The sequence below is a fragment of the Peromyscus eremicus genome, chromosome 2 (genome assembly GCF_949786415.1).
Source record: "Peromyscus eremicus chromosome 2, PerEre_H2_v1, whole genome shotgun sequence".
Classification (NCBI taxonomy): domain Eukaryota; kingdom Metazoa; phylum Chordata; class Mammalia; order Rodentia; family Cricetidae; genus Peromyscus; species Peromyscus eremicus.
In genome coordinates this window covers 153028512-153169017 of record NC_081417.1, presented here as the reverse complement: position 1 = coordinate 153169017, position 140506 = coordinate 153028512, and the positions used below count along the sequence as shown (strand labels likewise).

The 140506-nt window shown below is 50.0% G+C and overlaps 6 protein-coding genes across 7 annotated transcripts; 4 read left to right on the top strand and 2 right to left on the bottom strand.

Moving 5' to 3' along the window:
* Positions 1 to 11164: 11164 nt before the first annotated feature.
* On the top strand, positions 11165 to 27721 carry Efhd2 (EF-hand domain family member D2). Its single transcript, XM_059255337.1, has 4 exons — positions 11165 to 11918; positions 25258 to 25405; positions 26355 to 26489; positions 27457 to 27721. Exons 1-4 carry the CDS (start codon positions 11614 to 11616, stop codon positions 27586 to 27588), a joined length of 720 nt encoding a protein of 239 aa, XP_059111320.1. The 5' UTR covers positions 11165 to 11613; the 3' UTR covers positions 27589 to 27721.
* A 5830-nt stretch (positions 27722 to 33551) lies between these two features.
* On the top strand, positions 33552 to 40277 carry Ctrc (chymotrypsin C). Its single transcript, XM_059255907.1, has 7 exons — positions 33552 to 33591; positions 34623 to 34714; positions 34798 to 34895; positions 36133 to 36258; positions 37319 to 37455; positions 38504 to 38649; positions 39984 to 40277. The coding sequence occupies exons 1-7, from the start codon at positions 33552 to 33554 to the stop codon at positions 40275 to 40277; spliced, it is 933 nt and encodes a 310-aa protein (XP_059111890.1).
* Positions 40278 to 54159: 13882 nt separating this feature from the next.
* Positions 54160 to 67083, top strand: LOC131904268 (chymotrypsin-like elastase family member 2A). Its single transcript, XM_059255336.1, has 8 exons — positions 54160 to 54199; positions 54686 to 54780; positions 58699 to 58796; positions 59174 to 59302; positions 59619 to 59755; positions 62041 to 62186; positions 63178 to 63330; positions 66989 to 67083. The coding sequence occupies exons 1-8, from the start codon at positions 54160 to 54162 to the stop codon at positions 67004 to 67006; spliced, it is 816 nt and encodes a 271-aa protein (XP_059111319.1). The 3' UTR covers positions 67007 to 67083.
* Positions 67084 to 67879: 796 nt separating this feature from the next.
* Positions 67880 to 80295, bottom strand: Casp9 (caspase 9). Its single transcript, XM_059255335.1, has 9 exons — positions 79789 to 80295; positions 77701 to 78100; positions 75169 to 75203; positions 74133 to 74309; positions 73654 to 73743; positions 72509 to 72656; positions 70547 to 70726; positions 69992 to 70101; positions 67880 to 68412 (listed from the first exon to the last, which is right to left on the bottom strand). The coding sequence occupies exons 1-9, from the start codon at positions 79918 to 79920 to the stop codon at positions 68323 to 68325; spliced, it is 1362 nt and encodes a 453-aa protein (XP_059111318.1). The 5' UTR covers positions 79921 to 80295; the 3' UTR covers positions 67880 to 68322.
* A 2045-nt stretch (positions 80296 to 82340) lies between these two features.
* Dnajc16 (DnaJ heat shock protein family (Hsp40) member C16) lies at positions 82341 to 111361 on the top strand. The gene is made up of 15 exons (XM_059255334.1): positions 82341 to 82472; positions 84031 to 84215; positions 88784 to 88850; positions 90493 to 90826; positions 97560 to 97744; positions 99773 to 99877; positions 100561 to 100719; positions 104280 to 104410; positions 105338 to 105521; positions 106343 to 106525; positions 106668 to 106744; positions 107740 to 107820; positions 107909 to 108007; positions 109304 to 109474; positions 110359 to 111361. Exons 2-15 carry the CDS (start codon positions 84049 to 84051, stop codon positions 110732 to 110734), a joined length of 2319 nt encoding a protein of 772 aa, XP_059111317.1. The 5' UTR covers positions 82341 to 82472; positions 84031 to 84048; the 3' UTR covers positions 110735 to 111361.
* Positions 111362 to 114691: 3330 nt separating this feature from the next.
* On the bottom strand, positions 114692 to 127850 carry Agmat (agmatinase). 2 transcript variants are annotated; one of them, XM_059256254.1, is made up of 7 exons: positions 127567 to 127850; positions 125150 to 125352; positions 121599 to 121671; positions 120209 to 120404; positions 118217 to 118396; positions 115502 to 115586; positions 114692 to 114899 (listed from the first exon to the last, which is right to left on the bottom strand). In XM_059256254.1, exons 1-7 carry the CDS (start codon positions 127848 to 127850, stop codon positions 114826 to 114828), a joined length of 1095 nt encoding a protein of 364 aa, XP_059112237.1. In that variant the 3' UTR covers positions 114692 to 114825. The 2 variants fall into 2 exon arrangements, with proteins under 2 accessions (XP_059112237.1, XP_059112238.1); XM_059256255.1 differs by having other exon boundaries at positions 121599 to 121647.
* Between the last annotated feature and the right edge of the window lie 12656 nt (positions 127851 to 140506).

The window sequence follows — 140506 nt, the reverse complement described above, 5'->3', positions numbered from 1 at the left end:
TGCCTTTCAGTGACAATAGAATAGAAAGGAAGAGGATCCTGAGGGGCCTGAGGCATCCATGAGCTCTAAGCCGTGACAGGGCCTGGTGGCATCCATGAGCTCTAAGCCATGACAGGGCCTGGTGGCATCCATGAGCTCTAAGTCGTGATGGGGCTGCCTATCTATGAACTTTGCTTGTCCCCACACATTGAAGCCAATGTAGTCAGGTGTGTGTCTGCTCTGGAAAAAAAACACCCAAAACTTGGCAACATAAAATGACAAATATCATGTCTCATGATTATACAGGTCAGGGTAGGCCAGAGCTCTTCCGTCTACCCCAGATGATTACAGGTGGCCTTGTTTACATGTCTGGTTCCTGACAGATCAGTGGGTTGGGGTAGCGGTTCTCAACCATGAGCAATGCCACTAATCAGACAGTGGGTGGAGGCTGAGGTTGCCAAATACCCCATACCTCACAGAACCATCCCAGTGCAGAAAAGCACGTCATCCTCAATGAATAGTGAGATTGTGAAACTCAGTCTAGGGAGGCCTTGGCTGGGCTTGTTGTATGTGGTGTGTGCTCTCCCATATTCCCAGGGGTCCAACAAGGCTCACGCGTGTGGTGGCAGCCAAGGTTTCCCAAGAGCAGCTGTTGAGGGCAAGTCCCAGTACACATATCTTCCCTACCTGCCTCACGTTTGTTAGTCTTCCAGAAGACAAAGAGTCGGTACAGGAGGGGCTCGAAATCTTCACAATCCTCCCACGCCATGTTTCTGTTATCTGAAGCTGAGTACATGCCCAGCTGACCGCAGGAGAATGCTACCTTGCTTTCTAGTCAGTCTCAGTCCTAAATCTCAGTCCCTTCTAAAGGGCAGCTGGCCCTAGGGCCTGCCTTTGCCTTCCGCTGGGGCCAAATACCTGGGTTCTGTTGGGTCAACGGTTCAGTCAGTAGAGTGTTCTCTGTGTGAGGTCCATGCCCAGAACCCGCGTAAAAAAGCGGACTGTGTACTTCCAATCCCAGTACTGTGGGGGTGGGTGGAGACAGGCAGATCCCTCTTGCTCCCTAGCCAGCCAGGACAGCCTAATCATTGGCTTCCAGGACCCAGTGCCCAGTCTCAAGGCACAAGAGAGATGGAGACCCCTGAGGTCTCACACCTGAGGTTGAATACTGACCTCCACACACATGTGCACACACCAGTATGTATAGACACACACACACACACACACACACACACACACACACACACACACACACACACCGGATTCCTCGGCTGCACACAAGAGAAACCCAGGAAGGTAGTTATTAAAGGAGTTGAGATGAGCTAGAGAATATAATAGAAAGTTAGCCACACAGAAGCGGAGGCTGGGACAGCCCAGAAGTGGCTTTTCTCCCCCCGTACACACACTGGTGGCTCTGAGGCACACCAGCAATGTGACCTTGGATACATGAGTGGGTGGGCTATGCCTGACTAGGACAAGTCACCCTCAGTTCCTCCTGCCTCTCTTCCCCGGCTCCCCCAAGAAGCTATGGCACATATCCCCTTCTGCCATGCTGATGGCAGCCTGTGTGGAAGCCCGGAATCGTGACTCTGCAGCTAAGGTGCCTTCTCTCACAGCTTGGCAGCATCACCAGTGCCTGCTGCTGCAGAAGCCAGAGTCAGGAGATGTCTGGGTGGGAAAAAAAAAAGCTTCCGGATCTTCATTCCAAAGCTTGCTCCTAGTAAAGACTGTGGTATCTGATTAGGGGAGGGGGATTTAGAGGGGAAAGCAATACGGTCAGGACCCAAGGAAACCAAAAACCTGCAAATGCTGATTGTGGCCCTCTTTCTCCTGCAAGGGGCCTCCTGAGCAGGAGGGGAAGGTGGACTGTTTCAGCTTATCAGCTGGCCTGGTTTCCATCAAGATCTGCTGCTTACATCCGTCCTCTCAGTGTCTGGTTATTTTGGGACAACTCATGACCTTATGTGGCTGGCTTTTTTTTTTTTAAACGTTTTTCTTTGCCCATCTGTTCCCAGGAATCCATAGCCATGCCTCCATTCTGTGATGGACACATTAGCAGGTTGCTTGTTTTGAGTTTCATCTCGCTTTTGGCATAAACAGCTTCCCTCCCTGAAACCCCAAGATTTGGAAGCGGAAACTGTATATTCTGTCTAACTGGGGTCTTATCGTCAGACAAGCACATTTCCTTTGACTAGTAAGTCACCTTTTCAGGGAAACAATTAGCCTTCAGTCAGGCAACAGATCCTGCTATGGGCCGGGGATGCTAGCCCTCCTGGCTTTGACCTTTACTCACTTCACATTACAAATCTACTGCTTTTAAATTTTATGTGTGTGAGTGTTTGCCTGCTTGAATGTATGTGCACCATGTGCATGCAATGCCTGTGGAGGCCAGAAGAGGGAGTCAGATTCCCTAGCACTGGAGTTACAGATGGTTGTGAGCAACCATGTGGGTGCTGAGAATTGAACTTGGGTCCTCTGGAAGAGCAGCCAATGTTCTCAACTGCCGAGCCATCCATCCTTCTCTCCAGCTCCTGATCTATGATTTCTTAAATATAATTTTTCATTTATCACTTAGGCGTAAATGTGTGCTTGTCTGTGCAGGAGCCCATGCAGACCAGAAGCCAGCATCAGATTCCCTGGAACTGGAGTTGTGAGTCACTGGCTGTGGGTGCTGGGAGCTGAACTCTGGTCCCCTGTGTGAGTAGCAAGTGTTCTTAACCCCTGAGCCATTTCTCCAGCCCTCTGACCACCACTTTAACTGAAGGAAGTTGGGGTCATTGGTTTGGGGAGTGTGTTCCAATAAAGAATTCACTGCAGTGGTCACTTATTCTTTTGGCTTTGTCGTGGTCTGCTACTGGGCGTTCTTTCCCGGCAGTCGGAATCTGACAACTAATAACAGTAACTCATTTTTTCGTGTCCTTGTGATAGGACACACCATACTAGGTACACTCTAGGCACGACCCACTTATCCCTCTGTGCACAGCTCCTGCTTTGCCTGTGAAATGAGGAGTCCATGGTAGATAAGTAACTTGCCCAAGGTGGAGCAGTAAGTGTCGGAGGCTGGACTTCTTCAGCATGCCATTTTACTCAAGGGAGTCCAGGCCCCCACTGTTTGCTCACTGATTGGTGAGGATAAATTAGCCAGTGAACAAAAGCCCTTTTCTGTAAAAAGTCACTATTATGCATCATCAGCCATAGTATCTCTGTGGACATTATTTAACTCTCTCTCTCTCTCTCTCTCTCTCTCTGGAGCAAGTAAGTAAATGGATGATCATGGCTTTACATAAAACTTTATCTATAAAAATGGTCAGAATTACCCATCCTTGTGTTAAACTGTCTTCAAGACCAGATGAACAACATGTGCATGGCTGCTCCCTGCCATGTGGCTACCAGGTAGCTACATGATTACTGTCTTCACCATGAGATGGGTAAAGACCAGAGGTCAGTTATGTGTTATGTAATTCCTCAGTCATTCTCTCCACCTTACTTTTTGACAGGATCTCACTTAACCTTGAGCCACCAGTTTAGCTGGACTGGCTGGCCAGTGAATTCAGGCATCCTCCTGTCTCCACCTCCACAGCACTAGGATTACAGGCATGAGCTTCCCTACTTGGCCTTTTATATGTGAGTTCTAAGAGTATTGAATTCGGGTCCTCCTACTCCCGTGGCAAGCCCTTTACCACCTGAACCATCTCTCCAGCCCCCATGGAGAACGGTTTGAGAGTCACATGTAGCACTAAACACGTCACAGTCTTCTTGCCTAGTCCTCGCTAGAACTCCAGGACAGCCAGGTGATAGACACATGGTTGTAATCCCAGGATTGGGGAGGCTGAGACAAGAAGCTCATCCGAAGTTCAAGGCCAACCTAAGCTCTATAATGAGTTCAAGACCCGCCTGGGCTGCATAGAGAAACCCTGGAACTCCCGGAGGACCACCACAGACAATATTCCTCCAAGCTCATCCCAGTGTGACCTGCAAGCGCAGGCCCTAACCTTCCTGCCACACTGCTCTTGCCCTTAGTGAGTCTGCACAGAAGGACTGCCTGATGTCCTGGAAGAGCTGCTTCCCCACTGAGCCTGCAGGGATGCTGCCCTCAGACTCAAGCCCCCCCCCCCCCCGCCCCCGCACCCCACCCACCCACCCCCACCCACCCACCCACCTCCACCACCCCCACCCCCACCCCACCCACCCACCCCCACCCCCACCCCCACCCCCACGCTTCCTGGTATCTGTGGAGCCACCCGCTTCCTCCATTAATCTCTTTGGGGTATGGCTTGTCCCAGGCACCAACCAGATCAGGCCTTTCATCTAGCTTCACCTATTTCTGCTTTGGTCCACTATGTGTTAATTCTACAGTGTCCTCAATTCCCAGGTGCCCCTGCAGTGACCACATGCGGTGTTTACCAGAACCTTCTATCTATTATTATTTCTCCTGTCTGCTGAACAGAGAGCGACTTAAATAACCTGTGGGTGACAGTGATGCCCAAAGGCCAGCAGGTCACCCTGCTCCAACCCCTATCTGATGACACTGTCACTTCCTCAGAGACAACAAGGGACAGACACCTGAGAGGCTTGTGTTCTGCATTCCTCTTAGCTTTTGTGTCAAGTCATGTGGGTTCAGAGGTGTCACTTTAGCGGCTTCTCTTTCTTGGCAGTGACCTTCAGACCTAAAAGTGGGCCACCGGATGCTCTGAAGGGGACACTGAGAAAACACCCAATGTGTCCCCAGCCTTCTTAGAACATCCCAGACCGTCATGTTTTCACTCCACAACTATTTCCCCTGCATTCACTTCAGGGTAGGCTAGGTACTACGCTGGAGCTGAGGGGAGAGACACAAAGGTAACCCCGAAAGCTGGTTGGGGGCAGGGCATCAACCATCCCGATGGGTAAGTGCTGGGCCCAGAGGAAAGTGTAGAGGGGAGAGCTGTAACTTTTCTCCTTTGCTCGGTGGGGTCCAGTGGATCTCACACTTCAACGCTTCAGCTCCTACCCTACATCTGTCTCCTGTTAGCCTAGAACCGGAGAGGATCCCGGCCACGCCCAGTGGCCAGCACGCCTCACAAATGTGTCTTGATTAGTTGCAAGTGGCAGCGCACCGCTTTCCCGGAGTATCTGGTGCCAGAATAAAAATCACAATCTTAGGCCTGTCTTAGTACCATCTCTGGAAGGAGTCCAGAAGGGCGCTGGAGTGCCGGAAGAGCTGGACTTTAAGGGACCTCTTCCCTAGAAACATGCGCATTGTCTTAAGGAATTTAAAATAGCTGAGTGTTGTGTGCACAAACATCTGTTCACCCAGACAGGAGCAATGACAGCCTGAGGTAGCCATTCCACTAAAAGTCCGTGCTACTTGAGGATACAGTGATTTTATTGAAGTTTAGGGAAGTATGGGTGGGGCGGTATTGACTAAAGGCCTGCTTGGCTGGAAAGGCCACCCTACACAGGTGAGAATTCGGGAAAGCTGCAACCCTGGAGGGCACCTGGAGGCAGCTGTGCGGGCCAGAGTCCCCTCCCCCAACAACTGTTTGCTTTCTGTTGCTGGGGCTTATTTGGCTTGCTCATCCTGGCCACACCATCATGAAGGGAAGTCAAGGCAGGGACTCGAGGCAGGAACTAAGGCCGTGGGCTGGACCCTCCCACATCAATAATTGGTGTGTGTGTGTGTGTGTGTGTGTGTGTGTGTGTGTGTGTGTGTGTGTGGTTTTTGTTTGTTTGCTCGGTTTGGTTTTGGTTTTTTGAGACAGGATTTCTCTGTGTAGCCCTGGCTGTCCTGGAACTCACTCTGTAGATCAGGCTGGCCTCAAACTCAGAGATCTGCCTGCCTCTGTCTCCTGAGTTCCCAGGCCAGATCCAGGTTATCCCAAATTCTATATTCCACTGTAGAAGCAATATCATGAAGTCTTTAGAGATTTATAGAACAGAGAAATTCATAAATCAAGGCAAGCTTAGAACACATTGGTGGGTGTGTCATCAGAGAGGCCGGTTCGGAGAGATGGGGAAGCTTTTCTGTAGGCTCAAGATGCTATCTTATGACAGCTTAGCTTTCGGATTGGCGGAAGCTGGTGGTCTGCGAAGTTACTAGATTCCAAAAGGTTTTTATCTATTAGTCACAGGATGTTAGTGTGGGGGTCAGGGAAGGCATAAGGAATGGCATTCCGGAGGGCTGGAATTAGCCCAAGATAAAGTAACTAGCCTTTGGACCTGCAACATTCCAACCTCTCTGCAGAACTGTAGTTTTAATCAGTCAGTCTCTGCAGACACAGCTTCTTTCCAGAGTGGTTCATAGAGCAATTCCTCAGTTGATGCTTCCTCCTCCCAGATATGTCCAGATTTGTATAAGCTGACAAAACACCAACCCAGCACAACCACCAACACCCATGTATACATACAGACATGCATATACACATGCATACATACACACATGTAAATATACATGCATACATACATACACACGGGCTTGCTTGCAGGTAGGCAAACATGCATGTACAAATGCGTGTGTGTACATTGCATGTGTGCACGTATACACACATGTATGCATATATATATACACATACATGCATACATACATGCATGCAATTTAAAACAACCACAACCTATTTGGGCCTATGCAACTAATTCTTCTTAGCAACGTTGAGGATCTAACACAGGGATCCATGCATGCTAAGCAAGCATTCTATCACTGAGCTACATCCCCCAGCCCATTTGCAAGTAATCTGAAATGCCATCAAGGTTCTCAAGTCAATTCATAATCTCCAAGATAACTCCAAAAGAAAGCCCTATACATGAGTTATAAACAGTTCAAATGGTCCCACCGTCTCCCTTTTCTCCACACAAGGGGGCCTTAGGTCCCCAGCTGACACCAGCTACTACCCCCACTGTACCCACTGAGTGGCCTCCAGATGCTGTAAGAGACTGAAGAGAGCCTGTGACCCCTTGCACGGCCATCACCACGTTGCCTCGAGTAGTATTGATGGATCCCTTGACTTCCACGCATCTTTCTCGGTCTATCTGGGGCTTCCCGGTGACTGTGGATGTTTATAGTGATTAATTAGTATGCTAGCATTCCCGAGTGCTAGGCAAATGCTGCATACGGCATGCTCTGACCCACTGTTATCTCTGAAGGCATCACTAATCCCTTTCTTGAGTCCCCAGAATCCCAGGGCTGAAGGGACCACCCAGTTCTGTCAGACTCTGGAATGTGCCCCAATGGTCTTGCCCTCTCTGGTCAACCCAGAGCTCCTCCCAACCCTTTCTTGTTTCTCCCTTCTGTCTTCTCTGGGTATGCAGGCATGCCTGAGTACAAGTGTTTGGGGTGTGTGTGTGTGTGTGTGTGTGTGTGTGTGCGCGCGCGCGCGCGCGCGCGGACTCACGTGGGTAACATTGAGTGTCCCACTCTGTCATGATGCTTTATTCCCTGCAGAAATGGTCTCTCACTGATCTTTGAGCTCGGCTGGAAGCAAACCCCAGTGATTCTCCTGCCACAACAGGGCTAGTGCTGGGACTACAGTGTACACAGCCACACTCACTTCTTTTATTTATTTATTTATTTTTTAGACAGGCTTTCTCTGTGTAACAGTCCTGGCTGTCCTGGAACTTGCTTTGTAGACCAGGCTGGTTTCAAACTCACAGAGATCTACCTGCTTCTGCCTCCCAAGTGCTGGGGTTAAAGATGTGCGCCACTGCCTGGCTAGCTTTTTTTTTTAATTGTGGATGCTTGGGATTCGAACTCAGGTCCTCATGCCTGCATAGCAACTGTTTTTACCCACGGAACCATCTCCCAGCCCATCCCTTCTCTTTTTCAAACTGCTGTTGTTTTTCTTAATATGACTTCATCCCTCCCCAGAAGACAGTTATACAAGTAAATGTGGGAGGCAGAAAAGACATGTCAACGATGACTAAGTCTCCCTGGCTCCCACTTGCAAGAGCGTCAGAATTGGCTCTCACTTGCCCCAACCTCTGTAGAAATCCTTTGCTGAGGGAGTGATTTTTCCTGAAGATCATTCTTTCTTCGTGACCAAATGCTGGAATGTGCCACCAGAATAGATCTTTCCTGCTGCCAGAATCCATGCTCACCTCACAGAACTCATGGTCATTGTTAAAGGGACTTCCCCTAATAAAGAGCCAACTGGCATTTCCTAGAAGTTCTGTCTCCAGTCAGAGCCCATCAACTGCCTTTGCTTTTCTCTCCCTCGATATTGCTTTAGTTTCTAAAAGGAAAAAAAAAGTCTCCCTGAAATCCAATGACCCCAAGAAGAAAGAAAAAATTAAATGAAATGCAGCCTCCTACTTGCACCTCTGGTCTTGGCAGCCAGCCCTCTAGAGAAGACCGCAGCCTGCCTCTGGGACAGCAGGGCAATGTGCACCTGCCTCCCATGTCCCAGAGCCTCAGAGTTCTGTAAACCCTGAGAAATATGAGGAAGTTCACCTAGGATTGGGAGACAGGTCAGGTGGTGAAGTACTCTCTCGCCATGTAAGTGTAAGGACCTCAGTTCAATCCCCAACACTCTTGTAAAGAATATGCTCTGCAATTTCCAGGCCAGCGAGAAACTATCTCAAAACACAAGGTGAAGAAGGGTGCCTGAGAGAGGACAGCCAAAGTTGGCCTCTGTCCTTCAAATGCATACAGACACACGCGCACGCGCACAGAGATAGGAAACCCAAGAGTTGTTTATAGAGCTTTTTCCAAGCTGGGTAATCTTAGTACTCAGAGGGCTGAAACTGGAGGATTTCTGGGAGCTACAGGCCAGCCTGAACTATCTAGTGAGTTTCTGAACCAGCCTGGATTACAGAGTGAGACCCAGGTCTCAAAAGCAAACATCTGTTGAGATGGTTCAGCAGGCAAAGTTGCTTAACTGAGTGTCATCCCAAAGGTGCTTAACTGAGTACCACCACCATGAAAGGGGAGAAAAAACCCTTAAGAATTGTCCTCTGGTCCTACACACACACACACACACACACACACACACACACACACACACACGCACGCACGCACACACGCGCGCACCCCAAAGAATAATAATTAATAAGGGTGTCCAGCCTCCTTCCCAAGGATTTTACCTATGCAAGCTAAGAGGGATGTTAACTAGAGTTTAACGTACACAGATATCCTTCAAAAAATTCAAACTCAAACCCCAGATTTCTCTCACAGGCATTGTTTTTCGAGACAGCAGACCCTTCACGTAACTGTCCACACTGAAGACACTTCCGTGTCCCACAGAACTCTTAGATGTCACAGTGTCCTGCGAGGATAGCAGACACCTGTGATCGCAGCACCGCAGACGCTGAGGCAGGAGAATCTCCAGTCTGAAGTCTGCCTAGACCACATAGCAAGTTCAAGTCCTCTGACTGCAAAGTGAGACCCTTTCTCAAAAACAACACAAAACAAAAAAAAATGGGGCTGGGGACGTGGATCAAAGGGTAAAGCCGTGGCCCAGCATGCTCGACGTCCTGAGTTCAGTCTCTAGCATCATATAAACAGGGTCCAAGGGCACACATCTTAAACTCGCAGCATTTAGAAAGCTGAAAGATCGGAAGCACATCATCCTCAGTTACAGTGAGGTCGAGGCTAGCCTGGGCTGCATGAACTCCACCTAAAATAAAGTCATAAGTTTAGGTAAACTGAGGCTCTCTAGAGCTCTGAAGGGCACCTACCCACTTTGCAAGGGCAATCTGGACAAACCTAGGTATGTGCAGACGTAATTTAAATATTCAAATCTTTCCTCCCTCCTTCCCCACCCTTTGTTTCTATTAAGTAAGTAAAATACATTCCTTCCCTTTGTTTCTTTCTCAAGTAACTGGACTAGAACACCCAACATTAACAACACAGAACTCTTGGTCTTTAAGAAAACAAAATCACTTAAGCTTAGCACCATTATTAGTCTTAACAACCTCACAAACAGTGAATCAAAGCTTCGAATTTTCTAAATTACAGATCTTTTGGTGTCCATTTTATTCTTTCAAATACCTTTTAATCCAACAATGTTTTTGAACATGTCAATGAATATTGATCGAATGTCTTCCTCTGCAAGTCATCCTGTGGCAACCTGCATCCCCCACCTTCGTGGGTGCCCCCTGTCTCCACGCCACTGCTTTTTAGCCTGCCCTCCCCAGGTTTTCTCCGAGCCTCGCCTACGGGAGGGGGCAGTATCTATCTGGGTCTCCAGCATTGTCCTCACATCGGAGAGAATATACACCCCATCTGTGCCATAGAATAACGCCTCCCCCAGGTGCTCACGGAGAGCAACCTTTTGGACCCCTGATGCCAAAGGGCCCACATGTCAGTCTAGGTGGGGCCTGGGAATCAGCATTATGGCTAGTGCCCTGCAGTTGGCAGTGGGGCTCCATAGCTTTGCAGTTTTAAGGTTTACTTATTCATTCGTTCGTTCGTTCGTTCGTTCGTTGGTTGTTTATTGAGACAGGGTCTCGCTATGCAGCCCTGGCTGTCCTGAAACTCCTGATGGAGACCAGGCTGACTCTGAACTCACAGCCTCTGCCTCCTGAGTGTTAGAACTGAAGGCTGCACCACCACGCCCTGCTCAAATTCTTTATTTTTAATTATGTGTATGTGGGGGAGGGGGTACGTGAACATGAGTGAAGGTGCATAAGGAGGCCAGATGAGGGTCTTGGATCCCCTGAACCTTGAGGTATAGGCCTTCCTGACTTGCCATCCCCAGCCTCCACACCCCTGTATGGGTGCTAGGATCCGATCTTCATTCAGTCTCTGCAAGAGCGGCCACCACTCTCGATAGCTGAGCCTTCTCTCCAGCCCAGATTTGGGGTTTTGAAGTGACAGACTGAGCCAAATCCTCTGAACTCTCCCTTTCCAGGGGAGGAGGTCACTCCTCTGAGATCCCCATCAAGGAGGCAACATCAAAATCTCTCTGAAATCCCACTAAGGTGGAGTCCCAGACATCAACCAGATCAAGCAGCTATTGTGCTGAATCATCGTGTAACAGGACGAGCCCCTTCCCCTTTCCCGGTTCTTTGGGGACCTTTGAGGACTCCGGTAGGGTGCCATCTCCCTCACAACCGCTGCCCCACCCTTGAAAGATGCCAGCCACCCCGGCTCTGGGGACAATCTTAACTGGACTCCAGCGCCAGGGTCCACCTTCTTCAGACTCCGGCAACCTTACCAAGAACACCCAGTATTTCACGACCAGTGGTCTCCATGGCAACCGACAGGGTGTCAGAGACACAAACGGTGGGGATTCCAGAGAAGGGGTTACGGGGAGCGCCCCTCTCCAGTCCCTGAACACACACCCACCTCCTGCGCGAGCGGACCCTCTTCCCTCTCGCAGGGTTGGGACACCCACCCAAACCAGATTCCTTTTAGAGATTCTCCCGGGGCTCGGCGGTCCCCCAGAGGTCACCGGAGGGATGTTGACGGTTTTTCACGCCGGGGGGGAGGGGGCGATGATGAAGAGCTGAAGAGCAGGCTGCACTTGACCCCCTCCCCGGGGACCAAGAGGGACTCGGCGCGTAGCGCGGGCGGCGGGAGCCGGCCCGGGGGTGGGCGGTCCCCTAAGTCCCACCTTCGGGGCGGCGCCTGTCGGCGGGGAGTGTCAGGAAGAGGAAGAGCGCGGCCGAGTGTGCGGTGCGGAGCAGGGGCCGGGCCGAGGCAGCTGCGCGCGGGCCACCATGGCCACGGACGAGCTGGCTAGCAAGCTGAGCCGGAGGCTGCAGATGGAGGGCGAAGGCGGCGAGGCGACCGAGCAGCCGGGGCTCAACGGGGCGGCGGCGGCGGCGGCCGGGGCTCCCGACGAAGCTGCCCAGGCGTTGGGCAGCGCGGACGACGAGCTGAGCGCCAAGCTGCTGCGGCGCGCGGACCTCAACCAGGGCATCGGCGAGCCGCAGTCTCCCAGCCGCCGCGTCTTCAACCCCTACACCGAGTTCAAGGAGTTCTCCAGGAAGCAGATCAAAGACATGGAGAAGATGTTCAAGCAGTGAGTGCCCTCGCGCCCCGTTCCCCGCCACCCTAGACCCGGCCTCGGGCCCGAACCCCCAGTATCCCCCAGTCAGGCTCCCCCAGGACCCTGACTCACCAGGGTGGAGAACTCTGCTGCCCCTCCCAGAGGGCCACGAGGCTTCCAGACCCACCAGTCCAGAGCGCAAGTGGGTTTGGAGACCCTCCCTCCTGGCCCTGGCACGTGACCCCCTCCCCTTCTGGTGCTGCCCTCAGGACACCCCACACGGGTTGGGGGCACCCGAGGTTCCTTCCGGATAATCACAGGTCCCCAGCGAGTCCCCACCGCCGCACAGGGTGCTGACTGCCCTCTCAATGTTAGTTACTGCGCCTACCACCACCCTACACCCACACACACCGAGAAAGGGCCCGTGGCTTCCCCTCCTCTCCCAACTACTAGACTCCCTATCCCCACCGCGGTACAGGCACCCCTAGTGCCTCTCAAGGGGGTCATTCCCGGCACCCGTGACAGGCATCTGCCTTTTACTAGGGCCCTTTAATTTCTTCTGCTGAGCTCTGGTCCCTCGTTCTAGGTTGGGACACCCCCCCACCCACCCCCACACACACCAGTTATTCTGTGTTTACTTACTGTGGTGAAAACCCTTCAGCCCTTCCCACCCCCTCCCACCCACTCTGTTGGCCAGGTCCCATTTCCTTAACGCTCAAGTGGTCTTGCTAGGAAAGGGCTCCTCTCTCCCTGTCCCCCAGTCTACAAACATTTGTAACTCCCCTATCATCCCTTCAGGACAGAGTCTCCTCGGGCCCTAGATCTCCTCCATACACTGTGGGTCCACATCCCTGCTCCCCCAACCCCTTCACTCAGTGTCTGTGCAGTGGTGACTCCCCTGCTTTCTATCAGAAGGATGGCCTCTCCCCAGCAGCAGCCCCCCCCTTCCCATACAATCCCTGGTTCCTATACTGCCTCCGGGCAGAAAGGAGGCCCCTTGTTATGTGCCCTGCCTAGGGACTCCCACCCCTACCCTCCAGTTCCTATGATTCCAAGCTGTACCCTTACCAGGTTGGAAGGATATCCGCTAGACCTGTGTGCTCAGTCATTCCACACCCCACAAAAATCAAAGAATATGGAGGGGGAGAAAGCGAGTGCCCGTGGGGCTAGGGATGGTGCCAGCACCCCTCCATAGGACAGTCATCCCTACTTCCTGTCATGCCACCTAGGGTTCCTGGAAAGGGAACAGTCGGTCCTATAGGTACTAGGCTGGAGTGCAGCCCAGACAGGGTAAAAACCACTGAAGCTGAGTTCTGGAGGGGTCTGCAGGGAGTCCCACAGCGGAAAACAGTGGGCAGGTAAAGGATTGGCAGCCCCAGCCACACCCAGCTGGCAGTGCCCAGGCACCAACCAGGAAGCCAGGAAGGGGGCGTTCCGGACATCCAGGGCTCCGAAGGCTCTTCCCACTTCTCACTTCTCCACACCCACAGCTCGCCCTCACACAGGGGAAGAGGGTTTGGTTCCCAGCTTTGGGTGATAGAAGCTTGTGCTGTTGCTAGAATACCACCCCCGACCGCTATGTGGAGGTTCAAGGACTAGAGGACCCTGGTCAGTCTCCACTGACTAGGCCTGGAGAGCAGGAATCCACATTCCTTCCTTTTGAACCCTAGGGCAGCTGTGACTTCCAGGTAGAGCTGCCCTGTGGGGTAGTCCTGAGGGTATTCACATGTGTCATAGATCCGTGCAGCGATAGGGCTGAGAAGGAGCTCGCGCATGCCTCCCACCAACCCCGTGATCCAAGATAGTTTCTTCAGCCTTGCACAGATGGAGTCCGGCCACAGACTACTAAAGTTACTTACCAAGACTTCACGGTTACAAAATGGTAGGATCAGGATTGGAACTCGGGCCAGTAGCTCCGAAAGCCATGATCTTCCCTACAGAGTTTTCTGTCACAATGTCTTGAAACACATCCCAACATCCCTTTCTGTGTGTGTGGCTGACTTTTCCTCCCGGCAGCCACCGCCAGCCCATTTACCTTTCTCCTCCAGTCACCCTTCTCTTGTGTTTTTGTAGTATTCTTATCCCCCAGACCATGGCAGTGTTTGGGGGAACACAGATACCCCTAAAGAGCAAGCTTGAGAGAGATGACTTTGGAGGGGAACCAGTGGAGAGAACAACCTGGAAGCTATGCTTGCAGAGAGCACTCAGTTTACACAGGCTGTTTTGGGGAACCACGTTTAGTGGGGAAGCACTTTCGTGGACTCCTCAGAGCTGCCTCTTGGCAGTGGCACTGCTGGCCGGGGTGTTGGGAGGGGTGACAGGAAGGGGCCAGAAAGCTGGACCTCAGGGGAAGGAAGTGCCACTCGCCAGAGTCCCTGGCCGGGGCACAAAGCTGCTGATGCTGTATTCAGGGAAACAAGGCCTCACTGTGCCCGCGGAGCCCAGCCCAGCCGAGTCCCGGCTGGGAACCACCGCAGACGGCCTCTCAGAGCACAAAATGCTTGTTCTGCTTCCACTGTGCAAGTGACTGCTGCCTCCTGGGGCCCAGCAGGTCCCAGGATCGCAGCCAGAACTCTGCTGAGAGCAGAGGGGCAGGGAGGAGAGGAGCCAGTGCCCCTGGGAAGTGGGGCTGGCTTTCCTCTGGCATCCACAGCTAGGAGGTGTCATCCCTGGACCTCAGTCTACCCGAGTGCAAGAAGGATGGGCTGTGTGTGATGATTCTCACAGGCACCTATGTTCTGGCCTTATTCCTACAAGGTCTTGAGCCTTGATGCTCAGCAGAACTACTGTGCGGTCTTCTGGTCCAGCCATTCAGTGTGGGTGAGCAGATGCGGCCCTAGGTCAGTGGTGGAAGGGAACTGGGGAGAAACAGCAGGCGCTGCCATCCCCCACGCTGCCAGCTGACTCCAGCCCCTCTCCCCATTTTACAGCCAGGAAAACTGAGGCACAGAAGGGAGAAGTGACCTGCTCAGGATCATAGGTTTTTCTGAAGGTAGGGCTTAGAGATGACATGTGCTGAGTTCTGCCTGATGCCAAGCACAGAGGCCTTGCATCTTAGAGCCTGTGTTCCCCCACCCCATAGCCTCGGGCTATATTCATCCTCTCTCTCTTCCTCCCTCCCTCTATCTATCTCTCGCTCGCTTGCTCGCTCTCATTCTCTCCCCGCCCCCGCCCATTCATTCAGAGTTGTTTCTAGAAGCTTCCATGGCCAAAAGGTATGGGACAGACCCACAGAATTCCAGGGATGCCCACCCCCCAGCTGACAATAGCCCAGGAGGAGCTCTGGAGGGTTCTCTGTAAGCCGACACCTGCCTGAAAGGCAGGCAGCCACGGAATTGTGAATCTGCTGTGGAATCTGAGGAAGGTGCCCTAGTTCCTTGTCCTGCTGGCTGGCACTGGCCCTGTCCCTCCGCCCAGCCTCTCCCTCCCCTCCTCCCCCTCCCCTGCCCTGCCCACTTCATCTCACGACCTCTTGCATCAGGCAGGATAGCTTCCTTTTCCTTCTGGCCGAGAGCTTTTCATCACAAGCACCTGGGTCCACCTGCCCTTCTCTCTCTTCCCTTCCTGGTTGACGCAGCCTGCAGCCCTGGGCCCTGCAGCCCTGGGCGGCTGTGGATCTAGCCACATGTGGACCTAGAGCACCTTACTTAACCCTTTCTGCGCCTCTTTCCTCACCCTGATGGCGCTTTCAAGTGCTCAACCAAGTACTTGGCACAGAATCGGTACTTACTAAGTTACTGCCGTCACAATCCCACGGTCAGCATATGCCCTGGCCCTGGTGGCGGTCATCAGCGCTGACATTGAGGTAGCTCGAAATGAGCCTCTGGCTGCCTCCACTTCCCCCCAACAGAGCTACCAGGCTGTTAGGCTGGCAGCAGTCCTTTGCTCTGGGGCCAGAATGACAGGGATTCAGCCTGTACGCCTCTTTCCTCTTGCCCAACAGACGCTCTGATTGACAGCTACATATTGCTTTGATAAATAACAAAAATAGAGAGATGAATTCATTATCACTTAATTACGTGAAGGCAGGTGGCAGAGGAAGAGGGAAGAGCATACAGCAGCCCTCGGGGTGACACAGAGCTGGGACACAGCCCCTTGCCACCCAGCTAGGTCGCTCTGGGCAGGGTACTGGGCTTCTGAGCCTCAGTTTCTTCTGGGGCTGCTAAGAATTGAGTGACTTAAACCAGAACTGGCAGATACGGTCTGGGGACTGTGAAGGTCATGGGTGGTCTTAGAAGACCAGGGTGCTGCCTGTCACCCAAGAACTAGCTTCCTAAGATTTTGCATATGCAAATTCCAGCCGAAGGCCTCAGAATCTAGGGAGTCGGCGGCGGGAGGTCTGCGGTGGGCCCAGAGGGTCTGTAATGGAAAGCTTCTGTATTTCTACCATCTGGAAAGACTGCAGCTTCCTGTGGGTGGTGTGAGCTTAAGATGTCCCAGGGCCCTGTCCTTACTGGAGAGAGTCCCAAGGGAACTCACCTGTATTGCTTAGGGGTCAGTTTAGCCTCAAAGGTTGAGTCACTTGACCAAGGTCCTGAGCGCTAGTTGTGTGACTAGATCCAGGAGGCTAGAGGGGTGTTTGCACCTTGTCACATCCTCGTTTGCAGAAGCCAGAGCCGAGCTTGGTGGGGACTGGGGTGCCTCACACCCCAGGGAGGGAGGATTCCCAACAATGGGCCCCTTCTCCTTTCCTCCCACTTCCCCTCTGCAGCTGAGTCACCTTTCCCCCACCCCTTTCTGGGGACTTTCTGGTTTACACCTCCCATCTGCCCCCCTCCCTTCTTCACACTTGTCTGTCTCTCTGTCACCTGAGGTCCAGGCCGGCTTCAGCTGGAAGAGTCCAGGCCCCAGGGTCATCAGTGCTGCCAGAGAGAGTTTCTACAAGGCCAGCCCGGCAGAGGAGTTAGCTACTTTGCAGTCTCTTGAAAGGACAGTCCCCACACCCCGCAGCCACTAAGTTCCTTCTGGCTGCCCACAGCCTTTTTGGTGGACTTCTGCTTTGCAAGAACAGAGGCTGCAGGGCCAGGCAGGTGTGGCTAGCTGGGACCAGGCCCAGCAGTGCTGAGCGGGAAGTCCTTCCTAGACTCAGCCATTTGGCTGATGAATGGGACCGCTATTGACCCACTGGGTGCCAGGACCCTGACTCTCTTCTTCTGTTACTTATTTTAGTATTAGTATTTTATGTATATGGGTGTTTTGCCGACATGTAGGTCTGTGCAGGGCACTGGATCCCCTGGAACTGGAGTTATAGACAGTTGTAGCTGCCATGTGGGTGATGGGAATAGAACCCATGTCCTCTGCAAGAGTAGCAAGTTCTCTTAACCGCCGAGCCATCTCTAGCCCTGCTGGCTCCCTTCTTAATACTTTCTTAACATCCTGCAAGATTCCCACCACCCTCTTCACAGGTAGGGAGACTGAGTCTCAGCAGATTCAGGTCCCATAGCTAGTGAGAAGTAGGGGCATCACTTCATCCTGGGTCTGACAGTGGACCCTGATTTCTCCTTCACGTGGTCCATAGACCTTCAGCATCATTTGTGCCCTAGAGTTAGATCAGAATATGCATCTCCACAAGTCTCCCTGTGTTGTGTGCTAGTGCCTCCCAAGCCTGGTGGTGCAGGCCTGTCATCCCAGCTGCTCAGGAGGCTGAGGCAGGAGGACAGAAAATTCAAGGCTGGCTTGTACTGCAGAGTGGGTTCAAGTCCAACTTGGTACCACGCATGAGGCCCTGGGGTTAATCCCAAGTACCGCTGAAAGAGAGGGACAAAGAAAGACAAAGTACCAGGCTCCTGCCGTGTCCCTTACAGGTGACTGTAGGCAGGTGACTTTGTCTGTTGAGCTATTCAGCAATAAGATGAATGGAGTCAAGAGTGTGTAACTAACACTCACCAGGTTATATTAGACATTAAGTAAGTCTCCGTAATCCCTATCATAAGTGACGAATAAGGGTGGGCGGGAAATAGAGCAGTGACGGGATGCTCCCACATTGCCACCTTGGCTCAGCCTGTAGGTGGTGTCAGCCTTGAGGTTAAGACAACACTGAGCCATGACAGCCCCCAAGCTAGTAATTGTCTGCTTGAGGGCTCTCTGGAAACCTGGGGCAAGGGAGACTGTGAGCATCTGCACAGTGGCCCCTGCCTAAACCCCTGACTTAGGACAGGCGATCAAAGTCAGATTCTGCCCTAAGGAGAAGTGATACTCGTCGGTATATTCCCATGAGTCAGTCAGTGGGGGCACGCCAAGCTGAGTTGTCATTCCTGGGACCCACCTGCACGTCCCATAGAGAGAGACAAGCAGGCCCAGGCTGGCCAGAACAGCTAGCAAAGTGTCACCTATCCTCAGGGATGCCTTCCCATCTCTGAGGATACAGAGGCTCAGGATCCACTGAGACCCCTCCTACACAGGATGGAGGAGGCCCCAAAATACAGCCACTTAATGATTATAGTAGAATTAATAGGTTTGAAGCACCTGCTCTGTGGTTGCCATTTTGTATTCTTGATTACACTTACTCCTTAATAATCCTGAAAATAGATATTTGTGATAATAGTGTAGCGCACAGACTGGGGGTCCCGAACCTGTAAAAAGCACTCCTTCAGCAGTCTGTCTTGTGGCCCCTTGGGGAGCCAGCAGCACAGGCCGGGACTGGGTGCCAGAAGGGACAGCTGTGGTTCCCTGTGCCCCTTCCCTTTGCTGGGGCAACAGCTGTGATAATGGCTTTGCATCTCAGCAGGGGTGGGGCTGGGGGAGCGATCAGTGCAAAGGGACCCACCTTAGGAAACGGGGAGCCTCCTGCATCAGGCATTTGGCCCTTACGGAAGGCTGGGTGAAGTGACCTCACTGAACTACCCTTTCCCGTTCTGGAGCTCTCCCACCGGGTCTAGAGGCATCAGGAGCTAGTGTGGTCTTTATCACGTTTGGAGCCCAGCTGTACCCATGTTCCCGCTGACCTTGGCCCACGCACTCTCTTTCTGTGTCTCGGGCTCCTTATCTGTTGAAAAGGGACGTCTGTACAGAGAATTAGACACAGCACAGTTTGCCCAGTATCCACTAAGGATAACCTTGTGAAAGGAGCCTGCCCGGGCACACCGGGGCCGGGCATCCATACTGCGTGTCCTTGGAGCCAGGCACTGCCCACCCTTGTGACTCTGGATTATCAGAACTTGGGGAGGGGAGAGACGAAACTAGGAGGAAGCCAGCTTCTTTACAGGACTGTGTTCAGACCTAAAGACAGGGTCTGTCTGCCTGGGCGGCAGCTGAAGGGAGGGATTTTTGTCGCTGGCATCCGGGGCAGCAGCTGCTGAGCCCTCCCCTGGTGAGAACTATGCAGGGGGAGGCAGGCAGGAATGTGGGCCGGGTGCCAGGCCCGCAGCCTCCCTCCACTGCTAGGGAAAGGTGCTGAGCTCCAAAGCCTGGGAGTTTTGTTGACAAAGCTGGGTGACATTGGCCTTTCTGGGCCAACCCCAAGTGGAGGATTGGGCCCACCCTCCCCCACCTCGCCTAGATGCTTGAAAACCCCAACCCCAATGGTCCAGGAGGAAGAGGGAGGCAGAAGATGGGAAGAGCCCATAGCTAGTAGAATCCCTCTTGCTGTGTGACCCTGGGTTTATCACTGCCCTCTCTGGTGGGCCAGGTTATGTGGATGAACCCTGAGGGCTAACCTTCCTTTTCCTGGATCCTCTGAGCCTCCTGGAGCCTCCATTCCTGCTCAGAAGGGCAGTAGGGTAAGAGGGCCTCCCCAGCCAAGGCACCATGTCCAGCCTCCTGAGAACAGCTGTTCACCAGCTTGGAGGCATGGGGACAGTCCCCACTGTCACCCCCCATACTTAGAGAAAGGAAGGCAGGGAGACCCAGAGCCGTGCAGCTTGGGGCTCCTTCTCCCTCAGCTTAGCCAGACCCCTAAGTCAGGCCTAGTAGAGGAAGTTATGCCTGAAGGGCCTCCACGGTCGGGCGCGTTTGCATATGCCCGGTGGACACTTCCGCCTAGCCAGTTCCAGGTCAGGATAGCCATTTCCGGGTCAGGGCATCTCGCGTGACCAGGATCCGTGACGTTCCATTGGCTATGTAGGCGCTCAACGTGGCCATGTGATCTACGCGCTTGCGTGTAGTAGTGACATTGATCTGTCCACGCCCAGCCTTTAAAATCTGGCGCCATGTTCCCGGTTCCTTCTTCTCCACACACGTGCTTCCCGCAGGCCTGTTCACCCCAAACTCACTGCAATCCTCCTGCCTCTATCTTCCAAGTGCTGAGATTATAGGCAAGGGCCATCCCACTCAGCTCCAGCATAGTGGGGTTTGGTTTTGTCGTTTTTAAGGTTTTTCTCTTTTCTTTTTTTAATTTAGTGTTCTGGCGTATGTGTGTGTGTGTGTGTGTGTGTGTGTGTGTGTGTGTGTGTGTGTGTATGTGTGTATGTGTGTATTTTATGATGCAGTACCCCAGAAGGCCAAGAGAGGGAGTTGGATCATGGTGAGCTGCCTGACCGGGATGCTGAGAACCAGATCTTGGCCCGCATTGAGCAGCGGTGCTTTGGGGCTCCAGGGTGGCTTTATTGTCCCACTGTTACTGCCATATTTTCATAGTAAGGGTGTGAAACGCTCAGTGCACTATCCGGTGCATGATCTCGATGACATCAACAGGCTTTAGGCACCTACTGTGTGCTGGCCATTTTATATCTGCATTTGCCCCTTAAGATCCCTAAAGGAGCCGGGCAGTGGTGGCGCACGCCTTTAATCCCAGCACTCGGGAGGCAGAGGCAGGTGGATCTCTGTGAGTTCGAGGACAGGCTCCAAAGCTATACAGAGAAGCCCTGTCTTGAAAAACCAAAAACAAACAAACAAACAAAAAAAAAAGATCCCTAAAGGCAGACAATAACATTTGGTTATTATTGTCAATTAGCACATATTAAGTACCTGCTGTGGGCCTGGCCGTGGGCTAAGAGTCAGCTTGAACCATCTCCCAATCCTTGCCTCAGTCCCAAAGTGAGTTCTGTAATCTGCTTGGTAGAAATGTTGAAGGTGAGGTTCATGGGGACAGGTGGCCAGCTAGGCCACCCAGCCAGCAGAGGCAGAGTTGGAGTTTGGATTCGATGTGAGCATGTAATCAAGTCTTTGGTCAGGTTAGCCCTGCCACCCCAGCCTGAGGCCACATCAGAGCCTCAGACACATCGGAGATGTACATTTTAGGACCTTTGGGGAATGGTCACCTCCTCCAGGGCCACCTCTCACCCTGGCACCAGGCTTCTGACTCTGTTACCTGGCTTGAGGATTGATTTTTTTTTTTTTTTTTGAACTGTAGCCAACCCCTCCATTGTCCCCCAGAGGCTGGAGTCGGCCTGGGTTGGAGTCCAGCCCTAGTAATTGATTGACCTTTGATTGATGTAGGCTGTGGTTTGGGGCCTGGCCTGGCCCAGCCTGAAGCTGCCAGAAACCAGGGAATCCACAGCCCGACTTGACATCCAAGTGTAGATACGGTGTGAGCTTCCTTTAGACTGAGTTGTTCTGGCTTTGAAAGAAGCCTAGACCCTTGAATGTAGGTCCTTGGGTCTGAATCCCAAGCTGTCCCCACCTCAATGATCTCCCTCCCTAGTCCTGACCTGCTATGATAGCTGAGCATATAAAAACCAAGTGCCTGGCACGTAGTGGTTACTTGGCAAGATAACGAAGTCTCACGGTGATAGCCACCATGCAGAGCTAGCTGTTCCTGGTAAGCACTCTTTGCCATGGGCTTGGCATCCAGGAGCCCAGGCAGGTCTCCCAGTAGCCAAGAGGCACCATGACATCTGGGTTTCTCAACTTTGATCCAGTGACGTTTAGGACCCCTGATGGTTAATTTTGATTGTCAACTTGACACAGTTTAGAGTCCCCTGAAAGGGAACCTCAGTGAGGGATTGTCTCGATCAGGTTGGCCTGTGGGCGTGTCTGTAGGGGTTGTATTATGCTAATTGATCTGGGAAGACCAAGTATTCGAGCTGCCAGCACCCATTTTGAGTTTTAATTATATAACATTATTATTCTAGTTTCCTTCCTGTATTATGATAAAACACTTGAACCAAAAACAATTTGGGGAGAAAAGGATTTATTTGTCTTACACTTCGATATCGTAGACCATCATTGGGAGGAGTCAGGACAGAAACTCAAGCAGGAACTTGAAGCAGAAACCCTAGAAGAATCCTGCTTCCTTTGGCTCATGTTCAGATAGCTTCCCAGGACCACCAGCCCAGGGAATGGTGCCGCCCACAGTGGGCTGGGCCCTCCTGGTCAGTTAACCGTCAAGGTAACCCTCTGCAGATAGACTTGCAGCCCCATCTGATCTGGGCAAACCCTTCATGGCGATTCCCTTCTCAGATGACTCCAGGCTGTGTCAAGTTGACAATTGGAGCTAACTAGGACACGTAGGGAAAGCGAGAACAGCGAGCATGCGTTCATTACCCCCGCCGTGCTGGGTATGGTGTGATCAGTTGCTTCAAGCCCCTGCCTTGACTTCCCCAGCCATCATGGCCGTCACCTGGAATTGGGAGCTAATAGAACCCTTTGTTCCAAGCTGCTTTTTGTCAGGGTATTTTAGCACAGCCTCAGGAGAGAGACTAAAAGAGAATTGGCCCATTCTCTTTGCAGGGGACTGTCCTGGATGTTGCAGGCGTCTTCCTTGGTGTTTGTTCAACAGAACCCATGACTCCCAGTTAAGACAACCAAAAATGGGTCCAGATGTTACCAGGTGTCCTTTAAAGGACACACATTCTGCGTTGTGCTGAGGGGGAGCCCAGGCAGTCTGATATCAGAACTATGACGCGCCATGTCTGACCTTCACTAGAATCCGAGTTCAGAAAGTTGGGGGACTTTGTGGTGCTCAGAGACACAAAGGAGAGGCATCCTTGTGTCTCACCTTGGGAAAGGCAAGCCCCTCATCAGGCACTCCTGTTGTCAAAGGCATGCAGCAGGTACCCAGCCCTCCACCACCTGCAGATATACCGCAGTGACGGAGGGGTGGCCAGTCACCTCGAGGGCCCTTCCTGCTGCAGATGGAGGCTGAGCCATGACAGACAGCCCTTGCCTGCCTCACTGACATCCCACCACGTCCTCTCATACTTACCCCCACCCCAGCAGGCCCTCTGTCCTCAGGGCCCACTAGCCTGCCTGTCCCCACCCAGCCCTCTCACTCTGTAGGGAACCCATGGTCCCAAAGCCAATGTTTGCTGTGCTTCCAAGCCTGACTCATCCAGGCATGAACTATTTATACCCCTCACACGGATGCTTGTCTTGGTGTTCCCGGCAGACACTGTTCTGCAGGTGGCCACAGGACGCAGGAGGAGGCTGGGCACAGACAGACAGATTGATAAGTGCATCAGCCTACCAGCCCTGGGGTATTAGCCCAGCTCCTTCCTTACTGCTGTGTGACCTTGGGCAGGTCAATTAGCCTCTCTGAGCCTCTGCTTATGAAGAGCGTTAAATCAAAGTAAGCAGTAAAGCTCCCATCCAAAAACAGTTTTTAGTTCCTGGGGGCTGTTAGATGTCTAAAGTCAGGTGTGGCTGTATGTAACTGGAGAGGGGCAAAGGGGGACCCACAGATAAACAGGGAAGGCACCCAGTGTCTGTAATTGAGCACCTTTGTGTCAAACTGTCGTCACCTGTCCATCCGGAGGCCCCGGGTACCAGAAAAGCCCCGCATGTCACCCTGAGGCCACTCTACCCAGGCTTCTGTCCCAAGAGACAGTCACCCTGACAAGAAGGCCTGATGGACCTCCAAGCAAAGCCATTGCTTCAGGTGTGGGCTGCACCTTACCAGCTGGGAAACGGGCTGGAGGCCACCTCTGGCCACTCACAACACAAGGAGTGTGACCACAGCAAAGGGACATTTAGACCCGTTCAAACCCATGCCTGTCTCCACCAGGCGGCTGGTGGCAGAGGAAAGAAGGAAGGACAGAGACAGGCCTCCTTATCAACTGGCTCTGTGCCAGGCTGCCCAGCACTCCCCGCCACTCCCTGAAGCCTCCCAGAAGAGCCTGTTCCTGAACACACCCCGGTCCACCGCCCCGATGTGACCATGACCCTCCCTCCCTCCCAGACACAGTCGTCCACAAGGCTGCTGAGATTCTTGGCTCCGAATTCCTTCCTGAGTCACGTATTCAACAGTCTAAGCACCTATTAGGTGCTTTTTACTCTTGTGGGAGCCCACAAAGGTTTCCTACTGAGACCTGAGCTTGCTTTACGCAGCAGGGCTGCATTAGGGGATGGCTGGACCACTTTCGAGGTCACCAGGTGTCTGGAAGGGTCTGCACTTGGCTGTGCTGCAGGGAGGTCTTTTGCTCCACCCCTTGGCATTCCTTTAAAAGCCCTTTAGTAGAGACGGAAGGGGCTGGTGGATAAGGATCCAGGCCCTCCCAAGGCTATCCTGTGTTTTCTAACCGTCTCTCTCTCTATATATATATACTTCTATCTACATATTCCTCATTTCTCCCTGCTCGAGTACCCTGGGGGAATAAGAGGGGGCTGGTCTCCCTTATACTCTCTCCTGGAACCTAGCATGAGTTGGAGCAGGAAGTCAGATCCCCGTGTGAAGGGTGCCGTGTTAGAAAGGAACCACTGATCCCATGTGAAGGGGTGTCGCTTAGTGGTGGAGTGGAATGCACCACAAAAAAATAAATAATGGAGCATGACCATGCACGTCTGTAGTCCCAACATGTGGGAGGTGGAGGGAGAAAGACCACTACAAGTGCAAGGATTAGCCTGGGCTACGTGGTGACTTCCAGGACAACCGGGGCTGCATATTGAGAACTGTCTAGAACAAATAAGAGACTACCTTCCACACCGATGCTATCCTCCGGCTGCTGGGAATGATTTTGCCTCCCCACCCCCGCCACACACACACACACACACACACACACACACACACACACACACACTTGCACAGGAGACACTTGGCAGTGTTTGGGAGACATTTGACTGTCACAGCCCAGGAGGGCTACTTCTGTGAACATCCCACAGTGCACAGGGCAGCCCCCACTGTGAAGAGTGTCTCAGCCCTGGCTCACAAGGGCCTACCACCTAACTGGAGCCACAGATCCGGCCAGGGTGAGACCGAGACACCCCCTCAAGTGCCAGAAGAGGTGCCTAGACCAAATAGCTGAATCCACAGGCATGGTATGAGTTCTTGTTCACACCACACTCAGTAAAGGAGGCTGTGGCTTCCTCCCTCAAGCCGTGGGTTTGTGTGAGAATTAGCATTGCTAAGAATACAGGATGCTGCCCGACCGTGTGGTGGGGTCCCTTCCAGCTATGATAGGAAGACATTGACCACTTCCTGTGTCCCAGGCTTGAGGCTTCGCTGCACAGTCAGACATGGAGCACATCAGGGTGTCCTTAAGCCTCCCTGCATCCACAGGTATGATGCCGGCAGAGATGGCTTCATCGACCTGATGGAACTGAAACTCATGATGGAGAAACTGGGGGCCCCCCAGACTCACCTGGGCCTGAAGAGCATGATCAATGAGGTTGATGAGGATTTTGACAGCAAACTCAGCTTCCGGGAGGTGAGTCTATCCCCAGGCTGCTTCCCAGCCCACCACACCTGAGCACTGGGTGGCTTTTGTTATTTGTGAGGCTGGCAAGGCACTCTTGGCAGGTGTCCTCCTGGCTCAGCCTCCCAAGTTCTGGGATTCTAGGTGTAAGCCACCACAGCCAGCTATTTTTAATGATTTCTGTATGCCCGGCTGAGTTGTGGGAAAGGCTGTGCGCTCTGAGGGTCCGGGAGGCACCTAAAAGAGGATTTATACAGTGCTTGGTTGAGAAGAAGGAGTGATGTGTGCTGCCGAGGGGACCAGGCGTGGTGCGAGGTAGCTTCGCGTGCTCTGAGGCAGAAGCTGTGGACCAGCCTGTTTAGGGACTGGGAGGAGGAATGGAGCCTCAGAGCATGATGGCCGTGGCTCTAGGCCCTCAACAGCATGGGGTTGCCTGTGTGGGGAGGTGGGTGTTGGGGGAGCCCTTGGCCCTAACAGAGACGGGGGTGGGGGGTGGATGGGACAGGGGGTGGGAGGGGGAGGTGCTGTCAAGAGCTTCTTGGAATATGGGAGGTGACAAGAGGCCAGGGAAGAATTCAAAGTGGTCCACGGGAATGGCTTGGGGTCAGAGAGCATCCATTCCCATCCTTCCAGAACCTGTGTCTCCGAACCATCTTCATACTGGAGAACGGGAGCGAGGTCCCTCCGGGGCTTTGTGAATGCGATGCAGTGCAGATTTGTGGCGGGGAACAGTGGGTGGCAAAGAGGAGAGGCAGGCCGAAGCCCTGGGTGGGAGCTGGGTGTGGTCCTTAGCCCAAGGTCCTGGCAGGGCACACCAGGAAGATAGGGCCTGCCCAGCTCCAGCTCCAGGTCCTGCAGGTGAGCACACAGGCTTTCTACAGAGATCTGAGCCGAGGCGTGGGTGTGTCCGGGGACTTTGTCCCAGGTGTGCCTCGCTGACCCCTGCGTCTTCCCTCCGCAGTTCCTTCTGATCTTCCGCAAGGCGGCGGCAGGGGAGTTGCAGGAAGACAGCGGCTTGCACGTCCTGGCCCGCCTCTCTGAGATCGACGTCTCCACAGAGGGCGTTAAGGGTGCCAAGAACTTCTTCGAGGCCAAGGTGAGGAGCCAAGGACTGTGGTCCAGCTGTATGGTAACACCGTTTAGACTGAGAACTGCACGGTCCCTCCCTGGCCCTGTTGAGGCTGCAGAGGAGACGTGGAGCTGACCCTGTGGGGTGTGCAGGGCTGCGGGGGTCTTAAAGAGGGAGACAGCCAGCACTGCTCCCTAGAGACCCTGCCCTGTCAGCCTGACCCTGGGGAAGCTGAGGGGTCCTCAGACATCTGTGTGTGCAGCCTCCTCCCTTTCAGCACATGCGTAGATGGAAGGGGACACATTTGGTCCAACGGCTCCTGAGTCCTGCCCACCCAGGCCCTCACCTTTCCTTATTCCTCTTTTCCAAACTAAGACCTTTCCTTCCCAAGGCTGCCCCGCCTCCTCTCTCTCTCTCTCTTCCAACCTTTGATAGCGATATCAGGGTTCATTAGCAGACCTGTGCGCCTTGCCTCAGGACAGGACATCAAGGGCATCATTCCTGCCTGCAGTGCCCTGTGCTGCTTCTACCAGTGAATACTCTCTGTGTGTCTCTGTCTCTCTGTCTCTCATACTCCCCTCTCTTTCTCTGTTTCGGAGAGATATGGTCTCATATAGCCCAGGCTGGCCTTAAACTTCGGGTCTTCCTGCCTTTGTCTCCCCCTGTGCTAGGATCACAGGTGCTCAGTGCCATACCCCATTTTTTGAAGTACAGCTTAAACCCAGGATGTCATACATGCTAGGCGAGCACGTTATCAGCTGGGCTCTATCCAGCGTGTTATTTTAATCTTTCCCGACGAGCCCCTGTGGTCGGCTACTGTGTGCCGGGTTCTATATGGAGAGAGACAGAGACACAGAGGGGTAACTGTGGCTCACAGGGGCCACTGTTGGTGAGCCTGGGCCAGAAGGTGAGCAGCTCCCAGGAGTAATAACTATGGAGGCCGCATCTCTGACCTGTGTCCCGTCCCCCCACCCCACCCCACCCCCGCTCCCAGGTCCAGGCCATCAACGTGTCCAGCCGCTTTGAGGAGGAGATCAAAGCCGAGCAAGAGGAAAGGAAGAAGCAGGCTGAGGAGGTGAAGCAGCGGAAGGCGGCCTTTAAGGAGCTACAGTCTACCTTCAAGTAGCCAGGGCTAAGGCCCAGACCCGGCCCTGCCCGGCGAGCAGTCTGGGGGCACGGGTGGGTACAGGAGACCCGTGGGAGACAAGCCTGAGTCCTGGTCTGTGAGGCCCAGGACCGCTACTAAACTCTAAACTGTTCGTGAGCGGATCTCATTCAGGAGTCTCCCCGGTGGTCGGGCCCGTCCCTGCCCCCTCCCGCTCTTCCTGAGGCTGCGACACCAGCCACCAGCATCCTCTCTGACCACCCTGCTGCCTGCTCCAGCCCATTCACGCCCCTGCCTTGTGTACCAGCTGCTTTGCCTACCCACCTACCCTTAACCTTAGGCCGCCCTGCCCTGGGCCTCATGGCCCCCTCCTAGATAGGGACCAGCAGAGAGAGAAGAGTCCCCTCCTTACAGATCAGCCCCTTCTCTGCTGGGTGTGGAGGGACTCCTGTTTTGGAGAAGAGATCCGGGCCCTCGCACTCTAGGCTGATAGACAAGGGGCTAAAAGTGGAGGGACTTCTATTTTGGTGAAGAGACCCAGGCCCTAGCACTCTAGCTTGCTATAAATGGGGCCCAGCCAGGCAGGGTGAAGGCCACTGAATCTACCTCACAGGCTACACTCTGCTAGGCATGCCATGGGGACGTGAGTGATAGGGCTCCGTGGGGAGGGGCAGGTATGTCACTTTCTGACACCCGACTGCTAGAACAAGCTGAGGGTCCCAAGGGGCTGTGGAGAGGAGGGTGGGGTGCCAAGGGATTGGCCTTCCTAGGGAGGACCTCAGCGCTCGGCCTTGGTTCCTCAGGGAGTGCCTGATGTGTTTGTGTGTACTGGCAGGAGGGCATGGGGCTGGCACCCCTTCACACTGTCCTTCCCTGGGTTTGTCACCCGTGAGGGCGCCTGCCTGTCCTGCCCACACCTAGAATGCATGGGGATTCCCCAAGCCCATCCACCACCAGGCAGGCCATAGTGAAACCTGTGCTGTTCCTCCGTCGCTCCCATGTGCTTGCTCACGTGTGTATGTGTGTATCTGTTGCTGTGTTGTGAAACTGTGACGTCACCCAGTCCAAGTGAACGGCCATGGAGGCCACTGTTATGCAACGTTCAGTGTGTCACTGCTTTCGAAACTCGATATCTCTTTATTTTACTACAACGCCCCAAGAGTCCCCAGTTCCCCCCTGGGGGACTTGCAAAGGTTTTATTTTTTCGGTCTTAGAACCCGTGAGAACCGGAGGGACCGAGCCCAGCCCAGCCCAGCAGCTATGGCCCTGGCTTGGGTTTGCTTGCCTTAGTGGATATGTTTATACAGATGAATATAAATTCCCTTTACTTTGGGCTTTCTGCATTTTATTTTTGGTCCCCCCTCTCACCACCTCCTCCCCCCTCGAAAAAAAAAAAAACAGCTACTTCTTCATTCAGTGGTACGATTATTTTTTTTAACTAAAATGAGATAAAATTCTATATTCTTATGTGTGTGTGGTTTTTGATGGCTAACTGAAGAGGGTGGGGAATGGGACCAGGAGCCTGGGGAGGAGAACCCTCCTGACGGAGAGGTTGGTCCCTTAGCACCTTTACAACACTAATGGTCTAAGCACTTCGTATATTAAACTCGTTTCCTCCTTTAAGGACCTCACTGAATGGGCGCTGTCTTTTAATCCCCTTGCCGGTAAAGTCACTGGCTGCTCTTCCAGAGGTCCTGAGTTCAATTCCCAGCAACCACTTGGTGGCTCACAACCACTGGTAATGAGATCTGATGCCCTCTTCTGGCATAAAGGTGTACATGCAGATAGAGCATTCACATACAAAAAATAAATATTTTTTTATTTTTTATTTATTTATTTTTGGTTTTTTGAGACAGGGTTTCTCTGTGTAGCTTTGCGCCTTTCCTGGAACTCACTTGGTAGCCCAGGCTGGCCTCGAACTCACAGAGATCCGCCTGGCTCTGCCTCCCGAGTGCTGGGATTAAAGGCGTGCGCCACCACCGCCCGGCAAATAAATAAATCTTTTAAAAAAAAAAAAAAAAAAAAAAAAAAAAAAAAAAAACAAGAAGAAAAGAAAGAACAGGGAAGCCTGAAGGTCGCCAGGCACACAGACCAATGGGGGCGGTAGGATTCTGAGCAGGGTGGGTAGCCCACGGCCTGCACTTTTGTCATAGGGCCACCAGCCTTGAGACTTAACAGAGGTAGGGCTGTGCCACCTAACCCCAAAATGGTGGCCAGAATAGATGTGATGCATACCTGTCAGTCACCCCAGCCTTCCAGAGAGGAGGGAGTGTTCAAGCTGGTTGGCCCGGGCTACACTGCAAGACCCTGTCTAAAGAAACTATAACAAAATGCTACGGAGTTCAGAATCAGTGAGCCCCCATGGTCCAGATACCCACCATCCTCAGTGTCCCTGGAGCGGGGGAGTGGCTGCAGTGTTGGCACAAACAGCTGTCTGTGCGGTGCCCGTGATATCCCGGTCTCCATCTGTCCGACATGTGGGTGGACTGGGGTCTCCAGATCTTTCCAGATTTGTGGTTACACACAGCCTAAGCAGCGTGGGGGAAGTTTCTGATTTGTCTGGGTGCTTCTGCCCCCATGTGGCCAGGAGTGGAACTGCAGCATCAGGTGGCCCCTTGCTCCTTTCCCACAGTCCTGTCTGGGCAGGGCAAGGATCTGGGGGTATATATCCTGGGGTACAGCACTCCTCACATGCTATCCACTGCCTGGCATACCACCACCAGTAATAACATTTTAGGCTAGGCATCTCCTTTCAGTAACCCTTTGCGGGGATCCCTGCAAGTGTCACAGCCCATCGGGAAACAATCCCAGGGAGGTTAAGAATGAAACTGGGGTCAGCGCAACTGAGGCAGTTCTGGGTCAAAACTTCTGGAGTCTGACGCCAAGGGATCTGTTTTTCACATATTTAAACACTGTAAAACTTTGAGGGAAAGTTTCCATGTGACAGCTACCACAACAAAGCTTTAGGCTATATTGAAACAAACTCCTTTGCAAAGTAAATCTCTAGCAAAGTTCCTGTGACCTTTTCTACCACTGAGAAACAGTGTTCAGGATAAGGGCCTGGGGAGGAGGGGTTTGTAATAAGCATGAGGATGGGTTCTACTGACTGAGAAGCAGTGTTCGGGAGTCAGTCTGGGGGATTCGATTTGATGAGGGATGGCTTTACAGAACAGCAAAGACTGTGTTCAGGTATGAACACAACCGCTCACAGCCTCCTGATGGAAAACTGGTGTCAGTTCTTCCCTTGAAGAAGAAAGCCTTGTTTCCATAATTGTTCAACAATTCTGGGTTTTCTAGTGCTTATCTGTGAGCTTTTGTCCTCTACACTCCTCGTACTAGGGATTCCCTAACTTGCTAGAGTGGTGGTTCTCAACCTTCCTAACACTGCAACCCTTTAATACAGTTCCTCATGGTGTGCTGACCCCCAACCATAAAATTATTTTTGTTGTTACTTCATAACTAATTTTGCTACTGTTATGAATCATAATGTAAATATCTGATATGCAGGGTATCTGATAGGTGATCCCTTGTGAAAGGGTCATATGACCCCCAAAGGTCACGACCCCACAGGTTGAGAACCAGTGTGCTAGTGGGACAGACCCAGGGGAGGGGCAAGGAGGTCCAAAGGGAGCAGCTTCCATTCAGGCTGCAACTGGCCTGGCGATGCGTGTGGGCTGACTCTCGGGTGCCAGAGCCTCAGCTCTGGGGACCTGAGCCTTAGCCTGCCAAGACCCCACCCGCCCACTGCAGAGCCCTGTAGAGAAAGCCAGCTGAGAAACGAGGAGGCCTCAAGTGACCCAGTGCCCACAAGAAACTGCACCAGAAACCATCCCTAGAGCATGGTGCATTGGCACCTGCCTGTGATGCCAGCCCTGGGGAGGTATAGACGGGGGCAGGGGGGATCAGGAGTGTAAAGCCAGCCTGGGTGCCATGGCCCCACATGGCGGAAGGAGAGAACCAACTCCACCCAGTGGTCTTCTGACCTCCACATGTACACCATGGCATGTGTGTGTGCGCACACGTAAATAATTACATGTAATTTAAAGTTTGTTTTTAATCCAAACAAATGAAAAACTTCCCCAAACCCCATCTTCTCGCTAAACTTCTTCACCAGATCCAGCCACTCAGATCTCCATTGCTTTCCCAGATCCTCCACTGCACTCGGAAATTTATTATTATTATTATTATTATTATTATTATTATTATTATTATTAATTATTCACAGGGTCTCATATGTAGCCCCGGATGGCCTGGAAAATCTCTGTGTAGACCAGGCTGGCCTCAGACTCTGCGATCTACCTGCTTCGGTCTCCTGAGTGCTGGGATTAAAAGTGTGCACCACTACACTCAGGCCCCCATTGAATTTACCACTCTACCTCTCTGACCTGAAGCCTTTCAGTGAACCCCCAAACTCCCTCCCTTCCCTGTGGTACTTGAGGTAAAACCTCACCAGTCCTTCAGCTTCCCCCACTTAGTGAACTTCGTTCAAGAGGCAACAGCTGCCACCAGATCTTGAAGGAGGCAGACAATCCAGGCCCCTGTCACCAGCACCTGCCCCTTTCTCAGGCTCTCACTCCACCTCCTCCCCCACAACCTTCTCTAGAGGCCCCTGGGCATCACCTGGCCACATCCCAGCACGCCCACACGTCTTGAGTGGTTACTTTTCCATTCCAGCCTCTGGCCCTGAGCTCCTAGGTTCTGAGAGCCACACTGCGGGCCATGGAAATTGGGGAAATGGTGGGAAACAGTGGAGGGTTGTAACACTCTCTGTACCTCCGGGTCTCCAGTTCATTCTGGACGTGGGATGAGCAGAGAAGAAACCTTACCTGCATCCCATCAAGCTCCCACCTAGGATGGATCTCATCTCCTACAGAGCTCCAGCCAGGGTTCTCTTCTCCAGGGAGCATACCACCCTGGCTGACAGGAAGCTCCCTCCTGTATGCGGGGCATACACATAGCGGGTGCTTAATGAATCTTGGGGGAGTAATGAATGAATTCATTATATATAAAATCATGCCAAATAAAGCACACATCGATAAACAGGCAAGTCAGTACAGTGTCGAGCCCTACCCCACAGTCACAGGAAATCCATCAGCCCCCTATGACAGCTTTTGCTTTTTTTTTTGCTTTATATTTTTTGCTTTATATTTTTGTCTTTATTATCATGACTAGAAAATAAGCCGGCCCACCCAGTGTCAGAGTGTAGGCCAGGGCTAATAGCATCCTCTGCCCAGCCACTCCCTGCACCGGAGCCAGGGACCAGAGTGCCGAAGTGATTCCTGCCCACCCCGCCAGCTGCTCTTGAGAAATCGTTGCTCATAGGCACACTAAAGACATCCAAGGGCAGTGCTAAAGCTCTTGAGAGGCCCAAGAGAATGCTTTCTATTTCTTTAAAATCAACAGGAAATGGAGCTGGAGAGATGCCTCAGTGGCTAAAAGCATTTGTTGCTTTGCAGAGGACCCATGTTTGGTTCCCAGCACCTACAGAGCAGCTCACAGCCATCTGTAACTCCAGTTCCAGGAGATTTGATGTCCTCTTCTGGCCTCCTCTGGCACCAGGCACACATGTTGATGTACAGATATACATGTAGACAACATTCATACACATAAAATCATCTTTACATTTAAAATAACAATAACAATAATAATAATAATAATAATAATAATAATATAAAATCTGCAGAAAAACATACAAACTGAGTTCCAGTCATCTACAAAGGCAAACAGCCCTGGAGTTTAGATCAGTATTCTGATGGAAGATAGAGGCCCTGTGAATTCACTCCGTCTTGGAAACCCCATACTTCTAGCCAACCACATCTTCTGCCCAAATTAAACAGTAATTACCAAGGTCAGGAAAAGGCCTTGTCAGAACAGGTTTGTCCCCAGACTGAGCTCAGCTTTGACCCCTGTGACCTCACACCGCCCCCCTCGTCCCCATAAATGCCCAGCCTGCCTCCACACCAGCCAGTCCTGAGCACCTGACCATGTTGGGAATTACCGTCCTCGCTGCCATCGTGGCCTGCGGTAAGCTTGAGAGCGGGGACAAGCTGCATCCAGAGGGCTATAAGATCAAGCTGGCCTTGGGGGTGTCCTCTGCTCCCCAAGAAAGGCACTTTGGGGTCCTGTGTGGGTTCTGTTGTGTCAGTTAAGCCACTTCCAAACTAGTAGGTCCTGGAGAAGGGGTGAAGAGCACCCTCTAAGGTGTGAGACTTAGACAGGAGGCCCTGAGCAAGGCTCACGGTAGGTGTCTCACCCGGCGTTCATTCCGGGGAGCCACTGGGCCATCCTTTCCCATCTGTGTCTCCCTCTCGAGGGCTCTTTTGCTCTCCCGTTTTAGTGGCATTCTCCCAGATTTCAGACTGAAGGGTTCAATAGGATTTGGTTTGGTTTGGGTAAGGGAGAGCACTTGATCAGGAGTGGAGCTGGGTTCTCTAGATGCAGGAGCAAACTGGACCATATGCAAGTATTAGGTTTGCCTACATCTCCAATCAACAGTGGGAACATGGAGTGGGTCCAGGGATGCTCAGTACCCTGCCTCAGGATCTCATATTGGCTCACAGCCAGAATGCCAGCCCCATCTGCCTCACCTCAGCACACACACTCTTAACCATGCCACACGACTTCCTAGACACGGCAGTGTGGGACTCTGTGTAGTCCACACTGAATACTCCCCCATACACACACTGACTGTACTGTGACCCACAAAAGGCATCCTTCGTCCTTCGTGAGTGCCAGTCACCTGCCTGTTCTTTTCACTATATGAAGTGTCCTTCCTCCTCCTGTGTGGCTTTTTAATGCGCCATGTGGCTTAGTTCTCAGGAGACTCTTAGATTAGTGCTATTCCTCCCATATCTCTCTCTCTCTCTCTCTCTCTCTCTCTCTCTCTCTCTCTCTCTCTCTCTCTCTCTCACACACACACACACACACACACACACACACACACACACACACGGTGGGGGGCGGGGGGTGGAGCTGAGGCCCAGAGAGCTCGCCTGAGCTTCTCACCTGCCCTTGCGGGGGACAACCTACTCACCTGCACTCCCCTCTCTCCCCAGCCTCCAGCTGTGGGGATCCCACCTTCCCACCCAACCTGTCAACCAGAGTGGTAGGGGGAGAGGATGCCGTCCCCCACAGCTGGCCCTGGCAGGTAAGCACTTTATGGGGCAGATGCAGGGGTTGGAGGGACAAGGCTGGGGATCCCTGGGGGACTGACATGTGGCCCTTTTGCAGATCTCTCTTCAGTACCTCAAGGATGACACGTGGAGGCACACCTGTGGCGGTACTCTGATCACCAAGAGCCACGTCCTGACCGCTGCCCACTGCATCAAGTGAGCGGGGCTGACACGGGAGACCTGAGTATCTAATGCTCCAGGCCCTGGGCTCTCTCTGTTAGCTATTCTTCCAACCCAGTTGTTGTCCTTCCAACCCAGTTGTTCATTTAATCAGTTGAAAACGTTTCTTTGTGCGCCTACTATGTGCCAAGAAACAGCAGAGAGGACCAAGGCCAGCCTCTGGGGCTATTTTGGTGGAACGTTCTATTCCACTATTCTAGTGGAAGGTAGAGCAATAGATAAACAAGTAAATATGTGACTTATCAAACAAAAGTGAGGCTGGAAAAAGGGAGAGGCAAAGGTGGGTCTGGCTGAATTTAAAAGAAGATAGCCCAGAAAGGGGAGGGAGGGAGGGAGGGAGGGGGGGAGGGAGGGAGGGAGGGAGTTAAAATGGTAAAATAAGGGAGCTGGGGCTACAGCTTAGTTGGCAGAGTTCCTTCTTGGCATGCACAAAGCTGTAGGTTGAGGCAGGAAGAGCTGAGGTTGAAGGCTGGGATAGCCTTGCATTTGAGGCCAGCCTGGGCTAAAAAGAAGAAAGAAGGGAAGGGGATGGGGAGTGAGGGAAAGAGGGAAGGAGGGGGAAAAAGAGGGAAAAGGAAAGAAAGAAAGACGGGCCTGGGAGATCGCTCTGAAAAGGGCAAAACCCCAAAAGAAGGGAGGGAGGGAGAGAGGACATGGCTGATGTGTGGAATTCCAGGAACAGCCAGCGAGAGGGAAGCAGCTCTTGGATGCTTGGGAAACACTGGGGCAGCCTCCTCCTGGGAGCAGAGTGTAAGGGTTGGGGTGTATACTCAAGGACTACAGTTTGACTGGAGAGAAGGGGAGTTGTGGGAAGGACTTCGGGGTACAGTTAGCACCTGTGTTAGGAGATGCTGAGCAGTCAGGGGAAGCCAGGTGTGGTGGCGCTTGCCTGCCATCCTAGGGCAGGAGGATCTTGTCTAGGGGGGACAGAGCCAAGCAGGAGTCACTCAGGTGGCTACTGCCATGTGGAAGCCAGAGACAATAGCAGCTTGACTTCTCCTAGCCTGCCAGTCTAGGGCAGCAAGGTCATACCTGACCCGAGTCCCTGGCTCTGAGCCATAGGCCCTTTCTCCCATCATGCACAGGGTCGATAGGAACTGACACTCCCTTTCCCACAAAGCCCTACTGTAGCGAGAGGACCGGGTCACCAATGCTCTCAGTTTCTGGTTGATCCTGCCAGAGGCCACCTGACATCTCTCTTTCCCCCTTACAGCAAAGACTTAACCTACCGCGTGGCCCTGGGGAAGTACAATTTGACGGTGGAGGATGAGGAAGGCTCCCTGTACTCGGAGGTGGACACCATCTACGTCCACGAGAAGTGGAACTCGCTCTTCGTGTGGTGAGTGCCAGCCCCGTGGCAGCTACAGCTCACTTTCTGGGGGTCATGACCTACAGTGGTTCTGAACATTTCCACTCTGTTAAGCCGTCATGAACTGGCATACGAGGAAGAAGCCACATCAAAAAGGACAGGTGCACCCATTAGAAGGGTCACTTAGGGCCGGGGAGGTGGCTGCATGGCTAAGAGCCCTTGCTGTGTGTCTTAGTCCGGTTCCTGTTGCTCTGATAAACACCGTGACAGAAAAGCAAACTGGGAAGGAAAGGGCTTGTTTTATACTTCCAGGTAACAGTCCATCTCTGAAGGGAGTTGGAGCAAGAACTCAAGCAGGCCAGGAATCAAGACAGGGTTTCTCTGTGCAGCCCCGGCTGTCCTGGAACTCGCTCTGTAGACCAGGCTGGCCTCAAACTCACAGAGATCCGCCTGGCTCTGCCTCCTGAGAGCTAGGATTAAAGGTGTGCGCCACCACATCCCCGGCTTTTAGCCTGCTCTCATCATCCAGGGCCACCAGCCCAGGGATGACACCACCCACGGTGAGCTGGGCCCTCCCACATCAATCATCAATCTAGAAATGCCCTACGGACTTGCCTACAGGCTAATCCTATGAAAAGCGTTTTGTCTGGATCAAGATCCCTTCCCAGATGACCCTAACTTGTGTCAAATTGACGTAAAGTTAGACAGCACCATGTGCGAGCCTGAGGCCCTGAGTTCAGATTCCCCAGCACCCACATGAGAAACTGCGAGGGGCTGGGAGAACCTCTAACCTCCGGGCTGTGGGAGGTGGAGACACAGGGCTCTCCAGGGCTTGCTGGCTCCGCCCTCATTGGGGAGAGACAGTCTCCAGGGAATAAGGTGGTGAGCAAGAGAGCAAGCCACCTGACATCACACACACACACACACACACACACACACACACACACACACACACACAGTCATTTGTCCTCCAGAGTGTCCACTACCTAATAAACTGCTGGTAGGTGTTTACAGGGAAGTCCCTTGCCACCAAGGCTTGACACCCAGTACCACCTTTACACATTTGCCAAACCTCCACTTTGCATTTCAGGAACGACATCGCCATCATCAAGCTGGCTGAGCCCGTGGAACTGAGTGACACCATCAAGGTGGGCTGCATCCCAGAGGAGGGTGCTCTGCTGCCTCAGGACTACCCCTGCTACGTCACCGGTTGGGGTCGCCTCTGGAGTGAGTACAGCCTACAGCAGGACACCCCCGAGGCCTCCTGGAGGAGGTGCCACTCAAGATTAGAACATCTCCCACGTTCTCCCTCCTGCCTGATAGCGTCATAGATTTTAAACCTTTGTTATAATAACAGCTACTATTGATTTACTCAGCCCAGACCACGTGACAAGCATGTCACAAGTAAATGTGGTGGGTGACATAAGGGTTCAATAGGCTAGAACTCATCAGGTATTTAGAACAGGAATTGGCTCCTTGCCCCAGTCACATAAATAAACCAAAAACAAAAGGCAGGCCTGGTCATGTACTCCTGTGATCCAGAACTTGGAAGGTGGAGGTTGGAGGGTCAGGAGTTCAAGGGCACTACATAGGGAGTTTGAGACCAGCCTAGGCTACATGAGAACCTGTATCAAAATAAGAAATACACTAACCAACTAACCAAAACCATCCTCTTAGGGGTAGGAGTCTATATCTCACGGCAAACTGGTGCCCAAGCCAATGCCAGCTGAACTAGACAGTTAAATGAACACTAAAACTATGCAAGACTTAGAGAAAGCACAGGCTGGCTCTTAAGGACATCCCGGGAGAAGAAAGCCTTCAGATGTGTGCAGCTAAGACGAAGTTCTGGAAGGAAGCGGCAGACAGTTGAACCCTCAAGATCCCAGCCGAGGAAGAGGGATCACGGGACAACCTGGCTCAGTTCAGAGTGAGTTCGAGACCAGCCTAGGCGATTCAGGGAGACCCTGTCGCAAAACAGAAGGGATCTAGCTCAGCGGCAGACGGCGTGCCTAGCATCCTCAGAGCCCTGGGTTTGACCCCTAGCACAGTGAAACGGAAAGAGGAGGAAGGCTCCAGACTAAAGATACGCAGTCTCCAAGGGACCGTGACCCAAAGATTTGGGCCATCCTGATGAAGGGCGCACACGGTTCCCAGAGCCTTCTGTGCACCAGAACTTGCCTTTGCCAGTTCCCAGTCTCCTGCGGGCGGGAGACCAGCGCTATGGCTGGCCTGAGGGCACCGGGCTGACTCCCTGACATGGCTGCTCTCTCCCCAGCTGGTGGTCCCATTGCCGACGTGCTCCAGCAGGGCCTGCAGCCCATAGTGAGCCACGCCACGTGCTCCCGGTTGGACTGGTGGTTCATCAAGGTCAGGAAGACAATGGTGTGCGCCGGCGGTGATGGAGTCATCTCTGCCTGCAATGTGAGTGTCCTGGCCCCACACCAGGGGGCAGCAGGGAGGTGGGCAGAGCAGGGTAGAATGGAGCAAATCCAGCCCCCCACCCCCCACCCCACTAAGAAGCCAAGCCCTGATGGACCCTGCAGGAGAAAGCGGTTACTCAGCCTATCCCTCGCTGCTCAGCCCCAGTGCATGGGGAGGGGCAGGGGGCTGGACGTGAGCAGTTCAACTTCAAGTCCCAGTGGAGCCAACAATTGCATGGGGTGCAGAAGTGCTCTATAAAGGGGGGCGGGGAGGGGAGGGGGAAGGGGTGGCTCAAAGGGTAAAGGTGACCTAAGGTGACCTGAGTTTGAACCTCAGAAACCATGGGAGAAGGAGAGGGCCAACTCCTACAGTATCCTCTGATCTCCACCGTGACATGTATGCACACACACACACACACACACACACACACACACACACACACACACGAGGAAAAAATGGGGCTAGGGCTGGGGAGATAATTCAGTTGGTAGTGTTTGCCTGCAAGCACAAAGACCTGAATTCGATCCCCAGAACTCACATTATAAAAATGCCAAGCATGGTGGTGCCTCTGAATCCCAGTGCTAGGGAGGTGGAGACAAGAGAACTCCTGGGTCTCACTGGCCAATGAGTCCAGCCCAGTTGGCCAGCTCCAGGCCAGAGAGAAGTACACTTGAAGATGACATGCAAGGGTGTCTTCTGGCTCCACAAACATCTGCATGCACACTGGCACACATACTGCATCCTCACACACACACACACACACACATAAATACACGCATGCATGCACATACGCACATCAAAAAAACGAGGCCGTAGGAACCACTTCACACCGTGAGACTAAATGGGTCTCAGCATGAAGTGACTTCCTTCATGTTCCATTCCTGAAGGCTCTGGTGCACCAGTCCAGGGAGACAGGGACTCAGAGTATGACCACAAAACATCCGGGACAACGGGGGACTGTCCATTCTGAAACACACGACCCTCTCCCCACACCAGCCTCCCTACTTTCCCAGGCCTCTTCAGGGTCCCCAGCCTCCTTGACTCGCTGGGAAGCTCTCAGAAGCTTACACATAGTGACCTGAACAGTCAGGAAAACCGAGGCGGAGTCCTTTGGCATCATCCCAGATCACAGCAAACTAAGAGCTAGCTGACACCCCAGGGCCTCACAGAATGAGACCAGCCTAGTCCCCACACTTTCTCTGTCACTATCCCCACAGCTAGTCTGAGGCCTAAATCATAGGTATGGAGGCCAAGGGCCCAGCTCACATCCCCCGCAGCAGCCAGAGCCAGCCTCTGGGGGAGGGCTGGGGCTGAGGCTGGCTGCTTTGATGCAGGGAGACTCGGGTGGCCCACTGAACTGCCAGGCAGAGGACGGCTCCTGGCAGGTACATGGCATCGTGAGCTTCGGCTCCGGCCAAGGCTGCAACACGTACAAGAAGCCTGTGGTCTTCACCCGCGTGTCTGCCTATAATGACTGGATCAATGAGGTGGGTGTCCCCTGCACCGCTCCCTGTGCCCGAGCCCACTTCCTCACGTGGCCTCGTCTTCACTGGCTCCTCCTGGATGTATTCCCTGGTCACTTAAGCTCATGTTCAAGTTCCATTCTCCCACTGAGATACCCTGGCTGAATCCTTCTAGGAGTTAGCCTTGAGTCAGGAATGGGAGGGGGAATCGCAGAGGGGGCACATGGGTGGTCATATAAAGGCTTAAGGGTGTGGGGACAGAGGCACCCTGGGCAGGAAGCCCCCAATAGGTATAAGGTTTGTTCTAAGCCCACATGCATTATGCTCTGAAAAGCTGGGAGACCCAGAGTCTTTTGAGCAGAGACCAGACCTGGCCATGTCCCTGCTGGGAACCTACTACCCTGCAGGGCTTTGTTCTGCCCCAGAAGGTAGCACGTCCCAGAGTCACTCATACTGGCTTCTGTTCCACCAGAAAATACAGCTGTGAAGAGTCGGTGCCAGAAGCCTTGCAGCCCATCTCCCAACAGCAATAAAGCACCTCCCAAGAACACCTGGGTACATTCGTTTATGCCTTCCAGGAGTTCCTGGGTCTCCAAGCACTGGAAACGTACATCCTAGGCCAGGCCATAGAGATGTTAAAGACAGGTGTCACCATGTTAACAGGAGGCAAGCAGGTAGCTGAAGGGATCAGAATTAAAGTAGGGCCTCCAGCTGCAGGTGGAGGCAGGGGGCTCCTCAAAGACCAGGTCACAAGGAGATACACTGATCTCAGATGCACCGATCTCAGAGACAACCATTAATTCCTAGGGATGAGTGCCCAGCAGGTTCCCTCCTGCCCAGAAGTCTCAACAACAGCTGTAATCTTATGGAGGCATTTCCTTTCTTTTTCTTTCTTTCTTTCTTTCTTTCTTTCTTTCTTTCTTTCTTTCTTTCTTTCTTTCTTTCTTTCTTTCTTTCTTTTTTAAAGATGTATTTATTTATTATGTATAGAGTGTTCTACCTGCATGTATACCTGCAGGTCAGAAGAGGGCACCAGATCTCATGGTGGTTGTGAGCCACCATGTGGTTGCTGGGAATTGAACTCAGGACCTCTGGAAGAGCAGCTGATGCTCTTAACCTCTGAGCCATCTCTCCAGCCCCTGCAGGCATTTTTCTAAATTGAGTCCCCCTTCTCTCTGATGACTATAACTTGTGTCAAGTTGACATAAAACTAGCCAGTACAACTTGTCAACTTGACACACAAACACATCACTGTTAAGCCACAACCTTTCCTTTCTTGTTCATCCCCAAAGGCACACATTAATAAGAACATCACAATGTAAAATATTCCAAGCCTTATAAGTCCCACAGTCTATACAAATTCAAACACTTTAAAACTCAGTCTATTTAAATAATCCAAAGTCTCTTTTAAAACCTAGAATCTCTTTAAAATTCAGTCTCTCAACTGTGGGCTCCTATAAAATCAAAAATCAATTAAATACCTTCTTTCTTCAAGAGGGAAGAACCAGAGCACAGTCACAATTAAATCAAAGCAAAGCCAAGCTTCAACTGTAAATAACTCAGTACACAATGTTTGGGACCCACTCACCATCTTCTGGACTCTTCCAAAGGGTTTGGGGTCACTCTCTGGCTCCACCCTCTGTACACACACACAGCTCGTCCTCTAGGCTCCGGCTGGCTCCACTCCACTGCTGCTGCTGTTCTTGGTGGTCATCCTATTTTTCTGGCATCACCAAAATGCTGGGGTCTTCTGCTGTGACTGGGCTGCAGTCTCACCAATGGCCTCTCCTGGCTCTCTTCTGGGACTCTAACCCTGCCACATAGTACCAAGCCTCAGCTGCTCTCCATGACCCCTTCACACCTTCAAAACCAGCACCACAGGGTTGATTCTTACCCTACCAAGTTTGGCTGCCAATGTGACATGGTACCACCTCGGCGATGTCTGGAACACAGCTTCTGTGTGCTGGATCTCAGGAAACACTTTCCCGAGATTTCGCCTCAGCAATGCTGGCCTCTTCCTGATCATCACTAATTTCTCAGCTTCAGCCAACCAACATCGAGTAGCCCAGCAAAGATTTCACTTCAGTAGTTCTGTATCTTGTCAATCACAGCTGATTCTTCAGTCCCAGCTAACCAGAACCACAGAATCTCCCCCCCACACACACACTTTCGGGGTTGGTTGGTTGGTTGGTTGGTTGGTTGGTTGGTTGGTTTGTTTGTTTTTACAGAGTTTCTCTGTGTAGCCCTGGATGTCCTGGAACTCACTCTGTAAACCAGGCTGGCCTTGAACTCAGAGATCCGCCTACCTCTGGACCTACAGAATCTTAATTCAAAATAACAAATGGCCTTGATAGAGTCTTTAATCTTCCCTCTGAAACTTCACAAGCCAGGCCTCCATCATTTACACTGCTCTCATCCACGCTGCCACGGAACAGCCCACTGAGATCTCGACACTCAACAGCTTTTCTAGCCCAACTGTGCTCCTTCCACAATCCTCCCGAAAGCCGTGACCCCTTTGGGGGTGGCATATCAGCTATCCTGCATATCAGATATTACATTATGACTCATAACAGTAGCAAAATTACAGTTATGAAGTAGAAACAAAATGATTTTATGGTTGGGGGATCACCACAACCTCTACCTCCTCCCAGGAGCCCCTAACTACAGCTACTGATTGGTCCATCACCTGCCCTGCTTCTTCTGTCAATCATCAGCTGCTGGAGGCAAGGACCGTGACGGGCCTCCCCTGCCCCAGGGTGCCTTTCTCAGGAGTGTCCTTGTTACTCAGAAAGAGAGGGGGTGTAAGGGTCCCCAGTTTCAGACAAGATCCTTGCTCGGTAGTAGACCAGTGCGTGTGCATCATGAGCGCATGTGTGTGCATGCGTGTGCGTGCATGCGTGCGTGCGTGCGTGCGTGTGTGTGTGTGTGTGTGTGTGTGTGTGTGTTCAGAAACACAGACCAGGGGAACAGAAATGAGCTACCTTAACCAGTGTCTGTTGGTAGCAGAAATCCAGGAGGGCTTCCTGGAGGTGGCGATGTCAAGCTGGTTCCTAAAATTGGAATAGAAGTTTCCTAAGAGTATTGCTGGTTGTTTGGTCCATCCCCAGACACCTTCTTTCCTGCCTGTCTCTATGTGGCGGTGACATGTGCTCAACTCTTGTTGACCCCAGGTCCCTTGCAGGTGGGGAACCAGGGGAATCTGCTCTGGCCAAGAGAACATAATAACGAAATAAGCTAATGTTCTGTGAGCTCTGTCCCTGTGGGTTTTACATTCATTTCAACTCCCCAGCACAGGCCTGTGCGGCTGGGGGTCAGCACACACGCCCCATTTGACAGATGAGAAAACTAAGGTCAGAAATATCTGGTGACCTCCCAGGATAGCTTAACTAGAAAGTGGGAGAGCTCAGATTCAGACATTGCTAATCTGGCTCCAGAGCTCATGGATTGAAGCATAAATGTAAGGAGAAGGAAAATCTTTCCTGTAAGGGGAACCGGCACATATTGATGTTACACCTTGAATACAGGCATGATGGCTGGAGCTGAGGCAGCCATCATGTGGCCCTGTGGACTGCAGCGACACTAGCTCAGACCTTGTTGAGCTGAGGCTGCAGGTCTGAGGCCAGCAACCGTCCCCCTCTGAATTTCTCTTAAAAATAAAAATAAACCTGCATCTGTTTGAGCCACAGTCATTAACTCTTCATTTCTTTACTTCTTCTTTTTAGACGGGGTCTTCTTGTACAGCCCTGGCTGACCTGGAACTTCCTGTGTAAACCAGGATGGGGCATGGTACTCACAGAGATCCACCTGGCTCTGCCTCCCGAGTGCTGGATTTAAGGCTAGCCTGAAAAGCCTGGCTAACTCTCAGCTCTTGCAGCTCAGCACACTCCTAATGGGCAGCAGAGCAGGGAAAGCGGAGGGGGTCCCACTTCCTGAGTGAAGCCACAGTGAGAGCCTGGAAGGGAACTCCAGCAGCTGCTGTTGCTAGAGCATGGTCGGGTGGAAGGGTGGGCAGGCAGGTGACTAGCCACCCTGGGTTGCCCTGGACTGAGCAGTTTTCCAAGATGCCAGAGTTCTAGTGCTAAACCTAGAACGTGGTCACCCCAGCAAGAAAAGCCAGAGTAAGGGCTACCTGGGGAATCAACCAAAGGCCCTTCCTAAAGCCCTCATGCTGTGCTGAGGGAGCTGGGTCTCAGAGGGCAACTGGGGAGCCCACAAGGTTTTAGACAGAGAAGTGGTAACGAGTACACACTAAAGCACTGGGGTGGGGGTGGGGCAGGGTGGACGCAGAGAGGCTGCAGTTCAGCACTGTCTGTGGAACCAAACAGACGCCATTTTCAAGAGTTCAGCTGTGCCTGCATGCAAAAGCTCATCACAGCTAGGCCTGCTGACTGTAGAGAGTCCCTCTTAGAAGGAGGAGGTGTGGGGGTGGGGCGAGGGGGTGATCAGACCTCACTGAGTAGCCAGCCTCTCCTCCAAGCCATTTGACTGTGATTCTGCCCTAATTGTTTGTGGGTAGCTTTGGCATCTCAGAGAGGGGGACAGAGGCAGGCTGGATAGGAGCGAAGGAAAGGGACTCCATCCGCAGAGCTTTGGGGAAGCCATCATGCAGGCTGGGTGCAGAGTCTTCAGTGTGGCTGCTTTGCAGTCACCCATGCTCCTGTTAGAGACCCTTCCTGACAGCCCCCAAACCTCATCGGTTCTGCAGTGTGAACTGTGGTTTGTCTTGGGGGAAAGGTTACATTGCCTAGCCCCTCTCCTGGGGTGAAAGTCCTCCCAACAGAGGCCAAGCTAGGAGGCGGCTGCAATGGTCTCGGCAGAAGGTAATGTGGTCGGCATGGCGGCGGCTGTGGAAAGGAAAAAGGAAAATACTAGCTGGTCATCAGCCGAAAATGTAGCTCAGAGGTAGAGTGCTGGCCTAGCATGCCTGGGGCCCTGAGTTCATAGACCTAAAGCCACCTGAAAAGCTGTCACAGGTTGAGTAGAGGAGCACTCTCTCAGTCCCCCAGTCACTATAACCCTCTAGAATGCAATTTAAAAGTACTCTGTTTGGCAGGGTGTAGTGGCGCACTTTTAAATTGCATTCTGGGTCCCCATGCTCAGGAGGCAGAAGCCGGCAAATCTCTGTGAGTTCCAGGACAGCCAGGGTCACTATCATGAAAAAATACACTCTATTTGTTAGCACCATGTTGAACAGGAGCCACAGGCCTGGGGAGCACTGAGTTCTAAGCCAGCCTCAGCTACAAAGTGAAAGCTATCTCCAAATACAGGGAGAGTCTGGAGAGATGGTTCAGAGGTTAAGAGCACTGGCTGCTCTTCCAGAGATCCTAAGGTTCGATTCCCAACAACCGGATGGTGACTCATAATGAGTTCTGGTGCCCTCTTCTGGCCTGCAGTGCGGGCATACATGCAGGCAGAATGCTGTATACATAATAAATAAATCTTCTTAAAAAATAGAAAAAAAAAAGTGTAACATTCTCCGGTTTGGTGACACAATCCACTTATAGTGCCCAAGAATCAAGGCCTGGCTTAAACAAATCATGTTCCCTGAAAAGTCCACATCGTGAACCCCAGAATCCATGAACATGGAAGCTCCGGAGGCAAAGGGGAATTTTCACATTTGACTTAGAATCTTGAGATGGGGTGATCCGTCTGTGTGTAAGTTTTTCCATCACCATGACCTGGTAGAAACAGCTTATGGGGGGAGATTTACTTTGCTTACAGTTTCAGAGCATTGTGGCAGAAGGGCATGGCTGGGTAGCCAATATCATGGGGAACATGAAGCAGAAAGGAACAATACGGAATCAAGTAGGAAAAGACACAACCCCCTGTGGACATGTCCTCCAAGTACCTACTTCCTCCAGCCAGGCCCGACCTTCCCCAGTCCCGCCTCCTTCTAATTGCTTATTGAAATTTTGAATCCACAGATGAATGAAATTGTAGATGAGGCCAGAGCCCACCTGTCCAAACCCTTTCCAAAAACCCAGAGATGTCCTTCCATAATCTCCTAGTTGACTCTCAAGCCAGTCAAGATGACAGTCAGGACTGACCATCACAGCCTGAGGGCCGGGCCCAGTGTGATCAGTGGGGTCCCACAAGGAGACAAGGGTCACATCGGAGACTTAAGGATGAAGGATGACCCTCCCCCAGGGGGTCAGGGTCAGGGAGACATGAACACAGAGGAGGGTCCACAAGACAAGAGATGCAGGCAGTTATCAGGAGCCGGAAAGGGTCCATATCAATTGTTCTCAACCTGTGGGTCATGACCCCCTTGGGGATGGAATATCAGATATCCTGCCTATCAGATATTTACATTTCTATTCATAACAGTAGCAAAATCACTGTTACAAAGTAGTAACAATAATAATTTTATGGTTGAGGGGCGGTCACCACAACATGAAGAACTATATTAAAGGGTCTCGGCATTAGGAAGTTTGAGGACCACTGGTCCAGATGGACTCTTCCTGCAGCTTACAAAGAAAGCCAGCCATGTTGACACCATGACTCGGCCCTGTGTAATAAACTGGACTCCCTTGTCTCCAGAACTTTAAGATGAGAAATTGACACGGTATGTGGTGACTGTTACCATAGCCAAAGCAACACCAGACACCATCACTCGTGACAGAAGGAAAATGTCGGAGTCAGGGATAAAGGCGGGTCATGAAAGATGCCCTGGGACCGTTTGGGTGATGGCTTTATTGGAGGACGTGGTTGAGAGGCCACAAACTGGTGGTTGGAAGTGAGGGGAATTCAAACTCGAGTTTTAACTGCCCCCTCCTCTTTGAGACAGGGTCTCTATTATGTAACCCTAGCTGTGCTGGAACTCACTATGAACCAGGCTGGCCTTGAACTCACAGAGCTCTGCCTGCCTCTGCCTCTCAGTGTTGGGATTAAAAGTGTGTGCTACCACGCCCAGCTTTATCCCCCATTTTCCTCCCGGTGTTGATGAAAGAAACAGTTCTCACCACAAAGGAATAAAATGCATGGTTTACTCTGCAGCCAAATATGAGTGACCATGACCCAGGAATGTAGATTCAGATCTCCTCAAATACCGTGTTCCAATGAGGGTGCGATTTCACGACCTTTTTATAGCAACAGAACAAAGAAAGCCACAAATTGAGAGAGTGTTCAAATATGTTGACGGTGACATCAGGTAGGCGGGTTACAGGAAGATGGGAGGACTCTGCCGTAGGGCTCACTGCTGTTCAACAACACTTTGTTTTCGGTGGGAAAGTAGGGTTTTGTTAACTTAATACATTCCAAACAGTTAGTTTTTATCTATTTGTCAGGGTGTCAGGTCTGGGTGTCAGCGGGGTATTTGTTAAGACACAGAGCTGGGGCCAGGAATGGATATTTAGTAGACTAAAGACCACACAAGATAAACTTAATTATGTCTGCAACATTCCAAAGTCTCCACATCACTGCAGTTCTGGTCGGTCAGCCAGACACAGCGTCTTTCTAGGAACTCACACTGGGTTGAGGGGTGGCTGGCTCTGACTGGAGAGCCCTGTGCTCACCCATGATGCTGCCGTGGGTGAGAGTAGCCATTGCTCTGACTCACACATGCTGAGAACCATTAACACCAGCTTATTTCAGCCACAGAGAACCCTGGCCACTATCCCTTCTAGATGAGAACCTCGGGCTCAGAGAGGCTTAAATCCTCACCCTCAGACCACATATCCAGGAACGGGGCACCAAGATTTAAAGTCCAAATACACAGCTGTGCCCTGGATAGCCACGCTACTCCAACAGGAGCCTAGAGTCACACGGACCCCTTCAGGTACAGACGTGCTCTAGTAACTGAGGAGGGGGTGTGGGTGGCAGGGAGCAGCAAGGAATCTAGAGAGACAGAGGAGAAGAATTGCTGCTCCCAGTGGAGCAGTGGAGGAGTTCAAGGTCACCCTCAACTGTATAGCAAGTTATAGGCCAGCTTGGACTACCTGAGGTCCCATCTCCAAAGACAGATAGGTAGGTAGACAGACAGACAGACAGACAGACAGATAGACACACAGGTGGACAGACAGACAGACATAGATAAAGTCACACAGGAAAAGAATGATCACTGGGTAGCATGGTAGTGAAGGCCTATAATGCCAGCATTGGGGAGGCGTAGGCGGGTTCTAGGCTACAGGATGAGATACTTGTCTAAAAAAGAAAAAGAACACCTCCCAGGATCTGAGATTACAGGCGTGTGTTCTATGTATCCACTGGATCCTTGGTCACATGGTGATTTTTAAAAATCGTTGTTGTGTGTGTACAACACGGGGTGCAGTGCACACATGCCACACAGGAAGAGGACATTTTCAGGAGCTGATTCTCTTCTTACCCTTCACACAGCAAGTGTTCACTCACGAAGCCATCTTAGCCAGCCTACATAGTGAGTCTGAGGCCAGCCTGGGCTACATGAGACCCTGCCTCACACACACATGCACATATATATCCACATACCCACATAAACACAGGCATACACCCAACTAAACACAGACGTGCATACACAGAGACACATACAAATACACACACACACACACACACACACACACACACACACACGCTTAACACCCAGATACACAGACACATAAACACGCACATGTACACACACTCACAGATATGCACAAATGTACATACAGATACATATACAAACACATTTATACTTAGATATACTCACACTTGCATATATACACTAATACATACATAAACATACACATGTATACATACCTAACATATGCATGCACACACATGTATACATACATAAGCAAATACACATATACCCACTCACACAGAGAGACAAACATATATATCAATGTGCCTATGAACACACATATCAATGCACACATACATACACACTCATACACATACATATGTATAGAACATCCATACACATATATACATTCATTCATATACATATATACTAATACATATACACATGTATATACACTAAGACCACTTAAAACACATATACACAGAGACATATGTATATAGACATTCATACATATATACACACATGCACACACACTTAAAGACATACATACATCCGGACATGTATACACACACACACACACACAGACACACACTGCTTGCACAGTTCCCTCTGAGAATCTAAGTAAACAGACTGCCAGAGTCAGGGATCGACAACATTGACTCTGAGACTGTTTGCTAAGGAGCAGTGAGTTGGCATGCGCTCTAGGACTAAGCCAGGACTCACCCCAGATGACGTTTGGCTGCAATTGCCGAATCCAGAGGCCAGAGGTCTGGGTGGGAGTTCTGAGTTTCCCATCTGCTCCAGTGTCGCTGGCCCCAGCCACAAGGCCAGGCCAGAACCCCCACCCAGGATACCCACACAGAAATGCCCACACTGATCCCAGGCCCAGAGCCAGGGAGCCAGCCACCTGGCTTCTCAGAGGAGTTGTTATGAGTCAAGAGCCGGTGAGGTCACATCTGCAGTACTGCTCCACCTGTCACACAGTCAAGGTCACACAGTCCAGTTTAGAGCTGGCTAAGAACAGGCTGGCTCTCCAGCAGTGTGGGAGTTTACGGGGAAGGGGGCTACAGTGGCTCCTTGCTGCTCCCTCTTAGCACAGAAGCCAGGATTGGATTCATGTGCAGCCTAGCCTTAGTCCTGGGAAAATGGTCTGGGTGAAGCCTCCCTGCCAAGACCAAGGAAGGAGCATGTGCCGCAGGCCTCACCAGTTCCTGCACTACATCCCCTTCCCCAGCAGGCCCTGGGTCCCAGGGAGGTCATGTGACCAGGGGCAAGCCCAGTCAGCTTGTTGGGAAGAACTATCTTAAGTTCTCATGAAATGATCTGAGGCTACAAGCACAAAATGGAAAGGGAATGGCCGAGGGGTGACTTGTTCCCCAGGGTACAACTGGCAATGGGTAGAGACATTTTTGGTTGTTGAAACTGGGGATGGTGTCTAAGGGGTGGGACCGACGACGACACTTGGAAGGCTCCTACAGTAAGAGGCCGAGCATCACAAGAGCAAAATGCAGCTGGTGGGGAGGACTTGCCTGTCATGCATGAATGGATGATTTGGGGCTGGAGAGATGGCTCAGCCAGCGGTTATGGATGGGGCTGGAGACAGTTCAGGAATGGGGTGCCTGCCTAGCATGTTCAAGTTCCCAGGTTCAATTTGAGAGACAGAGAGAGACTCTGAGCATGTTTTCTTCCATTTTGTGGATAGACAGCCCTCAGGCAGAGAGAGCTTGCCTTCTTTGCCCAAGGTCACACCAGCAAGCCCATGGCTCATGCCAAGCTGCTGTTTGTTCAATGACTTCAACTAGAGAAAACGATTTTGATATCAAAGCCAACCCCCGGAGGAGAGTGCCACCTGCGCTTTGAACGTTAAGGGAAAATCAACACTTCCAAAATGGCAGCTGTCGTGACCCTTATGACCATAAACAAAGGTCCTAACCATTACAGGGCTTTAGGGGTAGAACTCACCAGAACACATGTTGTCTGAGTTCCAGTCTGATAGGATTCTGCACCCCAATACCCCTCATCTTTGCAAGGCTCTTGCCCTGAGCTTGCCATCCACATGGCAGTCCCAGAACTGTGCCTGCCTGGCTGGCTTGCTTCTTTCCTTCCTTCCGTTCTTCCTTCCGTTCTTCCTTCCTTCCTTCTTTCCTTCCTTCCTTCCTTTCTTCCTTCCTTCCTTCTTTCCTTCCTTCCTTTCTTTCTTCCTTCCTTCTTTCCTTCCTTCATTCCTTTCTTCCTTCCTTCCTATCTTCCTTCCTTCCTTCATTCCTTCCTTCCTATCTTCCTTTCTTCTTTCCTTCCTTCCTTCTTTCATTTTTCTTTTCTTCTTCCCTCCCTCCCTCCTTTCTTTTTTGAGTTAGAGTCTGAAGTTGCTGCATAAATGAAGAGGAACACCTGATGCCCCTGCTGCCATCCCCGAGAGCCCTAGGATCACAGGCCTGAGCCACCAGGACCTAATTTCCTGAGTGTTGTGATTCCAACCCAGAGTTTCACTAGGGAAGCACTCCTGAACTACATCTGCCGTTCTGATTGTTGTTTGCATGGATTACATGTATTAGTGATCAGCTCTGAGTCCCAATAACAATGCATTAAGGAAGGAAATGACAGGGTTCCCCTTGGAGTCATTTAACCAAAAGTGGGTCCAGATTTAAATTCTCGACTTCATGCTCCCGGACACTTCCATCCTTTGTCTGTCTCCTGTATCCGTCTGAATATGTCCCTGTGTGTGAGACTGTCTCTTCCATCAGTGTGTCTGTCTGTCCCTCACAAAGGGCTTCACTCCCTTTATTGAACAGCATAGAAGGCATCACATGGGGAAAGGAATGGGATACCTCACTGAAATCTTTAGCAGTTTTACAAGGGATTGCGTATCTGGCTCCATCGGATACCAACTGACCCAGACAATAAACATCATTGTTTATCAACCAGTATCCATAAATGAATCCTCTCAACCTTTGTGTTAGATTTAGGAAGTTGCTATCGGTCTGTCTGTCTATCTTTCTTTCGTTTATTTTTGTTTTTTCTTGTTTGTTTGTTTGTTTTTGTTTTGTTTTGTTATGTCGAGACAAGGTTTCTCTGTGTAGCCCTGGCTGTCCTGGACCTCACTCTGTAGACCAAGCTGGCCTGGAACTCAGACATCTACCTGCTTTGCCTCCTGAGTACTGGGATTAAATGCCCGTGCCACCACACCCAGCTGGGGCCTGACTCCTTAACGAGGAAACTGAGGCTCAGAAGACTGGCAACCTGTCTGAACTATGGCTCTCTGAAGTCACTGACAAGGACTCAAGTTCAGGTCTTAGGAGTTGAAGCCCAGAGGCTGGAGAAGTGGTTCAGTGGTTAAAAGCACATACTACTTTTGCAGAGGACCCGAGTTTGATTCCCAGCAGCCACACCACAGTTCCAGGTCCAGGGAATCTGCCGCCTTCTTCTGCCTCTGTGGGTACCTACCCTCACATGAACGTATTCACACAGAGATACACATAATTTAAAGATAATCTTGTTTTTTAAAGGATGTCCCACTAGCACCTGATCAGCAACAGCAATGCCATAGCTGCTATTCCATCCCTCACCAGCAGGGGGTAGAGTGACGTTCTAGAGATAGCCTTGGAATTAGATCATGGGGGCTTCATTCTGACACTCTGTTGCTGTGTGTCTTGAGGTAAGCCACTTTCCCTCTCGGAACCTCATCTCCTCATCTGAAATAATGAGGCAGGTTTTCTAGGCTTTGGATTAAATAAGAAGCACAAAGGCTCCTAAAGGTACCTTGCCTGTCTCTGTTTGCACCCTTCCTAAGACAGTCTTGTCTTAAACCCATTCAGAAGATGGAGAAAATTCAAACCACCGTTGTCTTGGGAGCAGATAATAAAAAATACACCTGAGTGTCAGCCGTGGTGGCACACATATGCCTGTTATCCCAGCCCACAGAAGGCTGAGGCAGAAGGATTGCAATGAGTTAGCGCTATGAAAACTTCAGCCTCAGAGAGGTTCTGTCTCAAACCTCGACCCTAACAGAACAATGAAGATAAAGTGGGAGGGGGGAGATGGACGGTTCAGTGGGTAAGAACACTTGCTGTACAAGCAAGAGGACCTGAGTTCAGATCCCCAGCATAGCATCCATGTGAAAAGCCAGTCACAGGAACATACCTATAACCCCAGCACTGGAGGGTGGAGGCCGGCGGGTGCTAAGAGTTTGCTGGCCAGCCAGCCTAGCCTAAACGGAGAACTTCATGTTCAGTGAGAGAATCTGCTTCAAAAAAAAAAAAAATAATAAGGTTCTTGGCATGATGGCACATACCTTTAATCCTGGCACTCAGGAAGCAGAGGCAGATGGGTCTTTGTGAGTTCAAGACCAGTCTAGTCTATGACAGTGAGTTTCAGGCCGTCCAGGACTATATAGTAAGACCCTGTCTCAAACAAAACAAAACAAGCATTAAAGAGAGAGAGAACACCAGAAGAGGACACACAAAGTCCTGCTCAGGCCTCTGCAACACACATGCGTGGGCAGGGCACACACACACACACACACACACACACACACACACACACACACATGCGCGCGCACATATACAGCACATGTTAATAATCATAATTAATTATAATTAATGATCGAACATACCTCCAACACATCCCAACAAAGCCTTCCTCTGGCACATTCTCCCTTGCTCAGTACTGCATCCATTCAGTTCACATCTGGCCCTTCTCCTAAGCAAGCATGTTCTCTGTGTTTTGAAAATCTCCCCCAGGACACTGTGGAGCACACTGGGTGTACATGTCTCATCTTGTCCCTCCAAGAGTCAGCTTTGGGCCTAGAGACCCACACGGCTCACCCAAGGCCATATAGTCAGCCAGAGCCTGGTCTAAGGCATTCTCAGTCTTGGCACACTTGGTGATTGGATTATGAGAAGTCTTTCATTATCCTGTGCCTACAGGATGCCCAGCAGCCTCTCTGTTCTCTATCCTCAGATGTCAGTAGTATATGAACCCAAGCCGTGACTACCAAAAACATCTGCAGACATCATCAAGTATCCCTGGTGGCTAAACCAACCCAGTGGAGAGCTGTCGACTTGGAATGCTGTGTGCTCCATAGGCTGGTTTAATATTTTCTTTTGAAAATGCAACTCCAAGAACAAGCAGCATTAGTCTCCCTCCCACAACATACGGCCGTCTCTTGAAAGCAAATAGAATCTACATTTCTGTTGTTGTTGTTGTTGTTGTTTGGGGAGGGGGGTTGGTGAAACAGTCTTGTGTAGCCCAGGCTGGCCTCAAATACTCTATGTAGTCATGGATGATCTCAACTCATCAACCTGCCCCCACCTCCCTACTGCTGGGATTCCAGGTGCGTGCTGGCACACTCAGCAGAAGCCAGGCTTCTATCTTTGGTATGTTTCTCAGTGTACTTCCATCATAACAGGTGGAAGGAAATGGAAAAAAAATATTTGGACTCCAACCCTTTATTCCACTGGGCTTTGGGAAAATCTCCACCTTGCACACTCCTCCTGTTTCTCTGGCTGATAAGCCCACTCATAAAAAGGAAGCTTAGCTAGGGCCAGACCTGTAGACATCTATGGACACACCATGATCAGGATCCTGCTGTTATCCGCATTGGTGGCTGGAGGTAACTTTTATCTGGTGAAGCTGGGAAACAGATGCTCTTGAGCATCTGCACCCTCTCCAGTCCCTCAGTTACAGGAAGCTTGGAGCAGGGCATGATGATACACCCCTGTAATCCCGGCCCTTGGGAGGCTGAGACAAGAGGGTCATAATTTTTGTTTTGTTTCGTTTTTTGTTTTTTCGAGACAGGGTTTCTCTGTGTAGTTTTGGTGCCTGTCCTGGATCTCACTCTGTAGACCAGGCTGGCCTTGAACTCACAGAAATCCGCCTGGCTCTGCCTCCCGAATGCTGGAATTAAAGGTGTGTGTCACCACCACCCGGCGAGGGTCATAAATTGAACGCCAGCTTCAGTTCCTTGACAAATTCAAGGACAAGCTAGGAAGCAGAGTGAAGGACAGGACTCACAGACCTATTAGATCACTCCAAAGCAAGGCTTTCCTGCTAGGAGTTACGTATGTCCACACATCCAATTCCCACTCTCTTTTCACAGCTCTCAGCTGCGGGTTCCCCACTTACGAGGCCCAGCACGATGTGAGCAGGGTAGTTGGGGGCGAAGAGGCCACACCCAACTCCTGGCCCTGGCAGGTGAGTCAACCACACTGCTGGGTCTGTTATTCAGGCAAAGACGAGGACTGGTGGGCACACAGCGGGCAGCCTGGGCAACTTCACCCATACAGTACATTCTTGCATCTGTGGCCAATTTGGGGACTGAGAGAAAGGTAACTTCTCCAGGAGACTTCAAAAAGGAGCTGCCAGAGGCCCACTACTCTGAGACACACATTTGCAACGCCTGCTGATCTAAAGTTAGATGCTCGCTGGTACATATGGTTACCCTGTGAGTCAGTCACCTCTCCTATGCAAATATCCTTGGCTTGAAGGGACCAGTCAGGGCTGTTTATGCAAATTAATTCTTAATTACACTGTTACCAATGAAAATAACTGTTTCCTTACACTGATATAATCATAGCCCTGTCAAAACTGAAATTTGGCGCAGGCACAAATTACTAGATCTTTCATGGGACGTGTGTGACCTTTATAATGGATATGTTTTTAAAAATCTCTCTTACCTGGCATAATTTGCACTTAGCAGTTGAAAGTTGGCTGTAGAAAAGAATTTTTGTTGCTGTTGATTGTTTCGAGACAGGATCACAGTCCTGTAAGATCCAGACTCAGAAAAACCATACCCAACACCAAATACATTCTATCTATTTTGTTTTGTTTTGTTTTTTTGTTTTTATTTTTTGAGACAGGGTTTCTCTGTGTAGCTCTGCCTGTCCTGAAACTCGCTCTGTAGACCAGGCTAGCCTTCATCAGATATCCACCTGCCTCTGCCTCCCAAGTGCTGGGACTAAAGGTGTGCGCCACCATCGCCCAGTTTACTCTACATTTTTTTTTAAATGTCAGAAGCATGTCTGTTTTAAAATAGCTTTCCTGGGGAGCTGGAGAGAAGGGTCAGCAGTGAAAAGCACTTGTTGTTCTTTCAGAGAACCCAAATTCAGTTCCCAGCACCCACATGGCAGCTCACAACAATCTAGAACTCCAGTTCCAGGGCATCCAGTGCCCTCTTCCAGCCTCCACAGGCACTAGACAAAGCACATGGTACATATACATACATGCAGGCAAACGCTCATCCACATAGAATAAAAGCCAGTAAGTATTCTTTTAGTTAGTTAGTTAGTTAGTTAGTTAGTTAGTTAGTTTAGTTGGGTTCTCACTATGTAGCTCTGGCTATCTTGGAACTCACAATGTAGATAGAGCAAACTGGCTTCAAACTCAGAGACCCACTGAGGATTAAAGGCATGTGCCACCTAAGTACTGTGTGGGCTAGTTAAGCTCTTTCCACGGGTCACATTAGAAATAGTTACAGTCCTGCTGGTATTGCTGCACACAGCTGCCTTTCTTTGCTCATATGTAAAATGGACATGACAAATAGTAAATGGTGCCCTGTGGGGTCCCAAGTGATGAGAAATGACTCACGTGTTCAGCTCAGAAAGATGTGTGTCCATGGCAATGGCCATAGCATTTAATACTGTTCTATTGGAGTTATTAGTGATGCTGAGAGCTCTGCCCAAGTGGTCCCTATTTTCTTGATAAAGGAAGTGGGACTCTGAATGGTCTCATAGGTCTGTCTTAAACATTTTCAGGTTTGGGACAGTACGGTGGACCAGCTGCCCAGGGGTGGCACCCGCCATGCTGAGCTGAGCCCTAAGCATCAATCATGAATCAGGAAAATGCCCCCATCAACTTCTCTACAGGAAATCTAATGGAGGCATTTTCTCTCTCTCTTTTTTCTTTCTTTTTCTTTTCTGGAGGCATTTTCTCAATTGAGGTTTCCTCTTCCCAGATGACTCTAGTTTATATCAAGTTGACATAAAAAAAAAAAAAAACCCTAACCAGCATGTCCCTGCATTACCATCCTCATCACTGTTATTATCATCCCTCTTCCTCCTCCATCTTTTCTGCAGGTCTAGGGCTCAAGCCTATGGCACACATGCTAGACAAGCTACATCACCCACAGCCCCTCCTATCTATTTCAAGTAATCTCTAGATTACTTACGATCCCTAATCACAATGTCGTTGCTATCTAGATCATCATCCTGTGATACTGTTTAGTGAATGATGACAAGGGAAAAGTGTGTGTGTGTGTTTGTACAGATGCAAGTTTTTTTTTTCTTGAGTAGTTCTCATCTGTGGCTGTTGAGTCTGAGAGGTGGAAGGCTGATGGTGTTTATCAAGGACCTACTATATACTGCCCATAGACCCTAGACCACAGCACGCAGGGATGGGATTCACAGAACTTACGTTAAAGTCAAGGAGCTGGGCAACAAAGAAGCCAGTGTGTAAAGAGCAATGCAGTAGGGGAGGTGTGTGCGTGTGTGCAGGTGTGTGCGTACCTGAGTGAGCAAGTGTCTTAGTTAGGGTTTTTGTTGGGAGGTGTGTGCATGTGTGCAGGTGTGTGCATGTGTGCAGGTGTGTGTGTATACCTGAGTGAGCAAGTGTCTTAGTTAGGGTTTTTGTTGCTGTGGTGATCAAAGCAACCTAGAGAGGAAAGGGTTTATTTCAGCTTATACTTCCATGTAACAGTCCATCATTGAAGGAAGTCAGGACAGGAACTGAAGAAGGGCAGGAACCTGAAGGCAGGAGCTGATGCAGAAGCCATGGAGAGCTGCTGCTTACTGTCTTGCTCCTCATGGCTTGCTTATATAGCTTGCTTTCTTATAGCACCCAGGACCACCAACCCAGGGGTTGCACTGCTTACAAGTGACCTGGGCCCTCTCACATCAGTCATCAACTATTAAGAAAATGCACCCCAAGCTTGCTTACAAGCCAATCTGGGGTGGGGGAGCATTTTCTCGTGGATGTTCCCTCTTCCCAAATGACTCTAGCTTGTGTCCAGTTGACATAATACTTGCCAGAACAGCATGCATGTGCATGTGTGCACTGTTCTGGATGATGTTGTCATAGAAACTTCATGGAGAGGGTGGCATCAAGTGGAGACCAACAGGAAGGGGAGGAAGTTATGCTAGCAGACCTCCAGAGACAAAGTGGGTCGGCCTACCTGGATAACAACTTGACAGAGGTCCGTGTGGCTGGCGCAGGGGGATGTGAGCATCTGCAGGGGCAAAGCGGTGATGTAGGGCCTCATCACGTTACGTTACGTGACAGCAGTGTCTGGATGGTCTGGGCAGAGCAGTCCTCATCAGACTTACATTAATAAAGGACTGCTCTGGCCGCCGCACACTGAGAAAATATGGGTGACTGGGCATGGCGGCTCACACTGCAGTCTCAGCACTTGGGAAGTAGATGCAGGCAGTTTGGGGGGTTAAAGGTCAGCCTGGGCTGTATAGCAAGACTCAGTCAGAAATGAAAGGAAAGAAAACGTAGGATGAGAGGTGGGATAAGTGCTACAGTGCAGGCCCACTAGGTAGCCCAGGCTGGCCCAGAATTATCCTCCTGTCTCAGCATCCTTTGTGCTGAGATTACACATACACCACCACGCCCTATTTAATGTTTTACACACACACACACACACACACACACACACACACACACATATATATATATATAAAATCATGGATTTGTGTTCATTTTTGTTGTTTTAAGACAAGGTTTCATATAACCCAGGCTGTCCTGGAACTTGGTACATAGCCAAGTTAGTCCTTGATTCCCTGTCTACACATCCCAAGTGCTGGGATTATAGGCATGTACAACCACAGCCAGTTTTGTGTTAATTTTTTTCTATACAGTGTTAAAATGCTTTTATAATAACTAGGTTTGGTGACACACATCTGTAGCCCCAGCGCTCAGGAGGTGACGGCAGGGGGATCAGGGGCTCTAGGTCATCCTTGGCTATGTACCAATAGACCCTGTCTGGTGGGGAGGAAAATGTTTTTATCTCGGTGGTTGAGGATATCCCCTTAAGTACAGGACCTAAGGCAAGTGCCCTGCCCACCTGGCCGTCCTCCACTGCCCTCCTACCCATGCACCTGTGCTTCCCCTCAGGTCTCCCTGCAGTACCAGTCCTTGGGGAGGTGGTACCACACCTGCGGAGGCTCCCTGGTGGCCAACAACTGGGTTCTGACAGCTGCCCATTGCATCAGGTACCAATCACCTTTCCCTGCTTACCCAACTGTTCACCCTATCATTGAGTGGCACTCAGCCCTAGAGCAAGGATCCCCAGGGCCTGATCCGCGTACTGTAAAGGAGCCTGGAGAGCCCCACTTGCCTGGCTGAGGCACAGGCACAGATCTATCTATGGTTTAGTGTTGTTGAGTTCCCCGGTCCATACATGGCACACACCGAGTGCCTTGTGCCAGGAGGATGCAGAGGAGGGAGTAAGTAGCACCTCCCTCCTTGGGAATACCAGTGATGGTTCTGGACAGGGAACTGTTTCCTTCATGACACTCTGCATTGGAGCGTCCTTGTTCACAGAGGCTGGAAAAAAAGAGGTCACTGACCTGTCACTCTGCCCTCACAGTAGTTCCAAGACCTACCGTGTGGTGCTGGGCCGGCACAGCCTCTCCACCTCGGAATCTGGCTCACTGGCTGTTCAGGTCTCCAAGCTTGTGGTCCATGAGAAATGGAATGCCAACAAGATCGCCAACGGGTACATTCTGTCTTGTCCGGTGATTTCAGGGGTGGGGTTGGCAGCCACACAGGGAAGGGTCAACCCACCCCTCCTCTGCCCCTTCTGTATGGAAGGGAAGGAGCTCTCTCGGAGAGATGGAGCCACTCCCATCGCTGCTGGGGCCGATGTGGGAATGGTGGAGTTACCAGAGGAGGGAGACGCCAAGGCTGTGGGAGGTTCTGGTACCCTGCCTGCAGGGTCAGCCTGGGATTGTACATGGGAAAATGACAAAGGTTGGAAACCGGTAGGCAGGAATAGTCAACACCCTTGGTGTTCTACCTTTCTCCTGATCCAGGAATGACATTGCCCTGATCAAACTGGCCAGCCCAGTGACCCTGACCCGCAAGATCCAGACAGCTTGCCTCCCATCTGCGGGCACCATTCTTCCCAACAACTACCCCTGTTACGTCACAGGCTGGGGCCGGCTGCAGAGTAAGTGAGAGCAAGCAGGGAACCCCAACGCCTGGCAGGGAAGGGAGTTGGTGTCACCTCCGTCCCTGGGGTGTTTGGCTGCCTTGGAGGGGCAGGCTAGCAGAGATTGCTAAGTACACCTGGTTCAAATCTCAACTCTCCCCCTATTAGCGATGTGATTCAGGCACATTGCCGAGCCTCTCTGGTGGCTTCCTCATCTGTGAAATGGAGTGAAGAACAGCGGAGGGAGGGAAGGTGGGGGAGCAACTATACATAGTTAACAAGGTGCAGAGAAGGTGAAAGAAGTCAGTCCAGAGAAGCACTTATGACTAGTACCTATAGTGCACAGTACCCCCCCCCCCCCCGTGTGTGAGTTGTAGGGTGAGGGACAAGTATACAGGCCACACTGTGTATTTTATGTGGCCCAGGGCCAGAGCTCAGAAGAACATGTACTCTGTGACCTCAGGCTTCTGGAGCTCTGTGAAGTCCCGGAGCTCTCACCAGAACCCCGTCTCACTGTCTAAAGCTGGGCTAGCTTTGATTGGTTAGTGTTCTGGTCACTGGTGATCGGTTCAGGAATGAGCACCTGACTCAAGCTAAGCCAATAGGAATTGGGAATAGAGAAGACTCCATCTCAGACATTGGCGGTGGCCGTTTTCTTCTCTGCTGAGAGGAAGGAGGCCCGTCTACCAAGCAAGGAAGCCGAGAGGAAGGGGAAGGGAGGTAGCTCAGGCTTCTTGGACAGACACGCATTGCTCAGGACGGGCCCTTTGGAAAACCACTTAAAGCCTAGTTCCTCATTTGTAAAGTGGAAAGTGGGATGAAGATAAAGATGCGTGTGGAGTGCCCTGGACCCTGGACAGTGTCAGCCAAGTGTCGAGTGTGTGCTAATTAGAGCAGTCTTGGGCAAGATCCTTAAATTCCCTGGCTTCTGCACCCCATCTGCCGCACAGGAGTAAATATCGCTGTGAGGACCGGCCTGTTTGGAGAGCCTGGTTAACTGCAGTTGAGGGGTGACGAAGAGGGCTGGGGTGACAGCTCAGCTGGGAAACTGTTTGCCTTGTAATCACGGGGACCCGAGGTCCAGCCTCAGAACCATGTAAAGAAGCCAGGTTTGGCTGTGTGTGCTTCTGATCCCAGCTCTGGGAATGTGGAAGGAGGCAGAGCCCTGGGGTTCAATAGCCATCCAGCAGAGCCCAGTTGGGTGAGCCCTGACCCAAAAGAGTGACGGTACTAAAGCAGTGGTTCTCAACCTGTGGGTCGCAACCCCTTTCAGGGTCGCATAGGAGATATCCTGCAGATCAGATATTTACATTACGATTCATAACAGTCGCAAAATTACGTTTATGAATTAGCAACGAAAATAATTTTATGGTCGGGGGGTCACCACAACATACAGACTGTATTAAAGGTTCGAATCATTAGGAAGGCTGAGAACCACTGCACAAGAGGTTGCCCTCTGACCTCTACATGCAGAGAGAGAGACAGAGAGAGAGAGAGACAGACAGAGAGAGAGACAGAGACAGAGACAGAGAGACAGAGAGAATATGAAAATGAACTTTATCCTGGCCAACTATGGCAGTGATGTCGACATTGTCTCTGGGGCCATGAGGAAAACTACCTTCATCACAGATTTTTTTTTCCCCAGCTAGAAGGCTCTCTGTCATAGTTAAGAGAAACGTGCGGAACTAGCCTAGCAAAAGAGGAATCCTAACTCAAGGGCAGACACACGGCTAGGTGTCAGGAACATTCCAGAACAAGGAGTCTGAACCTGTAAGAAACCATAAGGTTCCCTTCAAAGAGTCTTTCCGGCTTCATCCTTCTCTACAAAAAAAGGCATCCACTGCTGCCCACAGCTCTCTGGCTTTCATCTCTTTATGCACTCGCCAAAAATCTCAGAGGAAGGAGCTCATTGGCTTTAGCCTGAGTCAGGTTCACCCCTGAACCAATCACCGATAGCCAGCACACCAACCAATCAACGGAGGGCACAGTGCACACTAACATGGCCGCCTTCCCTGCAACTCGCGAGTGGGAGAAAGTGACATAGACCAGACCAGACCGACAGAAATCTAAGCAGTGATGCTTACCCACCACACCCCTGTGTTGTATGCACAGCTGGCAAGCTCCAGGGATCCTCCTGTCTCTGTCCCCATCCCCACGGCCACACTCGGCTCTTTCCACAAGCACCGGGGATCTGAACTCAGGTCCTCACGCTTTCATGGCAAGCACTTCACCGACAGTCCCACAGCCTCCTTCTTACTCGGAGTCTCTTTGCCCACTCGCACCTTCTCTCTGGTCTCCTTCAGCCAACGGGGCCTCTCCTGACGTCCTGCAGCAGGGCCGCCTGCTGGTTGTAGACTATGCCACCTGCTCCAGCGCCAGCTGGTGGGGAAGCTCTGTGAAGACAACCATGGTGTGCGCTGGTGGTGATGGTGTGACCTCCAGCTGCAATGTGAGTATCCACAACCAGGTGTCCCAGTCTACAACCAAACATGGCTGGGATGGTGGCGGGGGTGGGGATGGGTGAAGTGTTCAGGGTATCCTAGGATCCCTCTCTCCCTCCTTCCTAGGCAGGACTTGGAAACGGTTCTGGACCATTTCAGAGCCTGACCTCTGTTTTCACAGTCCCCAGGAAGGATGCTTTAAGCTCCATCACCCTGTAGCATCCTCTTGGCCTAACTGCTAGGAAGTCTTTAGTTTTTCCTTGGAGCTCATCCAGGTCTCTCATTACTGTCATCCCCCTGTAGTGGCCCCTCGGGTAGCCGCTAGAGAAATCTTCTTAAAGACTTCATGAATCAAAGGACTTGCTACAGGCAGATTCTTCAGAGGAGAACAGAGGGGGAGAGGGTCCTCACACCTCAGATACAGTCAGAGCCTTGACTGCATAGACCCCTTCACTCCATGGTCTCCAGTCAGTGCCTTGACTGCATAGACCCCTCACTCCATGGTCCCCTACAGGCAAGTCCTAGCCTCTGAACGCTCAGTTGCCTTTTCCAATGAACCCAAGAAACTCACACTGACCTCATTGGTTTAAAAAGAGAAGAGGCATAGAAAGTGCCTCGCTGCAATTTGGGACACATGCCTATCATCCCAGCACTAGGGAGGGTGAGGCAGGGGGGATGGTTGCATGTTTTAGCTCAGCCTTGGCTACATGGAAAGACCCTGTCTGGGGTGGGGGTGGGGAGATGTGAGCAAAGTCGGAATGATAATCCACACCTGTAATGCCAGCATTTATGGGGTTGAATCAGGAGAGCCACATTGTGAGGCCAGTCCCCAAATAAAGACATGCCAGCTCCTGTAAATAAGGTGCCACACACAGCCTGTGACCGTAAGGCTGGCCTCAGAGGACAGTGACCTCATAGAAGAACAATATGAATATACAAAGAACTAGGCCCCATTGGGCACCCTCTTCCTCCCTCCACGCCCGACTCTGGCTTCCTCAGGGGGACTCCGGTGGACCACTGAATTGCCAGGCATCTAACGGTCAATGGCAAGTGCATGGCATCGTGAGCTTTGGCTCTACTCTGGGCTGCAACTACCCCCGTAAGCCATCTGTCTTCACCAGGGTCTCCAACTACATCGACTGGATCAACTCGGTAAGAACCACCAGCCCCAAGCCCATCGTCTGCCATGAGGCCTGCAGGGGTTCCCAGAATCAGCAAGTGTATCTCATTTCTTCTTCTGGCCATATAGGCCCAGCCCCACCCTCCAATGCAGTCAGTGATCATATGTATTTACAAAGCCCACACCCAATGAGACTCCTACAGCCTTAGTTATTAGCACTTAATTCCCCTGAAGAGTGCTCCCCTAGCCCCCACAAGATGACCAACTGTCCCCATCTGCCCCAGGGCAAAGGACTATTCAGTTCTATGTTGGGCCACTCCCAAGCAAACAGGACTGAGTTTATCTTCCTGTGCCTATGTATCCCCAGAGTCTTCTCCAGGAAGCCCAACTTCCTTTTTACTATATAATAACCACAAATTATTAAAAGAGTAATAGGGGGAATGTAGGCAGTAAAGTACACGCCTTTCAAGTACAAGGACCCGAGTTCAATCCCCAGAATCCATGTAAAAAGCCAAGCATGGTAGCCTGTGCTTGGAATCCCAGAGCAGGGGAGGCAGAGACAGGATCCCTGAGACAAGCTGGCCAGCCAGAGCAGCTGAGGATACAGACAGCCAGAACAGCAGGAAATTGGCATAATCAAAGGATGGAAGGAACGCTGAGTCTGGAGAGGGATGCTAGGAAGGGAGGGGTTCTGCCCAGTGTTCTGTTTTGTTTTCATTTGGTTTGGTTTTTCAAGACAGGGTTTCTCTGTGTAGTTTGGTGCCTGTCCTGGATCTCACTCTGTAGACCAGGCTGGCCTCGAACTCATAGAGTTCACCTGGCTCTACCTCCCGAGTGCTGGGATTAAAGGTGTGTACCACCACTGCCCGGCCACACCACACGGTGTATTTTAATCCACCTCTGTGTAGCTAGCCCCTTGGTTTGTTTTTCTGTAAAATGGACTTGAACTGAACGGACTCCTCAGCAGGAACAGCGAGGATGGTGGCACTTTTGATGGGGCCCATAAAGTAGGGAAGCTGCCACTGTCTCATTATCTCCAGTTCCACTTGCAGGGAACCTTAAATTGAGTTAGATTGCTAGAAAACCAAATATGAGCTGACAGCTGGCAGCATGTGCCAGAGGGAGAGGGCGCTGTCAAAACCAGCCTGAGGCTGCTTCCAGGTTTGCCCACTCATACTTGCCAGCTTCTCAGTCATTTGTCTGTGTGCTGGTTCTGTTCGGCCCCCGCTAGACTCAGCCCCAGAGCTTACAAGATTGTTAGAGCTCAGAAATGGATCAGTGAGATAAAGGCACTTGGTGAGAAGCCTGAGTGATGACCGAGTTCAGTGCCTGGGACCCACATAGTAGGAGAGAACAGACTCCACACTTCCACACTTGTGCTGTGATGCACACGAGTGCACACGCGGGCACACTCACACACACACACACACACACACACACACACACGCACAAATAAATGTTTTTTTTTTTTTTTTTTTTTTAAAGTAAGTAGGGAAAAACAGAAAAATCAAGAGAGTTTTTTCCATTTTGGTTTGTTTAGATTGTGAACTGAGTAAGAGAGCCATGTCTACATTTTGGCAGAGGGAAATAAAGCCAGTTTAGCGCATTTCAAAAGAGCCTCAGTAACTGGAAGGAAAGATGCTTATGGGCTTTGTCTTGGGCAAATCCTAGGATCTTCTTTTGTGGTCCCAGCTGCTGCATTAGTCACTCACTATGCAGCTGAGCCTGGCAGCACCTTGGGGACCCAAAGCGTGACTTGTTGTCCCAGCACCTGCTGTTCCCAGCCACAGCCACAGGCAGACACAGCAGGGCAGATGGCTGGGGGTGGGGTGGGGGTGGGGAGTCAGGAAAACCAAAAAAAAAAAAAAAAAACCTTTCTGGGCACCTGGGCAGTCCTTGCATTCTCAGGAGAGCAGTCAGTGCAGCAGAGTGCTGGGGGGCGGGGGGCGCCTTGGGGTGTGGGCAGCAGGAGTAGAGAACTGAGTAGCCAGCTGTCCCTGGAGAAGGCTGCCCCGGCAGCTGCGGAGGAGCAATGGGAGCCTCACATGGTCCCAGCCCAAGGCCACACTGTGTGCATGCAGCCTGAGTCTCAAACAGCTGCAGCCCTGGGAGCATCTGTCTAGACAACAGTAGGTGATGAGCCAAGGCCAGCAAGCTGCCAACAAAAGGCACAAATGAGGCGATCAGGAAGCCCGAGGCATTTCATCCTTTCAGCAAATGTCCACTGAAAAATGTCAACTTGGGATGCTTCAGCAATCACAGCTTTATTGTTCTGTTCAGAAAGGAATACATTTCTTTATTGAAAATATTGTTTATAAAAAGAATACAGGAGTGTATTAAGTAAGCAGTGAAGATCCTCTCGCTTTAACCTCTGTTCCCATTCTACAGAGGAAGTCACTGTGAATTACATGCCATGTGCTCTTCGGGGCTTTGTGTATGTGAGACCAACATCCAGAACAGAACAGAACAAAACCCTGTACTGCCAGACGTGGTACAGGTTTGTAATGCCCAGCACTTGGAGGGCAGAGGCAGGAGGATTGTTTTAAGGCCAACCTGGGCTACATGAGACAAAACCAGCCTAACATAGCCAAGCTTGGTGGTACACCACCTATAATCAAAACATTTAGCCTGGAATGGTGGCGCACGCCTTTAATGCCAGCACTTGGAAGGCAGAGGCAGGTGGATCTCTGTGAGTTCAAGTTCAGCCTGGTCTACAAAATGAGTTCCAGGACAGCCTGGGCTGTTACACAGAGAAACCCTGTCTCAAAACTGCCCCCTTGCTCCAGAAGAAAGGAAAAAAAAAAAAAAAAAAAAAAACAGGCTGAGGCAAAAGGATTACAAATTAAAACCCCACAACTCGGTGTGTATATTGTCTTCTAACCAAAAGCCACACTCACAGTCTGCTTGTTCAATGCACTCAGCTGTCACCTGTCACTCTGAACTGCTGTGAGGTATCCACAACACAAATGTCATGAGGGATGTTTCATCTGTGTTCCGTTTTTAATGCCCACACTGCTTCAGTGAGCAACCTTAGACAAGGATCCTTGTACTGTATTCTGAATGTCTGTGCTATAGAAATCAGCAGCTCCCCTGGGCGAGGGAGCCTGTATGTTAGAATGCACAGGGAATCCCAGCACAGGTGGAGGTGAGAGGGTCAGGAATTCAAGGTCATCCCTGGCTACATGGCAACTTTGAGGCCATCCTGGGCTATAAGAAACTCCTATCTCAAAAAAAAAAAAGACACACCCAAAACCGTATTTGATCCTGCTAATTGGTCTTGGAAAGCAAGTGACATCCCCCCAACCCATACACTATGTTAGTGCCTCAAAGAGTAATCTTAAGGAACAAATTAGCCCAGTGTGGTGGTCAACACCTTCAATCCCAGTACCTGGGAGGCAGCTCTGTGAGTTCGAGGCTAGCCTGGTCTACAGAATGAGTTCCAGCACAGCCAGAGCTACGTAGTGAGACCCTGTCTCAGAAAAATCAACAAAACAAATGACATCCAAAGCCACACCCACCTGTACACTTGTCATGTGCTCACTAGAGATTCACACTCCGGTTCTGAAGCCCCAGCAGGACCAGGCTAAGACCCCTCTTTACAGGAAGGGAAAGCCATGACCACACCCTTTCTCCCTGAGAATTAATGCTCAGCCATCAGGCTAACCTCACTTTCTCCTGTGTGTCCTGCAGGTGATTCAAAAGTACTAACCAAAGATGGCTCTGGGACTGCCACCTTGGAAGTGTCACACAAGGAAAGCAGTAATAAAGTGACTATATGAATCACACCCTGGTACGAGTCTGTCTTATTATTAACCAGACACCCTAACCTCAGGGCCCTGGAAACAAACCCTGTGGAGGAGCCTGGTGTGGTGGTGCACGCTGTAATCCCAGTGCTCAGGAGGAGTCAGGATGGAGATTTTGAGGCCAGCCTAGGCTACAAAGTCAGAACCCAGCCCAAAAATAAACAAACAAAGCTTGGCACCCCTACTGTCTGAGCTCAAATGGATGTTCATAAAGCAAAGATACCGAGACCAGAAAAAAAGAAAACTAAGTGAAAGTCGGGACAGCTATAAAACCCCCAGGGGCAGCACCTTCTCCAGGGAAGCCCAGCATTTCACCACTGCACAATTGCGGCCGTCAGGGGACAGGTTCACTGGGAGGAAGACACCGGGAGACAGAGGCGGGGACTCAGGATAGCCGAGCTCTGTCCAGGTGTCTCCAGTAGGGTAACCATGGCCCTTCAAGACAGGAGACTTGATCAGTGGGAGCTCCTGGGGACTCCCGCAAGTCACCTCCTGGGCTGGGACAGGGATGTTAGAAGACGTGGAGAAATGCTCAGAAAATACAAAGGTCTGCTTTGTAGGGAAGAACAGAACAGAAGTGGGGGATGACACGGGCCAAAGGAAGCCCTTTGGCCCAAGGTTTATTTTTTAAGAATAAATAATGTGCTAAAGTTAGAATGACTCCTTCTGGAAACTTCAATGAACTCACAGATCCAGGTGTTCACACTGGGTCAGCTGGACTGTGGGTCTGGGAAGGAGAGATGCTGGTGTGTCTGAGCCACAGACCACTGTGGGGGCACGTGTGACAGTGTCTGCAGACATTTCTGGTTGGCAGAACTCAGGCGGGGTGCTCCTGGCAGCCGGCAGGTAGAGACCCGAGACGGCTCAAAATACCCTACGATACACAGGACAGTCCCATGACAGGATTACGCCACCCCACATGTCAACAGTGCAGCAGCGAGAAGCCCTGCTCTAGAGAGGACCTGGGGGTCACAGGCCACAGTCCCTAACCACAGATGAAGAGACCAGGTGGCAGCCACGGCGGCTCTGTTCCTCTCCCTCCACTGCTCTGTATCTCTCACCAACCCGGAAGCTGCCGGGAGCCTGTCTGCCGAGGAAGGGGAAGGAGCAGCCCGCCCCAGTTCCAAAAACCTGGCTTTGCAGGACAGTCCTGGCCTCAGCCACGTCCAGGCCACGAAGGTTTAGGGGAGGACATTGAGGCAATAAGCCGCCCCAACCTCATTAAGTTTTAAAAAACAGTTTCTTCCGGAGGAAGTTAAAACAGCCAGGAATCTGCTTATAAATCCCCTTCTCAGAAACAGCATTGGCGACCTGCAAAACAGAACCAGAGGTGGAATTTATGAGTTCAGTGTCCTTGTCGGAGGCCATACCTGAGGGCGAGGGCCACTGAAGGGGCATCTGAAGGAAGACCACTCCACCTACACCCTCCTCAGGTGGGTTGGGAAACAAACACCTCAGCTATGTAAAAGAATGGAAAACTCAAGTTTTCTAATACAAAAACTCACAATTCCAATCAGACTGAAAGGCTGGGGGTAAGGAAGATGGGGAACAGGGGGACCCAGAGACCACGCCTGCTGCTCGGCTGTCCCCATCCTGTAAGGCCCCACTCAGGACCAGAAGGGACTTCTATAGCCCTGAGGTGTGCACCTCAGCGGAGCAGGGGAAACCCACAGGGCCCTCGTTATTGTGGAGTATTATTTAACTAGGCAAAGATGTGTTTCGTTTATTTATGCTGCAGAATATTACTTTACCTGTGTAAAGAGTGTTACATTTGTTTATGCTGCATTTGTTTAATCTTGTAAAGATGTGTTGCATTCATTTCACCTTGCCTGCCTAAGGCCCCTGATTGGTCTAATAAAGAGCTGAATGGCCAACAGCCAGGCAGGAGAGGGATGGGCGGGGCTGGTGGGCGGAGAGAATAAATGGGGGGAGGAGGAGGCCAAGCCAGGGGCAAGAAGCCAGGCAGCCGCCAGCCAGACACAAGAAGCAGTGAAAGTAAGATGTATAGAAGGAAAGAAAAGTAAAAAGCCCCAAGGCAAAAGGTAGATAAAGAAAAACAGGTGAATTTAAGTTAAAAGACCTAGCCAGAAACAAGCCTAAGCTAGGCCGAGCATTCATAACTAGTAAGTCTCCATGTCATGATTTGGTTGGTGGCCCAAAAGAAAAAGCCTGGTACACCTCGTGGGGAGCAAGTGCCTGAGTTGGTGGCTGGCTGCTGTGAAGCAAGGCACCACCATGCCCTTTCCCTGTTCCTTCTCATTGAGGCTTCCAGGAAGGGAACACTCTAGACAGAAGCACAATGCATGATGGTCAAGAGTCAATGCCATGGGGCTCTAGATGTAGCTCAGTTGGGAGGTTACTTGTTTAGCATGAACGACACCCTGGAGTTCACCCCAGCACTGCACAAATTGGGTGTGGTACTTAACACCCATAATCCCAGCACTCAGGAAGTAGAAGCAGGAGAATCAAAATTTCAAGTTCATTGTTCACTACACAGCAAGTTCTAGGCCAGCCTGGGCTACATGTGACTCTATCTAAAAAGAGGGCATGTGGGGGACTCCCACGGGGTTAAGGGAGAGGCACATGGCCAGGTTTCAGGGCACCATGCTCTTGCCACTGAGCCACCCCACCTGGCACTTAAGACCACTCTGTCATCTGGGAACCAGGTGTCTGCCTGGGCATCTGTCTCTAAGGAGGCAGGGGAAGACAGCACTTTACGAAGAGGGCAAATGTCATCGCCATGGTCATGTTCCTCATTGAGAGGCAAGGCGCTCCCTGATTCTCAGCCAGAGCCCACCAGCCTTTGCAGCTGGCTAGGGCCTGCTGCCCTGCTCTCCAGGCCTCTCCGTCCGTCCGTCCGTCCGTCCGTCCCTCAGGAAGAAGTACTCACCCTGAGGAGGAGGGACTGCAGATCTTCAGAGCGAGCCCACTGCTCCAGGACGCCGTCCAAGGTCTCAATGTACCAGGAACCACTCTTCTTATCTCTCCACGAGACAAACCCTGCAGGAGGAGAAGGCTGAACTCTGCCACAGAGCCGAGCGGCACACTCCTTGGCAGAGTATGCGGGCTACAGCCAGATCCAGACTGTGGCTCACAGACAGGTGGCAAGGGCGACCCCATCGCTGTGGCTCCCCGCTACTCTTCACCCTCAACCTCACTTGACTGGCTGTGGCTCCCATCTTCTCAGTCTGGAAACCAAGGTTCTGGGAAGTCAGGGGTCTCAAGAAGGTTGAAGGATGTACCTCATGGCTCCCTTACCGCCACACGCCCAACACCGTGCTGAGGGAAGTGCCGGCCCCTCCCTTGTTTACTCTGCGGGACAACCCCAAAAGGTTACTGTTCTTAATCTGCACGCCAGTCTGAAGCCGTGCCTGCTTCCCCGTGAGAAGCGGCTTAGGAGAGGTGAAGTGACTTGCCAAGGACCCCCAGGCACAGATGAGCTCACCTGGGAAGGTGGAATAGGATACGAGGATGTCACTGGGGGTGGGTAAACTTGACACGGCGTCCAGCTGGTCAGAGGTCCTTGGGCCTTCCTGGTACGGGACAGCATCTGGCTCCGAGTCGCTGTCAAAGGCCCCACCTTCAGAGGAAGTGCAGGCCACCTGAAAGCCATGGTCTTTCTGCTCTGCAGGGGCAAAAACAGACACCCAATGTCACTACACTGTAGAACCACTACAGCACAAGGTGCTTCTCCTGAAAAGGGACAGGCCTGGACCTGAAGGCTTCTCTTGTGAACGCTGCCAATGTTGGAAGGAAACTGGAGCTTCATATGGTGAAGCACACCTGTTTTGTCTTGAGACAGGGTCTCACTATGCAGCCCTGGCTGGCCTTGGACTCACAGAAATGCGCCTGCCTCTGCCTCCCCAGTGCTGAGATTAGACACACAAGCAAGCCATCACGCCTGGCAGAGTATTAATTTTTAATTGTGTGTGGAGGTGAGGTTTGTGCACATGCATGCAGTTGCCCACAGCGGCCACAAGAGGGTGTTAGATCCCCTAGAGCTGCAGTTACTGGAAGCTGCCCAATGTGGTTGCTGGAAACTGAACTAAGTCCTCTCCAAAAGTATGTATGCACTCTTAACCACTGAGTCATCGAACTGGGTACTTTACACAGTATGCACTCTTTACTGACCCATCTCTTCAGGGCCTGGTCTTGAATTTTGATCACCCTGCTTTGGCTTCCTAAATAGTGAGATTACAGGTCTGTGCTAACAGGCCCAACCATTTGTATTTTTTGAACTACCCTAATCATTTTATGGGAACCAAAAAAAAAATGCCGGGCAGTGGTGGCACACGCCTTTAATCCCAGCACTCGGGAGGCAGAGCCAGGCGGATCTCCAAGTTCAAGGCCAGCCTGGTCTACAGAGCAAGTTCCAGGAAGGCCAGGGCTACATGAGAAACTCTGTCTCGAAAACTCAAAAAAATAAAAAGAGGTCTGAAGAATAAGACCATTCATATGTGTGGGACCAAAATCCCACTTGCTATTGCAAGTGGGTGAGATTGGGAGAAGCAAAGACAGGCAAACTGTCGCTGTCCTGGAAGCTGGCATCGCACTCAGCTCTGTTCCTAGTTCCCTCTGTCTTTCAGGGGTCAGAGCTGGCGCACTATCGCAGACACCCTAGATTAGGAAAAGGGTGAACGAGAGGGCATCTCTGTGGTCTAAGAGCGCAGGGCAGCTTCTCCCACCATGTTGTCAATATTCTGCTGAAAGAGCATTGGCAACAAGAGGGGGCATGAGATGACCCTGGGCCCTGCGGCAGGGTGGGGGGAGTGCAGGAAGGGATTCCCTGGGACAGAAGGGCCAGAGTTCCTTGTCATTATCTAGCCTAACACACTAAAAGACCAGTATCTATTCGTTTTGTTCTTAGGTGTGTGTACATGTGTATGAATGTAAGCATGTGTTTGTAAGTGCACACGTGAGTACATGCACGTGGGGACCAGAGGACAATATCGAGTATCTTTCTTAATCGTTCCCACCTTGTTTTTAGAGACAAGGTCTCTTGCTGGACTGGCTAGCCAGCAAGCCCAAGAGACCTCCTGTCTCCACCTCCCCGCACTGGGATCACAGGCAGGCACCACTGTGCCTGGCTTTTCTGTGGGTGCTGGGGCTCAGACTCAAGAGCTCCTTGTTTTCATGGCAGGCATTTTACAGATAGAGCTATCTCCCCTGCCCTACTTTGTTTTTACAGAAACTCTGGGGCTGAAGTCATCAAAGTCACATGGGCCTGTGACATCACTGCACCAAACTCCTCAGATGATGTTAGGCCTGTGGCGGCTAGGTGGAAGTCCTGCTGTACACCACTGTGTGTGGAGAACCCCCTGGACTCAGTGAGGGGCTAGGTGGGGAAGGGAGCAGGCAGTGGCTCCTTACCTGCCAGCTGTGCTCACAGGGGCTCAGTGCCACTTACCGCCACCACAGGCCTGGATGAAGAACAACTTTGGTTTCCCGCCCAGGCTAGGGCAGCCAGTCCCATTGAAGATGTTTACAATTTTCTCTATGGACACGGAGCATCCATCTGTGCCATAGACAGCACCCGGGAACTGCAGGTGGCTGGCCTAGAGAACAAGGCACTTTAGTTATAAAAACAAGACTCTGGGTAGAAATCCAGAGGTCTGTCCCAAGGCTTTGTGTGGGTAGGTCAATATTCAGAAGGCCCTAGGCAAGGACACCCATTGACAGAGACGGAGCGGGCTATTTCGCATTGATTCCGAGGGGCTTGACTTGTTTAACTATGGGGGCCAAGGAGCCTGAGAGTACAAGCCAGCTGTGTCCAGACCAAGTGTTCCCACACCACCAGTGTCAGCATCACTCAAAGACTTGCATAAAATGCTGGTTTCCAGGCCTCACCTAGACCCCCGAAGTCAGACTTCTAGTCCTCCAGCCCCTCTGAAGCAGCTAAACACAGAGCATTTATTTATTTATTTTGTTGTTGTTATTGTGTGTGTATGTGCATATGGATGCCCACATGCACATGGGGATCAGAAAACAACTTGCAGGAGTTGGCTCTGTCACTACACCATACGGGTTCTGGGTTGCCAGGTTTGGCAGCAAGCACTTTTATCTACTGGGCCATCTCGCTGGCCCCCAGTCCCTCAACTTAAAAGATGAAGGATCTGAGACCTGGGCAGGGGTAGGGACTTAGCCACTAGTGCATTAGTGGCCAAGCAGAAGACAGATCCCAACATCCTGTGTTCCACCCAAGAGTAAAGGGCCTGGAATATACAACATGGAGCATAGAGGAAGTGCAGGATGAAGTGGAGGTGAAGGATGCAGCGGAGGTGCAGGATGCAGCAAAAGGATTGCTGCATTTGGTTTCTGAACTGGAGAAGACAGCTTAGTGGACAGGTCTTTCTTAATTCTTCCTTCCCGTACTGGACAGGGCTTCCCCTGTCCCACCCACGAAGGCAACTCCTCCGAGGCCCACAGGGCCCTGAAGACAGCAGAGTGAGAAAGGGCCTCACTTCTTTCTCTCCAAAGCTAAGGGTACCATGGTCACAGAAGGGGCATTGCTACTGCAGGGCCTGTCAAGGCTCAAGAGGAGAGGCTTCCTACCTGGCAGCCATGAGAGAGGATGACCACCACAAAGCAGTCCAGGGCATGGTGGTCCCGCTGTGCCATCTCCACCAAAGCCGCGACCATTTTCTACAAGGGAAGGTAGCAGGTAAGACAGAGGCACCAATGGAGATCTGGCCTGCAGGGTCCAGCCAGAGGCCATGACACAGCACGCTGCTCCCAATATTGAAGTTGTGATGGGCACAGTCAACACACTGGCACCACTGGAGGAAAAGATGCTATGCGTGGTCACTGGCCATTTGATCTCCATGATCATTTTACAACAATGATTACTTGCTTCCAAACAGGGAAACTGAGGCATAAGAGGTCAGGGGGTAGGCACTGAGAAAGCCAATCCTCAGACTCTCTTTCTCTAAGTCTGATGCTTGAACCCACAGCCAGCTGCCCATGTCACTTCCCATAGTCCTACGGACATAGAGGCTTGTCTGGGGCATGTCCCTCACGGGACAGTGACTGACCTTGGCAGTCAGGTCATTCTTCACCTCCACCATGAAATGCAGCCAGCGGAAGCGGTGCTGAAGCCTCTCACAGTCCACACTGGAGCCAGTGCGTGTGCTGAGCCCCGAGGAAGGGCAGAAGTTCACATTGTTGATGATGAGGCAGTGGCCACAGGGGTCCGCATCCAGGGTGTATGCCTGCACAACGACAGATTTCCAGTGTCATCGGGAGGCTCAGTGCACTCCTCAGGAGAGGCAGTCAAGAGCATTGGCTGCTGTTGTAGAGGACTTGGGTTCAATTCCCAGAGCTACATGGTGGCTCACAGCTGTCTATAACTCCAGTTCCAGGGGATATGACACCCTCTTCTGGCTTCTATGGGCATTGCAGACATGTGATGCACAGACATACATGTAGGCAGAACACCCATACACATAAAATAATTCCTTAAAAATACCAAAACAAAACAAAAAAAACAACCAACCCAGACACATTCACCCCAAAGGCACTTTAAATACCATGCAACTTATTGGCACTGGCCCAGGGCTCGCCTGAGGGGTACATGATAGGTTCTGTCACAGCAGTCTCAGGCCAGGGCCACACTCTGATCTCCTGAGAGAGCCTTCACCCCAGGCTCAGACCCAGGAACTTCCTCTTTCATGGCCTGTCCATGGGTCTGATCACTCTAAGTGAATATTCCTCTGCCTGACTTTTCTCTCGCCAGCACAGGGCTCTGCAGGTTAAGTGGTCCTTGTCCCCAACAAGGAGAACGCCAGCAGCACACGGGAGCCAGAGGGTATATACATGGGAAGGACAGCCTGCAAGGCTTGCCCTGGAGTGGACATCCTCGGGGATACAGCTCTTCTTTAGGTTTCAAATCTGACTTTACAGGGCAGATGGGCAGGATGGGTGGGACAGAGTGCTCCAGCTGGGGTCAGAAGCCACGGAGAGTGGTGACTGGAACCAAAGTTCCCCAGCTAGGCAGGGTTCCTCAGCTCCTAGCTCAGCCAAAGGGAAGGACTTGGGGAAAAGATCAACTTTAATTATACGAGGACTCACCATAGCTGTATGACCCTTGATCTGCTCTGGAGCACCTGAAGAACAAGATAAAAGAAGAATGTGGGTGCTGGGGTTCAGCTGGGAAAGGCCAAGGAGCTGTGAAGACAGTCCCCACAGCAGGACTTCAGAAGAGGAAAGTCAAGCGACACAGCCACCATGGAGAAGTGTCTAAAATTCGCCAACATTAAACACACACTTCCACCCTTGAAAAGAGTTGGCCAAGAACGTTCACTAAGGTCTTATTCAAAAACCTCAAAGTCCCCCACTCAGGGGGACATCCTAAAGAGAAGCCAACTAGTGATCCACACAATGCCCTGGGTAACCCAGAGAGCACAAGGCTATGTTAGAAACAAACAAGCCAGCCACTGAAATACAGACCACATGACTCCATTTCTATGAACTCCATAGCAGAAAGGAGTAAGGGAGGTGGGGTGAGGGATAGAGAGATAGTTCTGTACACAAGAGCAATGGCTGCTCCTGTGGAGGATCCAGGTTCGGGTCCTAGCAAACACACACAGCAGTTCCCATTCATCCTTAACTCCATTTCCAAGGGATCTGGCACCCTATTATGGCCTCTGTGGGCACCAGGCATGCATGCAGTACACATACATGCAGGCAAAACACTCATAGATATAGAATAAAAATAACAAATAAACCTATACAAGTTTCTGCTCCAAGTTCATGCCTTGTATTCCTGCCCTGACTAGTCTGTAACTCCAGGACCAGGGAAACTGATGCCCTCTTCTGGACTCCAATGGCACTGCACTCATGTGGACATACCCACACAGAAATACACATAATTTTTAGAATAGAATAAAAATATAATCTTAAAGAAAGAATAACCCAGCTGGGTGGTGGTGGCACACACCTTTACTTCCAATACTCAGGAGGCAAAGGCAGGTGAATCTCTGTGAGTTCAAGGATAACCTGGTCTACAAAGTGAGTTCTAGGACAGGCACCAAAAACTACACAGAAAAACCCTGTTTCTAAAAACCAAAAAGAAAAAGAAAAAAAGAAAGAAAGAATAACCCTTGTGTCTATCAACAAAAAAAAAAAAAGTGTGTGAAGTGCTTGTCATACACAATGAAGACCTGAGTTCCATCCCCAGAGCCCACATAAAAAAACCCGGCACAGTGGCACATAACTCCAGCACTGCAAAGGCAAAGACATGCAAGCAGATCCCTGGGGCTCACTGGCTAGCCTAGACTCTTCTATCTATCAGTTCCAGGCCAGTGAGAGACCCTGTCTCCAAAATCAAAGTGGGGAGGGGACCAGAGAGAAGGCTCACTAGTTAAGAGTACTTACTGCAGCTGGGCACACCTTTAATCCCAGCACTTGGGAAGCAGAGGCAGGTGGATTTCTGTGGGTATGAGACTAGCCTGGTCTACAGAGCTGGTTCTAGGAAAGCCCAGGCTACACAGAGAAACCCTGTATCAAAAAAAAAAAAAAACAAAACAAAACAAAAACAAAAACAAACAAAAAAGAGTGTTCACTACTCTTACAGGAGCCCTGGATCCAGTTCTCAGTACCCATGTAGTGGTTTACAACGACCTGTAACTAGTTCAGGATACCCGCCACAGTCTTCTGACTTCTGTGTTTTTCTGCACTCATGTAGTACACATAAACACACACACATTCACATAAAACAAATATTTTTAAAATAAAAGTGAAGTTGGATGTCTTCTGAAGAATGACACCCAAAGTTGTCCTCTGACCTACTGACACACACACACACACACACACACGGAATAAATAACTTCAGGTAATTCAGAATGGGAACTACTGCTACCTAGCACTGAAAAAGAGTGGACTGTAGGTCTGCACAACACCACGACTGGAATGCAGATATGATGCATGAAAGATGCCGACTCAACAGAGCTCCTAAGGAAGGATTTCATTCTCACTGACGTACAAAGATAAGCAAAAATGACAGACATTGACGAACCCACAACAGCAATGACCTCAGTTGCAGGAGTGGGTAGTGACTGAAGAGACAAGGTCTCCTAGGATACTAAAATGTCCTGTAATGTGACGGTGTGGGATGTGGCAACCCGCGTGCACACGCACTCAGGTAAAAACCTGTCATCTCTGGACAAATGATTTCACCTTCCTGGCCCTGGGCTTACCGGGCTGAATCTAATGGTATCTACCTTGCAGGGCTGCAGGGAGGTAGGAGTATACATCATTCGATACATAAGTGTGCAGGGCAGTCCTAACAAACAGCTTCCCCACACCTTCTGTCAGGCGTGGGTACTTTCATCCACCAGAACCCAAAGGCAAACCCTGAGCAACAGCTCCTTCTGGAAACACTCAGAGAAACAAGGAGCATCCAAAACAAACTCTTGCTTTTCAGATGGGCTGTCAAAATGACATCTTTTACAGAATGATTGGAATATTCCACGCATCTCCTATGAGCATTCACTAAGACCAATACTAGAATTAAATTCTGAATCTCAACCCACCAATTTGTACCCAGTCACCCCCAAAATAACCTCACTGCACCTACCCAACAACCATTCTCTCAGTACTCACAGACATCATGAGTTCTGCCAGAACCACTGTCCACTGGCCTGGGTGTTTCTGGTCTGAGAACTTCTGGCCTGAGCCGAGCAGGCCAGAGCTCTTCCGGCCCCAGCACCACTGGGGTGAGGTTTCCCAGGGCAGGCGGCGATGGGTCCGGCTTCACTATTCTCGGCTCCTTTGGCTTGAGTCCCATTGGTCCCAGGACCACAGGTACCAAGTGGTCTGTGGGTTTAACAGCCTCTGGATCCTGCTTGGCTGCTTGCCGACTGGTTCGCAAGAATGAAGCCAGGGTGTTTTGGCCTGTGTCCTCTAAGCAGGAGATGAAGAGAGGGAGGGCCTGCCTCCCCCGGGTCTCAAGATCTGTGACCAGCTGCCTGGCCTGATCCCGCCGAGACCCAGAGCCTGCCCGCTGTTTGGATAGAAAAACCAGACATCATTACCCAGGGACTTTTGTTGACTCTCACCATCTCCCTCCCACTTCTCATCTAGCATAAGCCTGGGGCAAGTGGGCAGAAACTAATCCAGTAGCATACTGAATGCATGTCCGACCCTCTGTGGCCTTTGCTTGTCTATCTACTGCAGTGCTTTCAAAGACACTGTGCTAAGTGCTAATTAGCCCTACTAAAAGTAGCAAAGTGATGGCCAATGGTTTACATGAGTTACTTAACTTTTCTAAATTTGTTGCTAACATTTAAGTAAGTAAGGGAATTGAATACAGAAATCAAGATTTCCAGCCTCTCCTTTTTGGAGGAAAGAGGTTGTTTTGCTTTGTATGGTGGGTGGTGGTAGTTCGTTTTTGTTTTGGGGAAGGGAAAAGTTCTCAAGTAGCCAAGACTGGCTTTCAACTTCCTTCATAGCTAAGGATGACCTTGAACTTCTGACTCTCCTGCTCTTGCTTTGGTTTTGCTTTTAAATGTGTGTGTGTGTGTGTGTGTGTGTGTGTGTGTGTGTGTGTGTTGTGTGCTGGGTCCCTGAGGAAGCCAGAAAAGGGTGTCAGATCCCCTGGAACTGGAGTTACCACCCTGACTGTCCTAGAATTCTCAGAGATCTGCCTGCCTCTGCCTTATGAGAGCTGGGATTAACAGCCTGTGCCATCATCTGGCTGATTTTATTAATTGGTAATCACATGACTCTGGACTACTTTCTTCTATTTCTCTTCACTGGACCAGACCAGGTTCTTAGATGATAACACAGAGGCCCCAAGGGCCTGCCAATCATAGGCTCTCAGGAAGAAATATTTCCTTTTCAAGCCTGTGTTGAGGGGTCAACTGGAACAAGAATGCTAAAGTGTATTTCTTTCTTTCTTTTTTGTTTTTGTTTCGTTTTGCATTTCTGAGACAGGGTTTCTCTGTGTAGCTTTGCACCTTTCCTGGAACTACTCTGTAGCCCAGGCTGGCCTTGAACTCATAGACATCCGCCTGCCTCTGCCTCCCAAGTGCTGGGATTAAAGGCGTGCACCACCACCGCCCGGCAAGTGTATTTTTTTTAAGATCAAATGTTTTATTCTTCTGTCACCTACATCAAATCCCTTTTTCCCCCCAAAATCCTTCATAAAGCATGCACTTGATACATAAAGGCCTGACCAAAGAAGACAGGGCATGCTGGGTCCTGGTGTTGTGTCCCAAACAGAAGTGCTTCACCACTGTTATCTCACTCGCCCTAGGACAGGATGGCCACTGTTCCATTTCACAGCCCAGGAAACTGAGGCTCAAAGAGGGTAAGTGACTGGTACAATGCGCCAGTGCAAGGCTAAGGTGGGCGCCTAGGGCTCTTATACTTGAGCAGGAAAAATAATCACCTACTTTCTCGAGAGAAATCCAAGTATTAACATGGTGCAGTTTACAGTCGTTTTAGCAAACACTCCTCAAAAGAGGTGCTTGGGGTTTTTCTATTTATTCTTCCGGACTCCATAAGAATCTGGAGGATTAACGGGGCTGAATTCTGGAAGGTTTTGAAAATGGGAGTTCCCACGCCATGGTTTCCCAGGGCGCACGGTGCAAGGCGGTGAGGGCAGGAGCTCCGAGGTGGCTTCAGCTAATCTCCTAGTCCCCATCAGCGCCGCAGGAAAAACTGGGGACGCAAGGGGGCGGGGCGCACCTGGATATCCTCGATCATGTCCCGAGTGAAGAGCTCTCGACTCAGCAGAGCGTCCCAGATCTCGGCGACTTGCAGCTCGCCCACTAGGCGCATCCGACATCGCCGCAGGAGCTGCCGGTCCGCTTCGTCCATGGCGGGCCGATTACGGTACCCCGGGTTCCGTCCGCTTCCGGCCCTTGGGTCCCGCCCCCGCACCCACGCTCCGCCCCCATATCGCCCTAGCAAGGGATCTCGCCCGGAGGAGGCCTAGCGGGCCAGCGGTCACTGAGACTCATCCACGAGGCTCCGCCCGGCCCCAAGGCCCGTCCCTGGCGCCCACTCGGCTCCGCCTCCCCAGACACCTCACAGCACCCCCCACCCTCCTCCCACCTCCACCTCCCACTCGCCCCCTTCCCTCTAACGCGCTCTCGGCCCCGCCCCGACACTTCGCCACGCCCTAAGACGTTCCAGCCACGTCCCCGGTCCCTTCAAGCCCCGCCCTGGCACGGCACTTCAACACCCTAAGACCTGCCCCTAAGACTCGCCCCTACGTCGACGTTTCTCCGAGCCTCCTAGACCAACACCCGGGTCCTACGATGTTCCTTCGCCCCGCCCCTAGGCCCGCCCTCCCCCTCCGCGGTTCTTCCCTCTCTCCCCGCCCCTAGGACCCGCTCCCATTCTGCTGCTCAGTCCCTCCCCTGGTCGGGCACTCAGGCCCCACCCCACATCTTTTTTCCCTACCGTGCTATACTGTCACGGACCTAGCCTAGCTCTCAGGTCCCGCTCCAGCTCCCTCGCACCGCCTTTAACACCGCCCACGTAACATTGCTCCGCCCCCTTAGGACACCCCCACGTGACTTTCCGTCCCGCCGCCTGCCCGCCGTGTTCCTATCACGCCCCCAGGACTCCTACGTTCTAGGCTGTGTGGTCCTGTTGCTTCCTTGCACCTTTCTTCTTAGCAGTTGTGGCACCTTTTCCCCGGACGTAGCGATCCTACTTCTACAGACACTCAAAAGGTCGCACTTACTGGCAAGAAGAAAGGAAGCCATGTCTAGAGGTCTGTCCCACATCATTCAAGCCCCTTGCTGGTTGTGGCTTTTTTGTAAAGCCCCATCCTTGCGGCTAATGAAACCTCAAGTCTCCCTCCTTGTCCACTACTCCGTGTGTTGCTTCGCACTATCGTGAGTCATCCAAATAAGTCCACACAGGCTTCTCCCTCTGCTCTCCTTCCCTCCCTAACCACCTCCTTCGGAGAAACTGCCAGGAATCTGGTCCTCTCTTCTCTTGGTTTTGTACCACTCATCTCACGTATCAAAAGTAAGTGAGCATTGTGCTAGCCACTTTACACTCCTTATGTTATTTATCCCTGCCACATTCCTAACAGGAAAACAACAACGGCAACCAAAATAAAAATAAATAAATAAAAACTAGCATGAATGACTCCATATTGGCCTGTTGGGGGTATGCAGGAGCTCGATTACTTATAGGTCACTTGAACAGCACAACCTTAGGCACTGGAACACAAGTAGAACTCAATGGTAGAGCGCTGGCGAGCACACCTGAGGTCCTCACTTCATTCCCCACACGGGTGGGGCGTGTGAGGGTGTCGTAGGCTTTAGCTTCATTTTTTTCAATTATTTTGCAAATATTAAAATATTCATTGGTTGCTTGTACATGCCAAGGTCAGTTGAGACGGTGTTATAGTGCTGAACAAGACAGGTAACAGACCCTACCTATGGGAGCTTACATGCCCGGAAGAACCAGGCGACAGACGATATGGAATAAAAAAGTAAAAGATACAGCCGGGTATGGCAGCACTCGGGAGGCAGAAGCAGGTGGGACTCTGTAAGTTGGAGGCCTGCCTGGTCCACCTGGCGAGTTCCAGGGCAGCCAGGGATACACAGGGAGACCCTCGGAAACAAACAATTAAAACAGCATGCTAGATTTAGTGATAAAAGCAAACTATTACATAAGATCTCAACACGAGGCATACATAGCATAGAAAATCCATCCCCAGAGACCTCGATCACAGACGCAAAAAATGTCAACCTTATTCACCACACCCATTTCCCAGTGCTTAAGTCCCAGTCTAGAACATTCTTGATGATAAACAGTATTTTGAGTCTTGAATTCTAGGCTTTGGGCAAGTCTTTGGCCCTCTCTGAGCCTCAGTACATGGAGAGGTGAACTAGAAAGAATCCCTAAGGTCGGCTCCAACTCTGACGCTCTAGGATTCTATGAATAGGGTTAAAGTGAACTGGGACCAGCGACGGCGTCCCCGTCCTAGCAACTGTTGCTAGACGTAGGCCATCTTCTGGCAACCAGTGGAAACCCCTCCCCGGTTCCGGGAGGTCTTCCTGGCATCCCGTGATGCTTAGCGACTCCGCCTCGCTAGAAGGCACGTTCTGGCCTCGCTGGTCAAGATCAAGCCTTCGGACCCAGCAAAAGAGCGCGCTCCGTTCCTATAGCAACCACGCCAGATCCACGTGCCTACGGTGACTGGCAGGGGCCAAAAAGTTCGCTTAGCACAACCTGGCCTGTGCGCGCTTTCGGAGCGCGGTGTCTTTAAATGTCACGTGACGGTTCGAGCCTGGGCCCCGCCTCTTTCTCCTCCCCAGGTGCTCTGGTGTGGACTGGAAGCGCCGGCCCCGGCGGATTCACTGGAGCACGGACGCTGCGGCCGGTTGGGCCGGTGCCCTTTCCCGGTAACTCCTTCCCGGCGTGACGCGCGGACGCGGCGGGGCCCGACAGGCTCGGTGATCTCCCGTCAGTTCCTCCGCGTCCTCAGCCCGCGCTGGGCCCTGGGGGACCCGGGAGCCGACAGGAACCGGGGCGGCGGGGGAGGGGGCCGCCTCCCGGAAGGTCGCGACCCGGGCGAGCGCCCGAGGCGGAACTTGGTCCTGCAGAGCCTCCGGGGAGCCGCCGCCGCCTGCCTTTGGGGACGCCCGAGGGCTACCTGTTAGCCAGTGCGTCCCCTGCACTGAGGCCGGCCCCCTGGAGCTGGAGAGTGTCAGCCAAAGAACTTCCCCACCGCACCCACCCAGCCAGGCTGGTGGATTCTGCTTAGTAAACCCCTTACCCAATTCACTCTTCCCTACCCCCGCCCATGAATATCCTTCTAGGTGCTAGTGTTCAGTCCCACCCTGTCAGCAAGAACACAGGTTTAGGCCCTAGAGTGGTGGTGGACAGACCCCCCCCCAACCTAATCCCAAAGCCAGGTGAGCTCGGAACAGGTTGTCTTAAGGGAGAAACTGGCTTGCTTGTGTATTTTACTTAGCGTGTGTACAGTTCTAAACAGTGGCCAGCTGGTCTGTGAAGACTCCCAAACAGCGTTTGTCTTGCACCTGTCAAAATCCACCCTCCTGAGTAAGGTGTCAGCCACTGAACCTTAACACTGTGAGGTCAAGATAAATGTGATCCATGAACGCAGTGTGTGGTATAAAAGATCATAGCCCTGTGTGTGTCCCCAGTACCATACCATCTCATCAACCAGCCAAGATTATTCCAAAACCCACATTGAGTTGAACCCTTCAGCGGAGTTGGAGTTTAAACATTTTAAAGCCATTTTTTCTTAACCACTTTGTCATAGCTGAAGTTTCCATGGTCAATAACCAAATTGCTAACCGGATTAAAGAACAGCTTCCTATTTTCTTCTTTGAACATGGTGGAAAAATAATAGCAGGCGTACTGAACATTACTGCACAGTTATTTTTAAACCGTTTTACTTAAGTGTTTATTTAGTGCCCAGAAATGCCACAATGATCCCAGACTGTAATTTAGTACATGATAAGTTGGATGATGAATTTATGAGTTTATTTCTGAAGCCGATAATTCTAAGTTTATTGTAAGGACAGATGGAATTGTGCATTTGCGATGCAGTCTCCTGGTCATCCTGAATATATTCTCACGGTTGCTACTTATTTCAGTTCGTCCATTTTCAGTATTTTTTCGTTTTTGTTTTTCAAGAGAGGGTTTCTCTGTGTAGCCCTGGCTGTCCTGGAATTTGCTCTGTAGACCAGACTGGCCTTGAACTCAGAGATCTCCCTGTATCTGCCTCCTGAGTGCTAGGACTAAAGGTGTGAGCCACCACTGCCCAGCTTGGGTTTTGTTTTGTTTTGTTTTGTTAGGATAGAGTCAACTAGATTGACATATTCCCATTAAAAAAAATCTTTTAATTCTTTATATCTTTATCTCCTCACCTAAAAAAGCAAGACTGTCCAGGTTTCTGCCTCTGGAACTTACAGTGACCTCTTACTATTTCAGCTCTGGGAAGGAAGAGAGATGGAGGTGAAAAAGCTAAGCGTTTCCTGGCAGTTCTGGATAGTTCTCTTTCTGACCCTGCAAGGTCTGTCTGCGTTGGATTTTGACCCATACAGAGTCCTGGGGGTCAGCCGCACAGCCAGTCAGACTGACATTAAAAAGGCGTATAAGAAGCTCGCCCGGGAATGGTATGTGAAACCAAGAATGGAAGTTTAACATACGCTAAGCAGTCAGCAGCTGGCTGAAGCCTAAATTACGATGGCTTGTCTGTCTGTTTCTGTGTTCAAGATATATAGCTGTCTAAAGTATTGGTGTTCAGCTAACAGCCCATGTTCCATCATTTCTAGTGATCACAAAACCTGTGTTTACTTTGACACACACACCCTTCAAGAATGACTTAGAGCATTGTCTTAGATACTGTTAGGATAGTTAATGTTAAAGTAAGAAGTAACTTTGAAGCCAGGCGCATGCCATTAATCCCAGCACTCAAGAGGCAGAGGCAGGCAGATCTCTGTGAGTTTGAGGCCAGCCTGGTCTACAGAGAGAGTTCCAGGACAGTCAGACCCACACAGAGAAACCCTGTCTTGAAAAAAAACAAGAAAAAAGAAGAAACTTTGATTTAAAAAAAAAAAAAAAAAGTAATCAAACTGAACATGGTACCCTACACTTATGATCCCAGCACTTGGGAGGCAGAGGCAGAAGGCTCACCGTCCCTGAGTTGAGGACAGCCTGGGCTGCCTGGCAAGGTCCAGGTTCACTAGAACAAATAAAGAAGGAAAACAGTCAACAGTGATTAGATGCCTTTCTTGGAGACAGGGTTTTCTCTGTGTAGCCCTGGCTGTCCTGAAACTCTCTCTGTAGACCAGGCTGGCCTTGAACTCAGAGATCTGCCTGCCTCTGCCTCCCAAGTGCTGGGATTAAAGGTGTGCACCACTATGCCTGACCTATAAAGTAATTCTGGTTTTTAAAGGTATTATTTTTAATTATGTGTATATATCTGAAGAGGAAATGGAGTTACAGGCAATTGTGAGTGGCCTGATGTGAGTACAGGAACTGAACCCAGATCCTCTGTGAGAGCAGCAAGTACTCTTAACCACCGAGCCATCTCTCCAGCCCCTATAAAGCATTTTTTTATGGGTATAAATGCTATAGGGAATGTTATACAGTTCTGTTTTCTAACTCTCTATGCTTTAAAAAAGTTTAAAATAAGTACTTTGGCCTCCAGTTTTAAAAGGAGATTCAAGAACCAAGTGTATTACTTTTTAAAAAAATCTTAAGAGAGCTATCAGAATTTTGAGACAGGGATCTTACTTACTATGTAGCCCTACCTGGCCTAAAACTTGCTATGTAGATCAGGCTGGCCCTGAACTCGTAGGGATCCCCTGCCTCTGGAGTGTTGTGTGTACTCATGAGAACCATCACAATTTCACCTGTTGTTTTCAGGATTGTAATTAGCGAGGAGCAGTAAGTGTTAAACTTATCTGGGCAAACTTCTCTCAGGAGAGCTTCGGCCAAGCCAGAGAGGCACAAGTGTTAAGTAGCCCCAGAGAGAGGAACAGGAGTGCTATTATTGAGCACCTACTGCATGCTCACCTCTGTGTTCTCTGACTCGTTGTACCCATTTGATTAGCCCATGAAAAAGATGTTTGAACACAATATGCAGATAGAAAGGTCAAAGCTCAGAGTTGGTAAACCTGTGTTGCCTTTGGCTTTGCGATCACTTGCCCATTTGTGCATGAGTAAGGTTGAGCAGGTTAGTGCTTTGGCGGGAAAGAGTGTCAAGTCGGGCAGCTGCAGAGCAGCCCCAAGTAGATGAGTCTGTAACCTTGCCTGGCTCTGGCTGGCACCATTCTTCCTCACTGAGCAGATTTAGCTTGATTCTAAACGAGTTGTGGTAAAGGTCAAAGGTCGTTTATAATGTTATGAATACATATTTGGGGCTATATTCATATTATGAGGAATCTAGAATTGGATGCTGAAACACATTGTCGAATAATGCATGGCCTCTTTCCAGTAATTCTCTGCCAAATTGGCTTTCAGTAATATTTCAGGGCCATGCCTCTCTGTGCTTAAATCAAAATGACAATCTGCAGTTATTTCAGAAATAACAGCCTTTGGACAGGATATATAGCCTTGGCTGGGCAGAATGCTAGCTTAAGGATGTGGGACCTACTGCAGTGGACAGCTGTGACTTTTCTATCTGGAGCTTTAAAAGGTGTTCTGCTGTTGGCTAACTGAACTGTGTCCTTTTCCTCCTGTTGGAGTCTCTTGGAGTAATTCATGACCATGCAAATGAACAGTGTTGGCTCTGTGCATTGAAGTCATATTCTACTTGCACGTTTGTACCGTCCTCCTGTTTTCTCCCCGTTGGGCCTTGGCAGTGTTTTCTCACTTCCGTTAGTCTGTGTCTCCTCTAGAAGGATTCGTAGAAACACTGGAAGTGGCATTACAGACCCAATTGACTTCCAGAACGATCCAAGGCAGGAAATGGTTAGCAGTCGGACCATTTTTGCCAAGTGCTTTCCTAAGTGTTTCTTAGTCCTCACAAAAATTGTTACTTGTTGGTGGAACCATGTGAAATGACTGTGTTTTCTGTCAGGAAAACTATTTCTTGCCCAAGAGTTGTCTCATCATGGGCACTTTTATCTGCCACCCATGCTAGCAGAGTGCCTAAGGCCCCCAGAAGAGAAGCAGATTGGCATAACATGGCTTGCCCAGCTAAGGTGCACCAATCACCTCATTCTTACTGAAATTACTTCTTTGCATCTCCATTTTTATTCCTTTAGAGGTCACGCTGACAGTCAAGCCCATGCACGGTGTTTCCTTCACTATGAAATTCAAAGTTTGCCTGGCATGAGGCAGCTCATGAATCTGTCTCACTCCCTGAACACAACATTGGACAATACTCCCCTAGGGCTGAACTTTCCTTTTCCAAGTACTTGCAACTTTGAGAGGTCTCCACTTTCGGGGAAAGTACTCCTTATCAGTTCAGACTGCCAAGTGCCTTCCAAGGTTCTCAGCTGACCTCTCCTACCCAGCTGCCGTAGACCCTGCCTCAGTCTCCTGCAAAGTCTTTCCCCGCTCTTCCTGCCCTGTGTAGCTCTTCCTGTCAGTCATCATTTGCAAGCTTGCACAGTTTTATCCGCTCCTCCTCTAACCTGATTTGAATATTAAAAGCCCTTTATTTTGGTCAACCAGAAACATGCTTTGGAGCCGCCATCCCGTCCCCTCAAGTCCTGCTGTTTTCCTTGTGCCTACCTGACACTTACTTTTTAACCTCAGTGATAGTTAATGCAAGGATTCAGTGGAGAAGCGCAGGGTGGAATCCAAGTTCAAGTCATATGAAGTTGCTTGTTTTTAGAGAGTGAAATGTGGGATATAAACCACTCAGACATTCCTGCTCAGATAAGTTTACTGAATTGTAGATTTTTTTTTTGCACGCCTTTAATCCCAGCACTTGGGAGGCAAGATGCAGGTGGATCTCTGTGAGTTAAAGGCCAGCCTGGTTAGAAACCTTGTCTAGGGGGGTGGGGAGGGAATAAATGGATCCAGGCTTGGTGGTACACACCTTTAATTCCAATACTTAAAGGGCAGAAGCAGGTGGATCTCTGAGTTTGAGGTCAGCCTGGTCCACAAAGAGTTCCAGGACAGCCAGGGCTATATAGAGGGACCCTGTCTCAAAACAACAGCAAAGAATAAGTGGGGCTGGGTGTGGTAGAGCAGGCCTGGGACCCCAGCTCTCATGATGCTGAGGCAGGCAGGCAGATGAAGAGCTGGAGGCCAGCCTGAGCTATAGACCCAGCTCCTGTGTCTAACAGTCACAGAGTCTCTTCGTGTCATGACCGTTGAAATTCTTTATGAAAGTCTGATTTCAGTCTTAGAAGACAGCAAGGAAGCAAATGGGACCACTCTCCAAGACCAAAAAATCCCCAGAGCTGCCAAGGTGAGGCGGTGCACACCTGCAGTCCCACACTCCAAGGTAGAGGCAGGAGGCTCAGGAATTTATAGCCAGCCTTGGCTACCTGAGACCATGTCTCAAAAAGCAGTTTTTGTCCCCAGAGAAAACGTCACTGTAAAGATGAAAAGATGCAGAATAACACAGCTTCAAGTGGAAACAGCAAGTTCTGAGATTAGCTGAAATCACCCTGCATGGACTCTCCGCTTTCTCACAGCTTAATAAACACATGGCCTTGAAAGCATTACCCATTGGTAGGGAAAAGTAGCCAGTCACAGGTAGAGTGGGATCAGCAGGGCAGGGGCAGAAACTGGGGTTCTGATCTGAGCGTGAGCAGCAGGCATGAGCAATGTGACCATCACCTCAGGGCTGCAGCTTTGCCAGCACCCCTACCTGTGTTCAGGGGAAAAACTAAAACACCCGCGAGACCAACATGATGCAGGGAGGGAACACTCCTGTCCGGGGACGGCATGAATAGCTGGTTTAGCCTCCAGCCCTCTTCAGTCGTGCTTGAGATGAGGATGAGGGTACGTATGTGTCGCCTCTCAGCAGCATGCTGCGGTGCTCTGTGGTGCTTTGAAAGTGTGCTCAGCTAGAGCATCTTGAGAGGAAATTGCCTGTGTTTAAGTTGCATTTTTTATGGTCATGTGAAGCAACTGATTGTTTCCACCATTTATTTTAGGAAACAGTCCTAACCAAACCACCTTCCCCTTGCTTCTCTGATGTTGTGAGCTGTGTATAAAGTTATAAAGTGATCATGCATAAAATATTCTCTCCTCACTGGTGCCGTCTGTGTTTCAGGCATCCTGACAAAAACAAAGACCCTGGAGCCGAGGACAAGTTCATTCAGATCAGCAAGGCCTACGAGGTACCATGTCAGATGCTCCAGTGCCTCTGCTAGCATCTAGAAAATGGGGTGGAGGGGCTGGGGATGGCTCAGCATCTCAGCCATACAAACGGGAGGCCCAAGTTCAGATCTGCAGAAGCCACCAAAGGCCTGATGGGCTTGGAAGGCCACCTGCAATTGCAGCGCTCAGAAGGCTGAGAAAGGGTCCCTGGGGCAGCCGGCTAGTTAGGCTGGCCTTGGTGAGAGCTCTGGGTTGGGTTGAGAGACTCTGGCTCAGTGAGTCAGTATGGTGCAGCTCTGGGCTGCCACAGCACATGAGCTCACATACATGCGAACAGAAATGCAGACACATACACAGAGCAAAACAAAAGGAACACAGGCCAAAGGTGATCAGTACCATAACATCCCCTCAGCAGGGCACATTCCCCACACCCTGACCCAGTTTCCTCACGATGGTAGAGAAAATCGCTTTGCCCCTCCAACATGTTGAAGCAGGTGCCTGAATGTTTCAGCTCCTGGAAAACCTGGCCCACTTTGAAAGCTTTAATTAGAATTGTGCAATTACCCAGAGCAGATGTCTGTTATGACTGTAGAGACTTAGGTTAAAGAATCACACACCAGTTTGCCTGGTTACACAAGGTTGCAAATAACTTTAAAACACAAGATTTTTGGTAAGTCTCCAACATGTCACCTTAAATAGCATGACCTAGAATACACGTAAGCAGTGAGTCTTGGTGCCTGACTTGTCAGGGTAATGTGCTTCAGCAAGTAGTACTTAGTCTGTACAGTGACTCATCACCCTAAAAAGATTATCAAATTTTAGTCTTCAAAGTTACGGTTCAGTAAAACCAAGTCGGTGGGGAAATTGCTCAGTGGGTAAGGGCTCCTGCTGCCAAGGCCAAAGGACCCAAGCGGGGGAAGGAGCCCTGACTCCTGCAAGCTGTCCTCTGACCACACACCTGTGTTCTGGCAGACAGGAGGTAAACGTAAATGCAAAAACTGAGGTCAGCTCATGCACAAGGCACTGGACTCTACTCTTTGGTTACTTTTTGGTGTTCAAGCCTACAATACCTTGGTCCAAATGATTTCAACTCCAAAGACACAGCCAGGGTAATTTTGTGATGGATCCTGGTGATGTCATTATGTCGGGTCTTCTTTGTTACTTGTTTGCTAGTATTTACTGAGATGGTTGACAGCCTTAATGTCAACATGAGTGTGGAGATCTCAACAAATGAAATTTGAGGGTTTTATGTTTCTGTTTAGAGGTTTGAGATTGACTTATTTATTTTGTGTATGTGTGTATTTTGTGGGTTTCCAAGCTCCACAGCACTCATGTAGAGGTCAGAGGAAAACTTGCCTGAGTTGGCTCTCCTACCGTGTGGATTCTAGGGATGGTCAGATCATGATCTCCCCCTCCTTTCCTCCCTCCCCTTGCTGGAGGTTAAACCCAGCATCCCTACTATATGTTTATTAGAAATGTACTTGTGTCTTTCAGGCTGCTTACAGAAAAGCCATGTGGGGCTGGGGTGGGGCTCAGTGGTAGAGGGCTTGCCAGGGCACACAAGGCCTGGTTTCAGTCCTCAGTCCTGAAAGAAGAGAAGGGAAAGGAAAGGCCTTTGGTAAACCACTTCCTCCTTTAGACTCCATGTCGTCTTGCTTGTAGATTCTGTCCAACGAGGAAAAGAGGACGAACTACGACCAGTATGGAGACGCTGGTGAGAACCAGGGTTACCAGAAGCAGCAGCGTGAGTACAGCTTCCGCCATTTCCATGAGAACTTCTATTTTGATGAGTCCTTTTTCCACTTCCCCTTCAATTCGGAGCGGCGGGACTCGATTGATGAGAAGTACTTGCTGCACTTTTCCCACTATGTGAACGAAGTACTTCCCGACAGCTTCAGGAAGCCCTACCTCATTAAAGTCACGTCCGATTGGTGCTTTAGCTGTGTCCATATCGAGCCTGTCTGGAAAGAAGTGGTCCAGGAATTGGAAGGATTGGGTAAGTCATGTCCTCGTTAGGATTCATTTATACAAGAGGTGACACTGGTCATGCTTTTTTTTTTCTTTTTAAGATTTATGTGTTTTATGTATATGAGTGTTCACCCACATGTATGTATGTGTACTACATGCATGGAGTGTACATGGAGACCAGAAGAGGGCATTAGATCCCATGGAGCTGGAGTTAGAGAGGATTATAAGCTGCCATGTAGGAGCTAGGAGCTGAACCCGGGTCCTCTGCAAGAGCAGCAAGTGCCCTTAACCACAGAGCCTTCTCTCCTGCTCACCATTCTTAAATTTGACGGGGTGTTGGAGAAAGGGAACAATCAGTGTGCTTTCTTTTCCCAAGTCCAGAATGATTGATTTTTGAGGGATGTTTATGGAGAGGGAAGAAGTATAAGCTACTTTTCTTTTTATTTTTCAAATGTGTATGAATGTTTTGCCTGTGTGTATTCTGTTTATCACTTGGATGCCTGGTGCCTGAGGAGACCAGAAGAGGGTGTCAGATCCCTGGAACTTCAGTTACAGAAGGTTGTGGGAACTGGGAATCGAACCCAGGTCCTCTGTAAGAGCAACAAGTAATCTTACCCACTGAGCTATCTCTAGCCTCTCAATTTCCTAAAGGCATGCACCACTATGCCAGGCTCTTTTTTAATTTTTATTGGGTAGCATGGGAGAAGCTCATGTCATGGTACTCTGTGGAGATGAAAGGAAACTCTGAGGACTCCGTTCTTTCCTTCACCTTTATGTGGATCCTGAGGAGTGAACCCAGTTGTCAGTGTATGTGCAAACACCTTACTGCCTCAGCCATCTCGCTGGCCCGTCACTGTCCTTTTTTGCCTGATTGATTTGAAGCTTTATTTGTGTAATATCCAGGTCCCTCATTAGAAAGCTGAGAGTACAGTCGAGATGCTAGGAAGTCACTGGCTAACTAAAGCTACCCTCAAGTGCTAGGAACGACACATGTATAGAACCCATGACCTCACACTAGGTGGTAATTTGCTAGGACTGCCATAACTAAATCCCACTGTCTGGGTGACTTAAAAAACAGGTTCGAGCCAGCACTTGGGTGGAGGCAAAAACGGGAAGATTTCTCTGAGCTCAAGGCCAGGCTGGGCTACATACTAAGCTCCAGGACAATTTACTTGGGCTACAGAGAAAGCCCCTGTCTGAAAAATCAATTAAGTTCTGGAGAGGCAGAGATCTACCCATCTCTGCCTCTGCTCCTTTGCCTGTCTTCTCCTCTTCCTCTGCCTCTGTGTGTTGGATTAAAGGTATATGCCACCACATCCAGGCTTATTCAGCACTTGGGGCCAGGAAAATTTTAGTGATACAGAGAGAATATTTGTTTTAGTAATTCCTTAGTGCTGATATTACTGAGTGAGAGTGTGTGTGCGCGTGCACTATAGCCACCTGTAGAGACACCTATTTGGTAATTTTAAAAAGGAGTAAACTCAACCCTCAGGACCAGAGTTCTCTGAAAAGAGTGGACTTCTGGAAATTGTTGGGTCTTCTTTGTTCTAAAACAAACCTTTAGTGTGCTGTGCAGGATACTCAGATACTGGGTTTTGGCAGACTGTGTCCCTGAGCCTGGATCCAATTGCTGCGGAAGAGGTCGGGCGTGAGTTGAGCGTGGTGTGCAGCAGAGGCAGTGGGAGTTGTTGGCTCGTGGTGTACACTGCATGAGGAGAGCGGAGATGGGCAGAAGCCACTAACTTGAGAGCATCTTGGTCAAAAGCGGAACTGTCTTACGCTGTGTTGGGTGGTGGAGAGAACAGTGTGGATGCTAAACCTCTTTCGGACCACGGCTACATTACATTTCACAGATTAGATTTTATTTTACACGTATGAGCACACACGGAGGCCAGAGGCTGACTCTCAGTTTTCTCCTTCCACTATGTGGGTTCTGGGCATGGAACTCTGATCATCAGGCATGGTAGCCAGGGTTAGATGTCACACGGAGGGACCACAAAGCAAGAGATGCAGGCAGTCACCAGGAGCTGGAAAGGGCCCAGATGGACTCTCCCTGCAGCTTGCAAAGAAAGCCAACCATGCTGACACCATGACTTGGCCCTGTGGGATAAACTGGACTCCTTGTCTCCAGAACTTTAAGATGAGAAATTGCCGTGGTGTATGGTGACTGTTATCATAGCCAAAGCAACACCAGATACCATCGCTCCTGACGAAGGAAAATGTCGGAGTCAGGGTTAAAGGAGGGTCATGAAAGATGCCCTGGGACCATTTGGATGATAGCTTTATTGGAGGACTTGGTTGAGAGAGGACACAAGCTGGTGGTTGGAAGTGAGGGGAATTCAAACTCGGGCATTGATTGTCTCCTGTCTCTGCGGTTGCGGTTATTTGTTTTTATGAGACAGGATTACTCTATATAGCCCTGACTTCCGAAACTTGTTATGTAGATTAATCTGGCCTTGAACTCACAGAGATCTGCCTGCCTCTGCCTCCAAAGTACTGGGATGAAAGGTTTGTGCCACCATGCCTGGTGAAAGCTGTCCTTTTATCTCCACATTCATACCATAGGGTACTCATGCAGGTGTACATGTATACACACACACACACACACACACACACACACACACACAAGCAACAATAACAATAAATAATTGGGTGAAAACTAGAAGAAGACACCCAACATCAGCTTCTAGCATCCACATGTATAAGTGTTGGTGAGTGCAAACACACATACACACATACACACACACAGAAGTAGGGTGCTAAGTGCCAAATGTGACAGTAGGAAAGCAGTTGGCTTCTTCCCATCTCCTGCACAGCTCCATTGTGTAAAAATGAATTGGTTAGCCAGGCAGTGTCACACGCCTTTAATCCCAGCACTCGGGAGGTAGAGGCAGGCAGATCTCTGTGAGTTCGAGGCCAGCCTAGTCTACAGAGTGAGTTCCAGGACAGCCAGGGCTACACAGAGAAACTCTGTCTCAGACCAGTAGCCTACTTTGATTGTGCCCAGCTCTGCTCTGATGCTGGTGGTATACCAGGACTCCATCTTCCTTAGAGCCTTCATTCTAGAAGAGGAAGGCAGCTTATAAATAATGAGCAGAAAAGGACGTGTGTGAACTGTGCTAGAAGATGGGAAGCAGCAGTTAGGGTGCAGCCTAGAGGTAGCATGTACTCAGTATGCTCAGGACCCCAGTGCAGTTCCCTGAACCGCTGTGGAAACAGTAAGCTATGGAAAGACAGAAAGTGAGTGGGTTTTGGGAAGTGCTGCATATGGGCTGATGTAAGCTTTCTGAGAAGGACTTGAAGTCAGTGAGGATGTTAGCTACAGAGACACCAATGGGCCAGGGCCAGGGCCAGGGCCCCAAAGCTGTAGCATCCTTGTCTGATCTGGGCTAGAGCAAGCTAAGAATAAGGAGGAGGAAAAAGAGGAGATGGGACCAGGGACCACACCGTGAAGGGTCCTATTGTCCTTCTTGAAGACCATGGTTTGATTCCAAGTAGAGTGAATACTTCTTTGCAGGGTTTGGACAGAAGAATAGTGTGGTTCATTTAGAAGGAACAATCTGATGATTATGTTAACAGGAAAGACCACTTAGGAGGCCACTGTAGCAGCCAGCCAAGAGGAAGCTGTGTGCTGTGGTGCACACCTGTAATCCAAGCACCTGGGGAGCCAGAGGCAAGAGGATGGGGGTGTTCAGGGTTACATAGTGAGGTGGGAGGAGCGGGTAGAGGAAAAGGATTATGGGAGTGGTGAAAAGCTACCACATTGGCATCTTCTGAAGAGAGATCCAGGAGGCTGGCTGGCAGATTGGATGTGGGCGTGAGGGACGAGAGAAGGGTGGGGTGGCTCTCTGTTGTTTGGGCTGTGTGCTGGGAGGGATGGAGCTGCCATGTTTGGAATGGCAGAGGCGGGGTGGAGCTCTGGGCGAGGAGACCAGGAGTTCAGTTTCAGGTGACACTCAAGTCTCCCAGACACCCCCCAAAACAGTGTCTCCTTATTGAGTGTTAATCTTGCACTTAGTAGAGTAGCTGGCCCTCCAGACATCGGGTTAAATGAAAGAACAAGAGAAGACACAGGTGTTAACTGAAGCTCGTGTCTGGTGAAAAAGAGACCCCACCTTACTGCCTGTGTCTTCCTGCACACACAGAAAAAAATGAACAGCTGAACAGCAACTCCTCACAGGGCTCTTATGGACTCTTGAATGGTGTTAACTTAATGTTGTTCACTTTTTTAAAACTTGGTTGCTTTTTTTTTGTGGGTGTTTTGTTTTGTTTTTTTAATTTTGTAGGTGTATTTGTGTATATCATGTTTGTGGAGGTCAGAGAACAAATTCGGGAAATCAGATCTTGCTTCACACCTTGTTTTTATGTTTTGTTTGTTTGTTTTCGTTTTTCGAGACAGGGTTTCCCTGTGTGTAGCCCTGGTTGTCCTGGAACTCACTCTGTAGACCAGGCTGGCCTCGAACTCACTGAGATCTGCCTGTCTCTGCCTCCCAAGTGCTCAAATCAAAGGCGTGAGCCACCACCGCCTGGCTTCACGCCTTGTTTTAAGGCAAGGTCTCTATTGGTTCTACTGTGCTGTGTATTCCAGGATAGCTGGCCGCCAGGCTTTTTGGTGATTCTCTGCCTCCCATTTCTCCATAAGAAGGCTGCGATTACAGATGCACACTACCACAACCAGTGCTTTACGTGGTTTCTGAGGATCTGAACTCAAGTCACTAGGCTTATGTGGCAAGGTTTTTACTCAATGAGCCGTCTCCTGTGCCTTCTTTCACTTTTTAAGGAATTTGTAGCCATGCTGGTGCTGTACACCTTTAGTCCCAGCACCCAGGAGGCAGAGGCAGAAGCTGGTCTACATAGAAAATTCTAGGCCTGCAAAAGCTGCATAGTGAGGCTCTATCTCAAGAGAGAGAGAGAGAGGGAGGGGAGAAGGGGAGGGGGGGACAGAGGGAATAAAAGAAAAAAATAATTTATATTTTTAGAATTCTCTCAAATTATTGTTATTTTATGTGAATGGGCATTTTGTCTGCATGTATGTCTGGGTTTTATTTGAAACAGGTGTGGTGGTTTGAATAAGAATGCCACCCATTAGTTGGGCAGTGGTGGCGGGCGCCTTTAATCCCAGAACTTGGTGGCCAGAGGCAGCTGGATCTCTGTGAGTTCAAGGCCTACTTGGTCTACAGAGTGAGATCCAGGACAGCCAAGGCTATACAGATAAACCCTATCAGGGGGTTTGGGGGAGAATGGCACCCCTAGGCTTATATATTTGAATACTTAGTCATCAAGGAGTGTCAATACTTGAGAAGGATTAGGAGGAGCGGCTTTGTTGGAGGAAGTGTGTCACTGGGGGTGGAGGTTTCAGAAGCCCAAGCCAGCCCCAGTGGCTCTTTCTTCCTGCTGCCTGTGGAGCCAGATGTAAAACTCTCGGCCACTTCTCCAGCACCGAGTCTGCCTGCACACTGCCATACTCCTTGCCATGACTGCAATGGACCAAACCTCTGAAACTGAAAGTCCCAATTAAATACCTTTCCTTTGTAAGAGTTGCCTTGTCACGGTGTCTTTTCACAGCAACAGAATAGTGACTAAAACACAGGATCTCTCTATGTAGCCTTGGCTGGCATGGAACTTGATATGTAGACCAGGTTGGCCTCAAACTCACAGAGGTCAACCTGCCTCTGCCTCCCAGTGGTGGGATTAAAGGTGTGTGTCATCACACACAGCCCAGTGTGTACAACTATGTACCGAATGTGTGCCTGGTGCTTGAGGAGGCCAGAGAGGGTGTCTGATTCTCTGGAAATGGAGTGATGGACAGCTGTGAGTCACCGTGCGGATGCTGGGAATTGAACCTAGATCCCTGTGCGGCCAGTGCCCTTAACTTCTGAACTATCTCTCCAGCCAAAGAATTTATGTTTTTTACGTTGTTTCTAATTGTGTGTGTTGGAGGAGATCCACATGCAACAGCAAGCATATGGAGGTCAGAGGCAACTCTGTGGATGGAGGTGGTTCTCTTCTTCCACCTTTCCATGGGTTCCAGGAGTCAAACCCAAGTGGTCAGTCTTGTACAGCAATCTCCTTTACCCACTGAGCCATCTCATAGGCCCAAAATGTGTGTTTTTCAGTCTCTCAATAAAGTAATGTGTATAAAAGGGAGATGTGTTCCCGAGGACCAGAAGATGTGAACCCCTGTTGTGGTGCTGGGTGGGAAACTGTTGCTGAGTCACTGGCCCCTTACCTTTTTATCCATGTCTGTTTATGGGTAGGAACATGGACACAGATTGCTCGCTCTCTCTCTTTTGCATTTATTTATTTAGTGAGTGTGTGTGTGTGTGTGTGTGTGTGTGTGTGTGTACAAAAATGTGCAAAGGTCAGAGAGCAACCTGCCAGAGTCAATTCTCCTCATGTCTTGTAGGTTCTAGATAGGGATGGCTCTCAGGCTTGGCAACAAACTCCTTTATCCACTGAATCATCTCTCCAGCCCTCCTTTTTTTCTTGTAAAGCATTTCCTTATGACCTGCTCCCAAAATTAGAAATAACAGGCTTAGAAGATATTCAGGTTTGCAATTATTTGCAAATATTACCAGATTGTTCTAATAGAAAAACTGACCAATCTAGAGTTCTAACACTGAAAAAAATGCTAAACAAGCTATTAGAGAAATATCTACTCCGACCCGGTCGATTTTCACTTGCCGCTGTAAAGGACTCGTCAGGGTTCCTTCTTGCCAGAGTCTCAGAAAGGCCTCCTGGAACTCTGCCGTGCTTTTCAGGTGTGGGGATTGGTGTCGTCCACGCTGGCTACGAACGACGCCTGGCTCATCACCTGGGAGCACACAGCACCCCCTCCATCCTAGGAGTCATCAATGGGAAAGTCTCCTTCTTCCACAATGCAGTGCTTCATGAGAACCTACGGCAGTTCGTGGAGAGTCTTCTTCCAGGGAACTTGGTGGAGAAGGTGAGTGTCTACTGAGAACAGGCTGCCAACCCGAACCTCCCAACCTTCACTCTGAGCAGCCTGGCATATACCGTTTCCTTTCACCTGATCATCCTGATAAAGCCTGGGAGACTGAAGGCTGAAGCAGGTGTACAGAGCCGGAGAAAGGTCACTCTATTACTAACCAGCTCACAAGTGTTACCCCATCCCAGGAACCTGATCTGAAGCCACTGTCCTGTCTCCTAAACAACAACGAAGTGAGATGACGTGATAGGATTTATGGCTATGTGTTTGTTCATGTGCATGTATTTATTCTATAAAAATACTTGGAGTTGGGGGTTTAGCTCAGTGGTAGAGGCTCTGGATTTAATCCTCAGCTCTGAGGGAAAAAAAAATGCTCAAACCAGATTTCATTGAGAAAAAAAGTGAATTTACAAATGGTTTCTACATTTTTAAGGATCACATCTACCAAAACCACCAGACTGATTAAACGAAGTGTTATTTCTGGAACTTTAGAAGCTCGTGAGGAGGAGCTGGTTGAGGTGGCTCACACCTTCAATCCCAGCACTCAGGAGGCAGAGGCAGGTGGAGCTTGAGGCCAGCTGGGTCTACAGAGCGAGTTCTAGGACAGCCAGGGCTACTCAAAGAAAACTTGTCTTAAAAACAAAACAAGGGGCTGGAGAGATGGCTGAGAGGTTAAGAGCACTGGCTGTTCTTCCAGAAGTCGTAAGTTCAATTCCTAGCAACCACATGGTGGCTCACAACCATCTATAATTTGATCTGATGCCCTCTTCTGGCATGTAGGCAGACACTGTATACATAATAAATAAATCTTTAAAACATGCACACGCGCACACATACACACACGCACACGCACACGCACATGCACACACACACACAAAGTAAGCTCAGTGCAAGCCAGAGAGCTAGCTCAGCAGGTAAAGGTGCTCACTGCCAAGCCTGACAGCCTGAGTTGAAGCCCGAGGACCCACATGGTGGAAGGAGAGAATCTGCTCCTGCAGGTTGTCCTCTGTCCCACACATGCATGCATAGCTCATGTACCTACATGTACACAAAATAAAAAAAAGTGTGATTTTGTTTTGTTGTTGTTTGAGACTTGGGTCCTTTAAAAGGCCAGCAAGCACCTCTAACCACTGAGCATCTCTCCAGCTCTACTTCAGCCATTTTTAAAGGGCCAGTGCTGAATGTCTGCAGAAGTGCACTCTGAGAGGCTGATGGTAGAACTTGTGCTTGGCAATGCCCTGGGTTCAATCCCCAGCGGCTAGGAGACCCAAGTCACCCAAAATGAAACAAGAACAAGCTACACAAGGGTGGAGCCAATGGTAGAGCACTTAGCTAGCATGCGGAGGCTGTAGGTTCAATCCCCAGTACTCCTACTGAAACAACAGAAAAAGAACCAACTCCAGAAGTGACTTTATGACATGGTCAGTCATTCCATCATTCAGTAAGAGTTTATAAACACATGATATCTATGCCTCCATTCTTCTAATAGTTTTGTCTAAGACAAAACAATTAGTGACAAAGGCAGATGGATCTCTATAAGTTCGAGGCCAGCCTGGTCTACATATCAAGTTCTAGGATAGCCAGGGCTACATAGACCCTGTCTCAAAAAAGACAAAAAGATTGCTTATCCGTATTTTTTATTTTTTTTATAAACAACATATATATATTGCATATATGCATATGGGGGATATAATAAATATCCCTAATTTATTTATCTCCTGACAGCAGTATAATACAGTTGTTAAGAATTAAATATTGGCACCGAAGAGATGGCTTAGAGGTTAGGAGCACTGGCTACCCTTCCAGAGGACCTGGGTTTAGTTCTCAGCACCCACATGGCAGCTCACAACCATCGTAACTCTGGTTCCAGGGAAGCTGATGCCCCCTTCTGACCTTTGTGAGCACCAGACCTATGTGTGGTACACATACATACATTCAGGCAAAACATACATATACCCAAATAAAAATAAATAAATCTTTCTTAAAAATTAAATCTTGCAACTAACCTTCTATCTCCAATTTAAGGTTACAAATAAAAATCACGTGCGATTCCTCTCTGGCTGGCAGCAGGAGAACAAGCCTCACGCCCTCCTGTTCGGCCAGACGCCGGCGGTGCCCCTGCTGTACAAGGTACCACCCCTGGGCAGCGCCTCGTGGTCCTGTGGGGAGCCGGCTCCGAGCTGCAACCCATTGTCTGCTTGTCTTCTGTGTAATTACATATTGAGCATCTCTAATTGAAAATTCCCGAATCAGAAAACTCTTGAACGTGGACTCAGTGCCACAAGCAGGAAATTCCACCCCTGACCTCAGGTCACAGTTGAGATGTAGGCACACTAAATGTACACACAGTTACCTTCATGCTATATCGATAAGGTGTGTGTGGAACATACAGATTCTTTGTGTTTAAATTTGGTGCTGTTCCCAAGAATACTTCGTTATGGATATGCTAATATTTCAAACTGGAAAAGTCTGAAGCATTTCTGGTCTCAAGTGTTTCAGATAAGGCTGTTCGTTGTAGTTTATTGCTGGGCTGGACATACACACACACAAGGACACACATGTACCCAGGCAAGATTTCAGCATAATCATTATTTTGTTTTATCTCATAAGAAAAGTAGTTGTGTTTACCTTTGCTCAGTTTTTATGCATAGAATATCATAGAATTCCGGAAGTGAATGTGTGAGGGTGAGGAAGACTCATGGGATCCATAAGCTGGCGGCTCATCCCAGCCGCTGACATGAACAGGGCCCACTTGCTTTGTAAGCTGGATCCCAAGCTGTCGATTTCCTTTCCGCCCTGTTGTGCCCTCACAGCTGACGGCCTTTGCATACAAAGATTATGTGTCCTTCGGTTATGTGTACATCGGCTTGCGAGGTGTGGAAGAGATGACCAGGCAGTATAACATCAACATCTATGCCCCCACCATGCTGATCTTTAAAGAGCACATAAACAAGCCTGCTGATGTGATCCAGGTACGTGAGAATCACCTCCTGTCAAGACGTCCTTCAGTTTACCTCAGCCTCATGCAAATAAGCAACAGCAAATAAGCGAGCTTGGTAGTCCCAGCACTGGAAGGTCAGCCTGACCACCTGAGTTCTCTCCCTGGGACCCGTGTGGTGGAAGGAGAAAGCCAACCCCTGGGTGTGCTCAGACATGCACATGCACACTCAGGAATAAATCAGAGAAAGACAAAATTGAGCAAAACTGGAGAAAAAGGAGAAACTCATTTGCCATTTCTTTCTACTGATGCACTAAATTTTGCTGGTTTTTTTTTTTATCTGACACAGTGATGTTTTGCTTTAAAATTTTTTTTTTTTTTTTTTTTTTTTTTTTTTTTTCGAGACAGGGTTTCTCTGTGTAGCTTTGCGCCTTTCCTGGGACCCACTTGGTAGCCCAGGCTGGCCTCGAACTCACAGAGATCCGCCTGGCTCTGCCTCCCGAGTGCTGGGATTAAAGGCGTGCGCCACCACCGCCCGGCAAGTGGCCTTCTTATATACAAATGACAAACAGACTGAGAAAGAAATCGGGGAAACAAGACTGTTTGCAGTAACCTAAATAACATAAAATGTCTTAGGGTAACTCTAACCAAGTAAGTGAAAGACTTATATGATTAAAAACTTGAAGGTCAGGAGTTCAAGGTCGTTCTCCACTACATAATGAGTCTGAGGCTAGCCTGAGCTGCAAGGAGACTGTCTCAGTGAAAGAGGAGGGAGTCATCAAGACGGCTGATTGGATGAAAGTGTGAGCTGCCTAGCCTGACCACCACCGCCCGGCGCTTTAAAAAATTTTTATCTTAGATGGCACATACCTGGAATTCCAGTACTCTAAAGGCTGAGGCAGGAGACTTGTTGGTTTGAAAGAAGAGATGTTTGTTTGTTTTGAGGGTTAGTTTTTGTTTTGGTTTGGTTTGGTTTTTTGGTTTTTTTGGTTTTTCGAGACAGGGTTTCTCTGTGTAGCTTTGTTCCTTTCCTGAGATCTGCCTGCCTCTACCTCTCAAGTGCTGGGATTAAAGGCGTGGGCCACCAACACCCGACTTTGGGGGGGGGCCGTTAAACAAGGTCTCACTCAATGTACAGACTAGTCTGACTTTGAAATTGCAGAGCTCTGCCTGCCTCTGGCTCTGGCTCTTAAGTGAGGCTACAATAAGTTTTATTAAATTCTTTATTTGGGGGGCTGGAGAGATGGCTCAGCAGTTAAAAAACATGCACTGCTCTTCTAGAAGACCCAGAGTTCCAGAGTTCAGTTCCCTGCACCCTGTTGGGCGGCTCACAAGCACCTGTAACTCAGGTCCCAAAGGGCCTGTCTGTCCCCCTGGACAGCCTTTCGTTTGCCTATACTCATGTGCACACACCCATACACGTAAGCACATAATAAAAAATAAAAAGAATATGTTTTGTTTTGGTCACTAAACATTTCACTGCCTGACTGCTGTGTAGTGAGTTTGGTGCTGATTGGGACATCCATGGACTGTACCTAAAGTGGTTCAGTCAAGGGAGGAAAGACCAAAAGGCAAACTACAGTTGTTTAGAATAGGGGTGTGTCAAACTGAAAATAAGGAAGGCCATTCGGTGGGGCAGAACCAGACAGGGAAATGGCTGATAGGGAGGGAACGAAGAGAGCCAGTTTGTCTTAGGTGTGCTGAGTTCAAGCTGTCTCTAGCAAAGACCAGCGGAGATGACCCTTACCAGGTGGACAGGCAGAGCTCAGGAAGGGCAGGAGGAGGCTGGGCTTGACACACAGGTGGACAGGCAGAGCTCAGGAAGGGCAGGAGGAGGCTGGGCTTGAGGGCTGTTTATAATCTCAGCACTTTGGAGGCCTAGGAAGCTAACGTGGCGGCAGTAGAGGGCGCTGTCACAGGAGCTTATTTGTCAGGTGCTTGCCTGGCAGACACAAGCCCCAGGTTGGATCCCCAGCATTGTGGAGGCCAGGCACGTCAGTGCAGGCCTGTGATCCCAGCACTCTGGAGGTAGAAGCCAGAGGAAGGAAGTACAAGGACATCCTCAACTAACATAGCGAGTTCCGGGCCAGCCTGGGTTACTTGACACCTTATCTCAAACATTTTTAAAGAGGTAGGAGGGCAGCGGGTAGAGCACAAAAGGATGTGAGTGTGTCGGTGAGTGAAGATTAGAACCTTTTTAAACTTTACATTTATTTATTTGTGTGTACCTGTGCACATTCATGTATCTGTGTGGAGGTCAGAGGACAGCTTGTAGAAGTCAGTTCCTTTCTTCCACTCTGTGGGTTTGGGGAATCAAACTCAGATCGTCAGGCTTGGTGGCAAGCCCCCTTACCCACTGAGCCATCTCACTGGCCTGGGATCTTACCTATCGGCTCTCCCTTCTCCATACTTGTGAGACCGCATCTGCTGAGAATGGAATACAGTTGGTTCTCAGATACTGACTTTGTGTCATCCAGCAACTTTGCAGTCATCTGTTCTGTCCTTAGGGTTTGCTAAGTACACAGTATCATCTGAGGCTGGTGGCAGTTTTGCTTCTCCTGTGTCATGTCTGTCCTTTAAAATGCATGCAAGCAACGACAAAGCCGTCAGTGGCAATTCTGTGGTCTGCCTCTTCATTCTTTTTTTTTTTTTTTTTTTTTTTTTTTTTTTTTTTTTTTATTTGGCTGGAGAGACAGCCGTGGGTGCTGGGAACCGAACTCTTATATTTTTGGTTGTGAGCCTAGCCTTTAACGGCTGAGCCATCTCTCCAGCCCTGCCTCTTCATTCTTAGTAACCGTGTGTGGGGAGGGCTGGGATGTCACTGAGGGGTAGCGCTCTCCTGGAGCATATAAAGCTCTGCATTCACTCCTGGCACCACACAAACTGGGTGTGGTGGCACATGCCTGGAATCCCAGCACTAGGAAGATAGGCAGGAGGATCAGAAGTCCAGGGTCAGCCTCAGCTACATAACAAGTTGGGTTCCAGCCTGTGCTACAGGAGAGCCTGTCTCAAGGGGAATGGGCATAGTGGCACATGATTTAATCCCAGCACCCGGGAGGTAGACAGATGGATCTCTATGACTTTGAAGCCATCCTGGTCTACATAGCAAATTTCAGGCCTGCCAAGGTACATAGTAAGACCTTGTCTCAAAAAAAAAAAAAAAACAAGTGCTACCACTGTTTGGGTATTTTGTTTCATTCTGTCGTTTTTTGAGGTACCATTGATTGAACCTGGGGCTTCATGCATATTAGACCAGCATTCTACCACTGAGCCACCTCCCTAGCCCTGGGATTTATTTTGAAATGTTCAGTTTGCTACAGATCCTAAATGGAAATGTATTTGTGTAAAAATCAAAATGATTGACTTTTCCAAGCTGTTAATGTAAAATGGTATGCAGTCACAAAGTAGAAACCTCTTGATTTTTCCCTGAGCACGACCTGGCTGCATCATCACCTTCACCTGAGTTATCAGACATCTCCGCACGTTTCTTGCCTGGTGATGTTGCCGTAGCCAGGGTCAGCCACAGTCTTCGTGAGCTTGTGAGTAAAGCCTGTTTGCAGTGTGGAAACTGAATGCTTGTTGGTGTTTCTCCAGGCTCGAGGCTTGAAGAAGCAGGTCATTGAGGACTTCATCGCCCAGAACAAGTACCTGCTGGCCACCCGGCTCACTAGCCAGCGGCTGTTCCATGAACTCTGTCCTGTGAAGCGGTCTCACCGACAGAGGAAGTATGAACTCCAGGCTCTGCCTCTCACTGATGTGGGAGGGAACAGGGGCAGTTAAACTGTGATGGGGTGAGGTGCCTTAGTCCAGGGTACCTTAGCACCATCTGCTGAAATGGTAGACATGAGCCACCATAGCCAGCAAATATCTAGAAGCCCAGCAAGACGGCTCCGCAAGTCAAGGCGCTTGCTGTCAAGCCTGACCACCTGGGTTTGATCTCTGAGATCCATGTGGTGGAAGGAGAGGATTGATCCACACACACCCAGACACACATACATTTTCAGAGCTGTCTGGGATCTCACTGTTTTACCACTGCCACTCTTGAACAGGCCACCACCATGTCCCGTAGGGTCTCTGCTCCCATCCATTCCCTTATTCTTCCATCTGTTCTCCACACATCTGTCACTGAGCTCTCCAAACCCAGGTCACCTCAAGTTGCTCCGCCCTCTTTTCCTCTCCTCCAGCACTTGATTCAAGTCTCTGCTCAAGCATCAGGTGGCATTTTCCTGGTCTGCAGGAGTGTGACTTCAGCCTCTCTGTCCCATCCTCTTTTTCTCCCAGCACCTGTCATTACCCACTTGCGTGTCTGTGTGTCAGATGTCTGTTTTCTCCACTGGAACAAGGGTGGGAATGTTGCCTGAGAGCTCAGTAAATGTTTAGGGGGATGAAGAAATGAACTCTGGGCTTCCATTAGAATCTTGCAGAGGCAGCCCCTTCAGAATGAGATTTGTCACCTCTGCCCTGAGATAGATCCAGCCACTCCTCCCTGAGAAGGAGGCTGGGACACATGGCTTCTAAAAGTTTCCTCAGAGACAGGTTTTCATCATGCAAGATGTGTCTCCTCTTTCCTTAGCAGCAGTTGCCAAGCCTGGCCCTGGCCCTGGCCCTGGCCCGGGATTGGTTCTAGGACCTCCTCTCTTGTTCGTGTCCAGGTACTGTGTGGTTTTGCTGACGGCCGAGGCTAGCAAGCTAAGCGAACCCTTTGACGCCTTCCTGTCGTTTGCATTGGCAAACACTCAGGACACTGTACGCTTCGTGCATGTCTACAGCAACCGGCAGCAGGAGTTTGCCAGCGCCTTGCTACCAGACAGCGAGGCGTTCCAAGGGAAGTCGGGGGTAAGCCACGAGCCCCAGCCCTCGGCCCTGTTCCTCCTGTCTTGGGAGTGCTGAGTATACATCTGGAAACCTCTAAGACTTGGTTGGAGTCTAGTCAGACCTCCACCTTTCACTTAGCCATTTTATATCCCCCATGTGGCTCCAGTCCTCTCTGGAGGGCAGAAGGCATTCCTCAGCCGTCCCAGCTGAGCCGTCTTGGCCGCGTCCCATAAGGGAAGGTTGAGGTTTGTCAGCCTTCTCCAGCAGCTTTTCCTAGGGTCAGCTGTGGTGGTGCAGAACTGTGGGCCCGTTCTCCAAATCTCAGGCCACTGCTAATATGCTCGGAAACCTCCTTTCTCGCCGCCCGCCTCCCAGAAGTCTGCTTCTTTTGGAGTGAGGATTGTAGTCTGGTGATAGAGTGTTTGCCTGAAATGCGCAAGGTCCTGGCTTTCGTCCCCATCACAGAAAGGAAGGGAATGACCCGCCTTCTCTGTTCTCACTCAGTTGTCATGGAAATGCTCTCTGCAAAGCAAAGGCGCCTCAACTCTAACGTTGTGTCAGAGTCTGTCACACAAAATCTGTTGGAAGAAAAAAGGTTTAGAATTTTGGCAGAAGCTTTGGAAACTCACCGTAAGAACCGTTACTCTGACGATTGTCAGGAGGGAGAGGCAGGATGACCAAGTTTCAAGCCAGCCTTATATATATAAGGTCTAGCTGTTTAAGTCCAGGCTGGGCTCAGACTCTCCATCCTCCTGCCTCAGCCTCCCAGGGGCTGCAATTCCTGGTGTCATTCTATCCTGCTGCTTTTGAAACTCGAAATGGTTTTTCTCCTTTCCTCCCAGGTGTCCATCTTGGAAAGAAGAAACACGGCAGGGAGGGTGGTGTTTAAAACCCTGGACGACCCGTGGACGGGCAGCGAGAGCGATAAGTTCTTCCTTTTGGGTTATCTTGACCAGCTTCGGAAAGATCCGGCCTTTCTGTCCTCGGAGGCTGTGCTCCCTGACCTGACTGATGAACTTGCCCCTGTGAGCATCAGGGTCAGGGAAGATGGGCCATCAGGAGCGGGAGGGGCGGGGCAGAGCAGGGATTGAAGAAGCGCTGTGTTGGGAAGTGTGGGGGCCGCCCTCTGGGCTCGGTCCTGAACACTGCCTGTTTCCTCTCTGATAGGTGTTTTTCCTCCGGTGGCTCTACTCTGTTTCTGACTCCCTCTCAGACTGGTGGGAGAGCCTGCTTCACAGTAACTGGTAGGACCCTGTGGGGTTTCTTTTTTCTTGTCACAGCTAGCCTCGATCATTCAGAATGTCAGTGTGTGCCTGCTGTAGGCTGTCAAAGCCAGCCTCGAAGCTCTGGAAAGAGCTGTCCTTGGATCAATGTGCACTTGCTGCTAGAAGTGGGAGAGTTGATGCATTCACATGTTCCCAGTGACAGGCTTCCTTTCTCTTGGCTTTACTTTTTAATATTTGCTGACTGGCACCTCCTGCTGGGAGGGAAGGATCACTCCAGCTGGCCTCCCTGTCAACAGAGCTGATAACTGGTTCTTTCTTCATGGCGTGTCTGCCTCTCAGCACAGGGCCTGACACGTGGAGTCCAGTGTGTACATCCATAAATATGTCCATCCATGACCAAAACAAACTTGGAGAGGAAAGTTTATTTTGGCTTACAAGCAAAGGCAGGAGCGAAAGCAGAGACCTCAGAGGAGCACTGCATACTGGCTGCCCAGGTCTGCCTGCCCATGGGTGGCACCACCCACCATAGGCTGGACCCTTCCGTGTCAATTAGTAATCAAGACACACCCTCGGGCCAGTCCGATGGAGGCAACTCTCCTGCCGAGGTTCCCTCTTTCCAGATGACTCTAGTTTGTGTCAAATTGACAGCTGAAGCTGAGTGACACACCCTGTTCCATCTCAGCCACATCTGGTCATTCTGGCCACAGAAGAATCAGTTAGACTGAGATCATTCCACGGACTCTGTAACCTCCAATAGATACTTCAGTGGCAGCAAGTCCTTCCCTGTGTACGACTTAAATTATTCATCTCCTTCTGCAGAATGTATTAGGTGCAGCCTAAAGCCCTCTTCCGGAAATCAGTCTCTGTGACTAGGCCACTGAGGAAACAGTCTCCCCCTCCCCCACCCCAGCAACAGCCTGTCCTGGGCTTGTGTTTCTTGGTGAAAGGCTTTTGGTTTGGGGCTTCGCTCCTGGGCCACGGATGTGCAGCTAAGCAGCTGCCTTTGCTTTCAGGCGGGAGATGATGCCCCTGCTGTCCCTCATCTTCTCCGCTCTCTTCATTCTCTTCGGCACTGTCATTGTCCAGGCTTTCAGGTGAGCCTAGGGACATCAGTGGGAGCCCCAGTCTGCCAGGGCCCTTTAGACCCCTTAGAAAAAATAATAACTTGTTTTCATTCTTTAGTGACTCAAATGAGGAACGAGAGTCACAGCCTCCAGATAAGGAAGAGGTCCCTGAGAAGACCGGAAAGACTGAGCCAACCTTCACCAAAGAAAACAGCAGGTTCTTCCCAGACACCACCCGCCTGCCCGTGGCCTCAGAGAGCATGGAGGGTGGATAGTGTGGAGGGCCTCCACCTCGCTGTGCTCTAAAACCTGGCTGTTGGATCAGGGGAGGTGGTTGAAGTGCTGGGGATCAAACCATGTGCTGGACAAGCATTCTCGCTGAGCAACATCCTAGCCCCCAGCTCTAAAATAACCCAGAGGGTGAAACGTAATGGCCAGCAGCCTAAGGCCACACATAGAGTATTCTGTGCCAGCCGGGCATGGTGGCGCACACCTTTAATCCCAGCCCTTGGGAGGCAGAGGCAGGCGGATCTCTGAGTGTTTTATATAGTGAGTTCCAGGCCAGCCAGAACTACATATTGAGAGCTCATCTCAGAAAAAAGAAAACAATTGTGTGCCTCATCCGGTGAGTCACAGTCACAGTGCACATGCATGCACACACAGTGTATGTGAGGTCACCTTAGGCTGGGGTGAATGAACAGACGCAGATGTCATGTTGGGACTGCCGGCCATGTCTCCTTGCATATTTGCACATATTATAAAATAGGAGAGGGGAATCTAAAAATCCAAAACCTTCCTATTCTCAGGCATTCTGAGGCTTTGGGTTTTTTAATTTAATTATTATTTTTTAAGTATGGGGAGGGGCGTTGTACCCCTAGAGCTGGAGTTCCAGGCTGTTGTAGAGCTCCTGGAAGAGCAGTGCACACTCCTAACACGTGAGCAGTCAGTCTCTCCAGCCCCTTCCCAGGCATCCTGAGTAAGGGGAAAAGTCACTGCTTCCCGGGTTCACTGAGACCCTCCGCATGTGTAGATATGGGACTGGCAGACTAAGTGCCCTGTGATTGCAGATTCACAATCCCAGCTCCGTGATGGAAGCAGGAAGAGATAGGAGAACTCACAAGGGAGGTAAATGAGCCAGAAGCTGGGGGTAGCCTGTCCTCATGACTCGGACTGAGTATTCGTGGTCTCCTTTGACCTGATGTACAGCTGCCCTTGCACCAGATGAAAAGCAGGGCTGCTGCAGGCCAGGGCCCCTGGAGTGAGCCCCATGCAGCCGGCAGGGCGGAGTCAGTGTGGAGGTGCTGTGCTCCACTGGTTTGGTTGTTTGGTTTGAATGTTTGTTCTCATGGCGCGGGCTGGCCTCAGACTCACCACATAGTTGAGGCTTACCTCTCATGCCCCTGTCTCGACTTCCCACCCGCTAGAGTTGCAGCATGCGCTACCATGCCTGGCTTTCACTGCCTTCCACTCCCCTGTCTTGACCATCTCTAAACTGCTCTGTATTTCTCCACAGCAAGATTCCCAAGAAAGGCTTTGTGGAGGTGACTGAGCTTACAGATGTGACATACACCAGCAACTTGGTACGCCTGAGACCAGGCCACATGAATGTGGTCCTCATCCTTTCCAATTCCACCAAGACAAGCCTGCTGCAGAAATTTGCTTTAGAGGTCTACACATTCACTGGGTAAGCAGGGGTGTGTTTGTGTGTATACATGCTTGATTGTGTGCTGTGTGGTTTGTGTGTGCGTGCAAGTGTGGGTGTGTGCCTAAAGAAAGAAGAGAGAAGATACTCCACTTAGGATAAAAGAGTCTGAAAGATACTCACACACTTCCCACTTGAGGGGCAGGATTCTGTATCCTTCTCAGGCCCGACATCTGCCATCACTGGGGGCCTTCTCTTGACTTTTGTTTGTTGGGTTTTAGTTACTTATTTTGGTTTTTTGAGACAGGGTCTCTCGGCATAGCCTTGGCTGTCCTGGAACTGTAGACCAGGCTGGCCTCAAACTCACAGAGATCTGCCTGCCTCTGCCTCCCGAGTGCTGGGATTAAAGGTGAGCTCCACCATACCTGACTTGATCTAGTACTTTCTATGTAGCCCCGGATGCTCTCAAACTCAAAACAATCCTGCCTCTACCTTCCAAGTGCTAGGATTACAGGGACACCACTCCCACCACTCTCCCCTGACTTCCATGTCTTGCTGGTTCTGAGCAGAGAAGCATGAGCACCCCACCCCACCCCTAACTCCGCAGAAATCCTCTCCTAAGTTCAGCCGAGCCTTTCCTGGCTGTTCCACCCTGTCCAGAGTGCTGCCGCTCCCCCCCCCCCTCCGTGGCCTGCAGCCGAGCCCCTCCCTGACCCCCGTGGCCTGCAGCCGAGCCCCTCCCTGACCCCCGTGGCCTGCAGCCGAGCCCCTCCCTGACCCCCGTGGCCTGCAGCCGAGCCCCTCCCTGACCCCCGTGGCCTGCAGCCGAGCCCCTCCCTGACCCCCGTGGCCTGCAGCCGAGCCCCTCCCTGACCCCCGTGGCCTGCAGCCGAGCCCCTCCCTGACCCCGTCTGCTCTTTGCACAGGAGCAGCAGTCTGCACTTCTCCTTCCTGAGTCTGGACAAACACCGGGAGTGGCTGGAGTACTTGCTGGAGTTCGCTCAGGACGCAGCCCCGATCCCAAACCAGTATGACAAGCACTTTATGGAGCGGGACTACACTGGCTACGTGCTGGCCCTGAACGGCCACAAGAAGTATTTCTGCCTTTTCAAGCCCCTAAAGACAGTGGACGAGGAGGCCGTGGCCTCCTGCGACCCTGACTCCTCCAGAGGGAAGCTGCCCTGTGGCCTCGGGCCCAAGCCCCTCAAGGGCAAGCTGAGCAAGTTGTCCTTGTGGATGGAGCGCCTGCTGGAAGGTTCCTTGCAAAGGTTTTACATCCCATCGTGGCCTGAGCTAGACTGAGACATGGACTCTTCAGGTTTTTAACGTGCCCCAGGAACAGGGATTTCCAGGAGAGTCTAGGTTTTAGATTTCTCTTCTAGAGCAATGGCTAGAAGACCTTTCCTTTGTCACCTAGGAGTAAAACACGTCGCAGGTTTGACCCCTAGATGAAAACCTTTCCCTGGGTTTTCTCATCCCCGTATGAATGCCGCACTATTTCAGATAGATGCTCGTCCTTCTTTGTTGTCCCTGTGACATGCTCACACCACCCTCTCCTTAGGTTGGAGAAGCCCATGGTTTGACCTCGAGTTGTGCTGGATGAACCTCAGGATCCTCACTAACCTGTCCTGCAGGGTGGGTCACTCTCCCCCAACCCTTCCACCCCTCCACCCCTCCAGTAGGCTCCTGGCTTGGCCCCTGCCATGCTTCTGCCAAGGCACACGCTCTCAACACAGGACAGCCCACCAGAGCTTCTAGGTCCTGCATCTTTGAAAGCGGCCTAGTTCTAAGCGGTTTTACATGTGGTCATCTTCTGGGAGCAAACATTGAGAAGTATATTTTGGGGGTATCTCCCACAACAGTTGGCCAGCCATGGCTTTGAAAAGAAAAGGCTGAGCAGTGGGTGAGGGTGTAACATTGACATTTGGTTCTCCCCACCCAGAGAAGGGAGCGTTGGCCTCTGACTGGAGTCTCACAGCCCTGTGATCCTTCATGAGCATCCCTTGTTCCCGTCCCTGTCCTTCACTACACTCCCGTGTATGCACCATCCTAGCAGGGCAGTCTGCCGAGCCAGCACTGTCGTGACTGAGCCACTGACCTGTCTCCAGATGCCTTTCTGCCTCTGTGGATTGTAGAGTTTGGATACTAGGAGCCATAACCTGTGAGCTTGTTCTCTGAGCGTAGATAAGCTGCTATAGAGCCAGTAGATTTAAGTGACAGCAGTTACTCCTGTCCGCCAAGAGCCAGGTGCAGGAGCCCTTCCTGCCGCACTCTCTGTCGAGTGAAATGCCAGGTGTGTCTTCGTACCAAGGAACCTGACCTCTGACCATTCATCTTGAACGTTGTCGTCCCCAAAGTGCTGAACCTTCAGGTTGTCTCTTACGACTGAGCTGAGACTCGTTCCCGACTCCCGTCCGGCAGGCAGCTAGCTTCCTACTTCTGGCCTGCATTTTGGCTTCTCAGCTTCCTCATTTCATCCTTCCCTTATAGCTGCTTCCTGCTGCCAGATCAGACCCATCGAATCCAGCTTGCCTGGCTCCACGCACCCTCAGGCTCAGGGCGGGATCATGTTCGTCCACTCAACATACCCTTTGTTTTTAGGGCCAAACCACAAGGGGAGTTTGGACAACCGTGACACGTGGTATGTTCTACTGTCAAGCAAGTGCCCTTTTATAAAGTGAAGGGCACAAATCAGGGACAGGACATTCACTCAGTTAGTATTCTGTAATCATAATTGCTTTGAACCAAGCACCTCGGATCCTGACTACTTTAAACACTGAGCTCCAGTGGTAAGTGATAACTCTCTGAGCCCAAGACCCTCTGTAGTTCTCAAAGAGTCTTTAGCTTTATTAAAAAATAAAGAAGCGGGGCGATGGTGGCGCACGCCTTTAATTCCAGCACTCGGGAGGCAGAGGCAGGCGGATCTCTGTGAGTTCAAGGCCAGCCTGGTCTACAGAGCAAGATCCAGGACAGGCACCAAAACTACACAGAGAAACCCTGTCTCGAAAAACAACCAAAAAAATAAAAAACATGAAGAAATCACTGCCAGGCTTCATTCTTCCATCTGGCCCTCTAGAAGTACACGCTGACCCTCAATGCTGCTTCTTATGTGGCTGGCCCAGCTAGAAAGGGTGAAGGCAGTCATGGGCTCCTCAGTGCCCCGTCCTCAGAATGCGTTTCTGGAGGCTGAGGGTGAGCCAGGGTAGAAAACGTGCCTGCAGGTGTAAAGCCTGAGTTCCATCCCCAGGATCACATACAAATCGTGTTTGGTTTGGGTTTTTTCTGGTGTTTGGTTTGGTTTGGTTTGGTTTAATGGTGGGGCTCCTCTTGTGAGTACGTTTTAACTCATTGATAGATTTTTTTGTCTTTACATTTCTGGAACTGATAAAATTCCTTGACATATAATTCTAAAAACCAAAAACTCCCCAGGTTTTTGTTCTTTCTTCAAAACTGTACCAAGAAGATAAAAGTCCCTTCCATTGGGGTGACAGAGGGAAGTGGTAACGGGACTGAGTCCAGAATCCCTACAGATCTGATGGGGATCACAATGGACATCACGGTTTGCTTGCTTGCTTGCTTGCTTTGAGACAGGGTCTCACTATGTAGCCCAGGCTGGCCTCCAGCTCAAGGCCTTCCTGCCTCAGCCTCCCAAGTCCTGGGGTTACAGGCGTGCACCACAAGTCTACCTTTGACAGATACAAGCCTTTCTTCCTGAATGTTATTTCCATGAATTGTTTATTTTTTGTGTCAAATAGGAGCTATTTTTATGCTCAGCCAAATGCCAAGGTTTCTCATCCTAATGAATGTAATATCACAGGACCCAGTTTCAGTTGAGACACTGCTATTTGAGGAGGTGAGTGTCTGCTCAAGACAGCCTATGAATCATGTTCAGTAGACAGGATACAGTAGCCTCTTTAGTCAGTCTGTGTGGAATACCTCTTCCTGCCACTCAGGAACTGGCTGCCCTTTGTCTAACCCAGAGTTGATAGGCTGCCTCGAGACAGAAGCAGGCTGCTCTCCCTGTCACCTGCCACCACCCCACAGAGTTTGCTTATTTTCAGATGGGCTAGTCTCATTCCCAGCCTTTTCCGTAGTGCTGATCATTTGCAGCCACCGTCGTGTTTCCCTGGTGTTGAAAAAATAATAAAATGGGTCTGGCCCATTTGCTTTGCTTGGGGCGAGGGATTGGAAGTGAGCACTCAGCCTCTGTTTTGTTGTCAAAATAGAATTCCATACTGGGGCTGTAGTTCAGTGGTAAAGCATTTGCCTAGCATGTGTGAGCCCCTTGATTTGATCTCCAGGGATGAGGGAGGAAAATTAGGTGGAATCCCTTAAATATTGTTGCAAGGAGCCAGATGTGGAGCACATGCCTGTAATCCCAGCACTCAGGAAGCAGAGGCAAGAGAATCGGGAGCTCAGGGTCATCTTTAGCATGAGCAGGTGAAACCAGCTTGGGCTATGAGACCTTGTCTCAAAAAACAAATGCTACCAGATTGGGGTGTTACACAGTGGTTCGAATACTCACGTAGTACATATGAGGCCCTGTGTTCTTTGATCTTAGCACCACAAAATAAATAAACAAGTAAATAGTTGAATAAATAGAGGATGGAGATGAAATGTAGTTCATGTCCACGTATCTGGAGCCGCCCTTGGAAACAAAGGCAGCGTGGCAGTGCTGAATCGGCCGCTTTTGTCTGCTAGGGAAGATGGCTGTACTTGGGACACAGACCTGAGAGGAAGGGGAATATTTTGCACTTTTGATACTATTAAGAACAAATAATTTATTTGGCAAATTGTGTCTTTTTATGTTTTATGTTTTTACTTTTCAGTTTTGTTTTTTGTTTTGTTTTGTTTCTGTATTGTGAACAGGCACTAAAGCTAATGTTATTTTGTTTTAAGAATATTATGGACTGGAAACAAATAAACTATTTTAATGTGTGATGGCTCTGGGGCACCTCTGGAATTGCAAGATGATTTCATCATGGATACACTGTCAGAATTGCAGGTGACTGGCTTCCAGGCACAGCAGGCCGGAGATGGCTCGAAAACCAAAAGGGGCGGAAGGCTCCTCAGTTGAGTGCTCACTGCTGCAGAGGACTTGGTTCAGTTCCCGGCACCCACTGGTGCTCACAGCTGCCTGTAACTCCAGTTCAAGGGATCCTACACACACGTGGTACACGTACACGAACTCAGGCACACAGAAGATTAAATAAATATTTTAATGTTCAAGAGGACAGGAGCACCAGCTGCTCTGCTTGGGTCAGCGTTCTGAATGGTCCTTATTTGCACCAGTGGTGACATGTGTGGAAGGCTTTCTTTAGTCCTTGCACTGCTTGTTCACAAGTCCTCGAGGCTCTGTCACGACACTGTCTGCCTTGTCTTGAAGAACAGACTCAGACAGTTGTCACTTTGGGGAGAGCACATAGCATCTCAAACAGTAGGTTAGCTGCTAGGAGGGCCGTGTTGCCTAGGAAGGAGGAAGAAATGCCGTGAAGAGGTGCATGCCCCCCTGAAGCCCAGGCTCTGGGGCCCCAGCCCGCTGGCCTTCTTCCCAGAGCCCTGACTTCTGAACTCTGGGTGCTGTCTGCCTGTGATCATGCCTTCAACCCCCACCAAGCGTCGTTTGGAGACAGTGTGAGAAGTCTGTAGTGATGGCAGGTGCTACTCATAGCCCACCCTCAAGCCAATAGGCCTAACTAGAAGGTGGTTTTGTTTTTCTTCCAGTTAGAATTAGGAGGAGGACATGTGTTTTGCCCAGGCAGTCAGCTGCAGCAACTCCCTACTTCAAAAAAACATTCACTTTTCAGCAAAATATCAAAGGGAGATGTGACTGAGGCACCCTGTCACCACACATGCTGTTGCCTTTCTCTTCACTAATGACACCTGGCACCTCCCAGGGGGTTTGTTTGCTTCATTAGCTCCTGCTCGTCACATTTGTGGTAACAGGCTTCTCCCTTCATTACTGGTCATTCCCCACAGAGTCCCTGAGGTAAACATGGAGACCTAACTCACTAGATGAGTCTAATTTCAACAAGAGCTGCCTGTGGATCATTCTTCCTCTTCACTCACCTGTGAGATCATATGGTGGGGAAACTTCCACAAGATCACAGCCCACCACGTTCAGGCCTTGACAACCTCGGATGATCTCCAGGGCCTGCCCAAGGTGGAAGTGACGGTCATTGCCAATGAGGAGCAACCGGCGGCGGCGGCGGCGCATAGGTACCCACCCCTGGCGGAGACGTGCTTGCTACAGCCACGCTGGTGGGCCTCCCAGGGACACAGCTCCCAACACAGGCCCTCTCCTAGGGGCTTCATGGTGTGATGGTAGAGTCAAGCCAGGCAATGTCACAGGTCAAGAGCCTGAGACAGGCAACCTACAGGAGACAGCCTGGGTGTGGGAAGGCTTCCTGAGGTACAAACACTTCAAGGGACTGGCAGATGAGATGACTCAGTATTCTGGGCAGAGACACAGGCTAACACATAGTAGCAAGAAAGGCGAAATAGATGGAGATGGCTCAGGTGGCATTAGGAACAGGTATAAAGGCAGCTGCCTTTCCAAAGAAGTTTACCTCCTGAGTGTGAAAAACAGAGGACAGGGCTGGAGAGATGGCTCAGAGGCTAAGAGCACTGGCTGCTCTTCCAGGGGTCCTGAGTTCAATTCCCAGCAACCACATGGTGGCTCACAACCATCTGGCGCCCTCTTCTAGCCTGCAAGCATACATGCAGGCAGAATACTGTACATAAATAAATTTAAAAAGAAAAGCAGAGGGCTTAGGATTGCTCCAGAAATGCTCCTGAATGGGCAGGGAATGGCTGTAAGAGACGCAGTTATGAACATCCTCCTTTCTTAGAAAATGTATGCAATTCACTTACACCTTGGACAACCTGCCACTCACTCATACCCTGCCTCTGAGGACAGGGTAATGGACAATGGAAAGGCCCTGCTCTCTCCCTGTGGATCTCAGTGTAGCTCATCAGGCTTGACTCCAAAATGCTCCAGCCACTGGGAATCGGTCTCTATGTGTGTACTTTATTAATTTAACCACAAGCAGCTTGGTGCATTGTGTTTTGTTTTGGAGCTGGGAATAGCAATATAGACCTTTGATCGTGCTAAGCCTGTGTGCCAAACTGAGCTACACCACCAGCCTCAAAGTTCGGTGTTCTTAAGAGGGGACACTACAAAATGATCCCCATGGATTGACTATAGATGAACTAGAGGCAGAAAGAATAATAAAGAATTCTCAGAGCTCTCGGGATGGTCCCAAAGTTCAGGGGGAGAGCATTTGCTTAGCATGTGTGAGGCCTGGGTTTAATCCTTAGCTATACAACAGGATATTAGAAAACCACAGGCAAGCAGCCCATGCTCAAAGCAGGGCCTCTTCACTGAGTACCCAAAACTACAGTCAGCCCTGAGGACATATTCAGGCCTACCCAACCTCATGATATTATGAAATGACATTATGGTCTACAAATTTCATGCTTAAGAACAACACAGTCCAGTTGTTGGTTGGTTGGTTGGTTTGGGTTTGGTTTGGTTTGTTTGTTTGTTTGTGTGTTTGTTTGTTTTGAGACAGGGTTTCTCTGTGTAGCTTTGGAGCCTTTCTTGGAACTCACTCTGTAGCCCAGGCTGGCCTCGAACTCACAGATATCCGCCTGCCTCTGCCTCTCGATTGCTGGCATTAAAGGCATGTGCCGCCACCACCTGGCCTGGTTTGTTTTTTTTTTTTTTTTAAATCTCTTAATGTTTTAAGTAAGTTTACAGTTTTGTGTTGGGCACTATCCACAGCTATCCTTAGCCAAATAGGGCATGTAGCCCTCAGGCCAGAGGTTAGACACATCCAAGTGCTGTGTCTTTAAAATCCTACCCTGAGTGTGCAAGCCCATCATAGTCCAGCATTCAGAAGCTGAGTTAGAGGCCTGCATGGGCTACACGATTCAAGGCAAGCCTGAACCCCGCAGCACTGGGTTAGCTAGCCAGGGGCAATGCTGAAGAGCTCACCCAGGTGGTGAGGATGCAGGAGAGCTTTTGGGCTGACCAACTCAGCTACCACCCAGGTCCCGATCCAGGGCTATGAGTTGGCCCACCCCAGCATCCACCTTATCTATGAACTGCAGGAGCACGTGAAGAGGCCAGTCCTGCAGATCCAAAGCTGCAGGATCTCCACAATACGGGGCAGCAACAGGATATCCAAGAGGAGTCCCAGTGAGGATCCAGTATTGATAGTGTAGCAGAAGCCAGAGCCTCAAACCTGACCAATGACTCCTTGCAATGAACATTTGCAAGTAAAGATGTATGGACTAAAGAGTATACTATGTATACTGTATGACTTACTGAGACACACTACAGTTTCCACGATTAGATTTTGGTGGTGGGGGCGGGGGTGGGGAAGACAAGGGCAGATACAGGGAGTTGAGTGGGGTTGGGGTCCATGATGTGAAATTGACAAAGAATCAATACCAAGTTAAAAAATAAAATACACCCTCTAGGGCTAGGAAGATGGCTCAGTGGTTAAGAGTGCTTGTTGCTTTTGCAGAGGTTTTGAACCAAACCAATCCAAGTTTGGTTCCCAGCATCCACATTAGGTGGCGTGCAACCACCTGTGAATCCAGCTTCAGGAGGATCTAATGCTCTTTCTGGCCTCATGGGAACCACCTGTACACATAGGCGTGCATGCATGCATTGTGTGAGCATGCCTGCACACACACATACACACACAGAGGCATGGACGGGGCATACATAACAATAATACTCAATCTGGGAATCCACTGAGCAAGCCCACTTACCTGACTAGGGGTGAGCCCAGCAACTTCCGGTGCCCCTGTTCCTGGGGCATAGGCAGGATCCAAGGCATCTATGCCAAAGCTAACATAAAGAGGCTTGCCCCCCATCTGTTGCCTGATCTCTGCCATCAGGGGAACCAATGACTTCATCCAACAGTCTTCAGCCAGGACCACACGGAAGCCCTGAAGAGTAGAGAGCCAAAGAGCTGCAGATCATAGCTGATCCCATGCTCAGCTTCTCACACGCTTATCACATCTGACCTCAACTTCCATGAGGGCAACCACGGTCCCCACTCTACTGATGAAGTTAGGAATCAAGGTCAAAGATGACCTGAGTGTTAGGATCAGAAAAGAACTGAGCTGAAACCAAGGGTGAGAAACTTATCATTTAAGACTCTAGGTCAGGGGTTTTCAATCTTCCTAATACTGTTTCATGCTGTGGTGACCCCCAACCATAACATCATTCTCATCGCTACTTCATAACTGCAATTGTGCCACTGTTATGAGTTGTAATGTAAAGATCTAATAAGCAGGCTCTCTGATATGTGACCCCTGTGAAAAGGTGATCTGAAAGGAATACCAACCCACAGTTGAAAAGCACTATTCTAGATGTTTCTGTCCAGAACACTGGCCTTGATACACCCTAAAATTGAGGGACTAGACAGGTGAGTCAGCTCAGCTAGGGTAAAAGCACTTGCTACCAAGCCTAATGACCTGAGCTCAATCCCCAAGACCCACACAGCAGAAGGGAACCGACTCCACAACTTGTCCTCTGACCTCCACACTCATGCTGTGGCACTCACGAACACACACAATAAATAAATGTAATTAAAAGGAACATAAAATAGCTGGGCATGGTGGCACATGCCTTTAATCCCAGCACTTGGGAGGCAGAGGTAGGTGGATCTTGTGAGTTCAAGGCCAGCCTGGTCTACAGAACGAGTTCCAAGACAACCAAAGCTATGTCCTGAGACCTTGTCTCAAAAAAAGAAAGGGACTGGGGTGTTTGTGTGGGAGTCTTGCACTGTGTTCAGACCAGAGCCTTCTGCCTGCTGGGTGTCGCAATAAACACCAAGAAGGGGTGTCTGACCTAGACTCAGGTTCACACCCCACATCTTCTAAGCCAGCAGCCTCCAAGGGCTTTACTTTCTGCTTCATTCTGCTGTGCAGCAACAGGCCACTTCTGCCTTATTAATGTCTCTCTGAGCCAGGCACAGTGGCTCACACCTGTAATTCCAATATCTCGGGAGGCTGAGGCAGGAGGATCACCATGAGTTGCAGGCCAGTCTTAAGACCCTGTATCAAAACAAAAGCCACAAGACTTGCCACAAGACTTTTTTTCTTTTTTGGTTTTGTTTGTTTTGTTTTTTGTTTTTTTTTTCCCTGAAACAGGGTTTCTCTGTATAGCTTTGGAGCCTGTCCTGGATCTCACTTTGTAGACCAGGCTAGACACGAACTCACAAAGATTCGCCTGGCTTTGCCTCCCAAGTGCTGGGATTAAAGGCATGCACCACCACTGCCCGGCTGCCACAAGACTCTTGATTCAAACTTGGATTTTCATCTCCACTTGCCTTTTCTTATCTTTGTTGGGGGTGGGGGTGGGGCAGGGAGCAGCACAGGCATGCACGTGTCGTGATGCATGTGTGAAGGCTGGAGGTCAGAGGACAAGCTTCCGAGTTGTTTCTCTCCTTCCTCCTTGTGGGTCCCAAGGATCAAACTCAGGTCATCAGACTTAGCAGCAAGTGCCTTTACTTCATGAACCATCGTGCCAGCCTGTTTCTGGTTTTGTCCTCAAAGGAGGTCTCATGTAGCCCAGGCTTGCCAGGAACTCTGGGAAGCTGAGAATGATGCTAGAGTCTCGACCCTTGGGGACTGGGATTACGGGCCTATGCTGCCACATCTAGTCCCAACCACACTTTCTAAGTCCCTGTGGAGTCCATCTTGGACAATGAAGAAGATTCTTTGGGGGAGAGAGAAGGACATCCAGTCCATCACCTGGCTCCGACTGTATCTGTAGGGATCCACAGTCTTGGAAGAGCCCCGGATGCCGATCTGCACCACCCGCGTACAGTCCAGCAGTCCCTCCTCCACGCTTCGACGGAAAGCTGTCCGATGATAGACCTTCTCCCCCAGAGCTTTGTCAGTTGTATTGGTGTGGGCACCCACGTGCACTAGGCCCACAGGGCCATGCCTGGTAACAAAACAGCAGCTCAGAGGTCAAGGGTCCTGGCATCAGCTACCTGCCTTTCATCTCTTTTCTTGAAGAAAGTCAGGTAGAAGCAGATATGACTGGCTGCCACCCAGAATTTCAGAGAGACTGACAATGGCACAGGACAGAACTCAGGAAAGGCTGAAGCAGTCAGAACCACCTTTATGGTCCATGCTAGTAGGAGACTAGCACAGCTTGAGACAAGATTGATCCCACACACCCCCCAATCAGGATGCTACCCACATGCCTTCCCACCCCAGCCAGGATGCTACCCATATGCCTTCCTGTTGGGATAATCTTTTTGTACAGAATACTGTGTGAAGATGTATTCTGTCCTTCCTCACCTGTATAAGGCACCTTCTTATTGGTTTAATAAAGAGCTGAACAGCCAATAGCTAGGCAGGAGAGGATAGGCGGGACTTCTGGGGAGAGAGAGGAACTCTAGTAAAGAATATGAGGCAGGAGGTTCACCAGCCAGATGCAGAGGAGGTCAGACATACGATACTGAGGAGACGTAACGAGCCATGTGGAAGAATGATGATTAATATAAATAGGTTAAATTTAAGTTCTAATTTAATTTAAGTTGGGAACAAGCCTAAGCTAAGGCCAAGCTTTCATACTTAATAAGAAGTCACCATGTCATTATTCGGGAGCTGGCAGTCCAAAGAAAGACTTATTACACCTTCCTACTCCAGTCAGGATGCTACCCACATACCTTCCCAAAAACAAATTCTGAAGCTCCCACCTACCATCTCCACCCTTCTGTCTTCCTCCAACTAAGTCAGCCAAAGCTGACTAATGTGTGCAGACGTGCATCTGCTGAAAAATCTAGTTTTTGTTGTCCAGGCAAGGAGGGAGTTTGCGGGGGGTGGGGGGGGGTGGACACCTCCCCCCCATCAATATTTGTAATTGGCATACAAAGCAAGACAAACAGAAGGTAGCTGGGGTTGCATATCTCACTCGGGTTTCACTTTCAAACCAGGGGCCAACTGAAAACGCAGAGTGTGTGTCCCACAGCAGAACTAGGCCAAGCGAAAGGGTTCCAAACTGATGGCTGACAGACACACCCAGAGCCCAGCCTTAGTTTCAAACCCTAGAAACAACTCAGTGGGGATTTCCAATCACCCCTGCATCTCAGCCCACAGTGGTCCCAAGTGTTGAAAGCTTGGGACTTACTTTTTTGCCACCGCTTGCAGTATGGGATATGTGAGCGTATGGTCTCCACCTGCAGAGAGAAAACAGCATACATCTATTAATACAACAGTCCCGAAGTCACCCAGCACTGCCCAGCACTGCCACCCTTTCGGGTCCACTACAGAACTGTATCCACAGCTAAATGGCCATGAGTGGCATTTTAAAAGGAAAATGCCCCCCCCCCTCATTTAAAAGCAGACACTGGAACTGCAGAGATGGCCCGTGGTTAAGAGCACGCACTGCAGATGGCTCCGTGGTTAAGAGCACGCACTGCTCATCACGCATGTCAGGCAGCTCACATGTCACCGTAACTCCAACTCCAGGGGACCCCACCCCTGGTCTTCACTGACACCTGTACTCACTGGCACATACCCACACTCAGACACACAACTAATTGCATAAATCAAAGCTTATGAGTTGTTCGGCAACACAGCTCTGTCCTACACACCTCCCCGGGATGGTGTGAATGGCGTACACCTGCATTGCCCGATGTGGTAGCTGAGGAGCTGAAGATCCTCTTCTCCGTTTGCTTTAGTTTTTATGTATATGATGTGTATAGCTGATGGCCTACGTGTGGACATCAAGGACAGCTTGGAAGAGTCAGTTCCCTCCTACAGTAGTGTTCCAGGGGTCAAATTCAGGTCATCAGGCTTGTGTGGCCAGCACTTTTACACACTGAGCCACCCCTATGGCTCAAATATTTTATTTTCATTTTTTATAAAGATTTATTTATTTTCATTTCTATGTGTTGGAGTGTTTTGCTTGCGTGTATCTCTGCACCACATTCATGCCTTGTGCCCTCAGAGGTCAGAAGACGGCATCGGATCCCCTGGGACTGGAGCTAGGATAGATGACTGTGAGCTGCCCTGTGGGTGCTGGAACTTGAATCTGAGTCCTCCACAAGAACAGCCAGTGCTCTTAAGTACTGAGCCATCTCTCCAGCCCCATACTACTTACTTATTAATTTTCACACTGGGAATTGAACTCAGGGCTCCACACATGCCAGCCAGGTGCTCTGCCACACTAATCTCATGGGGTTTTTTTTGTTTTTGGTTTTTGGTTTTGGGTTTTGTTTTTTTTTTTTGAGACAGGGTTTCTCTGTGTAGTTTTTGGTGCCTGTCCTGGATCTCACTCTGTAGACCAGGCTGGCCTCGAACTCACAGAGATCTGCTTGGCTCTGCCTCCCAAGTGCTGGGATTAAAGGCGTGCACCACCACTGCCTGGCTTAATTTCATGTTTCTTTTTTTTTTTTTTTTGTTTTTTCGAGACAGGGTTTCTCTGTGTAGTTTTGCGCCTTTCCTGGGACTCACTTGGTAGCCCAGGCTGGCCTCGAACTCACAGAGATCCGCCTGGCTCTGCCTCCCGAGTGCTGGGATTCAAGGCGTGCGCCACCACCGCCCGGCTAATCTCATGTTTCTTAAGAAATAGTTTTGAGGACTGGCTGATGTGGACCCTGGGAACTGAACTCAAGTCCTCTGGAAGAACTGCATTAGTCCTTAACCACGGAGCCATCTCTCCAGACTCACACAGAAAGTGTTTTGATCACATTCATCTCCCACTTCTCCTGCAACTACAACCCTCCTTTCCAACACATCCTCCTCCTATCTTTGTGTCTTTTTTCTTTCTTTTTTTTAAATCTCATTGAGTTTAGTGTCAGGTCCAAAGGAAACTCCATCTCCCCAAATTCTAGGGGTTAGGCAAAAGCCAGCCTTCCTCACGCACTTGTGAAGCTGGCTCTCCTCTACCAAAAGGAGTCATTCCCTTTTCACTGGCAGAAGGGACAAATGGCTACTGGTGGTGCCTATTAGCACAGGCTGGCCTCCAGGTCCCTCGGTGTCACAGATACCTGTTACACATTTCAGAGTCCATGCTGGCCCCCTGGACCTTCCCAGCTCATCCCCTAAACTCCAGTTCATGTGCTTCCCTCCTGACCGCTACTTACTCTCCGTAGAACCCTGCTAGTGCTTTGGCCAAGCGCCTTCTCTTCTGCTCACTCTCTCTGTTTTCTTCTCCGGGTCTCCCCACGCCCCCACCCCGCTTCCCTCCTCCCCATCTCTCCGCAGGTCACGTTCAGTCTACTTTTTATCTCTGCTCTGGACCTTTCCAGGTGTTCCTGGATGTCTTCTCTTGTCTACAGTAAAAACCCTCCCCTTAACCACACCACGGGGCAGTACCATCGTCGGTTTATACAGTCAGTGTTGCTTGTACATATCTAGGTATGGAAGTATGGTGTTATTTGCCAGCACTGTCTTTTTATTTTTTAATTTTTGAATCTTGTGACAGGGTCTCACTAAGTTGCCCAGGCTAGACTTGAACTCATTCTGCAGTCTAGACTGCTTTGAACTTGTGGTCCCCCTGCCTTGGTCTCAGGAGTAGCTAAGATTACAGGCTACCCTCCTGAGCAGTACAGGCCTAGGGCAAGAATTAGTATTAATAGTGCTGGCTAACCCCACACCCCGCCCACAGTGCAGTGAGATGGGCATTGTCACTCCACCTGTTGACAGCCGAAGCCAAGCACCCAGCAACATGAAGCAGCTTGTGAGAGCTAGGTTGAGATGTCAAAAACGGCATCCTGAAGCCACCCTCCCGACCGCTGCCAAATCCGGTAATTAGGCCATGCAAATTGGCAAAAATAAATGGGGATATTTAAAAACAAAACAAAAACAAGAACACCCCTCACATTGTTTCAACGTGGACCACTGCCCTGTAGATTGATGCAAATCCTGACCAGTTCAGATATATCCTCTGGAGGGCAGGCAAGATGGCTCAGTGGGTAAAGCCTAATGACTTGTGTTTGACGCCCAGGACCCACATGGTAAAAGGAGAGAACGGACTCCCAAAAGTTGGATTCTTACCTGTATATGCGTACTGTGACACATGTGTGTACATGGGCACACACTACATAAATGTAAGAAAAAAGGAAAGAAGGAACGAAAGAAAGGCCCTCTTGCAGTTCTCACAGTCACTGAAAACATTTTTGTCTGTGAAGTTGGGAAGCTGCAACTGAGTCCCTGTTGATGGCCTTCTCCAGGTCTGAGGTGGAGGGCTGGGAGGAGGGAGGGTGAGGGAGGAGGGCTGGGAGGAGGGTGACATACATGCAGGGGTAGAACCTTTGAAAGAAAAGAAATTCTTGGCTGAACAACAACAAAGCCAGTAACACCAATTCTCCTAATCAAACTGGGGTTTGAAGGAAAAGCAGGGGATAGGTTACTCATCCTAGTTTATCGATTGACTGTTGATTTTTTTTTATGCCCGAGGGCAAATGCCTCACTGGCCTTGTCCTAGTTAACCAGCATATTTTTTTCCCACTGAAACAGGGCCTTACTCCGTTAGCCTTCATGCCAGGTCTCCCAAAACATTAAATATCTTCTCCCCTAGGATTAAAATGAGTGACTCTGAGTGTCCACTCTCCTTCTGTGCCCATCTTCCCAGCAGTTCCCCTGGAGAAGAGCTCCTCAAGGGCCCATATTGAACAACCACCCTCCCCACACGACCATGAAAAAGCCACACTTGCCCTTGCCAGCAGCCATTACCCAAGGTCAGAGGAATGCAGCCAGCTTCTAGGACGTTCTGATAGACCTCTCGAATTAGCCGGCAGCTGTCCTGGAGGTTGTAAAGATTGACATTCACATTGCCTAGATCTGCCACCCTGAGGGACTGGAAGGGGAGGGCTCCTGTGCTGGGGTTGACAGCCCCCAGCATCACCGATTCCTCCCGGATTCGATGGGGTCCAAATCTGGAGAAGAAGAATCATCTACATGTCAGCTTCTGCAGGGCTCTGAAGGCTATCTATGCCTAAATGGAGCTTCTCTGTCTCCTAACATTTGGACAGGCAACCCTGTGCTGTGGGATAGAGTCTGTAACCACTGGCAATCAGGAGCACCTCTCCCCCTAACCTGCACCAAGTAAAAGTATGTCTGGCCGGGCGGTGGTGGCGCACGCCTTTAATCCCAGCACTCGGGAGGCAGAGCCAGGCAGATCTCTGTGAGTTCGAGGCCAGCCTGGGCTACCAAGTGAGTTCCAGGAGAGGTGCAAAGCTACACAGAGAAACACTGTCTCGAAAAAAAAAAAAAAAAAAAAAAAAGAAAGAAATAATGACATGAATATTAAAAAAAAAAAAAAGTATGTCTGGATGTGAGCAGGCATCACCACTGGGTACAATACAGACCCCGCTGAGAATCATTCATCTATGTATATTTGGGGGGGTGGCGGTGGCTGTTTTGTTTTGTTTTTTGACTTTTTAAATTATATTGTTATTTTTATTTTATTGTTTTTATATTGGTCTTGCTGGCACAAAACTCACCATGTAGCCCAAGATCGCCTCAAACTCTCAATCCTCCTGCCTCAGCCTCCTGAGTGCTGGGACTACCTCTAAACATGACCATAGCAGACTAACAGAATTTCTGATCATGTTCACTTTATTAGTTTTCCATACTGTAACACAGTATCTGAGCCTGATTTAGGTTTTTGTTTGTTTGTTTGTTTGTTTTAGTACAAGGATAGCTCAGTCACTAAAGCTCTTGCCATCTAAGTGGAAGGATCCAGGTTTGATCCCCAGGACCCGTATATAACTACCAGGTGTGGTGGCACCCACTGGGAATTCCCAGCACTGCAGACTCAGATCAGGAGGGTCAGTAGGGGGTCCCTGGCCACCCGTCTAGCTCACTCAGTGAACTCTCGGTCAGTGAGAGACCCTGTCTCAAACAAGGTAGACTGTAATACTGAGATGACTCACTGGCTGACTTCCCTACCCGCATGCATGCATGTGAGCACACATATGAATTAACCGTTTATTTAAGGAGCTGAAGAGATGGCTCATGAGTTAGGAGCACTGGCTGCTCTTGCAGAAGATCTGGTTTAGTTTACAGCACCCACATGGTTATCCTTAATTCTAGTTCTTGGGGGACCCAACACTGTCCCCTTCCGGCTACTCAGCACCAGGCAGAGATATGGTACACACACATTCGTGCAGACAGAAACACGTGTACATGTGAAATAAAAGTAAATATTTTAAAAAGTTAAGTACCAGCATGTGACACACACTCCACTTTGTTCTTTGCCTGTTTTGCCTTTTTCATCGATGGAGATCAAACCAGGGGCCTCGAAAGCTGAGTGAGAGAGAACTTGTCACTCAGATACACCCCCCCCATTCCTTACTCAAGAGCACACCCACCACCAATTTATTACATAGCATTAGACAGTTCCTTAGCCTGAGTTTCTGTTTCCTGATCTTTAAAATAATGATGCTGTTATTTATGTTCTGGTGTGGTTGTATGAATTTAATGAGGTCAACTTTGCAAAATGTCCTGGGTTCGTTGACATTTACTAAATGACAGCTTTTAAAATTCAGCCTGGGGGTTGGGGATTTAGCTCAGTGGTAGAGGGCATGGTAGAGCGCTTGCTAGCAAGCGCAAGGTCCTGGGTTCAGTCCTCAGCTCTGAAAAAAAAAAATTCAGCCTGATACAATCAGATACAATGAACTGAAGCAGAAACTGCTGAATCTTGCTAATTAAGAAACAGACTTTCAAAAAAAAAAAAAAAAAAAGAAAGAAAGAAATAGACTTCCGGTCTCTTGGATTTTGATAGTTGGGGATTTGGGGAAGGGACTACCAATGTCTGTTCTCAAACCAGTGGCCCCTAGGATGGAACTAGAGTGTGCACATCCACCATCCCAGCAAGGCTGGGGTTCTAGAAACTCTCCTGGCTTGCTAATGCAGCCCAGGCTGGCCTTTCTAAGCTGCCTCGGCTTCGTGAGGTTACAGGAGTACAGAGAAGCCTTTCTTGACCCCTGATGACCCTGAGATCTCAGGATTGGCCTTCCAATCCTGTGTTAAGCCCTTGGTGTTGCGTGTTGAAGGAGGAGGGAGCCGCCCTCCCTGATCCCAAAACGACCTAGGTGAAGAGGTGCAAGCCCCACGTGCCTTCTGCACTCCGGGGCTTCTGGCCTTACCTCGCCCCAGGCCGGTTGGAAGTCCCAGTGTCCAGAGGCACACCGATGAAGGCGGCATCCAGCCCCTCAGGGGAGGACTGCAGGGGCAGGCGCATCATGGAGCAGACGCCCACCAGTTGTACCAGTGACTCAGAGCCGGGGGACTGGTGATGCGGGGCATCTGAGGCATCTGAAACCTGGCGGATCCTGGGGTGCCCAGGAGAGAGGAGCCCCACAGAGGGACGCCACGTGGCCACCCCAGACCCCAGGCCTCGGGTACAACTGGACGTGAGCAGCCGCAGCATGCCGCCTATTGAGGAGCCCAAGCCCGCCAGCGTGCCAGCCCCCAGGTGCAGGGCTCAAAGGTCAGGGGCGCCCGGGGATCAAAGGGGCGGGCCCTGGGATCAAAGAGGCGGGGAGGGCCCCAGAGCCCAAGCGTTTCTCTACCTGCCCCGCTGGACTTCAGCTCCCCACTGCATTGGCACTGGATTGGTCAATGAGACGGCTGGGGCTCCCCATTCATGCCCACCTGCTCCACCCCAGGTTTATCAGTGCAAGGAGCCTCCCAACATCTGGCCTTTGGCTGTCTCTCCTATTCAGAGTAATTTTGTTTTGCTTTGCGATGGTTGTATTGTTTTGTCTCACTCTGCAGCACTAGCTGGTCTGGAACACGTGTATCTAAGTTGCCCTTCAGTGCTAAGGTAAAATGCTCAACCTAAGCAACATTGAGTTGTTGTTACTGTTTGTTGTCCTTGTTTTAAGACAGAGTCTCATGTAGCTGTCACAGGCTGGCCTCCGGCTTGTCATGTAGACTAGGCTGACCTCAAACTCAGAGAGATACATCAACTCAGCACAGAAGAAAGGTATTTGCCACAGGCTCGTCATCATCATCTATCTATCTATCTATCTATCTATCTATATCCTTAAAAATACACACACACACACACACACACACACACACACACACACATATATATATATATATATATATTTTTTTTTTTTTTTTCAGAGCTGAGGACCAAACCCAGGGCCTTGCGCTTGCTAGGCACTGAGCTAAATCCCCAACCCATACACATATTTTTAAGGATAGCTGGGGGTAGAATATTTGCATCGTTTCTGCAAAGGCCTTCAGTTGCATTCTGAGTAAAGAGAATATAAAATAAAAATGCATTAAAGTTATGCATGATGGTATTAGCCTTTAATCCAAGCACTCAGGAGGCAGAGGCAGGAGAGTCTCTGTGAGTTTGGAGTCAGCCTGATTTACATGAGGAGTACCAAGCTAGCTAAAGCTACATAGTGACATCCTGTTAAAAACAAAACCCTACAAAACTTTTTAGAGTCTCTGTGAGTTTGGAGTCAGCCTGATTTACATGAGGAGTACCAAGCTAGCTAAAGCTACATAGTGACATCCTGTTAAAAACAAAACCCTACAAAACTTTTTAATGTATTACAAAGAATTTAGTGTTGAGCTATAGAGAAAGGCACAGCACCAGCAGGCCTGCTCATGTGCTGTCTTCTCTTTAGTTCTAAGGAAAGGAAAAAAATCACTCAGGGGCCAGCAGGATGGCTCAGCTGGTGAAGGCATCAGCTGACAAGCCTAATAAACTGAGTTCAACCCCTGCCACCCAGAACAGAACCGACTCCTGAAAGTTGTCCTCTGACCTCCACAGGAACATCATGGCACACATGCACACACATACAAAAAATAAATGCAAAAAAAAAAAAAAAAAAGGCACAAACAGAGAAGTGACATGTGAGACACTTGGTGGTTTTGGTGTTTTCTCTAGCAACTGAGACTGAATGGAAAAAGTAGTGTGCCTTGGTGCACAGCCTTATTGGTGAAATTATTTAGGCCACTCCACGTAGTTAAAAGGAGATTTATTTAATGGCGTAACTTACAAATTAAGGGATAGGTAGGTCGCGGGGTCTGGGGAAGGTGTATCACAGTCCAGCGGTGTTCTCTGGAGCTCTCCTCTGTCTACCTCCACCATCCAGCGTCCTGGAACCAAGAGAGCGTTCGCCGATCCGGATCTCGGGTCCCCAGGCGCCTCCCTTGGCCCCGCCTTGTAGGCGTGACAGTTGCCGAAGTCTCAATGGGGGTTGGAACTTCCAGAACAAAGCTGGAATGGCTACCCACTACACAGCCTCGCTGCAGAGGCCACACAGGACACTATACAATATTCTAGGTTGCACTCCAGGGCACAGGGCAAAGTTCTCTGAGGTCAGTAATGAGTGCTCCATATTAGAGGCTTCAAGGCAGGTCTGTATATCCTCCAGAAGAAATGCAATGGTCTGTTCCTCTCGACGCCCAATTTCTACCATGGTTTCCCTCTCCTCACTTGTCTTTGGGCACATGATCGTCTCACTGCTGGTTTTCTTTCCATGCATCTCACACATGTTTAATGGGTGCCCTCTCTGCATCGGGCACTCTGTGCCCATGACTGAGGAACACTCCCTCCTCATGCTTGAAAGGGTGGCCTTCTGAGTGAATGTTCTGGAGTTTCTCTACCTCCCTGCTTCCCTCAGGACAATCTCTTTTCACAAGTGATGGTTTTCTTTTGTAGATGGATGACAGTTCCTCATGAGGAAGTCTCTACGGCTGAAGTCCTGTCCTGTCATCCCCACAAGGAGGCACCAGCTTAGCAGAAACATCTGCTGCTATCACCTGAGAGGCCAAGTGAAGTGGAAAGTGGACCACAGCCCATGTGGGACAAGAGCCCTGGTCTGGGCTACAGCCCTGGCTTACCTGTTAAGAGTGCTGACTGCTCTTGCAGAGGACCTGAGTTTGGTTCCCAGCCCCACATCAGTGGCTCACAACTGCCTGGAACTCCAGCTCCAGGGAATCAGGTGCCTCTTCTGCCTCCTCAAGCACACACACACACACTAAAAATAAAGGGACTGGAGATGGCTCAGTAGTTAAAAGCACTTGCTGCTCTTTCAGAGCATGCAGGCTCAGTCCCCAGCACCCACACAGTGGCTCACAACCATCTATAACTTTATCTCCAGGTATCTGATGTCCCCTTTGGGCCTTCACCAGCACCAAGAACGTACAAAGTGCACGTGCATGCATGCAGGCAAAACCTTCATATGCATAAAAATAAATTTAAAATAAACTTAAAAAAGAAGCCTACTTCAAGGGGCTCCTTGTCAACATAAAAAAAAAAAAAGGTGAGAGTGTGTAGTCAGAAAGCAGTAGGTGGGGGTAGCGGGCACTCCTAGGGGTTCTGGTCAGAGCGCCTAGGCAACCAATCCTAGTCGGTGTTCCCTGTCTGTCCATGTCCAGCTGAGAGCCATTTGGGGCAGAGTTCAAGCTAACTGGGGCAGTAACACAAGGTAGGCTAATGTCATACATATTTAATGTCTGTGATGCACAGACACTGGCCGGGGCAGTGGCCATCAGCACATACCTAGTGGACATCAGCCTGGAAGGAAAACGTGCTTAAACCAGAGCTCCAAAATATAGAACACGAATTAACTTTTTTTTTTTTTAAAATCTATGACTTTCTTCCTCCGTCCCCAAGTTTACTTCAATAGAAGAAACCAAATCTTTCCCCCACCCTTCCAGTGCTGGGGAGGGAACTCGGCTCTCCTCCAATGAACTCCACACGGTGCCCTATAGCTTTTTCTTTGTGCACCAGGACAGAAAGGTGGGGAAGGCACTGCCCCAGCAAACTCTAGGCTCCAGCACGGACTCTATGCTCTCCGCCGGCCTCCAAGGGGCTGCTTTGAACCTTGTCCGGAACGTGTAAGAACTGTTTTTGTCAGTGAGTGAATGATTGGACAGATCTGGAGCTGCGCAGAAGGGCCCTAGGGGCGGTGCTTGCTTTAGAAAAACAAAGGAACATCCGGGAGAGCCGGAGTGTCAGGAAACGCTAGGGCGTTTCAGCCGCCTGTGCAGATCGCATTACCGGTCCAGTGAGGCAAGGGTCCTGTGAGAGTCAGCACTGGGAACTTGTCTCTGCTTGTGGAAGCTTAGACATGTTGGTGTGGCAATGTCAGCAAGATGAGCAACTCGGGACACAATGTTCACGTCACCGAGCTGTGACTTCAGCCCTTTTATTTTACTTTTTTCTACTTAGCCCAGGCTGGTTTCCAGCTCCCAATCCTCCAGCGTCGTTTCCTCAGTTTTCCAATTACAGACATGTAGTACCATACACCAATGCCTTTGGGGGGGGGGGTGCGTTGAGGGATTTGGGGGATCAAGACAAGGTTTTCCTGTGTAGCCCTGGCTGTCATGCTGTCATGAACTAGTTCTGTAGCCCAGGCTGGCTTTGAACTCAGAGATCCGCCTGCCTCTGCCTCCCAAGTGCTGGGATTAATGGCACACCTAGCTCCCAATAACATTTTTAAAACTATGTTTCATGTATTAGTCCTTTTTCTGATGCTACAACAAAATAGCACAGCACAAATCCAGGTCTGGTGGCCTGCGCCTATAACAACTGCATTCGAAAGGTAGCATTGGGAAGATCCAAGGTTATCCTGGGCTACAGAGTGAGTTTGGAAGTAGCCTGGGATACCAAAGACTCCAAGAGGGTGGAGAAGGAGGAAAACAAGAAGACGAAGAAGAGGAGGGAGTTATTTATTTGATACAGTTTTGGAGTCTGAAGGTCCAAATTGGACCACACTATCAGGTCAGTCTCTTGAAGAAGGCTTCAGGCAGCATATTGGAGTGATCAGATGGGAAGCCAGGAAGCCGAAGGGTGAGGACGGGTAGGATGCTCTTCTTCTAACATCTTATTCTCTTGGGAACGAACTGGCATGCTCTGAGTAGTCGTCTAATGTCTTCATGGATGATACCCCAATAAATAACTTAATCAAATCCTATTAGACCCGTGCCTCTCCTAAAGCCACAGAGATACACGAGCCTTTCGGGGACAAAGCACATCAAACCAAAGCACCGTGAACGTGTTTTATTGTTAGATAAAAATGGACATTCAATCATATTTGAGAAAGCGTGAAAAGGAAGACAGTTGTGATGGGGCTAGGGGCTGCTTTGGCGGTTGGCCTGGCAGTAGGAGAGAGTGATTGGCTCAAATCAATACAGCAGAGCAAGTAGGAATGACACCCAAGGGTGGTGGTAGGGGGCGGTTAGTGGGTGGGGAATTACCAAGAGGAACTGTCCCGGGCTGTTCTAGCTGTTGCTGGGGTAAAACACTCTGACCAAAAGCAGCTTAGGGGAAGAAAGGGTTTATGTCAGCTTACAGGTCACAGTCCGTCACGGAGGGAAGTCAAGGCAAGACTTCAAGCAGGAACCTGAAAGCAAGCCTGCTTGCTACCCCACACATTACCTCTCATCGAAGAACTCACAGCCACGGAACTGGCCCACTCAGGCTCATGCTCAAGCTACGTCCTAGAGAGCCTAGGACCATCAGCCTAGGGATAGTGCCACCCATAGTGGGCTGGGCCCTCCCATATCAGTTATCAATAAAGGTGACTCCTCACAGACTTGCCCACATGCCAATCTGATCCAAGGAATTTCCCAGCTGAGACTCCCTTCTCAGGTGAGTCTAGGTTGTATCAAGTTGACAGTAAAAGCTAAGCAGGTCACAGGCTAAACTGACCTAACAAGATTCTTGCTGAAGAAGGGTGAGTGATAATAACATCATAGCAGGATGATGGTGGAGGAGGAGGAGGAGGAGGAGGAGGAGGAGGAGGTAAGCAGACACTGAGGGTGACTAGACACCCAGGGTGGGAAGTTCTTGCTACAACTGGACTTTTATACCTGTAATACCAGGCTCAGGCAGGAGGATCAGGACTTTCAGGAACCATGCATAAACAAGAAAGTAAACCGGGCGGTGGTGGCGCACGCCTTTAATCCCAGCACTCGTGAGGCAGAGCCAGGCGGATCTCTGTGAGTTCGAGGCCAGCCTGGACTACCAAGTGAGTTCCAGGAAAGGCGCAAAGCTACACAGAGAAACCCTGTCTCAAAAAACCAAAAAAAAAAAAAAAAAGAAAAAAAAAAAGAAAGAAAGTGGCTGGGCGGTGGTGGCACACGCCTTTAATCCCAGCACTCAGGAGGCAGAGCCAGGCAGATCTCTGTGAGTTCAAGGCCAGCCTGGTCTACAGAGCGAGATCCAGGACAGGCACCAAAACTACACAGAGAAACACTGTCTTGAGAAAAGAAAAAAAAAACAAGAAGGGGGATGAGGGGGAGCTTGACTTGGTTTTGATGGTAGTGGTGGCTTCCTTTGGTTGGAGTTTTGTTTGTTTGTTTTTGGTTTCTCAAGACAGGGTTTCTCAGTGTAGTTTTGGTGCCTGTCCTGGATCTCGCTCTGTAGACCAGGCTGGCCTTGAACTCACAGAGATCCTCCTGGCTCTGCCTCCTGAGTGCTGGGATTAAAGGCATGTGCCACCATCACCTGGCTGTTCGTTTGTTTTTTGAGACATGGTCCCAGCCTGCCTGGAATTTTCTATATAGACCAGGGACCAGGATTACCTCAAACTCACAGAGATCCACCAGCCTCCATTTTTCAAGTGCTGAGATTAAAGGCGTACACCACTACGCCCAGCCAGTCCAACCAGCCACTTTATCCAGACACCTTCACTGTCTAGTCTAAAGTGAGCTTCCTAGGGCATGTGGACATGAGAGAGCATGACTTTACATACAGGAAAGACCCAGTCAGTGATCAAGAAAGATGACCAGAGTTAAAGATTGTTGGAGTCGGACTGCGAGGGGATACAAGATTTTCTGCATGGTCATCTAACAGAGAGAAGAAGGTGGACTTGGCAGTGGACAGAGCTCTCCTTGAGTCATTCAGTCACATGGCATGGCTCATGTTACTCTCAGGACAGTTTATGTATGCACCTTTCAAACAGTTGCTGAGGGAGCCAGGGACACAACTCAGTGGGAGAGCATCTGCCAGCCAACCTCACACCCTAGTTTCTATCTCCAGCAAAGTAAAAAACAAAACAGAACAGAACAAAAAGCTTATCAGAGGTAGCAGGTCCTGTTTCTGAGCCGACTTCTGGAAAGTCCCTACAGCTGGGAGCTGGAAGCCTCCCAAACCACCCAAAGAGAGCTGAGTCATCTGATTTCATCCCGACACCCAAACATGCAAACACCTAAGTTCTGGCATTACAGTCTTTGACATGGAATCTCTCTACGGTGCTCAAGCAGTCCTCCTGTGTAACTGGTGCCCCTCGTCTGGCTGAAATAAAGTTATTCTGTATGCTTTGTGGTGCTGGGGTCAAACCCGGGCTTTGTTCGTGAAGGGCAAGCTCTCTAGCTTGAACTGTACCCCCATCCTTTAAAGGGAGGCATTTTCGTAAATAATTATAGTCATGAGTTACAAGGCTCAGAAGTGGCCATTTTGCCTGGCTTACATTTGCTGCTGGCATGCAAGACATTGCCTGTCAACAAACACTGGATGAGAACCCAAGCCGCCCAACAGCTGTTTGCTCAAAATAGTTTACCCACGGAGCCCAGCTTTCGCGGTGTGCCAGCCAAGTGCCAGGTGCTGGGTAAGTCTGCTGGGGACAGGAAGCAGAGTAAAAGCTGTCTCCCGAGAAGTGATTGGCTGTAAGCTCAAGACATAGTCTAACTCCAAAGAGGTTTTTAACATTTATTTGGTTATGGATGTGTATGAACATTTTCCTGCATGTTTGTCTGTGAACACCGTTATCCCTGATACCTGAGCAGGCCAGAAGAGGGCATTGGATCTCCTGGAATTGGAGTTACAGACAGTTGTGAGCCACCATGTGGGTGCTGAGAACTGACCTTGGGTCCCCTCTGTAAGAGCAGCCAGTGCTCTTGACTCCTGAGCCATCTCTCCAGCCCCAGAAGGGTTTTATTTTTGTTTTTTTAACATAAAAACAAGTTATAATTCAAAAGTCCAGGTTATTTGAAACTGGAAAATATTTTCTCTGTAGAAAATAGTAAAAATGATAACATTTCCCAATAAGACCTTTTAAGCCAAACAATAGCTGAATTATACATATAAATATTGATTAGATTCTGGGATACAGAAAAAACTATCTTCATCTGTTCAGAGAGCTACATTTTACTTAAGTTGTGTAAGTGAGACTCCTATTCATCTTCCCCTTCACTGTTTGATTTACGGCAGACATTTTTCTATAGGCTAATCCATAATCTAAAAAGATTTTAGCCTCCCCTCCTGAAAGTATGGTCAGCATTTTCTTTCATCAGCTTGATACAGTACAAATTCTTATCCTAATAGTGCAATGATTCACTAAAGCATGCTCAGTGATTGGTTGAAACAAAAACTTATTATAAGTCACAGTCATCCTAGGGTGCCCCCTGCTAGGTAGCCTCCCTGGATCTGTCAGTTGCAGTTTGATTGTCCTTTGCTTAGTATCTAGTATCCACTTATCAGTGAGTACATACCATGTTTGTCCTTCTGAGTCTGGGTTACTTCACTCAGGATGATATTTTCTAGTTCCATCCATTTTCCTGCAAATTTCATGATGTCATTGTTTTTCTCGGTTGAGTAGTACTCCATTGTGTACATGTACCACATTTTCTTAACAGAAGAGTTTTAATACTCATTCATACAGAGTAATAAAAATGGTCTTAAATTGGTGTAATGTTTGGACTTCTGCTTCCAGTAATCTAAACGAGGAGATTTGGATCGGCCTACTGGTGCATGCCTTTGATCCCAGCACTGGGGAGACAGAGGTTAGTGAGTCTCGCTCTAGGCCAGCCAGAGTTACCTGGTGAGATCCTGAGAGAAGAGAAAGTGTGTGTTGATTTGCTTTTTGTTCCCTTTTGTCTAAACAACCAAACATGGTCAAGACACTGGCCAGGCCACAAAGAACGGTAACATTTGGGAAACGGGCAAAGAGGAGGATCCTTTTTGTTTATGCCAGTTTACTCTCTTCAGGCTTTGCAGGCTAGAAGAGACAATGAGGCAAAACCCAATGGAATTCCTTAGGTCAGTGGTTCAAACTGTGGGGGGGGGGGGGTGAACGACCCTTTCACAGGAGTCACCTAAGACCATCTGCATATCAGATATATACATTGCAATTCATAACAATAGCTGAGCAGTGGTGGTGCTCTCCTTTAATCCCAGCACTCCAGAGGCAGAGGCAGGTGGATCTCTGTGAGTTCAATGCCAGCCTGGTCTACAGAGCTAATTCTAGGACAGCCCCGGCTACACAGAGAAACCCCGTCTCAAAAAGCCAAACAAAAGAAAACAACAAAACAGCAGCAACAAACAAAAATTCATAACAGCACAATTACAGTTATAGAGTAGCAACAATAATACTTTTATGGTTGAGCCTCACCATAACACGAGGAACTATACTAAAGGGTCGTAGCATTAGGAAGGTCGAGAACCACTGCCTTAGATGAACTGACAGCTGAGAGGCCTGGGAGATAAAGGCAGATAGAGTTCAAAGGACAAAATGCCAGGGAAGAGAGAACTGTACCCAGACACACAGAAGATACCAGAGATCTAGAAAGGATTCTTTTTTAGTACTAAGCCCCTGTCTGGGAGAAAAGCAGCAGCTGCAGCTACTTGGGAGGCAGATGTTGAACAACTGCTTTATTATTGTTTTTAGATTTTGTATTTATGTGTGTGCGTATACCTGTGTAAGTTTATGTGTACCGCGTACACAAAGGCCTCCTTGAAGGGTCACCTGATGTAGGTACGAACTGAACCTAGGTCCTCTGAGCAATTAAGAAATCGCTGAGCCATCTCTCTAGTTCCCGGTAGTTTGAGGTTTTATTTGTTATTGTGCTTTTGTTTTCTTAAAACAGGATCTATGTAGCTCTGGCTATCCTAGAACTCACTATGGCTGGCCTGGAATTCCCAGAAATCTTCCTGCCTCTGCCTCTGGGGTGCTCGGATTAAGGGCATGCACCATCACAACCCGCTTGTTTTTTGAGACAGGACCTCATGTAACCCAGGACAGCCCCAAACTGTCTATGTAGCTGAGGGTGGCCTTGAACATCTACAGCTGCCCCTAGAGTAGTAAACTTACAGGCATATGCCACAAAGCCCAGTTTATGATGTGCTAGGGATGGAACCCACGATCTTCTGTATGCTTAGTTAAGCACTCTAGTAGTGGAGCTACTTCGAGGAAGAGCACTTGAGTCCAAGAGTTGAAACCCTGGATTTCACCTGTAGCACTCGACGTGTTAGCGCATGCCTGTAACCCCAGCACTTGCCTCAAACGTGCAAAAAATATTTAAGTTTTTTTTTCTTCTGGAAGTCTTTTGCTGTTGCTGGAGATCCAGCCTAGGGACCTAGAGAATTCCAGGCAAGGGTTCTATTATTGAGCTACACCCTCAGCACCTTTGCTCTGTCTTTTTAAATGCAAATACTATTCTTGAATTAGTTATCCTTCATAACAACCATTCAGGACAAAACCCGATTTGGACAAGCGGCCAGCCGCACATTGCATTTGGGCCTCAGCCACCAGCCCTCACCAAAGCTGCAAGGAACCTTCAGGGAGCTACGCCCAGCTCCACCACATCCCTGCACCAAGTGCGATCTGACTCTTTCTCTGAAGCAGGAGAGAAAGTCCCAAAGTGGGTGCAGCCTAGACACACCCCGGCTGTGTCCTCAAGATCCAGAGCTTTCCAGACCGCGGAGGGCGGGACTGAGACTGAGCAACAGCAAGGAAAAGCTGCGCCCCGCAGGGCTGTGGCTGGACCATTTCCTCCGCAGCATCCGCCCTGGCCGCGGTCACCTAGCAACCTCAACCACATACTCACAGACACTAGGCATTGGCCGGAGAGTCACGTGAGTAGACGGATCCACCCAGTGCGCGCGTACACTGCAGGCTGTTGCGCACGCGCAGTGTGGGCGAAGGCCGCTGCGGGCAGACGTGACCACTGAGAGGCCCACGTGCAGTTCAAAGGCTTTTTGTGAGTCTGCGGCTGGAAACGTTTCGTTAGGAGAAAACATGGCAGATTTTAAAGTCTGCCTTCCCCGGGAAAAGAAAGTTCTCAGCAACCCGTTTGCCGCCAAAAGAATTTTGTGGCAAAGGGTGAACTTTAAAGACACAGAATTGGTGGCTTATAAATTACTGGGCAAGCCTCAATGAAACATTTCACTATTAGGATAAGAAATTATATTGTGGGCTGGAGAGATGGCTCAGAGGTTAAGAGCACTGCTTGTTCTTCCAAAGGTCCTGAGTTCAATTCCCAGCAACCACATGGTGGCTCACAACCATCTGCAATGAAATCTGGTGCCCTCTTCTGGCTTGCAGGGATATGTGCAGACAGAACACTGTAGACATAATAAATAAATAAATCTTAAAAAAAAAAAAAAAAAAGAAAAAAAGAAATTATATTGTATCAAGCTGATAATAGAAAAATTAATTTAAAAAAAGACACAGAATTGTTTTTGCCTGGGAGAGCGACTGTATCGGGCATACAGCCTGCTGCGGTAGTTGCTGCATTTCAGAAGTTTACTTCGGGATCATGTTTTTATTATTTATTTGAGACAGGGCCTTTGGATGTAACCCAGGTGACCCCCAAACCTCCGATCCTCCTGCCTCGGCTTTCCCAGTCACACAGCGTCCTTGATATATATTAAGAGTGACTGGCTTATGACTGTCCCCACCTGGCTGTCCGATATTGTGCAGATCAACATACACAGTGACCAATGTGAAAGGGATCTGAGATGATTGGGATGGGACAATCTCTTAAAAACTCACGCACTGGAAGGATCACAGCCCAGGTTATCCTGGAACTCCTAAATGCCTCCAAGCTTTCCAGTTCTGGGATTATAGGCTTGTTCCACAACACCAGGCCAATTACATCCTTTCTGATACACTTCCCTCCAGCAAGTGGAGGCATGCACTCACACAGGCAGGCAGTACGTTAATACTTGTTGAAGAAATGAGTAAACGTTCGACTTTCAACAGGTTCTAGGCAAGAGGGGGAGGAGGGGGCATACCTGTGATCCCAGAACTCGGGAGGCCAAGGCAGGAAATGTGCCATGAGTTCAGAGCCAACCCAGGTTACATAACTAGTCAAGACTACATGTTGGGGTTGAGGATTTAGCTCAGTGGTAGAGCGCTTGCCTAGCAAGCACAAGGCCCTGGGTTCGGTCCTCAGCCCCGGGAAAGAAAGAAAGAAAAAAAAAAAAAAAAAAAAGACTACATAGCAAGACCCTGTCTCAAAAACATGGATTGGTGGAGTGCTTATTTAGCATGCACAAAAGCCCTGGGTTCAATTCCTAGAACCACATATACAGAAGCAGGTAAGCCATACCTGTAATCCCAGCATGTGGGAAATGGAGGGGAAAATGACAAGTTCAAGGCCTACCTGAGCTTCATGCTGAATTTGAAGCCTGCTGAGCTCACACGAGACTGTCTTAAAACAAAACAGTAGCAACAGTTCAGTTCTACTGGTTAAGTTGCCAAAGTGACACAAGCCTTGATTGTACCCAAAATATTGGTAGTGCCCACTCAGGAGACTTTGTAACCACTTTGTATCTTTAAAGTTGTGTCTTTAGACTCTTGTTTTAACCAGTTTTGAGTTTTGGCTTCATAAGACAAAGGTCTCACTTGGTAGCCCAGGCTGGCCTCGAACTCACACAAAGGTCTCACTTGGTAGTCCAGGATGGCTTGCATTTTAGAGCACAGGCTAGGCTCGAACTCATTAATAGTCAGCCTGCCTCTGCCTCCAGAGTGCTGAAATTATAGGCTTGAGCTATGGCAATCAGGCTTCTTTGTATTCTTAGCTTTGCGACTCCTTAGCCTATAATCAGTTTTCCATGAAGGTACAGGTGTTGCCACCCTCTTGTCTTTGTTTTCTGAGAGACTGTTTAACTGTAGCTCTGACTGTCCTGGAACTTACTCTGAAGCCTCAAACCAGCTTGGTTTCAAATTTGTGATCCTCCTGCCTCTCTCTGTCCCTTGAATGCTAGGATTACCAACATGTGCCACCCCACAACTCACAGAAAGTTTTTCTTGAAGAGAAAGAAAAATAGGATTTTTTTTTTAACAAGGTGGGGATCTTGAAGTAGGTGTGTGTCAAGGATAGGTC

Excerpts from the sequence above, each read along its gene's own strand:
- Efhd2 (XM_059255337.1), top strand. The coding sequence starts at position 11,614 with ATGGCCACGGACGAGCTGGCTAGCAAGCTGAGCCGGAGGCTGCAGATG. Across the intron at positions 11,919-25,257 it reads ATGGAGAAGATGTTCAAGCA|GTATGATGCCGGCAGAGATG; the intron begins GTGAGTGCCCTC and ends CTGCATCCACAG. Across the intron at positions 25,406-26,354 it reads GCAAACTCAGCTTCCGGGAG|TTCCTTCTGATCTTCCGCAA; the intron begins GTGAGTCTATCC and ends TTCCCTCCGCAG.
- Ctrc (XM_059255907.1), top strand. The coding sequence starts at position 33,552 with ATGTTGGGAATTACCGTCCTCGCTGCCATCGTGGCCTGCG. Across the intron at positions 34,896-36,132 it reads ACCGCTGCCCACTGCATCAA|CAAAGACTTAACCTACCGCG; the intron begins GTGAGCGGGGCT and ends TCCCCCTTACAG. Across the intron at positions 38,650-39,983 it reads GAGTCATCTCTGCCTGCAAT|GGAGACTCGGGTGGCCCACT; the intron begins GTGAGTGTCCTG and ends GCTTTGATGCAG.
- LOC131904268 (XM_059255336.1), top strand. The coding sequence starts at position 54,160 with ATGATCAGGATCCTGCTGTTATCCGCATTGGTGGCTGGAG. Across the intron at positions 54,200-54,685 it reads ATCCGCATTGGTGGCTGGAG|CTCTCAGCTGCGGGTTCCCC; the intron begins GTAACTTTTATC and ends CTCTTTTCACAG. Across the intron at positions 59,303-59,618 it reads GCCAACAAGATCGCCAACGG|GAATGACATTGCCCTGATCA; the intron begins GTACATTCTGTC and ends CTCCTGATCCAG.
- Casp9 (XM_059255335.1), bottom strand. The coding sequence starts at position 79,920 with ATGGACGAAGCGGACCGGCAGCTCCTGCGGCGATGTCGGATGCGCCTA. Across the intron at positions 78,101-79,788 it reads ACATGATCGAGGATATCCAG|CGGGCAGGCTCTGGGTCTCG; the intron begins GTGCGCCCCGCC and ends CTATCCAAACAG. Across the intron at positions 73,744-74,132 it reads AGAATGACCTGACTGCCAAG|AAAATGGTCGCGGCTTTGGT; the intron begins GTCAGTCACTGT and ends CTTCCCTTGTAG.
- Dnajc16 (XM_059255334.1), top strand. The coding sequence starts at position 84,049 with ATGGAGGTGAAAAAGCTAAGCGTTTCCTGGCAGTTCTGGATAGTTCTC. Across the intron at positions 84,216-88,783 it reads AAGAAGCTCGCCCGGGAATG|GCATCCTGACAAAAACAAAG; the intron begins GTATGTGAAACC and ends TCTGTGTTTCAG. Across the intron at positions 104,411-105,337 it reads CGGTCTCACCGACAGAGGAA|GTACTGTGTGGTTTTGCTGA; the intron begins GTATGAACTCCA and ends GTTCGTGTCCAG.
- Agmat (XM_059256254.1), bottom strand. The coding sequence starts at position 127,850 with ATGCTGCGGCTGCTCACGTCCAGTTGTACCCGAGGCCTGGGGTCTGGG. Across the intron at positions 115,587-118,216 it reads CTGGGCTCACCCCTAGTCAG|GCCCTGGAGATCATCCGAGG; the intron begins GTAAGTGGGCTT and ends CACCTTGGGCAG. Across the intron at positions 114,900-115,501 it reads CCCACCATATGATCTCACAG|GCAACACGGCCCTCCTAGCA; the intron begins GTGAGTGAAGAG and ends CCTCCTTCCTAG.